General features: G+C 43.8%; 1 protein-coding gene and 1 long non-coding RNA gene across 2 annotated transcripts; one reads left to right on the top strand and one right to left on the bottom strand.

Moving 5' to 3' along the window:
• Nucleotides 1–478: 478 nt before the first annotated feature.
• Tec (tec protein tyrosine kinase) lies at nucleotides 479–113,301 on the top strand. Its single transcript, XM_059275969.1, has 19 exons — nucleotides 479–580; nucleotides 40,047–40,125; nucleotides 42,045–42,230; nucleotides 76,667–76,771; nucleotides 79,691–79,772; nucleotides 80,384–80,512; nucleotides 83,241–83,281; nucleotides 84,268–84,440; nucleotides 86,677–86,742; nucleotides 92,840–92,894; nucleotides 95,458–95,537; nucleotides 97,071–97,204; nucleotides 100,594–100,668; nucleotides 105,246–105,417; nucleotides 105,772–105,988; nucleotides 108,686–108,750; nucleotides 111,459–111,577; nucleotides 111,660–111,817; nucleotides 112,854–113,301. The coding sequence occupies exons 3-19, from the start codon at nucleotides 42,093–42,095 to the stop codon at nucleotides 112,935–112,937; spliced, it is 1,893 nt and encodes a 630-aa protein (XP_059131952.1). The 5' UTR covers nucleotides 479–580; nucleotides 40,047–40,125; nucleotides 42,045–42,092; the 3' UTR covers nucleotides 112,938–113,301.
• Nucleotides 44,593–48,089, bottom strand: LOC131921249 (uncharacterized). The gene is made up of 2 exons (XR_009381911.1): nucleotides 47,928–48,089; nucleotides 44,593–45,228 (listed from the first exon to the last, which is right to left on the bottom strand). It is a non-coding gene; the product is annotated as an uncharacterized LOC131921249 (long non-coding RNA).
• Nucleotides 113,302–117,568: the final 4,267 nt, after the last annotated feature.

The following is a 117,568-nucleotide window of genomic DNA, read 5'->3' as shown; positions in this document are numbered from 1 at the left end:
TTTTCTACTCTTCAACGAGGTTAAGTGTTAATACACTAATAAGGTACGTGACCCTGTGCTATGCTCTCCTGCCTCAGGCTTGCCAGTAAAACGACCCATTCTTTTTTATCACCCCAGGGCACAGCGTCATCCGGTTCGCCTCGCCGCCGGGGATAAGGGGGAAGTGGAAGTCGGTTCTGAGTTCCGACAGGGCTCTCAGCCACCAACAGGTGCCACTGCTCCGGGCTCGGGCTCTCCCAGCCGGGGACAGACGTCCCTTTGCTTGGGATGGGGAAGTCACGACTTAGAGAGACCCCACGCCATGCCTGTGTGGATAAGGGACGCTCCCTGGAGCCCCGGCCACCGTGCGGGGCGCTCTGACACCATCCAGCCTCTGGCTTCCTTGCAATCGCGGAAGGAAGGTGGGGGACTCGGGGCTGTGGGCAGCGGCGGCGCGGCGAGGGGGCGGGGCCGGAGCGGAGCGAGGGGATGGGCGTGGCGGTGGGCGTGGCGATGGGCATGGTCAGCGCGCCCCGGGCTCCAGGCTCGCCAGTCCTGACGTCTCGCTGGTCTGGCCTGTCTCAGTGCGAGTTCCATCTAGGTAAGGACCCCGGGACTCTGGGCGGGGAGGACCCGACGGGGTGCGCACACAACGAGGTGGCCTCCGCCTGCTGGAGCCTGACCTCAGTGGGATCGGGAAGGATCTTCTGCCTTTCGCGTGGAGGTGAGAGTGGGCTGTCTGTCCTCTTTGGGCCGGGAAGAGGGGACAGGTGCGCTCCCCTGATGGCCGCGCCTTCCCTGTGGCTGCAGCCTGTCTCCGGGCTCCACATCTGAGCCCTTTTTTTTGGACTTGGTTTCTGAGGCTCAACCACTCGCGGTTGAGTTCCGTCCCCAGTGGAGCCGCAGGCTGCTTTTCTCTCTGCTTGTCCCGCGGGAAAGTGAGAATCCACGAGATGGTACACAGTTGCCTGTGCCTGAGCGCCTCACCCCGTCGGGTGCACTTATTTACTTTTCCTTCTGGAAAGTGGTGTTTGGATCGTGACAAACAGGGGCTTGGAGACTCTGGGAAAAACTATGTGGACCTTGTCCCAGGACGGTGCCATCTTCTCTGGATCTTAAGTTTCTTAACTTTCTCCTGTCATTGGTGAATAACAGATATGTTTCTGTGTATCAGGTCCCATCTCGGGCCAATCTCTGGGAACTGGAATATTTGATTAGAGGAGTTGATCTCAGTGTTAAATTGGAACAACAAGGTGGCTGGTGGTTTGAAGGCTAACCCGCCTAGTTGTATGCTTTAAGCATATGCCTTGCATTTTTTCCAGTGAGTCTCCGTTTTCCTCTTAGGAAACTCTGACAATGTATTCCCTTTCTAGATAATTCTCTTTTACAGAGCTAGGGAGTGGTAGGAGGAAGCATCAATGTATTAGCAAGTCTCCTAAGTAAATTTTGGCATTTAATAGATTAATGACACTGGTAGCACTTTGGTGTGCAAGACTCAAATATAGTATGGAATAGCTTGATTTCTATGGGGGAGTGGGGGAGAAAGGTGGCTAGACTTACACATTAAGTATTTGAAAGCATTCTTTTTGTTCAGTTATAGTTTCATTGTTTAAGCAAGGCTTATCGTTTCATCGTGCTCTTATTAATCTGATCACTATTCTTGCCCTTGACAACTCATGCTTTCTGTAGTGTGTTTATGTTAATGGCCCTCATTCTTCCCACAAGGGTGTGTGCATTCTGGTTTGTGGAACTGTGTGGGACAAGTATTGTAAACACATGCAAATCAATGCTACGCTGTAGTTGGCAATACCTTTGCCCTACACATGGATCTTTGGCCTAGAATTTTCCTCTCTTCCCAAACAGGAAAGAATCTACAGTATGAATGTGTGTTTCAGCGTTGCCGGACTGTTTCTTTTCTTTATTCTGCATTAAGGTGCTTTTGTTTTCAAAGCAGGGCAGGGGCTATGTTTTTTTTTATCAAACCTGTAACGATCAGTAGATGGTAAAACCTTAAACAACAATGGAGAGGCTGTGGACAATTCCTGGTCCATTTGTGTTCTTGAAGAATGACTGGCCTCCTTGCCTCCCTCCGGGCACCCCAGGGTGCTGGGAACTTGGTTCTTGGGTCTCTAACCACACCTCTGCCTACAGGTTGCCCAGGCTGCCCTAGTTGGTGCCTGTCTTCCTTGCCCTGCCCCTGTTCTTCTAGATTTTGGCATCTGCTTCACCCCTCCCTGGGTCTTCACGCCCATCCGAGGGAGATCATTTGTTTGTTGTCTACAGCATCAGTAAGGGCATCGATACTCCGCCTGGTGCTGGCTCCCCTGTGGATGCTCGGGAAGTGTCTGCTGATGATACTGCCCCTGTTCAGAGCCCTTACAATGCTCCCATCTTGTCCAGGGAATAGTAGGTGAAGCAGAGTGTCTCTCAAGTTGAATACCTACCAATAGTTTTGGGAGGCAGCTGTTGTGGTTCAATTAGGCTCCTAAATGGGGCACCCAAGTGTGTAAGAAAGGCATGAAATTGACTTGTGATCATTGGCAGTGGGGAGATTTTCCTGCTCCATGTGATTATGCTATTGGAAGAGATTTGTTGGAAAAAACAACCACCAAAAGCAACCTAGAGGAGAGGGTGTAGAGGTTATTTATACCTCCATGCTTGCTTCCACCTAGGCCTGCCTTGTTTTTTGAATCTCTGCCTAGGTCAGCCAGCCCTTCCTTGGGTTGGATTATAGCTATTAATTTTTTCTGTATGTTCTACTGCTTAGAGCTCAGATGACTAAAGCTACCATGAAACAGAGGTTGAAATTACATTTTTTTTTAGAGGAAAAAAAAGGGGATAAATTAAAAAAAAAAGAAACCCCAAACAAATAGTTTGCTATTTGGGAAACAAACAAATGTAAATATAAGGAGCAAACAAATGTAGATGTAAACATATGTAGGCACAGAATTTGGGCTCGGAAATGGCTAGATCAATATAAGTCACAATATTAATGGTAGGTCAATATTCACAGCTAAGCCAAGCACAAATTTTTGTGTTCTTTGGAATTAATAATTGTTTGGCTTGTGTGTGTGTGTGTGTGTGTGTGTGTGTGTGTGTGTGTGTGCACGTGCACTTCTCATTAATTCAATCTACAACCCTTGACCGGTTTTCCAAGTCTTCCCTTAAAAGGAATCCGGTCTTCTGTTAATTCCGTTTTTCCCAGGAAGCTGAACCTGAACCTCCTGGCTTACCGTACTCTGAAGAGGTGGGCTTTTCTATTTATCGGGTGCAGCTGGCACTCAGAGGCTGTCCGGTCACTAAGCATCCTGGGAATCCCTACCACCTCTTTCCTGTGTTCCATCTCCTAGTTATCCACAAAACTTCCTTTATTTTGGTGGACTCCTCAGAGCTTTCTGGAAAAGGATTTATGGAATGTCAATCTTTCTGAGATTAAGAATGACTGAAGATATCTATTTTCCCCTCAAAATTTTTAGATTGACCGAGTGTAGAATTCTGGGATGGAAATTTCGATGGTATTATTCCAGTATCTTCTAAATTAGGAACTTCCGGCTCCTTAATCTTTACTTGCAACCTTGAGTAGAGGCCACAGCCCTGTTGTGCTTTTCCATGGGGTTGTGAAATATTCTCTTGTTCTTCACAATATCTAAGTTTCCTGGTGCTGTATCCTGGTTTGTTTCTGTTTTCATCCAGTGTGCTGGGCTTTTGAATTTGGGCATTGGGGAATTTTCTTGAATTATTTCATTAGTGATTTTCTCCTACTTTTTTTTTTTTTTTTTTTTTTAAGGAATTCGTTATTTAGATGTTAGGTAAATTTTGGATCAATCCTCTTACTTTGTACCTTACATGATTTCTGTCTTGTTATTTCCGAAATCTTTTAGGAAGATTTTTCTCAATATTAGTATCCAAGTTTAACATTGGAGTTTTCAGTGTCTTTAACATTATTATTGTTGTTATTATTGAGACAGGGTCTTGCTATAGTTCATGCCAGCCTAGAATCCACTTGCTATAGAGTTCATGCCTGCCTAGGTTGGCTCAAAGCCTACTCCCTCCTGCTTTAACCTTACGAGTGCTAGAATTACAGGTGTGTCACCACATCTGGTTCTAATAATGCTTTTAGCATTTTTAATTTAAAAGCTCTCTCTCTCTTTTTGTTCTTCAAGTAGGTAGTGTGTGTGTGTGTGTGTGTGTGTGTGTGTGTGTGTGTGTGTATGTGTGTATGTGTGTGTATGTGTGTACTTCTTTTTATCTTTTGCTTCCAGGGTCTTATCTCTCTGGGGAACCGATTGACCTTTTTTTGGCTAGAAGTGTGCCCAGCCACACCCTGTTGGTTTGCAGAAGTGTAGTGAAAACAGGCAGTGTGCTGGAGGTGTTCCTTCTGGTCTGGTTGCCCTGGGTTACCGGCTCACATTTGAGGGGAGGCACTTAACAAGCCGAAGCTGTGGATAGGCTTGTTGACCTTAGCTTCATCTTAGGCTGATTTAACTGGGCCTCCCAAGAAAGGCTGGGCTGGGCCAGGTGCAAAGCTTGTGGGTGAGGTGACCGGGACTTTTCTAGTTCTTTTTGGTGTGTGGGTGTGACATTAAAGTTTTCCTGGAGATGGGAAGTATATATGGCGCCATGTGTCCAAGGTGGTGTTTTTCTGGTAACTATCTGGCCTTGGACTATTGTGTTGTTCATGTGGTCAGAGATCGGGGTGATCTCTGATATCATTGCTGGTCTGGTGAGAGTGACCAGAGAGGGCTCTTTTGGTCCTCTAGAGGCTGAAGGAGTGCCAGGTTGCCACAGCAGAGATGAAGCTGAATGTCAAGGCTCAGAACCCTTTCTTGCTGTTTGTCCAAATTTGACCTGAAGGTGGAGAAGGACAGCCACTTAACTTCTGCATGTGGTTGAGGGATATGGGAAGGTCCAGCTGACTCTTTTCTTTTTTGGTAGTGTTGGGGATTGAGCCCAGAACCTTGAGCATGTTAGATGCACTCACCTCCTCCTCAGGGAGTCCAGCTTTCTGAACAGTCTAGTTAATCCCCTGCTTTTTAGCCCCCTCATCTAATAAGTACGTATTTCATAATTGTCTTCTCCTCACCCCACAATATGTGTCTAGTGTTATTTCTCCCTCTTTTCTCATTTATACATCAAAGGCAAAAATACTTTTCTTTCTCATTTGATTTTCCTGGGATTTCAGCAGGGATGGGGTGTGTGTGTGAAGGAAATGCAGGGATGTAGATTTCCTCAGCAACTCCCACCCAGACTCCAGCAGCTAGGTCTGGGTGGTGTGCTGTCAGTCTCCCTGCCTGTACCACAGGTACATGTTTTCTAACCATCCTGGAGCAGAGAGTGTCACTGGACAGACCTCAGATGTCTCCAATTCTCTCTAGTCCACTACTAGTTGATCAAAGTTGTAGGAAGCCAAGTCTGTGTGTAAAAACCAGGCTTAGACCTGTGGGCAGTAGGAAGCTCACTGGTGTTTGGGTCTTGGTCCTCTTTCTCCCCTCTGGATTGCCTTTGAAGACACTTATCTGTCACGTGGGCCACCATATGTCTTCTTGCCTGAGGGTAAAGCTCAGCCTCTTTCTGTGTCTCACATTTCAATTTGAAGGCTGGTCCCTGCATTGTTTGTGGCTGTGTGGCCTCAGGAGCAGATATGGTTTCTCTGGAGGCCAGCTGCATTCCCAGAATCCTCTCTTCCTGTTCTCAAGTGCCTGCCCTTCTTGGAATGTGTACCAAGTTCCTGTTTCTGGCCGGCTGAACAGGGCTACTGACTTACCCTGCCCGTACCAACTTTCCCGGCCCCAGCTTACCAGCTGAGTCATCGCTCAGGCTCCCTTCTTGAGTCGTGACCTTCAGCATCTCTTCCAAGACCTCATGGCACCAGTGCTCTCAGTGGTGACACATAAGGAATACCCCCAAGCATCAGCCTCCACGGAAGCAGGAAAAGCATTCCTCCCTAACCATCTGCCTGCAGGCTGGCCAAAGCTTTGTACTCTTGGATGGCAGGTGTGCCAAGGGGAAGAGGAGGAGTGTGAGCTATGGGCATGGCTGCAAACCAGCCAGTGTTGATTCGACTGTCTGTAGTGGCTGAGAGAAAAGGACGGATGTCAGAAAAGAGCCAGGTTGCTGGTCCCCAGTGGGTGCCCACATGAATGAATGCTTGGCTGGGAGAAGTGTAAACACACTGCATTATTATTATTATTATTATTATTATTATTATTATTATTATTATAATATTTTGTCTTCGTGATTGGCTCAATGTAGCCCAGGTTGGCCTTGAACTTGTGATCCTCCTGTATTAGCCTTAGGGGTGTTGAAATTACAGATGTGTACCACCATGTCTACTGGACCTTTCTTCCAAAGGGAACGTGTGTATGTGTGTTATCTGTTTGTCTGTCTGTCCATCCATCCATTTATCATCTGTCTTTTGTTTTGTTTTGAGACAGGGTCTCTTTATGTAGCCCTGGCTATTCTGGAACCCACTATGTAGACTAGGCTGGCCTAGAACTCACAGAGATCCTTTTGCCTCTGCCTCCCAAGTGCCGGGATTAAAGGTTTGCATCATCACACTGGGCCCTTGTTTTCAGAGTGAGACCTGGTCTTCCCAAGCACACACTGGCCTAGGACTTAGCAAGTGTAGCCTAGGTTAGACTCACACACGTCTGACTCTCATGCTGAAAAGAGTGTTTGCCGCTGTCAAAGCCTCCTTGCACATGGTTTGTTTTCTCCACTGGCGAATGCATTTCCCATGAACTGGTTCTGTTTTCCCAGCTGTATCATATGTACTATTCCAGGGAAAGCACAGCATTAACATAAAAGTACTTGAATGACTTTTCCCAGATGATCGTAGACCCGTTGCAGCTAAAAAAGATTTTGTCATAATTAAGCATTCTTTGTCCAGTTGTTTAAATTCACTATATTCCTGACTTCGATTTCACTTTGGCTGTGTAGAAGGAAGCATAGAATATTTGTGTTTTTCTGGGTGTGCTGTTTCTTATGTTAGTTAGAAACAGTCCTCACAGAAACATGTGCTCATATTTCCCGTCCATGCTTTTCCTTAGTGTAGTGTCAGACATTGTTTTGGCTTTTGTGGTAAAGACAACAACTTGGGGTGTGTGTGTGTGAGGGAAGTACATGTGGTAAGATGGTCTCGTGAGGGAGGGAGACCTTTGGATTCCAGCACTATGTATATATATTTCCTCTTGTAACTAGATCCTTCATTTCCAGGGTTAAATGCCTTTGATGTGCTTAGCTAGGGAGTATCAAAGTCCCAGGCTTTAAATCCCCATCCACGGTGGGAGATCCAAATCCTGCCGATGTCCGTTAGCTATCCTGCTCTAACCCGATTCGGTGGTTAGTAGCTTTACCTCTTCCCCTTTATCCTGCACAGGGCTCTAGCCAGGAGTCTGCTATTATTTCCTTAGAGACCCCTGCTTCCTCATGTGGTCACTGGCATTAGATTTCAGCCACAACCTGTGACATCTCCATAGGAGCTGGACCAAAAATGGACTGAACCTTGCCTCCTTTTTCTTTTTCCTACACAGGAATGATTTTAGGGTGCTATGCTTTTTTCCCTTTGGGGGACTGTTTTTCATAATACCACCCTGGGGTAAAGGGCTGCCAGTTTCTATTAACTACTGCTAGAAAAGCACACACCTAATCACTAAGAAAAGCTCACCAGCTATAGAAGGGCTTCTTAAACTTCCATTTTCCTCCCCTTGGTCCTCTGGGGTTGACGGCATCACCTGCGTGTCGGTGGAGTAGGTTTAGACAGATGGCTTGAGGCCGTGTGTGGTTGTTGGGTTGTAGGTCAGACGTAACAGTCAGAAGAACCTGGCAGAGGTTTAATCTCAGCACTTGGGAGGCAGAGGTAAGAGGCTCTCTGTGAGTTGGAGACCAGCCTGGTCTACATAGGGAGTTCCGGGAAAGCCAGGGCTCCAGAGGAAGACCCTGCCTCAAAAAAAGAAAAAAGAAAAAAAAAAAAAAAAAGGGCAGTAACAAGTGACGGGCCCATGTCCATGTCTAGGGCCTTGTACTTGTTGGTCATATTGTTTGTTTAGACTTTTGTAGGACATCTCAAGGGCCAATTACAAAAGGTGGAGGGATTTTGACGGTAACTCTGTAACTCTCTTTGTCCTTTGGACTGGGCCAGGGTTTACCAATCTTCCTGTGAAGGCATCTGAGGTACTTGGGAAACTCCAAGCGTCCTCTTCATCCCCCAGTTCCTCTACTGGGCAAGTAAGCAGGGCTCAGTAAAGCAAGCAGGCCACCAGGGGCAGCTTACCATGAAGAGCTAGAGCGGAGCAAATTCCTGCTTAGATCTCTCACTCTCCAGACATCTTTCTTGCTATCTCGTTCCCATGTTTAAAGCCTCAACTGTATTTCTAAGTCAACTATTAACTGGAATTATGTTCCCATGCTTCAGCTAGTCCCATCTATTAAACAAAGCGTAATAACACATAATTAATAGCCCACTTCAGAAAGGTACACAGCCAGATGCTTGTAAAAAAACTTGGTGCTTTTCTGGGAGTGCTTTATACACATGCATGAACAATAAGATGGCTTCTCTAGTTGGCAAAGAACACCTGTATTGTGCCCATTTTATAGACAGGAAAAGTGAGCCTTAGAGGAGACGGTGTCTTGCTGAGGATCAGAGGGTAAATTTAACATAGTGTCTACGGAATTTTTCTCAGACTTGTTAGAACAGTGAAATATAAAAAACTGACCCTCCTCTCCGTCCGTCTGTCCGTCCGTCCGTGTGTGTGTGTGTGTGTGTGTGTGTGTGTGTGTGTGTGTGTATACACATGCATGCTTGAGTAGCATGTTTATACTGCCTTAACCAAATGCAGCATTTGCGAAATAAGCTCCTACTCCATTAGCTTCGTTAGCTACTCTTCCATTAAAAAAAAATGTTTGAAAAGTTCATTAGCTTTCTTTTTTTTTAAAAAAAGACTTATTCTATCTATCTATCTATCTATCTATCTATCTATCTATCTATCTATCTATCTATCTATCTATCTATGTGAGTTTATATGCACCATGTGCATATAGGTGCTCACAGAGGCCAGACGGCATCAGACCCCTGGAACTGGAGTTATAGACAGTTATGAGCCACCTGATATGGGTGCTGGGAACCGAACCCAGGTCCTCTACAAGAGCAGTAAGTGCTCTTAACAGTTGAGCCATTGCTCTAGCTCCTCCTTAGTTCTATTAAAGAATTTTCAAAAATTAAGGAATTCAGGGGGAAAAATGTATCTTTCAAAGCCATCTTGAAACTATACTACACAAAGCTATTCCATGGGAATCAGTGGGCATTTGGGGGAAATATTTTTAAGAATGAACACTCAAGAGGACCGAAATCAGAGGGAGGGTGGGACATTTCTTAGGATACAGGTGTGAATGAACGAGTCTGATGATCATTTTAAAAATAGCTGATGTACAAGAGGCCAGTACTGTCCCATGACTGTGACAAATACCTGATGGAAGCAACTTAAGGGGAGAAAATTCATTTTAGCTCATGGATTTCGGTCCACCATAGCAGAAAGAGTGAGTCTTATCATAGGAAATATAGACACACACATGGAGTGGGGGGGCAGGCAGGGAGAATTTTATATTCCGTTTGTTCTATCAAGTCTGAGAAAAATTCCATGGACACTGAGTTAAATGTATCCTCTGGTCCTCAGCAAGACACCATCCCCTTTCAGGCTTACTTTTCTACTTTTCCTGTCTGTAATGTCCATCATAGCAGCTCCATCCGCCATAGCAGCTGCATCCATGGTGATGGGGGCGTGACGCTGTAGCATGTTCACATGGTGGCAGACAGAGAAGGGAGAGCTGGACTGGACACAGAAGGGAGTGTAGCCTTCAAAGCACCCTCCCAGTGACCAGGTTCTGTCAGCCCCACCTCCTAAAGGCTCCCCACCTTCAAAACAGCGCTACTAACTTGGAACCACGTACGTGTTCAAAACACTGGCCTTTGGGGACATTTTGGATTCTTCCATAATAGGTGGTTAGTGAACTCCATAATAAGTAATTTTACTCATTTTTTTTCTGTGATAGTTTCCTAAGTTTTCATTGATATATCTTGAAAACAGTAGGCTTAGAGAAATCGATTCAGCTGTGGAGTAGAAGACTGAGCCAAATACTCCCAGTGCACTGTGCTATTTAGAATGATCAGCAAGGAGACAGGTGGCCAGGGTGCTACCCTGGCATCTCAGAAACCGAGCTATCTAATTCAGGGAAGCCCTTTGTGCTGGCTAGTCTTAAGTCAACTTGACACAAGCTAGAATCATCTGAAAGGAGGGAGCCTCAGTTGAGACAATGCCTCCGTAAGATCGGGCTGTAAGACATTTTCTAGATTAATGATTGATGGGGGAGGGCCCAGCCCACTGTGGGTGGTGCCATCCCTGGGCTTGATGGTCCTGGGTTCTATAAGAAAGTAGGCTGAGCAAGCCATGAGGAGCAAGCCAGTAAGCAGCAGCTCTCCATGGCCTCTGCCTCAGGTCCTGCCTCCAGGGTCCTTCCCTGCTTGAGTTCCTGTCCTGACTTCCCTCAGTGATGAACTGTTGTTACCTGTAAAATAAACCCTCCTCTCCCTAACTTGCTTTTGGTCACGGTGTTTCATCAAAGCACTAGAAAACCTAAGACAACATTCATCTGAGCACTCCTTTTTCCCTAACAGTAAGCATTTCAAATGTTTATTGGATCTATATAATGTGCCAGGTCCTATGCTAAGGTCTGCACATGGCTCATCACATTTAATTCTAAATAACCCTCAAATGAGTAAGATTAGTTCTGGCATTTTGTAGACGAAGAGACTGAAATCCAGTGAGGTTTTGTTATACTTCTAAGTGTCTTCTGAGCCTGGAGCTTCTCGTATGTGTTCTGCTGATCTCTACTCACTGAGCTTGTACTTTTCTCTTGCTATTGTTTTTTCTTGCTTACTCAACTTATTTGAAAGCCTAGGGTCAAATGCAAAGATCTGCTTCTTATAAAATGAAAGCACTCAGTTTCTTCAGGCGTTGCTCCAAATCCTTCACCCTGTATAGGTCCCGAGACCACTTCTCAGCAGCAAATGGAGATACTCCGTAAGACACATTGACTCCAACATGTCTACTAACAGGGCTATGGATGTGGCTCAGTGGTGGGATGCTCATCTGACACATGCAAGGCCTTGCCATTGATCTCTAGCCCTACACCCACAGAGAGAAACTTCTAGGAGCTGCACTGAACAAGGAAAGCATAAGTGAAATTAGTTTTCATAACTTGCGCTGTATAACCCGTGTTCAAAATACTGTAATTTCCCATATAACCCATGTAGTAAATGATTAATGAGAAGCAGTTAGGAGTAAATGCAAGATAATAAATGCAGTGCAACAGAATGCAGTGTGATTCAATACAGTGTCTTGTGGATGGCAGTTCGTGAAGTGAAGTGCTCTGTTGAACAACAGAGTTGTCATTCGTGGGGCGATAGTTCAGACAGCTTCAGTTTTAGATGGAAGTGTCTGCCGTGGAAAGGCTGTGTTGTCTCCACCGCTGAGAAGGTGTGTGGTGAGTAACAGCCACATGGCCACCAGCACAGCTGCATCGCAGAAGTTCCCCTGTCTCCGAAGGCCTCCTGACTCCGATTTCATTCCTGTCCTGCTTGACCTCCCCCATCTCATGTACCTGCCTGCATCTGAGGCTTCCAGACATAGTTGTGTGGGTTATTGTGAAACCATGGGCTGTCGTTTCCATCAGAGACTTAGTGGGCCAGCTTTCTTTCTGCAACAGATTTTAGAGAGATAAGAAGGAATGATTTTAAAGGAAGGTATTTTGTCTTCTAATGTATGCAAAGGCATTTTTGGGAGAGAGTGAGTAGTTGAAATCTTTGGATCTTCTGAGTGAGCACAACTGTATTATTGTTATTATTGTTATTATTACTATTATTATTATTATTATTATTATTATTATTATTATTAATGCTTATTAGGCTCCCAATCCCTTTGCTACTAGCTGGAAATATGGAAGCAGTCAGTTTCAGTCAATCTCTCCTTCCGCAGAAAGTGTGCCCAGAGGCACATTACCCTCCACACCGTCTACTTTGGAGCCCTGTGTGTCTTCCTGGTGATTTCATTCCCAGATGCTCAACACATTTCTTGATCTGAATTGTCACCTGGCTTTAACTCCTGGGCCTCTGGCTTATGTCCTTAGTTGCTCTACTGATCTTTGACCCTGGACTCACTGATGTAAATGCTGACGTGGCTGTCCTTCATGGAGTGCCTGCTCCCCCTTCATGTGGTACAGGCCTTCTCATGACACTTGCTGTCATCATGGTGGTGTCTAATAATAGTGACGGGTTCTTGATCGCTTTGTGTCTGGCATTGTGCTGAGCTGTTTATATGTGTTATTTAATTTAACCCTTGTAAACAGCTCCAGGAGGCAGGCATTATACTCCATTTTCTAATAAGGAAATGGAGGCATTGAGAAATGAAGTATTTTACCTGAGGCCATATAGCTAATGAGGGTCAAAGGTATCTTTATAGTCCCCCCCACCCCCACTTCAAAGCTCTTCTGGGTTGCCATTACTGGAGTTGGGCTACTGCCTGTGGTCCCTGAGTCCTTAGGAACAAGAGGCACACCATAGTAGACTTCCTGTTTGTTGGCCCAGACTTCTTTCCTTTGGGTAGGACTGATAGACCCTTGGTGGTCGTGTGACTTTGCTCTGGTCAATCTAAGGAGTCCCTCATCAGGCCATGTGATTGGCTCGGGAGCTGGTACTTGATCCCGGCTGGCTTCCAGACTCCTCTTCTGCTTTCTTTTGGAAAGGAGTTTTTCTCTGACTCTTAAGAAAGTGGGTTGTCACCCAGGGAGAAGTGGTACTGCGCTGTGGGGAGAATGGAGACAGCCACCTCGGAAGCTGTGTTCAGCTGTGTTCCCTGCATCCAGGACTTTAGACTTAGGTGAGCCTGTATGTTCGTGTTGTTGTTTACTTAAATCTAATTATTTGTGTTTGATAACATCCTCCTGGATTCTGAAAACGCAGCCTTAGCTTCCCCATTGCCATGTTCTGTGCCCAGGTGAGAGCAGGCGTTCTTGGGTCTTGCTATCTACTCGGGACCCAGATGTCTTTGATCCCTGCAGACTTGGGTCCTATCCAGTGATGTGCTTTCCTCGTAGGTTGTTACCTCTTTCCCCAGTGAAAGGAGATACCGCACCCAACCCTTCCCTAGCACTCTCTCTCCTCTTTCCAAGGGGTAGCCCACACACATGGATATGGGTGGGGTGGCCATTGAGCCACGAGTAGAAGAGTAGAGAAATCTGTTCTTCATAGACACTAGGGGATTAATCACCATCCTACTCTTTGAATGCTGATCAAAGACTATTGAGCACAAAACCCATCTGGCTCCCAACACTCTCTGGGCTCCCAGCCAGCTTTGGGCCAAGGCCTCGTTCTCAGCCCCGCTTGCCTTGACTTTCCGCCTTCCTGGGCCACTGTTGGCCTGTGGGCTCTCACTCCTGCTGCGATTCTGTACTCCGTCCTTCTGCTGGCTTCCTTCCCACCTCTTCTCGGAGCCCTCCGAGAGGGAGAACGTTGTTCCATTGTGACTCAGCTCTCCCACACAGAGCTACTCCCAGGGCATCCCTTTCTGCCCTTCTCCTTTAGAGTTCAAACCATTGTTGCACACACCCTCCTTCCTGGCTTCTCCTCCTACCGGCCTGTTAGTCATTCTGATTTGATGGCTTCTGTTCTTCTCTCCCAACTCTGCTCCCCCTGTCCTCATGTGTACAGCTAACTTTTTATTTGCAGTTGTATACGATTGCTTGTTTGTGGGGGGCAGGGTCTGCAATGGGAGTGGTAATTGTGGTAAAAGGGGGACTTCATAAGAGATTACTGGTAATCAAGACCTTGAGAAATGAATAGGATTGCTGTAGGTAGCTTAAAAGTTGAGGAGCTGTCCAGGCAAAGTGAACGACTTGGACAGAAGTCCAGAGATACAAAAAGGCTTGCTGGGATATGAATGGTAGAAAAGGAAGAGCGAACCCAGTTTGATGAGGCGTGATTGTATTGGGGTCCTACTGCTTAGGAGCTCTGAGAGAGTGAGGCCCTTGTCGGTGATGGGAAGCTCATGTTCTGGGATGTGAGGAGACAGCGGCTGTATACTAGCTAGGAATCAAAGTTCTCAGCCCTTTAATTAACCTTGTCCATTAAAAGTAAGATAACTTACTTCATGATAGTAAAAATGACGTACACTGTATAAGCTTATGATGTTTCTCAAAGCATGTTTTATAGAATACTCCAACTCTGAGAGATGTTAATAAGGTTCAAGGGAAATAGAATGAGTTCTATGACCAAATAAAGTTGGGAAACACTGCATTTGACGTGATTCATAGAGCATGCTCCCATATTAAATGCTCTCAGAAATGCACGCAAGAAACAGGCTTGATGGTGTTGAATTCAGGTTTTTCCAACTATATTAATTTGGTCATTCATTCCTCTATCCAACAAACATGTAGAAAGCACACACTCTAATAGCATGGTTATAACATGCTAGCCACCATGCCCTGCTATAGAGGATGTTGGCAGCCCATGCACCTGCCTTTACAAGATTCTGGCCAGGCATGAGTGTGTGTTGTCATCTGACAGGGCCTAGTGATGGGAGGTGCTTGATGTGGCAAAGCCCATGTGAAGGTTGTTTAAACATTCCTGTTTGTACTCTGGAATGGAGCGACGTGGAGTGACTGTCTATCTGCCTGTTCCTCTGGCCCCACGGCCGTGTCTTACATCAGTCTCCCCGCCTCTTCACAGAGTATTTCCTGTCCCGCCTGCTCTGCGTGGATAGGGCACATGGCAAGGGAACTTTCAGGTCTGGGAAGCTGGTGACTCGCCCAAGGTTACCCAGCTAGTTGCAGAAGGAGAGCCGAAACCTAACCCAACTGGTTCTAAGTTCTTCGCTCGTTGTGTTCCTGATCAGAAGGGGCATCTTGAAATGCTTAAAAATGGAAAAAAAATCAAAACTTTTAGTAGACTCAATAGGTTGAGTGAGATCCTGCGGACAATGTTAATCAGTGTCACATAGGGATCTCCATCGCCACCTTTATTGTGGAGTGACAATATGACCGTCTACTGGGCCAAGTACATTCTATGCATTCCTTTAATTTCACAGCCCTGTGAGGTAGTAATTACTACCTTGTTTCATAAATGAGGAAAGAGGCTCAGAGAGTGAGTATAGTATCCATTTTACACAGCTTGAAAGGGTTTCTCTAGGCTGTCGTGAGCCCATTCCGTGTGAGGTGAAGTGTTTTTTTCAGGTTCAGACTGGGAGAGCCAGTGTGTCCTTTGGTCTTTCCATTTTAGCTTGTCACCTCTGTGAAAAACTGAATTTCAGTCAGATGGACGTGCATTACCTATAGTTCCCCATTCTCAGGAGGCTGAGTGAAGAGGAACAGTGTGTGTTCAAGGCTAGTCAGAGCTACTTTGTGAGACTGGTCTCAGCAAAACCAAAGGAAACCAACCATACAAACAAACAAAAAGACAGACGGACAGCACTCATACACACACACACACACACACACACACACACACACAAAACAAAAAACAAAAAACAAAAACAAAAACAAAAAACATATAAAATAGAACCTTCTCTCAAAAGGATCCGATCCACTCAGTGAACAGCTGAGCCAGGGAGCTCTCACACAGCCCTTCATGAGCACCTAATGATGTGAAGGAACTCCAGGAGCTGAGGATCTGGAAGTGGATGCACACACTTGGATACTGTTCTTGTGTAACTTAACTAGTGCGAGAGCATATAGTAAAAATACACAGAAAGACTCAAGAAAAACAGTACAGTGATTACTAGAATGCTAAGAGTTGAAATCAAACAAAATAAAATGGACTAGACGTTTTATTTTTTCAGTGATAATTTTTTGCTTTACTTATTTATTCAATATTTATTTTTTGTTTATATTGATTTATTTTTATTTTATGTGTATGAGTGTTTTGGCTGCATGTATCTATGTGCAGCACATGAGTGCCTGGTGGAGTATTGGATGTCCTGAAACTGGAATTAAGGGCAGTTGTGAATCACCATGTGGGCCCTGGGAATTGAACCCAGGTTCTCTGGAAGAGCAGCCTGTGCTCTTAACCACTGAGCCATCTCTCCAGCCTCCAGTGATTGGTTTTTTTTATAAGCTCTTACTGCATAGCCTTGGCTGGACTTGAACTTGCAACTCTCTTGCCTCCGCTTCCCCAGGGCTGGGATTACAGGCTTGCATCTAGCTAGTCTGTCTAATTTTGATCCGGCAGTGCATTAGTTACCTTTCTTGTTGCTATGACAATAGCAATGTATGGAAGGGTTTGTTTTGGTTCACAGTTTGAAGGTCCAGCCCATCTCGGCAGGAAAGGTCTGGTGGTGAGAGCTGGAGGCAGCCGGTCACATTGCATCCACAGTCAGGGAGCAGAGAACAGATGTGCATGCTAGTGCTCAGCTCATTAGCATTCATTTTATTCAGCCCAGGGCTCTAGCCAGATGAATAATGTAACCCACGGACAAAGTGGGTCTTCATATGTCAGTTGAACCTAATCTAGATCATCCCTCACAGACGTGGCCAGAGGCTTGTCTCCTAGTTAGTATAGATTCTGTCAAATTGTCGGTCCATATTCACTGTAGCAGGTAGTCAAAGCAATGCCTTTTTGTGAAAGTGACATGTCAGATAACATTCAAATTAGGAGTAGGTGGAGCAGGAGAAGGAAGGGGAAGAAAGAGATATAGAGATAGCTAGATAAGGAACATTTGTAGGTGGAAGGACCGTCATGTATGTACAGAGGCCCTGCCCGTGGATTTTTCAGTTGGAAGAACAAGAAGAATGGTAGTATGTTTCAATCATGGTGGGTCAGGGTGAGGTGGTACTAATACAGTTGGAGTAGGAGGTATGCTAGGTTAAATTGGCTTTTAGTGTAAGCGTATAAACAGGGATGACAACATGGGCATGATTCATGCTTTTAAAAGATTGTGTTGACTGGTGAATGGAGAAACTATTACAAAGAGATAAGGAAGTAGTGAGAACCCAGTGGGGGATATTGCAGTAGTTTTGATAAGATTATGATGGTGGTATAAATTTATCAGTTACCACTACAATGATGCTGTATAACACACATCCCCATAAACTCAGCAGCATACAAGAATAATGATTCATTGTTGCTCAGGTGTTTTAGTTTTGACTAAGCTAGTCTGTGCTATGTACCTGTAATAGCTGTGGGTCAGGTGAGCAGCTTTACCATACTGCATGGGTTCTTAACTGTTGTTTTGTGTTGGGGAGTACTGGATGTCAACTGCTTTAGGATGACTTCGTTGGGATAGCTCTCTTCTTTCCCGTAAGTCCGTTATACCCCTCTAAGACCCTAGCTTGACCTTCTTCTCATCACATTTTTAGTGGCTATGGCATAGAACCAAGAATGGAGGTACTAACAGGCAAGTGCATCTTAAAATTATACCTGTGGTTAAGTTTGCTTCTACTCTACCAAGTCAAAGCCAGTTATTTGAAGGTCTCCATAGTCAGTGCGAGAGGGTGTTGGCAACTGACAGGCACTCAGGTGTGAGCAGAACACAAGAATTTGAGGTGATGGGTGTGAATGCTAATGGGGGAGAAGTGAAGGAAAGCGTTGAATAGGCTCAGAAAAATATGTTGTATCTATATCTCAAAGAACATGCTGAGAAATTAGACATAAGACATGAGGGCGGGGGTGGTGGGGGAGAATCAAAGAAAGTGCCTGGGTTTGAACCAAGTGGTAGGGAGACAATGAGGCATTTACTCATTGAGGCAAAGAATGGGTCAGGAGTAGGTTTTGGGGTACCTAGGTTCTGAGATATCTGGTAGGTATTGAGATAAAGATGTCAAGATGGTGGTTGGATATAGAAATATGAAGTTCTTGAAGAATTCAGGGATTAGCAAGTAGGTTTCAGAGGCATCAGTAGAGAGACTGAGGCCAACCATAAAGAGGGTGTCTAGGTGTGGAAGCAAAGCAGGCCGAAGAAGGAGTCTGGCACACCTGACTTAGCAGTAAAACAGAAAAGTGGAATCCAGCAAAGAGGGGCTGTCTTAGTCAGTGTTCTATTGCTGTGAAGAGACACCATGAGCAAGACAACTCTCATATAAGAAATGCTTACAGTTTCAGAGGATTAATCCATTGTCATCATGGTGGGGAACATGGTGTCACACAGGCGGGCATAGTGTTGGGGCAGTAACTGAGAGCTTTACATCGTGATGTATAGACAGCATGCAGGAGAGAGATGCAGAGAGAGAGAGAGAGAAACACACACACACACACACACACACACACACACACACAGAGAGAGAGAGAGAGAGAGAGAGAGAGAGAGAGAGAGAGAGAGATTCACAAACACTGGGCCTAGAGCATCAGCTTTTGAAACCTCAAAGTCTACCCCCAGTGACATATTTCCTCCAGCAAGACTATACCTACTCTAATAAGACCACACCTCTGAATCCTTCTCAAACAGTTCACCAACTGGGGACCAGGCATGCAAATATATGAGCCTCTGGGGCCCAATCTCATTCAAACCAGCACAGAGGCTGAGAAGGTCAGCCTCTAAGACCAAAGAAATATAGGGAATGTCTGTGTCTTGGGAACCAGGAGAGGCTGAGCACCTACGTGTGTTGGATGAAGCCAGTAGGATGTGAATTAAGAAGTGAGCGCTGGGTCTAGGTACAGGGACATCCTCAGTGACTGACAGGTACAGTCTTATTAGAGTGGTGGACAGAAGCCTAATGGGAGGAGTTTCAGGAAAGCATGTGAGGGGAGACATAATGATGGAAAAGACAATCTCATTTTTCAAAAGTGTTTCAGAAATAACTTGGTACTTGGAGATGCAGATGGGTCAAGTGAATGGTTTCTCTGGGGGGATTGTAAATGATGCACCATGCCAAGGGGTGATTGGCAGAGATAGTGGGGTGCACTGGAGACAGAGGAATAATTGAGATGCCAGAAAGGATGGACTGAAGAATCAGAATATACTTCATTTGATGTTTGACCTTCAGGTGTATTCCCACCCCATGTTTTATGGTTAATTTGGAGTGAAAGTGTATGTCCATAGTTGGAACAGTTTCTGCTGTCAACCTGGGTAGACGGTGCTTGAGTTCTCTTGTCCTTCTGGGCAGTTTTAGGGCCCGTGCATTAGACTCAGCTAACTCTCTCTCTCTCTCTCTCTCTCTCTCTCTCTCTCTCTCTCTCTCTCTCTCTCTCTCTCACACACACACACACACACACACACACACACACACACACAGAGTCTCACATATATACTCACGGACTTTTCTTTTTTTTCAGTCCTGGGGCTCAAATCTAGGAAAGACACTCCATCACCGTGCTATGTCCCTGTTTCACTCAACTACCACTACAGAGCAAAGACTTTTTTGGAATAGTGGTGTCTCCTCTGGTGATTTGAATGAGAGTGGCCCTGTCCAGGCTCATATATTTGAGTGTGTTCCCAGTTGGTGAACTGTTTAGGAGGGCTTAGGAGGTGCCATCTTGTTGGAGTAGGTGTGGCCTTGTAGAGGAGGCCAGGCCTGTGTCTCTGTCTCTGTCTCCCTCTCCCTCCTCCCCCTTCCCTTCCCTCTCCTCCCCTCCCACCTGTGGATCAGATGTAAGCTCTCAGCCACTGCCTCAGAGAGCCATGCCTGTCTGCCTGCCCTCATACTTCCCACCATGGTGATCATGAGCTAACGCTCTCAAACTCTAAGCAAGCCCCCAATTAAATGCTTCCTCTTCTCAGTTGCCTCTGTCATGGTGTCTCTTCACAGCAATAGTAACTGACCCTAACTATGGTATCTCTGTAGGTCATGCTCAGTGTGTTTTGCGGTGAATACTGATGCTGGTAAATTCAGGGCCTCAGGTTTTGATGTGGTTGACAAGTTTGGCAGATCCCAGGCAGCTGCTAGGAAGGGAATATGAATTAATGTGCTACTTTCTCATTCAGGCTCTTAGACCAGCATGGCGGTTTTCCTTTTTGATTGATACAAAGAACGAATTGCATCTGGCAATGCGAAGATTCCCCTTTATTCATAGAGTCCATGACAGTAGCCTACAACTCAGTGGATCCCAGAGAGGCATGCATTCTGGAATTCCAGCTGAACCACGACTTCCTTTGTGTGTGTGTGTGTGTGTGTGTGTGTGTGTGTGTGTGTGTGTGTGTTTAAACCAGTGTAGCTGGGCTTTTGAAACGTAAAGCAGGAACTGGAGAAATGGCTCAGTGGGAAGAGTGCTTGTAACGGAAGTGGGGGGTCTGAGTTTGAACCCCTAGAGCCCATGTAAATCTGAAAATGGTAGCACATACAGTAATGACAAAATGGAGGGGAGACCGGAGACTCCCCAGAAGTTCCTGGTCCAGCTAGCCTGCATAGCAGCAGAGCAGCAGGATAGGCCGTCTCAAACAAGGTGGACAGTGCAGACCAACTTAGGCTGTCCTCTGGTCTCCACATGTGTGCCACGCACGGCATGCGGTGCCTGCACTCACACACATCCTGCACATCTGCAGAGATTTAAAAAACGTGTCTAACCAGTGTATCACAAGCGGGGAATTTGAAATGTGTTTTGGTTGAGGACAAGCACAGATTCAGCATTCTTTTCTTCTCTTTCTTTCTTTCCTTCCTTCCTTCCTTCCTTTCTTCCTTCCTTCCTTCCTTCCTTCCTTCCTTCCTTCCTTTCTTTTGTTTGAGACATGGTTTCACTGTGTAGCTCTGGCTGTCCTGGATACCGCTCTGTAGACCAGGCTGTCTTCGAACTCACAAAGATCCACCTGCCTCTGCTTCCTGAGAGCTGGGATATAAAGGCATGCGCCACCACTGCCCAGCTCATATTCAGCATTCTTAAGCATCTGCTTTTCTTAGCCTTCAGGGAGTGTGTGCACAGTGTGTACCGGTGGGTGAGTGAGGTTGTGTAGAGAGACAAGGTACCTTGTTGGAGTTTAGTAACGACCTTGGAGAAGTTTTGTTGCGTGGCCTCAACTCCACTTCATTGTTTCACTAGTTTAAAATACTTGGTCTTATAGTGTGAACTGAAAACAACAACAACAACAACAACAACAACAAAAACACACCTTTGCCAGTCTGCCTTAGAGCTTGCTTGCTTGTTTTTTGCAAATTTAAAGCTATATTTATTTTATTTTATGTGTATGAGTGTTCTGTCTGCATGTATGTATGTGTATCACGTGCATGCCTCATGGAGGTCGGAAAAAAGCATTGGATCCCATGGAACTGGAGTTATGGGTAGTTGTGAGCCATCATGTGGAAGCTGGGTCCTCTGCAAAAACATCCTTCCAACTCCCCAGAGCGTTCTAATTTGCCAGAAATAACACTGAACACCAGCCAGGGTCTTATGATTCTTACCCCTAATAATCAGAGATATCCTAGCTTAGTGTTAATTAGGAAGAACACGAATGAAGTCAAGAAACAGGGCTCAAATCAGATGAAGTTTTTCCCAGGCTGGGTGGTTCAGGCCGGTAATCCCTACTTGTGAGACTGAGGCAGGAGGACCTGACGTTCGAGACCTGCCAGGTCTACAGTAAGAGTTCAGAGTCAGCTGGGCAAAGGAGTGAAACACTGTCTCAAAATAAAAACATTAAAAAAAAGACCAGAGCGCGGACCTCGCAATGGTAGAATGCTTGCCAAGCGTGAGGTTGTCACCAGCACTGTGGTCAGTCAACCGATCAGATGATATTGGAATGTATAAGTACTTCCAGTGGCACTCTGGGTCTCCAAGACTGTGGCATTCTCTGTGACATCGAGGCATTCAGCTAGGCATATTATAACAGACCCAGACCATCAGAAAAGCAATATTAACCTTTTCCCAATTGACAGATGTGTTCAAATGACACTATGCTTTATTGTTATCAATGTACGATTTAATTTCCGTCACATGGGAGGAAAAACCATGAATGCCTCTCATTCAACTTTCGTCAAGAATAAAATTGGGATAATATTTCACATATCTAGACCAAAGATCATATTACCTGTTAGCTACTTTTTATGTTTTATTGCCATTTCTGAGTTAACCAGAAAGTAATCTGTCTTGCTCAGCCAACACAGAAATGCTCTTACCAAGGCGTCACTAACTAAGGCACCATTATCAAGTGTTAATATCTGAAGTAGCCTGGTGGGGAATGCTAATGTTAGTTTTGGCCAAATCCTATTGAAAATATCAGGCAGCAGCTTTCATTTCTGTTACGTCCCCCTCAGCCAATTTCCCCTTGGAATTCCGTAATGGGAAGTTTTTCTTTTGATAATTGGTATCATAAAAATAAGGTCACAATTTTATGAGGCACATAGCTGTCTTTCTCCCCCACCCTGGATTTGGGGAAGTTCCAGTTTCAATAATCACAGTTCTGAGTTCTGGCTATCAGGGTGGAGCGGAATTGTTGCCTGTGTGAATGGGAGCAGAGGGAATTCAACTCTGTGGGCCAGCCAAGAAAGGACAGAGAAGAAAATAATTGATCAAAAAGGGTGGCGGTGATTCCGTTCCCCAGTCCTGTGGGTGGGTGACTGCCCTAGAGCGCATGCCCACTCCCCTCCCTTCCCTCGCCTGGCCTGTCACTCCCTCCCCATCTTAGTGGGCACGGCTTCTCATCAGTGTCTGCTGATGCCAGGTGTGACCGCAGTGGTTAAAGGCAAATGCCTTTTTACGCAGACTGCCTCCAGAGCCTAATGCAGTAACCACGGTAATGGGAAACCAAGAAAACAGACCTGTTCTTTCCTCTGGGCTGCCTTGTTTGAAGAAATAAAAGAAGGTTTCCGGTTTCTCCAGCCTTCTTTCTGCCCTTCTCAACTTGGCTGGGCTATTGATCTGGCTTTGGCCAGTGACACAGGAGTGCATGGATGTGCATGCCTTGGGTCTTGGTCTGTCCTTGATCTTGGAACTTGAGGACCATATGAACAAGCCTGCAGGTCCCAATGAAGAGGCCACACGTGTTCTAGCTACCAGCCTTCAGGTGCCAGGCCAGGACTGCTTGTCCTGTAGAATCAAGAGAAATAATGTTTGTACTGTTTGATGCTAATGTTAATTGTAGAATAATTTTATTTACTTATCAAATTTATTGATTGATGATGTGCATGTGTGTGGACCATGGTGTTGTTGTAGAGGTCAGAGGACAATTTGAGGGAGTTAGTTCTCTCCTACTTCGTGGGTCCTGGGGATGGGACTCAGGTCATGGGGCTTGGGAGCAAAAGCCTTTACCCCATGTTTTTAATGTTTTATTTTTGACAATTACACACATGTACAGATTGTATTGTGATCGTATTAATCCCCATCACCATGTCTTACTCCACTCTTGCTGGCTTCCTCTCTTTCCCAAATAGTCCTTCTTCTAACCCCTGTTACACGTGCATATGTGTGTGTGTGTGTGTGTGTGTGTGTGTGTGTGTGTGTGTGTGTGTCTTATGCAGGTAGCCACATATGCTGTGTTTTTATTATTGCAATGGCCATGTCGTATCCAGAAGACAGCATTTCATAGTGTCTCCCTCCTCCAGCCCCTACCGTCTTTCCACCTCCATCTCTGTGATCTTTCCTGGTCCTTGAAGCAGTTATATACCTTTGTTTAGGCTTAAACACTCAATGGTGGCTTTTTCTCAGTACGTTGACCAGTTGTTCATTGATTGGCACCCTCAAAACAAAAAGAACCCTCTCTGACCCAGGCTGAGGGCAAAGTACACGTCTATGGGTATGGCTCTTTGTTTTCGCTCTTACCAAAAGCTGGTAGAATTTCCAGTTGCTTCTGGACGGTTCTGCCCAGGCGGGGTACTTAATCCAGAGATGGAACATCTGTCTCCACTGTGGCCTGTGCCTCCTGGGAAAGCAGTCATAGCTCATTTCCCCGCATTCTGTTTTACCGTGTGTGCAGAGAAATAAGCTATGCGCTCCACTCAATTTTCTTCTTGCCAATTTGATTTCTAACTCCTTCTTTTACTTTTACTTATTCTAATCAGTATGTTGTTTGCATGCTATACAGGTTTTTTTTTTTCCTTTAAAATTCTTTTCTGGAGAATAAATTCAGTTACATGCAATACTCCATTTACATCATTGGGAAGGGTGCAGGCCAGTGGCTTTGAGTCTATCCATGATATGCAGCCCTCACTGTATCCAAGTTGTCAAGACAGCTGTTACCCTCTCCCCAAGCTACCTCTTACCCTCAGATTTCCCCTCTTCCCTTCTAATCAGTAATCTGCTTTCTGCTGGTGTGGATTTATGTTCTCTGGACATTTCATAGAAACAGACTCTGTGGTCTTTTGTGTCTCCCTCCAACTGTGTAATGCTTCCAAGATACAAGCTGTACCATGTGCCAGTATTTAATTCTTTCTCGTGGTCGGATGCTGTTCCGTCACCTAGCTGCATGGTGTCTTGCTAGTCTCTTCATCAGTTGATAGCCCTTTAGGATGGTCCCACTTTTGGCTGTTATTGGCAGCACTACTCTGAGCATCCACGTGCAGTTTTTGTATGAATATGTTTTCAGTTCTCTTAAGTACATATCTGAGTCATGTGGTGACTCTGTGCTTAAGGTTTGAGGAACTGCCACACGGTCTTTCACAGTGTCTGGGCTCCTTTACATTTCCAGCAGCAGTGTGGGGGGTTCTCCATGTTTGTGTAAATTCTCCGTTTCTATTTTCTTTCTGTTTTTAGCCACCATGATATGTGTGAAGTGGGATCTTGTGGCTCTGATTTGCATTTCCCCACTGACAAATGATGCTGAACACCATTTCATGGCTCATTGGTCATCTGTGTGTATCCTTTGGAGAAATGTCTGCTCAGACTGTAGCCCTGGGGGTGTGGTTGTTTGCTTTGAGACAGGGTCTCATTGCTTTGCCCAGGACAGCCTTGAGCTCTCGGGCTCCACCGTCCTCCTGTCTTCCTTTGCCTGCCCTGTGCTAGGATGTCTGGTGTGTGCTACTGGACTTGACTCCGTTATTTATAAACTGAATTGCTTGTCTTTTTCTTTTCTTTCCCTTTCCCTTCCTCTCCTTCCTTCTCTCTCTCCCCTTCCTTTCTTTCTTCCTTCCTCCCCTCCCTCCCTTCCTCCCTCCTTTCTTTCTTTCTTTCTTTCTTTCTTTCTTTCTTTCTTTCTTTCTTTCTTTCTCTCTCTCTCTCTCTCTCTCTCTCTCTCTCTATCTCTATCTCTATCTCTATCTCTATCTCTATCTCTTTCTCTTACTTTGGTGCTAAGCCTTGAAGCCTAGGCCTTGCGCATGCTAGGCTGTACTGTACCCATACGCTATGAATATTTAATTCTTCATTTAGAATGTCTTTTATTTATTTTTTTGTGATGACTTCCTCTTCCTCCTCCTCCTCCTCCTCAACTGCCTCCCATGGAGTCCAATTAGTGCTTCCTGCTGGAATAATGACTGATCTTGTTGGCTGGATCTTATGCAGATGACCATAGCCTTGGTGACTTAGGAGCACAATGGCTGTGTCGTGACAGCACTTCACAAGGCTCCTCCTCAGCTTAGCCCATATACTCCTCTGCTCCCTGAGCCTTGGCATGGGGGTGGGGTGGGGCGGGGGTTGATATAGATGGCTCACTTAGGGCTGAGCAATCAAGAGTCAGTGTTTCTCAGCAGTGTGTGTGTGTGTGTGTGTGTGTGTGTGTGTGTGTGTGAGAGAGAGAGAGAGAGAGAGAGAGAGAGAGAGAGAGAGAGAGAGAGAGAGAGTCAGTATCTCATTGAGTTCTGTATGCTGGCCTTGAATTGTAATTCCCCTTTCTCAGCCTCCCACATATCTGGGATTACAGGCCTGTGCCACCAGGCCCAGTGAAGTTTGTCTTTTGATTGTTCAATGTAAGTGGTTTTTTTTTTTTTGTTTTGTTTTGTTTTGTTTTTATATTATCTGTGTACTTTACTTTCTTATCAGATATTTAACTAGCAAATACTTTCTCCTGTTTTTAATTAAAAAAAACTAAGATTTATTCTATTTTATATGTATAAGTGTTTTGTTTGCATGTATATATGTACACCATGCCAGGTGCCTGAGAAGGTCAAAAGAGGGTGTCAGATCCCCTGAAGCTGGAGTTATGGATAGCTGTGAGCCACCATGTGGGTGCTGGGAACGAACCTGGGTCCTCTGCAAGAGCAACAAGTGCTCTTAACTACAGAGCTATTTCTCCAGCATCCTGTTTTAACTTTTTTGATAATAAAATATAAAAGCTTTAAAACTGATTAAACCCAATTAATTTTTTCTTCCATTACTTAATGCACACATTTAAGAAACCCTTTTTAGCTGGGCTGTGGTGGTGCACACCTTTAATGTCAGCACTTGGGAGGCAGAGGCAGGCAGATCTCTGAGTTTGAGGCTAGCCTGGTCTACAGAGCGAGTTCCAGGACAGCCAGGGCTACACTAAGAAACTGTATCCCAAACAAACAAACAAACAAGCAACAACCCCCCCCCCCCAAAAAAAAAACCCAACCAACCAGCCAAACAAAAAACCCTATGTTTAGTCTGAGATAATGGAAATTTATACCTGTGTTTCTCTTAAGAGTTTTGCAATGTTATTGCTTTCATTTCTTGTGTGGAGTAGGGACTCACTTTCATTTACACCCAACTGTTTCTGTACGGTTTATTAGAAAGATTATTCTTCCTCCATTGACACTAGTCAGAAATCAGTTGGCCACAGGTAAGTTTTTTTCTGTACCCTCAGTTTCACATTATGGAGACTATATGGTGGTATTAATAGCATAATGTTGGTTGTTCTCTTTGCTTGTGTCTGTTCATATTACAGTGTCCCCCACATAGTTCAGGGACTGAGAGTAATGCTACAGAAATAAAGACACAACAGTGATACTAACAGCAAGTACTTCCATGACACACACATGCCGGGTAGCTGTTCTAAGGGTTCTACGTTTATTAGCCCTGTTAAGAAAATTGAACGCTGAATATGGTATAGCTTTATGGTTACATGTGTATCTGTGTTTACTTTTTCTTAATGAGTATTTTGGCAAAATATTCATAATATTAACCTTTGATTCTCCAAAATTATGGTAGATAGTATAATATCTCCTTTTCTTCACATGCAATCTAGGTTAATATATATATAATATAATGTACATTATACTATATAATGATAAAATATCCTACATATATATGCAGGAGGACTGTTTGGGAAGTGTAACAGTGGGAAAGGGATAAGAATGGGACTGAATGTGAGAAAAACAGATTAGATACTCATGAAAGTGTTCCAAGGTAGCCCGTTATTCTGTACAGTTGATACATGCCAAAATGAGTGCAAAAGTAATTATGATGTTAGTAACAGCATTGATGAGCAAAGGGAGGGAGGTGATGTTTGTCAAGCTTGTTTGGGCTTTAATGTCTCAGTAGAGAAGCTGAATCTGGTGATTTCTGGTCTGGGCATGGCTGGGTCTCACCGTCCGATGTTCGGGTGCCATGCCTCACAGAAGCAGGCTACAGGGCAGCCCTTTAAGGCGCCACATCAAAGCCCACAGGGCTAGAAGCCCAGCGAAGAGGAGGCCTTCCCGTGTATACTTTTGTGTCTGTTATAATACTTGATGGAGAGTGCCGTTGCAGCCAAGTGTTTATAAAGGACTCATTTGGATTTTGTTTTAAATAGTGGAAATAGTTTTCTCTCCCTTAGGACTATTTGTACTTGAGGAAGAATGGAGGAGATGAAGGAGTATTCAAATGGGATGTATTTAAATTAATGCAAGCTGTTTTTACTGCTTGTTCCTTCAAACCACTGTGCATGTCTCAGTGCTGAGGTCTTGGCCTGACAGTGCCCTGTTCACTGTATTCCACGGGTGACAACTTACTGGGTTTTTTTTTTTTTTAGCCTAGCCCAGGTACCTTTTTCTTTTTCTTTCTTTTTCTTTTTCTTTTCTTTTCTCTTCCTTCCTTCCTTCCTTCCTTCCTTCCTTCCTTCCTTCCTTCCTGCCTGCCTTCCTTTCTTTTTTTCTTTTGTTGTTGTTGTTTTTGAGAGAGACTTGTCGGAAACCCAGTCTGGCCTGAAACTCACTGTGTAGCCCAGGGTAGTCTTGAACTCTTGTCAATCCTTCTTTCCCTACCTCTGCAGTGCTAGGAATACAACTGCATGTTCCCTCTCCCAGCTCCCTGACATCCCCTTTACCGCTGATCTTCTGTCTCAGCGGAAGCCGTCTATGGTCTAGCACATGGTAAATAAATCACTAGTTTTTGCCATTTTTGTTCCTTTTACTAGGCTATGTATGAGTGGCTTCATCTAATGGCTCTGTCTAAGGTTTTGTCTTCCAGAGCCTGAGAACATATCTAGCACTCGGCCGACGCTCAGTTAGCAGTTGTTGAGTGTATAAACGTGAACCAGTTCAGAATACAGATATGGCAAGAGCCAGCTGAGCAGCGGTTCCCCCAACTGTTTGCTTATGTCTAAGACGTGCGTTGCCTTGTTTGTTCCCACGATAGTCCTTTGAGGTTGATAGCACCATCCTCGTTGTTCTCACCAGAGGCAAGGTAGCACCTGAGGGAGTTAGGTAACTTACGTGAAGCTAAGGTCTGAGCCACGTCCACCAGCTCAGCTGTTCCGGGTGTTTCCACCAGTTCTTGCTCCTCAGATAAGTTTGCTGTGAATAACTGATAGAATGTGGTAATAGAGAGTGATACCAGAAAAAACATCTTCAAGATAGTGTTCAGAGAACCATTGCTTCATCAGGAGACATATTAACAGCTGCTTCTTTCAGAAACACAGTCATGGTGGTACATATCCATAGTCCCAGCTACTTCGGAGGCTGAGGCAGGAGGATTGTTAGAACCTATGAGTTCATGATCAGCCTGAGCAACAGACAGACCCTAACTTGAAAAATAAAAATAAAAATAAAACGCTTTTTGGTCTTTTAATGTATGAAAAGACACATGATGGCCTCCTAGGTGGTGATCTTCCTATTTAAATCAGTAGGTCTCTTGGAGCCGTTGGGTTTCTAGCATATTAAGCTAGAAGAACTGAATTATCGGGTTAAAGGCAATGCCGGAGCTCATTAGCTTCAGTCCGTGAATCTCCCCAAGAATGTCACAGAACCCCCAGATTTTGTGAGGTTTGCCTTCAGTTTTTTGTTTGTCCAGGACAGAGGGGGGCTTCTCTCACCGTGAGCCACCACCTATATTTTAAAAGGCCTTCCAGACAGTATTGGGCACAGGATGCTCCCATTTAAAGGGACAAAGTGCAAGAGATTGGTCGGAGAATCATGCCACTCATGAGAGATGTCTGTCACTCTCCGGTGAAGAAGCTCTGAGTCCCCAGTCCCGTCAGGAGAGGATCTGCACAGCGCAGACCTGGGTCCCAGGAGCATTTCAGAGGAGAAGCAGTCCGCTGGCTGTCAGTTAGGATTCCTGGATGCTGACTGAAAATGCAGCCGGGTGTTTGTGACACAAAGATCACCAGCTTATGGTGAGGGCCTTGGGACATTGAACTGCATAAAAGAGGAGTTTTCCTTTAGGTCTGTCCAGTGACAGCAAGGGACACAGAAACTAGGGAAGGCTCTAAAGCGGACGCTTTTGTTACCTCTGATGTTTTGCTTCTGAAATAATACAGCGAAGGCCATACAGTAATTCCTTATAAATGCTTACTTTATTCCAGGCAAGGTTCTGACTGTCAGGTCATGCTAAATGTATATTCTTTTGCTTGATTTACATAAGTACAAGTAGTCAGACTTGAAAATACATTTTTGAAAGATTGATGTGAGACAGAACAAAAACTTACACATACATGACAGGTATGCATGCATTCTCTCTTTATTGCATTTTTTCCCACACAATATATTCCGATCTGTTTCCCTCCCCCAGTTTCTCCCAGATCCTCCCTACCTCCCTACTCACCCAACTCCATACTGTCTTTCTCTCTCTTTCTCTTTAGAAACAGGCAAACAAAGAACCAAACAAACCAGACTTAAAAGCAAAGCAAAACAACAAAAACTAAAGAAAAAACATAAGAAACTACACACACACACACCATAAAAACACAAAAATTGGAAACCATAATATACAAGCAAAAGACCAGTAACCGCCCCCCATCAAAAACAAAAAAAAAAAACCCAAACATCCAAACAAAGCAAGTGATATGAGACAAAAAAGTCTACAAAAATACCATCACGCTCATTTGTGTTGGTCATCTACTGCTGGCCATAGTGGAGCTTGTATATACCACAGTGAGAATCCATTAGAGGAAATGAAATTTTCCTTTGCAAGTGGATGTCAGCTGGAGAGAGCTTCTTGCTTAGGGATGGGAGTTCCTGTCCACATCCTCCTCTCAGTTCTGGGGCCCCATCTGGCTTGAACCTGGCCTGGCCCTGTGCATGCCGCCACACTCTTGAATTCCTGTTAGTCTTGTTGTGTGGAAGACATGGGCAGACATGGTTTCCTCGATGTCATCCACTGTCTATGGCTGTTAGAATTATCCTGCCTTCTCCGTGGCAGAGCTCCCTGAGCTTCGAGAGGAGGGGTTTAATAAGGACACCCCACTTAGGTCTGAGTGTCCCAGGGTCTCTCAGTCTCTGCACACTGTCCAGTTTCGAGTCTCTGCTAGTTCCCATCTATTGCAGGAGGAAGCAGTTTGCTGATAAGAATTTCATAGTGTGCTAGAAAAAAATGGGCATCGATTTATTTTGTGGAGTATGTGGTGAATTCTCAAATCATGGAATTCCAGACTATAGTGGCAGAATGTGATCCAGAGATTTAGGTCAGGTGATACTATAAATGGGGAAAATGCCCAGCTTGGGAACTTTGGTGCAGTGGCAGATGTTTATGAGTGACAGAACTTTGGTTTGGGGATGGTAGTAAACGTACTGGGGTGACGGAAGTGGAAAGCCCTGTGATAACGGTTCAGGCCTTTACACCACCCTAGAGGCTCAGTGGCTCCTCCTTAGCTCTGTGATGTCCAGAGTGTTCTGGGCTTGTTTCTCTCTCAGGATTTGTCCCATATATCCTGCGTGCTTTCTTTCCTCCACAGGAATGCATCTGGATCCCAGAATTAAATCCAAGTGGGAAACCTCTTCCAGTCAGTTTCTTTTCATTTCAGCCATATGCCTGGGCTGCCTCTACTTTAGAAAGTGAAGAATACATGTCACTGAAAGAGTCACTATTCTTTAGCGAAGGCCCTTGCTTTTCTGTTTAGCTTCATTCTTATAGTAATAAATACTGAAAAAAAAAACCCATGAAAACTCATCCCAGAGTTTAAGTATCCAATATTAAAAACTACTACAAGACATTTGAAAATGAACTAGTAAAAACATGCCCCCCTTTGTTCCCTCCCTCCCTCCCTCCCGTCCTCCTTCCCTCCCTTCCTACCTTCATTCTTTCCTTCCTTCTTTTTTGGTTTTTGAGACAGGATTTCTCTGTGTAACAGCCATGACTGACCTGGAACTTTCTTGTAGACCAAGCTGGCCTTGAACTCACAGAGATCCATCTGCCTCTGCCTCCCCTGGGCTGGGATTAAAGGCATGTGCCACGACACATGGCAACACATGTCTTTTCTATGTATGGTTCTGATTGAAACTAGATAAACTTTAGAAGGAACTTATATGCCAGGATGTGGCCATCAAGATCTGAACATTGACACCTACTTCATTCATGTGTTGGCGTATCTCTAACCTGTCAACATTCTGCTAATATATTTCCTCACTGAAGTGGTTCATTATTTTCTGAAAGGGGGTAATGATTTACTCTTTGGTGACCCCAACCTGGAGAGTATTTGGGGCTGTGTGTTTGGGGATGGTCTTCAGTGTGGTAATATTGGGAGATAAGACCTTGGCAAGGCACGGTTTAGAGGGAAATCATTGGGTCATTGGGATTAAGGTAATTTAGTGTTCTCCCGAGGGCTGTTGTAAGCCTGCCCACACCCTGCTCTTTGTTTTTTTTTACATGGCAATGCAGTTTCTTCCATCACATGTCCTACTCTTGTATGCTCCATGAAGTGATTCAGCTGAGAGGGTCCTTAGCAAAATCAAACCCATGTAGCCATCATATTCCTGAACCTTCAAAGCTGTGGCCTAAGTGGACCTTTCTTGTTCATAAAGTTAGCCTCTTTAGGTACTACTTGATTATAGCAATGAAAAGCTGAATGATATACCAATAAACTTCGATATCATCAGTATAATTTAATATTCGAATTGACATGCTGACAATTTGTGCTTGAATATCGTCATTGAAAATGAGCCTACGCCTTTAATCCTGGCACTCGGGAGGCAGAGGCAGGCAGATCTCTGTGAGTTCGAGGCCATCCTGGGCTACAGAGTGAGTTCAGGAAAGGTGCAAAAGCTACACAAGAAACCCTGTCTTGAAAAACCAAAAAAAAAAAAAAGAAAAAGAAAAAAGAAAAAAAAGAAAAAAGAAAAAAAGAAAATGAGTTCACCGAAAATTTCCCAGTAATATAGTAAAACAAAATAAAATAAAATCAGTATGATTCAGGCATATTCTGAAAAATAAAGTAAATGTTTTGATTTTTATCTAATGTTTAACCCCATTTAGATCATTGCTGTTAATTCCCAATGAAGAGTAAATTTTCACTTTCCACAATTTTTCTGCATAAATGTGTGATAAGAAACTTCTTTCATTTTGCATTTGGACTTGTCAGCACCATTTTAAAGAGAGCAAGTTTGCTTGGTTGCTTGTTTTTCCTCCAAAAATCATTAGAATTCTTCCTTAGCTTTTGCAAAGGCTTTCCTATTAGGAAGGAAAAAAGTGAAACCACTATAATGAAGAAACTATGACATGTAAGTTCACTTTTGATGACTTAAAGAATTCTTTGATAATTTCATAATACATAAATCCATATATATATAATAGACTTTCATCATATTTTCCTCTTCCTATCCTTTCTTATCCCCATCTCCACCTCACCAAGCCCATTCACTTTCCCAGCAAACTCCCTATTATTTTTCTTTCCTTTTTTTTCTCTCTCTCTCTGGGGTGTGTGTATGCCCTACTGCATTTAATTAGGGTTGCTTGCATGAGCAAAGGTCAGGGGTGATTTACCGGAGCAAAGGCAACTTGCCACTGGGTACACCACTGAGGATTATTACTCTTCCTTCTCCGGGAGTTATGAAGTGCCCATAGGTCCTCAGGGAGGGATGGGGCCTAATGATCCCTTCCCCATCCACGCTGGAATGTCGATGGATGGACCCAGTTGGTGCTTGCAGAACTTCTGCAAGTCTTGTGCAGGTATCCACTGCGGCTGCGCATTCGTAGCCAGGCTGTGTCCAGGAAACAGAGTTTTTACAGCACTCCTACCCCTCCTCTGGCTCTTACATTTTTTTTTTCTGCTCCCTCTTGTTTGATTTTCCTGAATCTTGGAGGGGATGCTATAGATGCCCTATATGAGCCTGAGACTCAACAGTCACTTGCTCTCAGCACTTTGAATAGATATGAGTCTGCATTAATCATCGTCCACTGCAAACAACAGCGTGTTGGACCAAGGGAGAGAGCAGCACTAACTGACATGTAATCTCTAAGAGACGACAGAGGTGTTTCTTCTGTCCTTTGCCTACCTTCTGGGTTAGCGTTTCCGCTCCTTTGATGATGAGAGTTGTGAAAGGTTGTATTGAATTGATGGGCTGCCCTAGTGGCCACTTGTTTTTTAAAACTTATTCTTCTCAAGCAGAGTCTTTGATGATGAATGAGGTTCTAAGATCTGTTGGCTGCGATTGCCGGACCATGAAACTGAAGCATTAGTCTTGCCCTCAGACTATCTGCAACACTGAACAGAGACAGAACTTTGATGGTTTAAGTGTGTCACTGGTGGGATGGTGACATTATTTTTCCATTGTCTGCTTCAGAATATTAGTGTTCGTAGTCTGGTAAGGTCTGTTTTAAGCTTTTAATAGCAGCCAAGGTAGAGAGTGAAGTTATCTTTAGCTGCAGTAAGACAAAGACAAAGGGGACTTCATTTGGCAGTTTAGTTTTATGCAAAGAAGCTATTTGTAGCCAGGCATGGTGGCACGTGCCTGCAAACCCGGCATTTATGTGGCAGAGGCAGGAGAACCATGAATTCCAGGCCAGCCTGGGCCACATAATGAGACCCTGTCCCCTAGTGAAACTAAAACATGTATTTGTAACCCTGAGTTATATAATGTTTGGGAGATGAATCTGGAGCATTTGAGGATATCTTACCCCCTGCCTCCCACCACAACCTATGATATTTCCATCAAAGGCTGTGGAATCTGGACCAACACAGGGAAGGAAGCTGAAGACAGATTTTCCCTAGAAGTAGTCATCTGTGTCCTGGCTCCTGTGAAATCCACAAGGGTGAGCAAGGCACAGAGCAGCCCTTTGCCCAGAAAATCAGGGCACTGGGTCCCTGTTCAGAGGAGGCAGCTCCCTTGAGTTTTGGGGATCGAAAGGTTCCTTCTCACAGGATATGTCTGTGGCCATCGGAAGATGAATTCAGTTGCTTTCAATCATCTTCCTGAATGACGCCGCTCAGAGCTCAGTAGCCCCCTGCCCCCCCCCCCCGCGCCCCCCCCCTTCCTTTCCTGCAGAGCGCAGTGAGCAGGACAGGTGCTGTAGCTGTGCTGCTGGGCTGAAAGCCCGACTCTTGTTCTCAGTTCGTGACTGGTGTGTGGGTATGTGCTTCAGAAAGCTGTCAGCGAATGGGATGATGTGATGCATCTGAGGCGCTTGGCAGTTTGGACAGTGTCAACATAGAGCAAAATAGTAAAAAACAAACAAACAAACAAAAAAGGCAAAAACCATGCCTGGTCTAGTGCTGTGTGCCCTTAGTGCCAGTCACACAGGAGGCTGAGTAGGACGGCTGTCTTGAGGCCTGGAAATTCAAGACTAGTCTAGGCACTATAGGGGGAACTTACATCACCAACAGGTAAAACTTAATCATGATGTTTATAATTATATTTTCTGTGTAAAGGACCATTCTTCCAGGGTCTGCTCACCCTTCTGGATTTCACAGGTATCATCAAAAGGTCATTGGTGACCTTTCAGGACATGGATGACTATTTCTAGGGAAGTCTGTCTTCCATTCCCTGGTCTAGATCCCACAGCATTTAACAGATACGAATATCACAGTTTGTAGTTTGGTGTTTTGTAGACTTTTTTTTACTGATTCATTGGCAGTGAGATGATGTGCCTCTGGAGAAGAGAAACACACATCTGTTACTCATTCTCTTCTCAAGTTTTCTGACTCTCAGAGAGGATAATGTTTATTTTGTCAAACCTTTTAGGAACGGTACATCTTTTAAAACAAAAACCATGGGAAGCCATTGTTTGGAGTTGGGCTTCTGTTCTAGGCTCCAACAGACCAGACTAAGAAAATCAAAATGGAGTCACTTGTACTGTGGTGCCACGTAATCAGCCCAAAGACTTTAAGCAAGCATGCAGGTCTTTAAGCAGGCTAGTTTTCCTTGAAGAGGAAGATTCTAGTCTAGCCGAGAAAGTGCCGTCTTTGCTTTAAATCTTATTTACAAAATTACCTAGAACGAGTGAGATTTCAGTAGTCATAGTTTTAAATCTGCTGGTTGGCTTCTGTGTCCCTCTGTCCTAAGCCCATCATTCTGCCGTTTCCCGAGGGAGCTCTCATCCTGTTTTACAGAACAGAGTTTGCCGCACTCGACGGTTTCACAGAAAAGCCAAATCGGTCTGTATAATGTTATCTGTTGATAACCTCTCGTGTTACTCGATATTTCAAGTTTACACTCTACGCTACTTCCTCTTCCGTCTCTGTCACTACCGAAGAAAGTGCGGCTCTCTTGCACAACCTCCTCCCTCACCCACACGGAAACACACTTCCTGCCCTCCAAAAACATCTATAACAGCAACAAGATTATTGCTTATTATTTACATTATTGTAATGCTATGGATATTATTTATATAGCCCGGCTCAGGATGTACTGTGGTTGCTTTTGCACGCCTTTTCTGTATGTTTTTTTTTTAAGTTTCCCTGGAATGAACTAACTTTATTTTTTACATTGATATGTGTAGCTAACTTCTTGTGAACTTCCCCACGCATTCAGTTTCATCTTCTAGAAGAATTCTTCCTAGGAACCTTCTGATTTGGCCCTTTGGACAGGATCTCTTCGCTTGCTGCTTGCTGTCATCCATCTTGGAATTTCTCTTCACCGTGATGGGAGATTGGGAGGTCTTCTTGCCTTTTTCTTGTGTTAGAATCCTTGCTTCCAGAACTCTCCGTGTGTTTATTGCCTTATTTTGGTAGAACACCCCATCAGGTAGTTTTCCAGAAGAGTGAAGAGGAGGCAAGCAGTTCAGAACCTTGCATATATGAATGCTGTGTTTATGATCCTATGAATGCTGCATTATTTATGATCCTCTGCCGGTATTGATATTCTGCGGCGTGTAGAATTTGAGTTAGAAATCTGTTGTCTTCTGATGGTTCTTCCTCCATTTCCTCGTCTTTTAGTTTCTTCTAAACCCTGTTTCTGAGCTGTCGGTATTGCTTGTGGTGATCGCCATTCTGAATTTTGATCTTTTTCTTATTACCTACTTTTAAGCTTTTTGAATCTTCTGTTTATTCCCATAATTTTGGTATTTTATAAGATGTGGCTTGACTTGGTTATATTTTATCCGGATATAACCTTTATTTTGGCAAAACTTCTCTAATTTTTTTTTTCTCTTCCCATTTTTCTAGAAGTCCCGAGTTTCACACTCTGGGCCTCCGAGTGAGCCCTCTAATGCTCTTTGTATTTTCTTCCCAATTCATTGTCAGTTCAGCTTTCTGTTTTATTTCTTGGAAGATTTCCTCAGCTTAAGTCTCCTGAGTTTTTAATTTCTACCCTCTTGATTTCCAGTGCCGACCCCCCTCCCCCGGGTACTTCATTGCTCATTTTGGCCATGTCCCAACCTTGTGGCATGCATGTTTGATAGTAAGATCTTTCTGGAATTCTTTGGTGATCCTAAACCTTCTTTAATTTTGTGTTTGGGGTTGGGCCTTGTTGGCATTGGGCTAAGTATAAGGTGATGTGTTTGTGGTGTTTCTGGGAGGAACACTCCTGTCCCTGGTTTTAGTAGTGCTGGTTGGGTCTGATTTGTAGCCAATGTTCTGGTCCACATGGCACGAAAGAGCTGAGTGGTCCAAATTCGATAGAATGTGCGTAGACCCTTTGACATTAGTTCCCACTGCAGTATGATACTCCTGCCTCAGCTCTTCATTTCTCTTGGGATAGATCTTCTGTCTTAAGTTTCATGAAAACAAAACCAAAACCAAAAACAAACAAACTCAAAAAATCTCCCAAACTTCAGTTTTTCCTAGAATTGAGAATGGCTGCCTACTAGACCTACACAGAAGAGGGAATATGTTCTATGTCTTACCAGACCTGTAAAAAGTTCCCTTGGGGTTGGGCATGGTAGTGCATGCCTTGTGAGTTTGAGGTCTGCATGACTTACATAGAGAGTTTCAGGCCAACCAGAGGTACACAGTGAGACCCTGTCTCACCCCCTTCCCCTGAAAAAACTAGTTCCTTCCTTTAGAGAGTTTAGAAAATGGCTCATTTGGTGAAGTCCTTGCCATGAAAGTATCATGGCCTGAGTTCCATTCATCAAAATCCACATAAAAAGTACAGCAATGCACGCCTGTAATCCAGTGTTGGGGAGACAGAGACAGGCAGATCTCTGAAGCTTGTTGGCTAGCCAGCTTAGTGCGTCAGCGAGCTCCAGGTCCAATGAGAGACACTATTTTGATTGAGAAAGATAACAGATGTTAATCTCTGGCCTCTATATGTACCCATATCTGTAGCCAGAAGTTTCTGTCTTACCCGGTGCCACAGCCTTTCAGTCCCAAATAAACACATAGAGGCTTATATTAATTACAAACTGTTTGGTCTGTGGCTCAGGCTCATTACTAACTAGCTCTTAACTCAGCCCATTCCTATTACTCTATGTTTTGCCGTGTGGCTTCGTGGCATTACCTGTTCTCTTACATCTTGCTTCTCCTGGTGACCACATGCAGCATCTGCCTGACCCTGCCTTTTTTTTCTTTTTTTCTCCTCTCTCTCTCTCTCTCTCTCTCTCTCTCTCTCTCTCTCTCTCTCTCGGATTTCCCTCCTAGTTCCATCCTGCTCTGCCATAGGCCAATGCAGCTTTATTCATTAACCAATGGGAGCAACACATATTCACAGCATACAGAAAGATATCCCATAGCACATATCCATATATGCACACATTCACACACACACACACACACACACACACACACACACACATACATACACACACACACACACTTGCTTCAAGTTCTTCTTTACCACCACTTCTAGGGCTCCTGAATTTGGTGACTCAATTTTTACACTATCTAGAGGTATAAAATGACTTGTTTCCAGGTGCCTGTCTGTTCCTCCCTCTGTGAGACCTAGCATGTACTTGTCTTCTACTTTCTAGAATTTTTTAAAATATTTTTTTCTGTTTTCTACTTTTGAGTGTTAATTTCTTTTTAAATTTTTATTTATTTCTAAACTTATTATTATTTCTTAAATTATGTGCTTATGTATGTGTGTGTGTGTGTGTGGGTATGTGCATGTGAGTGCAGGTAACTGTGGAGACCAGAAGAGGGCATTGGATTCCCTGGAACCACAAAATGGGTGCTTGGGAACCAAATCTGGGTCATCTTCGAGAATAGTACAAGCTCTTAACTGCTAAGCTAACTTTTCAGTCCCTCAGAGTGTTAATTTCTTAAAAACAACAAGTAAATAAAATAGCTATTTTTGATGGACTTCCAGGAAGGAAGTGGGTGTATTCAGCCCTCCATCTTTAGCTGGACATTTCCATGAGGAGAAATATGCTTCCTTTATACCCTACAAAGAACAATGGCTTTTGTTGGCCAGAATTTTCCATTGACATATGAATTATTACAAGGCAGTGAATTTGTGTGTTGTGGAATGGTGGGAAGAGTCCTTCATTTGGAACCAGGAGAGATTTTTTTTTTTCCATTTTCTGGTCTTGGTCTGTGTTACTTTGGGCAAGATGCCTAATTGAACCTTAGCTTTTTAATTTGTGAGGTGAAGGGGATGATGGGTAAGATTCCTTTTAGCTCACATGGTATGATTCTATATCCCAATAAGTTCTGTTTCTCAATAAATCAGGTAGGGTGATTCCCCCCTCATCCTGAAGTCATTAAAGAGACAGTTTTCTTATTTCTGGTGTTGGGACCTTTTGCTTCTAGAATGCACTCTAGCTGTCCTCTAGTGCCTTCCAAAAGTCTGCGTACCGTTTGATAACAGTTGAGTTGCTCCATGGATCAGAACTACACACACTGTATGCTTGTGTTTAGAGCCTAGCTGGTTTCTCCCTGGTAACCTTTCCTAAGTAGCCATTTTCTTCCTTTCCTGAAAATTTCTTATAAAAAGATTTCTAAAGAAGTAGGATTTGCATACCAATAGTTTCTCAGGAAAACAAAATAGAGTACCTCTCTCATTTATCTATCTCATCTATATCTATTTCTGTATCATCTATCTCTATCTAGCTCTATCTATTTTTGAGACAGGATATTATTATATAGGCTAGTCTTGTGATCCAGGTTGTATTTGTTTATCAAGCGGCTGCTATAAGCACCAAGAGTGGTTAAGAAAAAAAAAAAGGCACAAGGCTTTAGGCTTTTCTTTCAAGATAGTGGCTCACAGTTCTACCTACACATAGAATTATGATGTCCAGGCTCCACTCCAGACCTAGAAAACATTAGAGGAAAATGGAAGCAGAACCTAGGTATCTGAATTAAAAATTGATTTTGGTGATTCAAATGTATACCTTCGTAGATTAATAGCTAGGTGAGAAGTTAAGCTTTATGCATTGTTGTAGACATGGAAGAGTATGATTAACTTTATGATGAATGAGAGAGATTATGGGTACAGACACTGGAAGATTTCCATTAACTAGAAACACAAGGAAGGATTGCATCAAAGGGACGAGTTCTGAGTTGATGGAGTTTTCATAGACGGAGAGAGAGGAGTGGGGAGAGTGCTGTAGATCAGGGAATGAATACTGGGGGGGGGGGGGCTGCTGTTTCCATCCATGTTTGGAATGCCTGGGGAAGAGTTGAAGAGAAAATTGGATGTCAGATTGCAACTGGATTGTGAACATCTTCAGAGTCAGACTAAGTGTTGTCTTTATCCTGCAGGTGTTGGGGGACCCTAAGGATGTCTGATGAATGAAATGACCCGATGGAACTTTGAAGACTGATTCAGCAGGAAGAAGGGGTATGTAGTTAGAATCAAATGAGGCAAGAGTGTTGGTCATGGAAGACCAGTTGGGAAGGTGCTGCTATTGTTCAGCTGTGAGATTAGGATGCTCTGAGCTAGGGGAATGACAGTGGAGTTAAATATAACTGTCTTAGTTAGGGTTTTATTGCTGTGAAGAGACACCATGACCACAGCAACTCTCATAAAGGAAAAACATTTAATTGGGGCTGGCTTACAGTTTCAGAGGTTTAGTCCATTATCGCCATGATGGGAAGCATGGCAGTGTGTAGGCAGACATGATGCTGGAGAAGGATCTGAGAGTTCTACATCCAGATTGGTAGACAGCAGGAAGTGAACTGACACACACTTCTTCCAACAATGCCACATCTACTTTACCAAGGCCACACCTCCTAATAGTGCCATTCCCTGTGAACCTATGGGGGCCATTTCTATTCAAACCACCATAATAACCACAACAGATGTTTGTATAGCAGTTGCACAGTAAGTTTATTATCTACATTTCTTTTAAACCTCACTAATCTTGTATTCCCACCATACCTTCTAAATGAAGGGGTGGATGTTTAGAGGTTATGCTGTTGAAGAAGCCCTCTTAAAAGTCGGAGGAGCCCAAGTGGTTGATGGTCATCGAGTAAGAGAGAATAGTTACTGTAGAGCACTGAAGTTATCAGGTTGGAAGGAGGCATGGTGGAATTCCTTAGCAGTTCAATATCTGTCACTGGCCACAGTATCAAGTAGCCTTTGAATGTGCTTCAAGAGACTCCTTTATTTCTGTGCTTTGATATGCAATCACTTCTTCAAAGGTCATGGAGGAGGTAAGGGAAGGGAAGCTGCCCTTCATTCAGCTCGCCTCAGGGAAGAATCGCAGGCCTCTTCTGAGTACCTTTGTGTTCTCAAATGGTTGAGAATTATTAAATTGGGTCGAATTTTTCCTTCCTTCCTTTCTTCCTTCCTTCCTTCCTTTCTTCCTTCCTTCCTTCCTTCCTCCCTCCCTCCCTCCCTCCCTCCCTCCCTTCCTTCCTTCCTTTCTTCCTCAAACTTCCTCTTCTCTTCTCCTCTCCTCTCCTCTCCCCTACCCTCCTCTCCCTCCCTCCCTCCCTCTCTCCCTCCCTCCCTCCCTCCCTCCCTCCCTCTCTCCCTCCCTCCTTCCCTCCTTTTCTTTCTGCATACCATGGTGGTCAGGAGACAAATTACAGGAGTTGTTTCTCCTCTTTCCACCATGGGGAGTTCTGGGGATTGAATTCAGGTCATCAGGTTTGGAGCCATCTTGCCAGCTCTTGTTTAAGATTTAAGGCTCTAGGTACAGGACTGAGGATCTTCATATCCAGGTAGGTTGTCCTGAGGAGGGTTAACTCTGACTGGGTGGGCTTCTTTTCTCTTGAGGTCTGGATAGGAGCCTTATATGGAGCAAGGTAATATAGATAACAAGGGACATCCCTGTAGCAACAGCTTCCCTGTGACACCACTCTGATACCACATCAAGATGACATCCTTCCTGAGTTAGAGTGTGAATTGTATCCACTACCGTGCTCATTCATTGTTCAAATCAATTATGCTGTGTGGTCATGTGTTTCAAATCCCTAGATCTTGAGGCCTAAACCTCTACTTTGCCATCTGAGTTATTTATTCTTGGAAGTCAAATAGCAGAATGTGTTAGAGAGCTGAGTGAAACTGGGAGAGACAAAGGCATGCATCATCATCATCATCATCATCATCATCATCATGGGAAATCTTGATTAGTGTTTCCTAGGAAATGGCTGGGCAGGATGGAGGCTGAGCTAAGAGAGGATGAGCTTTTTGCCTTGGACACCCTAGTCTGGACATTTAAGACCATCCTAGCTGGAGTGTGCTGTAATTTAAAAGTGCAACAGCATTAGAAAATTAACGTCATAGTCTCACTGTTTATTTTCTTACTTTAGAGTCCTGGGATCTTCAATGGCAGGAGAAAGAGCAACCAGAAGACCGAGATGAATTTTAACACTATCCTAGAAGAGATTCTTATTAAGAGATCCCAGCAGAAAAAGAAGACATCACCATTAAACTACAAAGAGAGACTTTTTGTGCTCACCAAATCTGTGTTAACCTACTATGAGGGTCGAGCGGAGGTAGGAGACAATCTTCTCTGCAGTGTTCAGTGTTGATACCATTGAGTAGGTGATGCTCTCCATTGAGTTAATGAACTTCAGGTTACGGTTTGTTGGCATTTGGATTTGAAAGGTGAAATTTAGCATGTGATAAAACTTGGCACAAGTCTGTCAGTATAGGTTAAGTTATATAGCTATCCGTTTGGTGTCAGGCTTTTGAACTAACTAATCTGCCAGAGAAAATACATCTCTGTTTGTTATAGGTCCTTCTAGAATTTATTAGGTATACTGAGCACATGGCTTTCCCCCACAAGCCCCACCATATTATGTGTCAGAGCCTAAGCTGCTTTGGGTGAACATTTCTTCATTACTTGAAGCTGATGAGTTATTTGGTGAGCCATTTATTGAAGTTGATGGCAGAGGAATTCTTCAACTCTTGATGCTGAGTGTCTACCACAGTGTTCTTTGCTGGAGGCAGGGAGTTTGAAGAAGCAGGGGTCTAGTGAGCTCCTGTGTGGGATGTTGAGGTACAATGAGGAAGGGCGGGATTTGGGTTAGACAGCTTCTAGCTTTTCACAAGAAATGTGAAATGAGACTGAGTGGCTCTCTCTGGCCCAATTTAAAATCTTGCCATGGTATTTTCTACTCCTGCCATAGTCTTCTCTGCTAGAAATAATTTCGGGTTGTAGAGAATGGCTGGGAACTGGATTTCTCTTGACGACATACTATAGCAAATGTGATCATGGTGAATGTCTGGTGGTCCTGGTATCTGGGCTCAATTGTGCCTATTCTTGGGGTGTTTTTCTCAGATGTTGATTTCCTTGTTTTGTTGTTATTGTTTTCTTATTCTGTGTTTTGGTTCCCTTCATTTATACAGAATGCCATTGTTTTCCTGAACAATCTCAGCTCTGTTATTTCTACTGTGGTGTATCGCCGTGACCTGTGCTGTTCTTTAGGCTCATGCACCGTCGAACCATATTCCCTTAACTCTAAACCCCCCAAATGCTGCATACCAAAGCTTCAAAACTCTTACTTGTAAAACTAGAGCTGTGGTGAGACCATGCTCACTCTTTATTTCCTTTGAACACGTATGTATGTGTGCCCAGAACTATTAATGTGACTAGTTACATTGGCTACCTTTGTCCTATTGAGAAATGTCATATTTTATGATATGTATGCTACATTTTCTTTGTTGTCCAAGAAGTTCAGAAATCCAATAGGGTTTCAGATAAGAACTGTTACCAGAAATAAGGATTATTTTAAAATTGCAAGGCGAGTTTTAGGGAAACATTAGTAAGTTTTTGCTGTATGGCAATGATTTGTTATAACTTGAATTTAATATAGTTAGTCCAGAAGAAGACTAGAAATACATCAATGAGAGTGGTAAAAGGTGGCACATTATTAACCCCAAACCTGCAGAAACTTACATTGTCAACTTAGAAATACGGATTGATACTATTAAAACACAACATAGTGAGGGCAGAGAGATGGCTCAGCGGTTAAGAGCACTGACAGTTCTTTCAGAAAACCTGTGTTTGATTCTCTGTATCCATGGATGCTCACAGCCAGCTGTTACTCTAGCTCCAGGGAGTCTGCTGCCCTGTTCTGGCTTCCGCAGGAGCCAGGCATGTATGAGGTGCACAGATATACATACAGGCAAAACACCATACACATAAAGAGAAAGTAAAGTACAGTGGTCAACTCACTCTGAAGATGTCTAGTATACAGTTGGCCCTTGATGTCTGTGAAGGGAGTGGTTCCTCTCATCATATGCTCAAATCTATTACATAAAATAGTGCAGCATTTGCACATAACCTGTGCACATCCTCTTATGTGTTTTAAATTACCTACATGTTGCTTATAATACCAGATACAATATTGATGCTATAAAAATACTCATTCTATATTCCTTAGGAAATAACAACATGAGAAAAGTCTGTATATGTTCAAACAGGTGCAATTTTCCCTCCAGATATTTTCCAGAGTTTATTGGTTCTGTGGACTCAGAACCTGTAGATATGGAAGGCTAATTGTACAAAGTTAAAAGTACCCTGACTATTTAAGCAGAGAGCTATGAAAGACAGAGAGCCCTTCTTATGTCAGATCCCAGTCCACTCTCTGAACGTGCAGTGGCTTCAGTCATTGTGAGAACCAGACAGAGCAGAATGAGGTGGTTGTCCAACATGTAGAAATCTGCCTTCTAACCCTTATTCAGAATCCACGTCTTTTCCGGCTGTTACTCACTGGCCCCATGTACCAAGCCGTTGACTAGATCCCCACCCCTAAACAAACAACTAATTGCTTATATTGAATTATTTGAAATTTAAAGAAAAGAATCAGAATTCTTGAAATAACTACTAACAATACTAGGAAGACTTCCAGGTGACACTTCTCAGCCCGTTTTCTAGAAAATTCCAGAAATACTTCACAGCGAGTTACTTCCCTGTTTTTGGGGGGCATGTGTTTGGTGCCTGTTTGCAGTGGATGAATCTTCTGCTTTTTTGTCTCTGTTCTTAGAATCACTATTCAAAAAGCGTAACGAGGGAGTAGGGAGAGTCCACAAGAATGTTGAGTTAGAAAGTAAGATTCTAGAATTGGGCTGGGAAAACCATTGGAATCACTTGAGACATTTAAATTATCTATAGTTCTTCTGTTTTCAAATGAAAGCCAGTGAAGAGGCTGTCTGATGCTTCATTAGGCCCCATTCGCGGTCCCCTCATGGCCATTGGGTCCTTTGTGATGGCCACACTTTCTTCCGTCTCTGCATCCAACTCCTACAACATGGTAGCAAAAGTTTTTCCTGAAGCGGGTCCTGCTAATTTCACTTATTGTGCTTTTCAAAGTGTCCTGAGGAATTATGTTTTATAGCGATCATCAGAAATCCAGTTAAACTATCCCCTGGAAGTCTCACGTTGAGAAACTAGTGTTTCAGTTTGTACATTGGGCTGTTGATTTCTTTGGTTTGCCTTTTCTCTCATTTGGCAGCTAATTCGTTCATGTCTGCGCATGTTCCAGTGACCTGGGAAACCAAGATTATGACAGTTTATGTTACACAATCTTACAATAACACAGACCATGGAGGTTTGTAAGTGATGCTGCTTTCTACTTAGAGAGCTAAATGGTAGATGGAATAGGCCGCTTGGCATTCCTGGGGAGGCTCCCTGGGACATGGGCATGGGAGTCAGGAAAGGGCAAGACTAGAGTTTATTCAAGAAAAAAATGTTGAGATGTTGAATAAAGGAAACCAAGTAGTTTTGTAAATTTTGCAGCAATTGTTAGCTAAGAAAGCGGGAACTTTAGATTGAACAGTGGTGCTCTTTGGCTGGTTTGCTGTCTTCAATACTGTGTAGCACAGCATGGACGCTACAGGTAGTTTATAAAGTCAAAGGGGATTGAACAGCATGACAGGTCCCCTGTAGCAAGCTTTCTTATCAGACTGTCTTTGGATCACTAGCCCCCAAATAACAACACGGAGATTTATTATTAATTGTGAAAGCTTCTTTAGCTTAGGCTTGTTTCCAACTAGCTCTTGTAACTTAACTCATATTTTTTAAAATCTCTGTTCTTCCATGTAGCTTGGTTACTTCTCCTCAGTACACCATGCCCAACTTGCTCCAAGTCAGCTGGTGAAAATCACACCTCTATATTCCTCCTCCTCTTCCTTCCTCTCTCTGGAAATCCCGCCTATCCTCTCCTGCCTAGCTATTGGCCATTCAGGTCTTTATTAAACCAATCAGAAGCTTCCTTAGGCAGAGACACATCTATACAGTGTACACAAATATTCCGCAGCAGTCCCCCACTCCACCCCCATGCCTAGAATCACAATGAAGACTTCCTAACCATGCTGGATAGTTTTGTGTCAACTTGACACAAGCTAAAGTCATTTGAGAGGAGGGAACTCCTTAAGAAGATGCCTCCATAAAATCAGGCTGAAGACAAGCCTGTAGGACATTTCTTAATTAGTGATTGATGGAGGAGGGCCCAGCCCATTGTGGGTGGTGCCACCCCTGGGTTGGTAGTCCTGGGTTCTATACGAAGGCAGGCTGAGAAAGTCATGAAGAAGTAAGCAAGCAAACAGCACTCCTCCATGGCCTCTGCATCAGCTCCTGCCTCCAGGTTCCTGCCCTGTTTGAGCTCCTATCTTGCCTTCCTTAAATGATGAACTACAATGTGGATATGTAAGCCAAATAAGCCCGTTCTTCCCCAACTTACTTTTGGTCATCACAGTAATAGTAAGCCTAATTAAGACACTAATGAAGAACACAGTCAGCTACAAGTCATCACAGTGGAAAAACACAAAACAGAATCAAAGTCACCAGGTACCAGGGTCCGGTACAAATAATGAAGGATGTGCATGGTCCTCTCGCACTTGTGATAATTAACATGTCTGTGAGGGAAGATTACTATAGATTCAGTACCCGCGGTGTTTGTCTTAGTGTATACCAAAATTACAGGTGCTAGAAGGAAAGGAAGTGTTTATCACAAATCATACTCGTGTTTGGTTGAGGCACCATAACCAGCTTTAGAAATGTCCAAGTTGCCAGGCAGTAGCCAATGGCCAACTTTATGAGCAGGTTTTCCTAGTATAGTGTTCTCAGGCACACGGTTATAAAAATGGTATGACATTTGGAACACTAACCATGTGCTGGCCACAGTGCTAAGTTATACACATAAGGCTTATTTGGTTTCATTTCAGAATGAGGAACCAAGGCAAAGAAAGATAAAAAACCTTGCATAAGGTGTGCCATACTAGAAGCTGCACATTCTTGCAAGAAATTGCAGGGCTGTTTCTTCAAAATCTATCTTTGAAACCATCTTGCTACTCCAGGAGAAATTAGGGGAAAGAAAGAAAGAAAGAAAAAAGAAAGAAAGGAGAGAAAGGAGGAAAAAGGAGAAAGAAAGAAAGAAAGAAAGAAAGAAAGAAAGAAAGAAAGAAAGAAAGAAAGAAAGCCCATTACTGCTCTCTGTAGTACAGATACAATTTTACTTTAGAGGATATTTTACTATTTTCAGTTACAACTGTTTTGAATTTTCCTTGTATTGAAAAAAAAGAGATTCACACCGAACAGGTTTTTTTTTTTTTCTTTTTTTCCTGTCTGCCTCTAACTGGATGCTCTAAAATAACATTTTCAATTTGTGTATGGAGTCTAAAATTATTTTTATGTAGATTGTATCTTTTTATATGCTTAACTTCATTTTCATCCCCGTTTTGACATGAGTACACATCTGATATGAAGGGATCAGAGTCTTCCAGAGTGACTCCTGTGCCAGGAGGATGGTGTCATATCACACAAGCTCCATGGAGACAGGAGCTCTTGGGACTAATGCCCCTCTGGCCCTTGCCCATGTCAGTAGTAACAGGGTTGCTTGGTAAATTCTAGAAAAGTCTCGAGCTTGAAGAAGCGGTTGTGGGAAGTTGTGGTTTGGAATTAAGTCAAACAGAGAAGTTCCTAGTAACCTGGAGACCACTCTGTGAGCTCTGTAACTGAAGTAAACAGGACTGAACCCTTTACCCATGAGTATGTATTAGCTTGGGCAGTTAGTTTCAGAACTGAGTTAAATTGATGTCCATGGTGTGAGACTAACCAAAGTCCAAATTCTCATGCTTGTATTTGTTTCTAGTGTGATACGTGGTGTTAGAGTTTGGGACAATGAAAAAGAAAGACTTTTGTCTCTTTTTCAGCTTCCTGAGGGCTGTGGACAGGGATCATGGCTTACCCATCTTTGTGTTTCTGGAGGTTTTGCACAGAGTGGACACTCAGTATGTCATACATGGTTGAATGGATTGTAGGCGAGATAGGAAAACCGTTACTCCAGAATCGGGTAGAGCGGGCTTATCCATGAGCCCCAGATGTTTGATTCAGTCTTTCACTGACATTCCCTAACAGGACAATGAGAACAATCAGTTCTAGTCGTGATGTCACAGACTGTTGAGTACCTTGGGGAGCTCTTATGTTCTAGAGGGTGTCCTGGGTCATATGAGGGGTGTTCTCTTAACTAGGCTTGGAAACCTAGAAGCTCTTAGCAATACAGGGATAAGAGCCACCAAGATGAACGCTTCAGGCCTTCCAATCCCTTTCTGAAAGTTTGTATCTTGCAGCACTTCATTGCATGATGGGAAGTTGGTATGGCATGGGAACATAATCCATTTTACTGCAGACCCACTGGAAGCATTTGTATCACATGGAAGAGTTATTGCTCTAGATGTCATACCCCCCCCCATTATCCCAGGGTTACAGCAAACACTGAAAGGGTACGCCTGAATTCATAAATAGAACCATCCCTTAGTCTTTCTCCTATACATATTTATCTCTGATAAAGCTTGATGTAAATTTTATATTTAGAAAGAGATTACTAATATTTAATAGCAAACAGAAGAATCATAATTTTTAATAGTAAAATTGCTACTGGTATATAAACATTGTAGTAGTGCTACAATTAATCTGATACCTGAGTTGGTTGCTAATTTGTGATATATACAGTAAAGATACATTAGACGATGGGCTATTCATGTCCCAGGTGGGATGGAGTGAGATATCCTAAAATGTTATCATACCACTCAAAATGGCATTAAATTTAAAACTTATAAATTGTTTAGTTCTTGGGGCTGAAGAGATGGCTCAGTGCTTAAGAGCACTGACTGCTCTTCCAGAGGACCCAGATTCAATTCCCAGCATCCACATGGTGGCTCACAGCTTTCCAGGGGATCTGACACCCTCACCCAGACATACATGAAGGCACATAAACTAACAATAAATAAACAAATAAATTTTTTAATTCTGAAATTTTCCATTTAATAATTTGGACCATGTTTAATTCCAAGTAGCCAAACTTTAGGAAGCAAGACCACAGATGAGTATAAAGTTTCTGTATTTCATGGATAATAGTGGTTAGCACAATATGATATTGTTTTATGCTCTCAGAATCAACTGTATCATTACATGAAAACTCATTTTTTATTGGCATTCAAATCTCTCTGTTTCTGAAATAAAGTAGTATACAACAACTTCTCATTTATATTTTCCTTTTTTCTGTCTCTTCTTCCATTTTTGACTTTTATTTGTCTTCTTCTTCTTCATACTTGACCTTCTGCCTCATTAATCATTGAAAAACATCAAGATACCAGGTCAGAAGTCTAAAGGTCTGACACTACCTTAATGTGCTAAATTAATCCTCTTAGGAAACTAAGGTCTGTTTTAAAAGATTTATTCTATTCTATTCTATTTTATTTATATAAGTGTTTTACATGCATGCATGTGGAGGTCAGAAGATAGTGATAGATTCCTCTGGAACTGGAGTTAAGGGTGGCTGTGAACCAGCATGTGGGTGTTGGGAATCAAACCTGGGTCCTCTGAAGAGCAGCAATGATTTAAAGCAGAGCCATCTCTCTAGTCTCCCCACATGGACACTTTTTTTTATAGCCACAGTACAATGATCAATATCCAGGCACTGGAATAGAATGTGTAGTCATATCTCATTCAAGTACCTCTAGGTCTTGACAGTTGTTTCTGTACCTTGCTCCATCCCCACCCCCAAGATATAATTCATATCTACACATTGACTAGGTTGGCCAATAAATAGTTTTTTGAATGTTCCTGGGGGGGGGGGGGAGAAACATCTGTAAACCCAAGCATATCAAAAGCTCCCAGAGAGGACATAAAAGAGGCCTCATCCGGAAACCACCCTTGTTCTTTAAAGATTTAGTCATTTATGTTTTAGTTGTCTTTATGTGTGTGTGCCTGTGTGAGTTCGTGTACACTAAGTGTGTAGCTGTCCATGGAAGACAGAGGGCATTGGGTTCCCTGGAACTAGAGTTACAGGTGGTTGTGAGCCTCCTAATATAGGTGCTGAGAACTGAACCCGGGTCCTGTACAAGAGCAGCAGATGCTGAGCCATCTCTGCACCCCAAGAGCATCTATCGTTAGCTCATGCTTGCCTTTGAGGATGGGTGACCTTCCTCTTCACGAGTACATTATTTTAGCATGGTCTGCCTAGGGGGTGAAAAAAATCAGTTATTTTACATCCTTCACAAGTTTTCTAGCTTTAACTTTTTAGTACTTTGTGTCAACGCAGTCATGGGGCATGTGAGGCTTTGGATGATGAAGAATACAGTACCCACAATGGCTAACTGAGTAAAAAGGGAACTTAGTCAGAATTTAATCCTCTTGGAATTTTAAGTAGGGACAAGAACAAAAATATCTGAGATCCTGAAAAAAATCACACTGTGACAGTTGTGTTTTATTCGGTGGTTGTTTGTATTATGAGAGAGACAAGGGCTATGAGAAAAAATCAGCAGCCAGGCCGTGGTGGCGCACGCCGTTAATCCTAGCCCTGGAGAGGCAGAGGTAGGCGGACCTCAGTGTTCCAGGCCAGCCTAGTCTACAGAGTGAGTTCCAGAACAGGCTCCAAAGCTACACAGAAAAACCCTGTCTTGAGAAACCAAAACCAAAAAACAAAGCAAAACAAAACAAAAACCCCCAAACCAAACCAAAACAAAACAGGGAAAAATCAGCATTTTTGCTCAGAAGTGGTATTGTCTGGTTTAATTCACTTATAAACCTTAGCTCTCGGCGGTGCTTAGTGATATCAACAAGACAGTTTCCATCAAAGTTTTCTTCGTTGAATTTTCACGAGCCTTAGCTCTTGGCAATTTTTAGTGATAACCAACAGTCAAGTTTGCATCAAGGTTTTATTTAGCTCTTTTCCCCCCACTGAATATATTCAAAAGACTGCTAAAGGGATTGAAGGCAATTATGAAAATTTGGCTTTCAGGAAGTTTGGGAAGTAGGGTAGTTGAACTCAAGTGTTTCTCTCCACCTCTCTCTTCCCATTTGTCTGCCTTGAAGCGACTGGCTTCTCTATCAGAGCTGGAGGCAACATCCTGTAGAGATTTCATCAAGCACTCTGATGTCAGTTTATGTAAGCAGCATTTTGTTTCTGTTGGGCCCGGAACTGCTGGGCTAGAGATTCTTAGAGCCTTGGAGCTGCTTCCTTGGGATTCCCCGTTTCCTCTAAGTGTTGCTTGATAAGAGTAAGGATGGGGCAGGGAGGTTAGGGCTGACACAAGCAGTGTACACACACACACACACACACACACACACACACACACACATACCCTACCCCCAACATATACACACTCATATCCTACCCCTCCAATACATACACACACCCTACCCCCTAACACACACACATACTACACATACACACCCTACCCACAACACACACACACACACACACACACACCCTGTCCCCCTAACACACATACACTCTACCCACTAACACACACACACACATATTACACACACACACACACACACACACACACACACACACACACAGAGAATAAAAATGATTGGACTTACCTTGGGAGACTGTTTAAAAAGAAATCAAATTTATGGAATGGAATATGGTTTAGTTGCAAACAGAAACTGTTGTGATTTTTTTCTTTGATGTATAGAGGTTGGGAGGGGTCGTAAAGGTTTTCAGATGGTCTTCCCAGAGCAGGAACATGAGAAAGGTTAGGCAGAGAGAAATCGCTCATGCAAAGGGGACAGTATGTGCAAAGGCCCTGAGACTTGGTGAGTCTGGAACTTCTATTTGTCCTTGACCTATGTGGATGTGTGTAATGAATAGTCACTCATACAAATGGGTAATGGTTTGTCACCATGGAGAGTTACACATTTTTAGAGCTCGAAGAGACTTGGAAGAACGACCTCGAGATTTTCCAGTTTGAGAAACTCAGGGTAAAGGGGATGATTTGCACCAGGTCCTCCAGTAACTGATAATCAGCCTGGACCAAACAGCGGCTGTCTGATTACACCACTTGAGTTCTGGAAACTGAACGGGGAGTTGTGCAAACAAGTGAGGGCACTCTACCTTGTCAGATGACTGGGTGGTGTGAAGTTAGAGCAGATCCCAGCAGGATCAGCATGGAGCCCGTGTAGTGAGGGAGCCAGTGAATCCCGAGGCACTGGGTTCAATCCCAGCGCCAGGGGAGGAGGGTGTGAGTAGGGGATGGTCTGACTGATGATTGCCCAGAGACTTTGGCTCAAGGACTTTGTCATCCTCCTGCCTTTAGAGCCGTGTCCCTGTTAAGCACCACAGCCCCTTGTCTGGTTATCCTGGTCCTGGCTCAGCTCGTCTTCATGGGACGTTTTGGACGTTCCCTGGGTGAACGCCGCACTCCTTGCAAACTTCTGCATATTCATTCCTGTGTTATTAGTGCTCCGGTTTTCCCTGACCAACTGTCAGTACGTGGTCCTTTCCCCAAGGCCCCAAATTGTTGTTGAACAATTTAAGCATGTCAGACAGTACTTCACACCTATTAACTCAAGGAAGTTTCTGCTGTTGATGGTCTCAGTGATGTGATCAGAAAGTATGTAGGGAAAGCAGAAATGTCTTTAGACACTATGATGTGGTTGCTGTTCTCATCTAGTTCCTTTTCGTTGTTTAGAGGACATCTATTATTTAAATTTAGAAACAGGTTGTTGTGGGTTTTTTTGTTTAAAGTATTTACTGACGTTAATCTCTGCCAGAGTAAAAAGTAATTATTGTATACAAGCAACCACCAGAAGACATCACATGGCAATTTGAAAAAGCGAAACCACATTTTGAATTGTTTTGAAAAAGTAACAAAGTATATACTGAAGGGACTTTAGAAGCACATGTGTCCCTCTGCAGTGAACACAATAGAGTGAATTGTTTATTGTCTCCTGACACTGGTAGTTTTGGGCTTTGTGAATAGACTACCTCCAAGACAGATGGTCACGTTTAATGATTATCAGTGAAAACTGGTACCTATTTCTTAACCCAACTTTACATTTGTCTTTTTTGTTTTCAATTTTAAAGTTTTTTTTTTTTTTTTTTTTTTTTTTTTTTTTTTATGTAGCCCAGGGATGTCTCAAACTCACTACGTAGCCTAAGGCTGGCCTTGAACTGCCCCACATACTGGATACAGGCACAAAATACTATTCCTTGCTTAACCATTTTCTTTTCATTTTAGAAAACAATCTCTAAAATTAGTAAATACAAAAAACTGTTCAAAATGTGACAATACAGTTGTTTATTAAGTAAACAAGTGAGTAAGAAACTCTTTTTAAAAATTCACTTATTTATTCTATGTGCATTGGTGTTTGGCCTGTATGTGTGTCTGTGCGAGGGTGTTAGATCCCCTGTAGCTGGAGTTACAGACAATTGTGAGCTGCTGTGTGGGTATTGGGAATTGAACCCAAAACTTTACAAACTATCTAGTACTTCGTAGTCAGCTGTGGGGAAGACATTTCCCCCATTATTATATGGTATGGGGAAGGCACACGAGCAGGCCCCACTCTTTGCTGACGAGACGGCAGCATGCACATTTTGATCCTCATTAAGGGTTGGGGTGTAACCTGCTGGTAGCAGAGTCATGTGCTTTCCTTTGTAATATGGGATTCAGCTCACTTACCTGAGCACGGTGGAGGCCCAGTCAGTTGGTACAGAACAGGAGAAACAGAGTTAATAGAGAGAATGACTCTGGTCCAGACCAGCTCGCAGTCTCATGAGGCCCCGATTCTACCTCTGTGGGCTCCTGCAAGTTTCTCACACCGCCTGGGCTCTGCAGGGAAATCGGCCTGGCTTCCTCACCTGCAGTTCTTATTCCTCATCCTTGCGGGCAGGGTTGTTGGCAGATGCTGTGGTTTTCTGATTACCATGGACTCTTGGCTTTCCAGATGTGCTGTGGTGCCGTTGTGCCTATGGAGGGGTTCAGGGTTCCTTTCTATGCAGAAATTTGATATGGAGATCCTTGGAGGTACAGGGGTTCTGCATATGTACCCATGTGACTCCATCTTATCAGCCTTCCCATAAATTATGCCTGTCAGTCATCCACAACTTTGTCACACTGATTCACAAGGGAAGAACCCAGGGACAACCAAGTCAGGTGCACTACCATTTGACTGTGTGACTCAAGATGTCTTATCTCTCTGGCTAGTACACTGACTGTTAAACCACATTGTGCTACTTTCCACCCAGAGGGACTTCCTGATACATCTTCACTGACCACCTTGGCGCATGCACTTCCTTCCGGTTCCCTTCCTCTGGCTCTGTATAGCGGGCCTGGAGAAGGGTGCCCTGTGCCAGTCCCTTTCCCCCTGTTCCTTAGGAAACACTGTGCACTATGTTTCTTAAGGAAGGATACACTGTGGAAAGTAGCGGCTACCTTATGATTTAAGAAAATTAGAGTTCAAGGTCTGTTTGTGTTTACTCTTGATTGAAGTGTCCATTTGGGCATTTTTCTCTTAGGTTATCGGCCTTTTGTTTACTTTTTACAAGATATAGAATATGTATTCTAAATCAAGCCATTATCTGTATATGCTTTATACTTGTGTTTGTGGTTTGTGGATTTTCCAGCTCTCTTCTTCTAAAATTAAATTACAATTTTGTATTTATTATTTGGTGTGTGTGTGTGTGTGTGTGTGTGTGTGTGTGTGTGTGTGTGTGTGTGTACATGTGCCATCTCGCATGTGTGGAGGTCAGAGGACAACTTGTAGGAGTTGGTTCTCCTTCTACAGTGGGTTCTGGGGAATTAACTTAGGTCATCTGGCTTGGAGGCAAGTGCCTTCTTAGCTTGAGACCTCTAATCAATCCCTTGTGTACTTTTACGTGTGTGTGTGTATATGTGTGTGTGTGTGTGTGTATGTGTGTGTGTGTGTGTGTGTGTGTGTGTGTGTATTCTTATTGTGGTAAAATAGGCATAACCTAAGCTTACTATTGTAACCATTTAAAGGAACAAGTCAGTGACCTCACTGTTGTATAAAAGCCACAAAGATTTAGTTCCATCAGTCCAAACAGAAATTGTCCCCATTAAAACAAAACTCAATTTCCCACTCCTCTCAGCTCCTACCAACCATCAGCTTGCTTCCTGTCTATGGACTGGATTGTACTGGATTTTTACATAGATAGGATTTCATGGTAAGTAATCTTTTGTTCATGTGGTAGTATGTGTTTATATTTCATTCCTTTTTCCGGCTACATAATACTCTGTTGTATGGATACACCATAGTCTATTGGCTCATATGGATAGATATTTTGATTGCTGCTATATTTTGGCTATTGCAAACAACTGCTATGAATATTCATGTTTTTGTGTTGACATAGGCTTTCATTTCTCTTGTGTATAGAAGTTGAATTGCTCTGCTTTTGAGAAGCTATGATTACTCTTTGTTTTTTTTAATTTGTTTATTGGTGCCAGGCTGGCTTTGAACTTGTGGACCCTCCTTCCTCTGCATGTTGAGTGCTTGCATTACAGGTGTGTACCCTCACGCCTGTGCTCAGCAAACCCTCCACCACTCTCGTTGCTCCTGTGTACTTGTGGCCTTCCCAGTGACTGTGAAGCAGTATCTTATTGTAGTTTTGCCTCAGGCAGACACTGTTGAGCGTCTTCAGCTACCTTAATTAGAAAAAAATGAAGGTAGGTTATAGCTCATATGGCAGGACTGGTGTCCCAACCCCCAAGGAGGAACGCTAATCAGTGTTTAGCACCTAATCAATGTTTAGACCTGGTTTTTAGCTTTGTCAAGTTCTGGGGGATCAGTATTTCCACTGTGTCTGCTGTCTGATGCCCAACATGATGTTGAGGACTGAGCTAGTTAAGGATGTTCTCAGTAGCTCCAGAACAGTGGAGGAGAGGAGGGCTTAAGGGGACTCCACTGAGGCTGCCCGGCTGTGTATGGGGGGCACTGCAAAGCCACAGTGCCATTCACAAGTTAGTCTGAAGGGAAAAGGATTTAATATTGACTATCTATCCCAATTCTTTAAACACTGTCTTTGAGGCAGGCTGTACTGTCTTAAGAGAAATCCTAAGCTGAGAGGACTTAATTAACCAGCTTACTGGCTCCCAGCTAATTAGTGTCAGAGTGAGGATTTAAATAACCCAGGTCCTTGTTATAGCAGAGCGCTCTACTGTTCATCAAGTATTATGGATTGGAGTTTTCCTAGTCTACCCCCAGGCTTGGTGATTTGCTGATTCACAAAATCTAACACACTGCTGTGTCCAGGACTGTCATTTGTTAAGGGAAAAGATGCAGAGTCCACTGAAGAAAGGGGAAGACTCCCATAATAAAGTCTGCGAGGAACCACCGTGTGAGCTTCCGAAAGCCCGCTTCCAGGGGAGTCACCTTAGACATGCTTAATTAAATCCTGCAGTGACTGGAACTCAGAGTAGACTCAGTGCCTTCTTCCTTGTGTGCCCCCCAACTCCAGACTTCCAGGAAGAAAACAGGCATTCAGAGAAACCGTTTTGTTTTTATAAAGTGTTTTAGCCCGGTGAGTCACTCAGAGCTGGGAACAGTGACAGAGTCCTCAAGCCTTCTGAAGACTAGCTGTCCATCATGGTGTGCTGTTCTCTGCCCAGGGACCAGATGCAGAAGGGGAAAAGAAGTGCAAGAGGAGGGAGCCTGTCTCTGTTACGTAGACAACTGGATGTTGTACGGCTCCCTAAGCCTGCCTGCCCAGTTCAACAGATGTGCACACATGTGTAGCACCTCTGTGCGGAACGGGACTGGGCTTGGAAGTTTCTGTGGTGTTCCCAAGTGTGATGAATTCTGACTGCCTAACGCAGATGGCCCCAAGCGGCTTCACAAGCCTGACTCTGAATTCTTGGTGACTTTTTTTTTCCCCCCATGAAAAGCTTTGACCAGAACAGCTGAACTCTGCAGTTTGTGTTCCAGAACCCCAGACACCATGTCTCCTCGGATTCACTTTCTGCACTGGTGAAGTTAGTCTAGAAGCCTTTTTTTCCAGCCTGGCTTCTTCTGTGCCTGGGTCACATGCAGAGGTGACTGAGTTCTTTGTGGGTGTCCAGTGTCTGGGCACATTCCAGGGACTCTTCAGTGGAGGAGCTGTTCTGGGGAGGAGCCAGCCATTGTGCGGAGAGGCCGCTCCCTTTTCTTCTGAGTTTCCATCACAGACTGAGGGTAAGGACACACAGGCAGCTCACTCCTTCTCAGTTCTCAAGTCAAGGGGAGACTTCTTTTCCTGCTGTGTTTTTTTTTGTTTGTTTGTTTGTTTGTTTTTTTTTTGTTTTTGTTTTTTGTTTTTTTGTTTTTATTGTTTCCCACTCCTTTGGTGTGAAGGCCCGAAAACAAAAGATTTCTGTTGGGCAGAGTAGAGTTTCTGACTGACTTACAGAGCACTGGTCTTGACATCCAGTGGTCCTTGTTCACACTCAGTAGTTCACATGACACTGAGCAGGTCCGTGCATCAGTGTCCTCAACTGTGAAATGGAGGTGGTGACAATCACAGCCTTATAGAGGTGCTGTGCCACTCAGGTAAGTGACCCACATCTGAAAGGGACACAAAGTAAGTTTAGCACAAAGCCTGGCTTGAGCAAGCCTCGAAGGAAAGTCACTGACAATTGCTGTTGTGAACTCTCAGGATACCTGAACCCATTTTGGTTTTGATTTGGAAAAACAAAGTGCCTGGCCCTCTACCTCACATTCTTCTAAAGCTTTAATGATGCGTAGCTGAAATTGATTGCGTAGTATTTTTAATCAGGAACGGACATTTTAAGATTACCGTTTGAGAGAACTTCCTGTGTGTGGTGTGTGTGTGTGTGTGTGTGTGTGTGTGTGTGTGTGTGTGTGTGTGTGTTGTGGGGGATGGGGAAGAGCAGTCTGTCCACTTTCAACAAACTAGTATGTTCTGGGCTTTCCACCATGGCTCACGCTGGCTCAGTGAGGTGAACACTTGGTTCTAGGGGTCAGGGACACATGAATAATTTCCCCTGCTTCTCCTGTCATGGGGACCACCCACAGGCTGCCCCCAACTTGTCTCTGCAGGTAGAGGCCATAATTATGAACCTGAGTGTAGATGCATTCCTGGGTTCCCTAAAAAGATTTCCGGGTCAGCACTATGGGCCTGCTTCTTACTTGTACTCACTCAGCTTGGCTTTGTTTGTGTTGTAGAAATGAAGAGTTTAGCCGCAGGCTTCAATGCTGTTATCTTCTTGATACTTACAAAAATGCATTAGGTCTTCCTGTCCTGTGCTTTTCAGAAGCCACAATTTTTGTTGTTGTTGTTGCTTGAGACAAATTTCCATCTTGTTTGTAGTCTAGGCTGACCTCAAACTTGCGGTTCTCTTTCTTCAGCCGTCAGAGGACTTGGAATATAAGTATGTGTCAGTCACTATGCCTGACTCAAAACCATTGTTCTTAAGAACCTTCTTTGCACACTGTCTGCTAATTCTTTCCTTAATAACTCTCAAACTCATAGAAAACAAACATCTATCCACCCCCTCACCCTCACCAGAATCAGATCATCAAGCTTCCTAATCCCCTCATCCCTTTTTTGGGGTGGTGGGTGGGCAGGGTCTTACTAGGTAGCCCTGGCTGTCCTGGAATCCCGTATGTAGGCCAGGTTTACCTCAGACTCACAAAGATCTACCTGCTGCTGCTTCCCAAGTGCTACTATTAAAGCCACATGTCACCACGCATGACCTCCGTCCCTTGATTCTCCTTCAGCTGCAGTGAGGCTCTTCTCGGTCCTTCTCCGTCACTTTCAGCACAGCTGGAAGATGCCTGGGCCTCCTCGATGGCCCTTGCTCTTTGTACAGTAAATGCTTGGCAGTGTCTGCCCATGTGAGTTCCATGGCTCTTGTTCTGGTGGCTTCTTGTCTCCTTCAAAGACTACCCTTTCCTGACATGCTTCTCAAATGTGGCCATTATTCACTATTCCTTCCCACTTGGCATGTGTCTTAGGAGACACTGTCTTTCCCATGGCTTCTGTTAGTATCTTGTCCTGATGATTGTCCCATGTATTCTGAAGTCTGGGCTCATCTGGTTCTATGATTCCACCTTCTGTCTATAGCTCAGCCCGGCCATTTGCTCTCTCTCTCTCTCAGCACCACAATCCAAGCCACAACTGCTTCTTGGGTGAATACAATAACACCTGTCTGTGTGAGGACTCAGTTACCTGTTCCCGTGAAACCCCTGCACAATACTGGTTACAAATATAGAAACTATTTTTCCTCTCTCAGTGTGGATGTTGGGAGTAAAGCCTGGAGGCGGCCATTCGGAACTCACTCACAGGGCTGGATCCGAACTAGAGATCTTGATTCTTGCCTTTCTTGCCATCATTCTAGCTTAGGTTTTTTACTGTGGCCTAGCCATCTTAACTGAGTAAAAGCTGAAAGAGGCAAGAAAGGCAGATGGGCAGGAGAGGATCTCTTCCACCAGAGCCAGCTCCCTTTAACAACCTTGTGTTTCGCACAAAGACTTCCCATCAATCTTACTGGTCAGAACTGAGCCATGTGATCAGATCTAGGTACAGACTCTTTCGTTCTGGACAACAGCATTTTCTACCTCAAAGTGGGTGTCATTAATAAGAGAATGGGTATTGTGGTAGACAGCTAGCAATCTCTGTGCATGCTAACAGGCTCCTGTTTCCATTCCCCAGTCTGCTTACACAGTGATAAAAAGACAAACATAATTGTGTGCTTCCTTATGACTCGGTAAGAATGTCACATTGTTCCCATGTACATCCCAGATGGATAGCCACTGTCTACCTGGCTCTCAGGGATCGGCATCTCTTCTTCTCTTCACTTCTCTCTCTCTCCTGAGTTCTGATCCTTGAATGGTGCCTCCCGCATCCCAATATAGAGTCTAGGCATTGGCTGTATTCTCCTTCTAGAGCACATCTCCCTCCCTGACTGACTCAGTCCTATCCATTTCAGCCTCAGCACAATGAGCACATCTTCCCTAGTTCCACTCCATCGTTCCTGACTAGGTTTGGTTTCCCTGTGTGGAATTGGGGTACAGCTCAGTGCAGTGGATGTGCCCAGCATGCTGCAGCCCCTAGGGTCAATCAATCCTTAGGCGCCACCTACAACAACAACTCAACACCCAACATATGTGCTTCTCTATGTAATGGCGTTTTCCACTTTTACTTTTTATTACCTGTCTCTGTTTTAACATGAGTAGGTTTTAGTTTGTTATCAGCATGATTATTACTCTTTTTCTTTGGTGAATGTAGGATCCAGGACCGAGGGGGCCTGCGATAGACTTCTTTTGTGTCACATCTCAGGAAAGGAGAATGGGAGAGAGCTGCCCTGCATGGGGGTCAGAGATACAGAGCAGGACTCAGAATGGTATCTGGAGTCATCACACCAAGCTCATTGATGCTGCTTATCCTGAAGGGAGGTGGCTTCCCCGGGGCACACACTGCAGGCTGTGGAGCCAGCCAGCTGCTCTCATCCTCCAGCTGTGACAGTGGGCATTGGGTCAAACTCAGAGTCTCCATTTCCTCACATGTCAATGGAGCAAGTACCCTCTCTGCAAGGCTGTGTGCGCGTGCACACCTGGTGGAATATTCCAGATTCCTCTGTCAGCTTGGCTTAGAAGACAGGGAGATGGCGGAAGCAGAGATGGAGGAGAACACCAATCCCTTCATCCCTTCCTCCATGTGCCTGACATGTACTCTGCACAGTGAAAAATCAAGATTGGCTTCTGGCTTAGGAACAGAAGGGCTTGAAGGCCTTTTTTAGTTTTTTTTAAACAAATACTTATACAGCATGTAGAGGAGGGGGAAACCCCTCTTCTTCTCTACTTATTTTAGCTTTTCTGGCTGAGGCCCTAAAAATTAGACTACCAAAAGATAAACAGGAGAAAGCCAGTAATTCTTCCAAGTGCGTGGGCACCTCCGTAAGGAGAAGGAAGATGTAAAGCTGTGGGTTAGAGCTGAAAGCCCGTGTTCCCGGCTGACAAGCTGTAAAAAGGCGACAAGCTGGAGGGACTGTGGCTAGCACAAAAACAAGGACGGTCAAGGTGGCCTGCACGGGGCCTGCACGGTATGCTAACTGCTTTTGTGTTGTGCAGAATTCCTGACAGAGAAGCAGACGAGAGGAAAGATGTGCTTTGGTCCATGGTTTCAGTCCATCGCGGCAGGGAAAGCCGCTCCAGGGCAGTGGGAGCGTGTGGGAGACAGGGCTCTTCACAGCAGCCAGACCGGAAGGCAGAGAGCAGTACCCGAACCAGGGCCAGGCTGCGACCCAAGACCTGGCTCCTATGACCCACCGTCACTAACGGGGCCTAACTGTTGATCTACAGTAGTGGTTCTCACCCCGTGGGTCGTGAGCCCCACGGGGTCGGGGGAGAGAGAGGAGTTGCGTATTGGATATTTATATTACAATTCATACCAGTAGCAAAATGACAGTTATGAAGTAGCAATGAAAATAATGGTGTGACTGGGGGTCACCACAGCATGAGGAACTGTGTTAAAGGGTCGCAACATTAGGAAGGTTGAGAACCCCTGCTCTACAGCCTTTCCACACAGCACAGCCTAATATTTAAACATGCACCTTCAGGGACATTTCCCATTCAAGCTACACATGGGTCTTTGTCAGCTCCGTGACCAAGCTGACCAAGCTGATGTTTCTTCTTGCTGCTGTAGAAAGCCCCGCCCCCTCCCCACGGGGGAGGGGGGACTTCAGGAAGAAGGCAGGCCCATGCCCCTTTCCTGTACCTGCTATTTCCACAGTGCTTCTCATGGAAAATAGTCACATCCCTCGGTGGTCTACCGGGGGTGGTGGTGGTGGTGGTGTTGGTGGTGCCCCCTTCCTGTAGTGCTCACTGTATGGCAATATGCTTTGTAAGTACAGACCGCGATTCTCATGACTGTGGGGTAAACACACTCATTCTCGTTTTTCCAGAAGAGGAAATCGAAGAACAGAGAGGTCAAAGAACTTGCCCAGTGTCCCAGGCAGAGTCAGGAGCCAAGCACAGGCAGGGTGATCCCAAAGCTCAGAGCCACTACACTGTGGCACTCCCAGATAAATCTCTGATTGCTTTCGGCTGGCCACATTGTGCTTTGCAGAGGAATCCAACATGTATTAGTGTTGATATTTGCCGGCATCCGAGGCCATTGTTGAAGCTTGCCTGACTGGTATACACATGCCCTTGAACTGTTACTGCCTCACTGAAGGAAGAGAAGCCTTCGGCCAAACAAACGTGTCCCCTGCTGTTGGGCACTAAAGGCTGGGAAGTGCTCATGGCCTCCGGATGAGTCAGTCAGCCCTGGTTCTGGTTGCATGCTGTAAGTGGAGGGCACTTAAATAGCCTCAAAGGGTAAAAATAGCCCAGTCACGTGAAGTGCCAGTCATCTTTTTAGAAAAGATTTGCAAAAGCCGAGGAAGTCAAGGTAAGCTGTTTGGTTGAAAACACCAGATGTTGAAGCCAGACGCGGTGGCACAGGCCTGCCTGTCGTCCCAGAACTTGGGGAACAGATTCAGGAGGATTGCTGCAAGTTCAAGTTCAGTGGCTCTGCATGCTTTCAGGCAGTCAGGACTTAACAGCAAGATCCTGTGTCAGAAAAACAGAAAAGAAGAAAAGAATAGATGTTGGTGGGCAGTGGTCATTTCTGTTGTTCTCTTAAAACTTTAGAGATCTTACTTCATTCATCATGTCCCAAACCATACTCTCACCCCATTTTATTTGGTAAGACAGCCAAGTTTCGACACTAGCCCTCCCATGCGCCTTATTGGAGTCTTGAAGGCAGGTATGAGAGACTTTCCTTAAGTCTAGTGTCTTACGCTTTCTCCTTTCCCAGGCCTCCTGTGGTTTTGAGAGTATTAGTAGTTAATGGAGTACTTGCCGAGTTCCAGCTTTGTCTCTTAACACCGCAGGAATTGACTGTTTAAATTCTTACTACAGATTGACAAAGTTCTTGATGATGTTATTTGTCACATTTTATAGCTAGGGGAAGAGGTGCAGAGTGGTTGAATCAGATGTTCAAGGAGACTCCAGACACTGGCCATCTTCCCCCGCTCTCATCTCCCTGTTACAAGCACTCATTTCTTTATTTCTCTTCAGTGTGTGTGTGTGTGTGTGTGTGTGTGTGTGTGTGTGTGTGTGTGTATAGGTGGTGGTGGTGATAGAATTCTGGAGATCAAACTCAGGTCCTGGTACTTACAACGCAAGCATGTCACCAACTGATCATGTTCCTAGCCTCACTTTGATGCATCTTAATGTATCAGTCACACAGATGTTTGTAGTTCCTAACCCTGGCAGGCCACCTTGGAATTATGTTTCTCTGCTTTCCTACTTTCCATGTTTCATACATCTAACACTTTTTCCTCTTTTCTTTTTTTGGGGAAATTCTTATCTGTGATTCAAGATCTGATTCAAGGAGGTCTCTCCTTTATGAAGCTTTCTCTGTCCTGTTCCCTGGACTTGTGAACCTCTTCCTGTATCCCACCGCTAACAGTGAAGGATGTCCTACTCCACTTTAGAAGCACTCATCACTGGCTGGCTGGTTAACAGATCCTTGCAGACAGAGCTGTATCTTCCTAGTAGAAGCTGTATAAATGTTGAGTAATAACGCTGGGAGGAAGAAGGTATAGGAGAGAGACTAGATAGTAGAGAAAGGTATTTAACTGTTAATTCCTACTTATTACCCTTCCTAAGAAGCAGGTAACTTTGATTTTGAAATATAAACTCAGTGTGACCCCTTCCTTTCATGACAAAAATTTTATAAATCATGATGTTTACAATCATAATATCAATAAGCCATGTAATCATCTTGGCAATCAAAATTACATATAATGTAAAATGATTGTCCTTATTCTATGTTAATTGTGTAACTCTGGCTAAGGATGAACACCAGATATCAGTTGTACTTTGTTGGGAGCTAGTGGTGACCACACCAGGCATGCCTCCTGTTACCTGTTCAGTCTGTCACAGGTAGTAGATACTTAGCAGAACGTCACCCAAATCAGAACTGCCATGGTGATAGGTGACAGATTGCTTTTTGCATATGAGCAAGTTCAAACTGTACTGAGCAGAATCATCTGAAATAACCAGTACTGGATCATTTTTGTCCTATAAATATAGCAGTGTGTGATGGCTTAGTGAATTAGCAAGAGAAGCCTATTCTCTTTATGAATCCACTTAAAAGCTGATATTTGATAGTACAGAGGTTCTAAATATGTTTGCTGGTTTTATGAGAATAGGCTACATAATTCCTTGAAGCCATCCAAGGCAGTTGCTGTATGGGTGTGTGGGGTGGTACCTCTGTTTCATTCAGCAGTGTGGAGGTGAGAAGAGCAGACAGATACTGCCACAACATGTGTGACTGATCCTCAGAGTACCTTGTCGGTTGGTGGCACTGAGAGACTTCAGTAGAGTCCAGAGTTCCTTAGTTAACAGTAGAGAACTTTGAACATGCTGGATGCAGATTGTTGTGTGCACTGGGCTCTGAGAGCAGTTGTAAATATCAGGATTGTTGGGTTTCCAAGGCTCACTTCCTGTTCTGAGCCCACAGTGCCTATCACCCCAAGAACAGCCAGAGCTTTAGTAGCAGTAGTTAAGAAATATGCCCATGTCTCACTCAGTTCTGGCAGTTGATTATAGACCCTTTCTGTATTTTCACAGAAAATTATTAAAACTGGGTCCCCTACAATAATTTAACATTTTTGATAAGCATTTTTTAAAATGCTTTTAAATTGTGACGTTTTTTTGAAAAGCATTTTTAACCTTTTATTATGGCATATTTCAAACCTGACAGTGGACAGAATAGTACAACAAGCCCCCTGTACCCATTCAGCAGCACATAGCATGCTCTCCTGCATGCTACCTGTTCCAGCCCCCAAGCCCCGTGTTGTTGTCTTGTGGCATTCACACCATCTCTTTTGCAGAGGCTTCAGCATATGAGCGCCACAGGACAGAGGGTCTCCAGTGTAAGCAGGGGCATAGTGCCAACTCTACATTCCTAAATATACCAACACAACTTCCTTGATGCCATCAAGCCTCCAGGATGAGGAAGAAATTGCTTTAAAAATAAGCTTATCTATAGAATGTGTCTAAGTGATAAGGAGTGTTACAAAAAAAAAAAAAAAAAAAAACGCTGTTTCATTTTTTTTGACACTAAGTGAAAGAATGTTATTGGAGGTAGTAGAAGTAAAGGAGCTTAGCATTTCAGAGGGTTAAAGTCCATGATCATCATGGCGGCAAGCGTGGCAGCAGGCAGGCAGGCATGGCGCTGGAGCAGTAGCTGAGAGCTCCCATCTGATTCACAAGCATGAGGCAGGGGTGGGGGTCGGGAGAGGGAATTAACTGAATGGTGTAAACTTTTGAAACCTCAAAGCCCATCCCCCGTGATGCATCTCCTCTAACAAGGCCACACCTCTAATCCTTCCCAAATAGTTCTACCTAATGGGGACCAAGCATTCAAATCTATGAGCCCATGGGAGGCATTCTCATTCAGAACACCACACCCAGCTTTAACATACGCTATCAGGAACCTGAACTCAGGTCCTAATACGTACACACTAAGCATTTAACTCACTGAGCCGTCTCCCCAGACATAGCCAGTTAGTGTTCGAAAGGCAGAGAACCCTGCAGATAGCTACAGAACAGTGCATTTGAAGGGCAGGCTAAGGCTCTGCTTTTGCAATGCTCCCTCAGGCTTGGTTCAGTTTCACATAATTTATATGTTTAGTCGACACTTATCTGCATGCCCTTGTACCTGTGCTTTCTGCTAGCAGAGAGGGCTTCCCTTCATGGAAGAACTTTCCAGGTATGAACATCATAGAAACAAAGTTCCCAACAAGCTGTGAGCTTCCCAGCTTGTACCTTTCCAGATAGAAACCTAGCCCTGAAGTGACCCCAGGGTAACACCAAAGGGACTACAGAGGGCTGTCACTTTTTATCAGGTTAGCCACTGGCTCTGGTGGGGATGCTGAGTCCCACGGGGCTGTGTAATGTGTGCTGTGGGTTTCTTTCCCATGCCAAAGCCCCAGATCTAGGCTAGTGTATCTTATCTGAGTTGCTAGTTGCTTCTGTTACTCACTTAGCCCTCAAATACCAGACACACTCAAAGCTTAATTTGATGGGAGATTCTGTTCATGATTCTAGTTATTTCTACTTTCATGAAGATATGAATTGTTAGGAAGAAAAAATACTGAGCACATGAAGACAGACAGACAGACAGACAGACAGACATCCCCATCACAGAAGTGAAATGCTACCTGTCAATGTGAATTATAGAAACCCAATCCAGAGATCTACGGGCCTATCTTCTCTTTTGCTGGTGAAAATGAAGGGAAGTGACCTCTGCTGGTCTGTGACCACCAGCTGCAGTGACAGAGGAGGAGTATCCTGACGGCAGTTATTGGGTCTGGGAGGGTTTTAATGGGACCGGTAGGTGCAGTGAAGTGTATCTCTAGGAACTGTAATCGCCTGCATCAGTACAGTCTTACGTGAATATTATTCTGTGATTTTAGAAATGGAAATGAAAGTTTTGCCATGAGTTTTTCAACATCCCGTTTTTTACTGTGCATATTACTTAGTACTTGATCTTAGCCAACAGCCCAGGCAGCAGTAGGGACATGGCTTTAAAAACCTTAGTCGTCACAGTTAAGCCACTCTTAGATGTATCCATTAACTTGTTAATGTAAAGCTTTCTTTTTCCCCTTTTCTCTTTTAAGAATGGCATTTTATCAGATGTGAAGCACTCATAGTAGAATGCTAGGTTGTAGTGTTCTTGCTCTACACCAGATCTCATTCATATCGAAAGAAGACAATTCATCAACCACCAAATTAGAAAAACCTTTACGTTTTATGTATTCTACTTTCCCTGATCCTGGAAGGGTCTGTATCCAATTATTTCCAGTGGACACAAAAAAAAGGGCCATAGCCACCCAGCATGTCCCTGACTTGCCCTAATTAATGACACCTGCCACTCTGGGGACTTGTTCTTTGAATTCTGTACCAAGTCGAAGAGGAAAAAGTTGCCCTTCTGAATAGGCCATTGGGGCTTATTTGAGAATTTTGGTAGAATGTGTCCCTCTTTTCTGTGGACGAGCAGGTGGGACCTCTGTACCCTTCCCATATTGAACTTGAACAGCAAACACCAGCTCTCTTAACCTGAGCAAACACCTGCTTGTAAAGTTTCCAAGGTCAATGGATTGTGTATGTTTTGACCTCTGTTGTGATACTTCGATGTCCATGATTTTCCAGAAGGATATAGAGGCAGTGGTATGAACATGGCTGAATGAAGGCAGGGTCAAGGCGAGTTTGGGATTAAAATAGACCCGGATCGCCATGGTGATGTGCAGTGGATGCCGGCACAAGCTTCGGTGCCCTGTATGTGTTGAGGACTGCAGGTTCTAGGAGTTATCAACTGTGCCTCTTCAGTTAGATAACCGCATTTTATTCTCTCGCCATAAGAGTTCATATACATAACTATATGTTTTTAGTTTCTTTTGGGGGCTGCATTCTCTGGATGCCTCTGTTGTAGACATGCTGTGTCAGCACCGTCTTTGGATTTGTCTGGTTTAGCGCCTTGACTAGGAACTGAGGCTGACTGGATCTGAAGCGGTGTAGTGGTACTGAATGGCCGGGTGGTAGAGTGTGGTGAGTGTACCAACAGTTCCTCCTGGCTGGAACTGAAAGGGTGGGGGAGTGTACATGACACACAGTCAAGCAAGCCTGTGAGCACCCAAAGAGTTCCTACAGAGAGGGATTTGGCTCCAACAGACGGCCATTTTATCACACCCCAATCCATTGTCATCTTTACCCTCGCTTCGTTCGTATTTCGTTCATATTTAGCTTGTTAATTTGTTTTGGCCTTATAACTGCACAAGTGATATAAGCATAAGACATTTGCACTCTGTGTTATGTCTGTCCATAGCCGAGTGATTTCAAATCAATAAATGTATACAACATTGAAGAATTCAGGGCCGAGCTCAAATTCAGGTATGATTGTGACTTTGAGTTAATTATATTCTCCATGGCTTGGTTTCTTCATGTGTAAAATGGAGTGTCCAGAGTTCTCATGTTATAATACTGTGAGGACTGACTGAAGTCATCTGTGTACAAGACAAATGCAGTAGCTGGCCCACAGTGAGGGAATGTTAGTGGTGAATGCAGTGTGATTACCTTTCTCTCAGTGCCCATACGTATTCGAGCTTGAGAAACCTGGCGGTGAGTGACAGTGTTTTAGGTAAAAATGTTTTGAGAGACTTGGGTTCACTTTTTGCTCAGCGTCTTGTGATATTCAGTTGGCTTCACAACCTCTCAGATACTCAGTTTCCTGGCAGCCTCCCAGAGTTTTTGTAAAAGATGATTTGTGTTAGTTAGGGTTCTCCAGAGCATCAGAACTAGTAAGGTAAAAGTATGTGTGTTTGTTATGTGTATGGATATGTGCATATGTATGTAGGGGATTTGTTATATATTAAATATCTAAGATTGATTATAGGCACGGGCTTCTGTGACCGTGGAGTCGAGAAGTGCCACCTGCAATCTAGAGATTCCAAAGCCAGTGTTAATTTGGGTCAAGTCGTAAAGCCCGAGAATCATAGGAACCCGTGGTGGAACTTTTCAATCTGTAGCCAGAAAATTGAGACCTAAAAATGGGGAGGAAGGTGTGGCCTTAGTCCCCAAAGTGAAGAAGATGGAGCTCTGGTGGTTGGGGGTGCAACAGATGAGTTTCCCAACTCAAGAACAGAGTACACCCTCTGGGTACTTTTCTCTTTCTTGTGAAAATACCTAACAGAAGCCACTGAGGGAAGCAAAATATGCTTTGGCTCATCGCTTGCATGCATCCGTCATGGCAGCAGGAGCTTAAGGTCATGTTGCATCCACAGTCAGGGAGCAGAAAGTGATGGAGTCTGGCACTTAGCCCCCTTTCTCTCTTTCATTCAGTCTGGGATCCCAGCCCAGGAATGGTGGCATCTACATTTAGGGAGGGTCTTTCTGCTTCATTAGCCTAATCCAGATAATCCTTCACGGATATGCTCACAGGCTTTTGACCAGATACTGGACAAGAAGTAACTTAGAGAAGGGAAGATATATCATGGCTCATGTTTTAAGGTATGGTCTATCACAGGGAAGTCACTATGGTAGGGAGGGAAGCCTGTGGGAGCAGGAGCGTGAGTAGAAGTAAAGGTGGGTCAGAAAGAGGAGCTGGGTTACCCAAGGCCTGCTCCCCACTTCTTCAGTTGGGCTCCACCTCCCAAAGGTGCCATAATTACCCCCAGAGAGTACCATCGTGTGGACCTTCCAAACCATAACAGCCAGGAAGCCCGTCTCAGAGACAGCGCCCCTGCTTCTAGCTCTTTCTGCCACCTAGTAGGTGTGTAGCTTTAGGCAAGTTCTGTTTTATCTCAGTGTCTACCTTCCTCACTGAAGCTGGTTTTAAAGTGCTTTGGAATGGTACACAGGACACTTAAAGCTTTGCAAAGCCCACAGAGGCTGTGCATGAGAGAACACTGTCCCCCAGCATAAGAAAGTATCACGGCCACAGTTCTTTGTACATTAGCTGTTGAGTCAACATCTAAGCACGAGGCGGCCTTTTTAGCTTGGCATATTCAAAAATGAGTACGAGGAGGTCTCACTTCCCCTTCATTTTCAGTTTTGTGGGCAGGAGCAAAAAGGCTACATCAGTAAAATTTGCATGAAAAAAATAATGATGTTGGTTATTTCTCCTCAGGCCCTAATATTCACAGCAATATAGAGTAGATTATAGCAATCATGAATTAATTGTCTTATTGAAAGAAAATTGAAAGATCTATCTATCATCTATCTATCTATCTGTCTATCTATCTATCTATCTATCATCTATACATACATACATACATACATACATACATACATACATACATACATACAGAGAGAGAGAGAGAAAGAGAGAGAGAGAGAGTCTTTCTTGTTTCTGATAATACTTCTCAAAGGCCCCTGGCTTCTCAGGGTTCCTGGATGGTTTTGAAAAGCGGACATACCAAGAGTTTCAAGGGGGAACAAGAGTTACATGGGACCAGACATACAAAGAGCGCATGACTCTCACGATAACTCTGGGTGCCCTGAGAGTAACCTAGCGTGGCGGCAGGCCTTCTCTGTCCTCGAGCAGCCTGACCTGCCAGGGACACCTTGAGATGCGGAGGGAACCAGGCACTACTGTGCCTCCTGCAAAGGCACTGAAGAGCAGCAACGTTTATCTACACAGAGGGTGGTACTAAGCATTTCCAGCTGTTTGCAAACATCTGCAGCTGCTTGTTCAATAGTCACTCAAACCCTCCCCAGCTTTGCAGGCTCCAACCTGATTGTCCTTTGCTTTTCTCTGGCATGGCTCATGGTGTCACTCAAACTCCAGTTTACCACTGTTCATGCACAATTGAATTCTGCGTGGAATCCCCAGTGTCGTAAGAACAGCTAATCATTAGCACAGGAGAGCTTCGGAGGAAGAGTCCACGGAACTTTGCGAGCGCTGAGAATGTGGTGGGAAGAGTGGTAAATGTTTTGGAGTATGGTATATCCTCAACAATAATTACTTTTTTCAGAAATATGCCTTGTATAACACTCCTTGTTACCCATTGAGACTCACTCAGGATAGACCCCAATTCCTCAGCCTTGTGTGTGAGCATTGCCTAATTTGGCCTCAAACAGCCTTTTTTGGGTCATTTCCTACACTTCTGATCCACCCTGAGTTCAGCCATTGTGCATATCTTTCAGTTCCCCAAACGCTGTGAGCTCTTTTGTTTTTTTGCAGCCTGGTACTTTCTTTGCTTTCTCTAAAGAGAAACTGTTATTTATCCTATGAAAACCAGGTCCGAATGCTACTTCCTTAAACCCCCAGCTTCTCCTAGCCTCACTCCCACCCACCTCCAGGCTGTCTCATTCCCAGATTAGGAGTCATCCCCTCTTCTACCCACAGCATTCCTGTGAAGTCTTGTAGAGACCCTCTGCCCTCTACCCTAACCCCGAGACTTCGGCACACAGCCCTGGGGCTGGCAGAATAAGGCCATGAAGGAACAACTCGAAAGTATGTAACTACATGGAGTTGCCTTAATATTATAACCAATAGAGTGCAGCTCTATAAGAGGCCGGAAGAGGATGTTGGGTCCTCCTGGAGCTGGAGTGGCAAGCGGCTGGGAGCTGCCCACTGCATGCTGGGAACCACACTTGGAGCCTCTGGAAGAACAGCAAGTACTCTTAACTGCTGGGCCACTTGCTCCAGCCCCTCAAACTTCCAGCTATGGGACAGAAGAGAAAAATGGGGGAAATGAAGGGGTCCTGGAAAGAGAACGAAAAACCCCTCATTTTGGGGTCATTTCCTGCTGTCTGAGAGTCCAAGAGATTTCAGCGCAAGGGATGAAGTCAAGATTGCCTGCTGAGATAATGTCTTCCTAAGGGCCATTCATTCAGAGATGTTCAAAACGACAGATGAACTCCTCTCACTTAGGGTCAGAATGTCCTTGACCTTGATCATAACCTCATTAGCACTCTTCTCTCATCCCTAAATCTAAACAGTGCACCTCCTAAATCCGTTTCATCGATAAAAGGATATTCATTAAGAGGATTAAGTGGAGCAGCTCATGAGCTCATATGATGTTTATTTTTTACTTTTTGACTTAAATTTAAAACTTGTTTTTAAAGACAGGGTTTCTCTGCATAGCCCTGGCTATCCTGGAACTCAGTCTGTAGACCAGGCTGGCCTCAAACTCACAGAGATCCATCTGCTTCTGCCTCTCGAGTGCTGGGATTAAAGGCCTGTGCCACCACAGCCTGGCTTTAAAACTTCATTTTATCTTTGAACTGTAAGTCATATCCTTTGAGCGGTGTAGCTGAGCCACAAAGTCTGATGTGGGGGCAGTCAGTCTGTGCTGCTTGCCAGCGGTAATTTGCCTTATCTGGCTGTCTGGCCGACTCCTTCCTCCCTGACCCTCCATTGCCTTGGGTTCTTTGATAGCTGCATGCCATGGGGAAGAGGCCAGACTAGAAGAGAACCGTTCCTCAGAAAGGGTATGCAAGTATCTGCATCCCTGCTAGAAACTGAGTGGAACCCTCCTGAGCGAACACATGCTTAAGTTCTCCCTCCTGCTCCTCCCCAGCTATTCACCTTTAAAGCTTAAGCGCATATCCTCTCTTAAGGTCATGCTATCCCTTATCTCCACTTAGCAAACTTGTTACCTTTGCTTCACCCTGGCTCCTGTGAAATTCTTTTCTGTGATGGAAGCAGGGAGCTGGCTTTACCTGAATGCAGGTCCTCAGGCTCCCTGTGTTTGGGTTGATCTGTGTCTCCCCACTACCACTGACAGTGTTACTGGAAGGTCTTTGGATCCAAAATACTAATTAGCACGTTAGGAGATTTTCATAAAGCGCATGTATAAATTAGTCCAGTATCAAAGTCATCCCCAGTTTTCTGGAAATAGTGACCTACCTACCTGGGACACTGGCTGGCAGTTGCCCAAGGCTGATGCGATTGGAGATAGGTGTTGTGGAAGCAGAACACACCTTCCTGCTGCAGGGCTGGTGAGCTGGCTGACAAGAATAGTCTCCCAAGGGCAGCGATGTTCCCTCCGGGGGTTAGGGATGAGGGATCACAGGACTTTCTGCTATTTCTAAGGTTTCACAGTGAACACATGTGACCCGCTAACAGAAGGATGATAGTCTTGCAATTTCTTCTACCTGATAGTGAGTGTAGTCCCTAGGAGCAGGGTGGGTAACTCTGCCTGACCAGACATTGTATAGCAGGTTATTTACAAGGCCCCTGGTCACCTTTCCATTCTGCCTTATGCTGTCCTCGATCACTCTGTCTGCTTTTGCCTTTTTATTTAGCAAATAATCCCAAGTCTGTTACTTTGAGCCAGACACTCTTTTAAGCACATCTGCAATATTAGCTCATTTAATCCTCATACCAAGCCTGTGGGGATTGACACTATTATTCCCATTTTACAGATGAGGAGAGTCTTGTAGGAATGTGATTTACTTTGCATAGCTTGTTCATTCTGCTGGGGTTTCTCCTTCTGCTATCCCACTTCTGGCATAGACGTCACCGTTCTGCCGGGCGGTGGTGGCGCACGCCTTTAATCCCAGCACTCGGGAGGCAGAGCCAGGTGGATCTCTGTGAGTTCGAGGCCAGCCTGGACTACCAAGTGAGTTCCAGGAAAGGCGCAAAGCTACAGAGAAACCCTGTTTCAAAAAACCAAAAAAAAAAAAAAAAAAAAAAAATCACCGTTCTTAGAGTATCTTTCTGTTGTTTTGAGACAGGGTTTCTCTGTGTAGCCCTGGCTGTCCCACAGCTCACTCTGTAGACCAGGCTGGTCTCGAACTCACAAGAGATCTGCCTTCCTCTGTCTACCGGGTGCTGGGATTAAAGGCGTGAGACACCACCCCTGGCCTTTGAGCATCTTTTTTGTAGGTAGCACTTAGTGCATGGTATAGTGACTTCTGTGTCAGTTTCTCCCACAGGGACGCTCGAGTGGGCTGGTTAGTCTGGGTAGCTGTAGAATGGGTCTTACCTTGCAGGGTAACTGAGGACTGAAGACTCCTGGGATAGGGAGCTTTTCTTATTTTGTGATTTTTTTTTGTTTGTTTGTTGTTTTTGACACCACTGTTGGCACAAGGCAAATGCAGATTGAGAAACCAAGAGAAGGAAAATCAGGATGGGCCAAAGGCGGAGCCACCGAAGGAGAGCATGTCGGCGCTCTTATTTATGGTCAGAAAGCAGAGGCGGGCTAGCAAGTCCGCTGACTTGGTCATCGCTGACTTTTTTTTTTTCTCTTGTGGTTGCTCCTAGCCAACCGTGGGGGTTGAAGGTTGCGAGTGGTCAGGGGAGTGGGTGGGAAGGAAGTGTAGGTTGAGCATTCAGTTGTTCTCACAGGAAGGAAGGAGAAGAATGAAGCCGTGGGCTGGCCCAAAGGGAGGTGCTGGTTTAGACGTCTATAGGCAGAAGCAAATGTCTGGAAGAGAACAGCCTAGCAGCTTGTTCTCCATGTAGCCCTGGCTGGCCTGGAACTAGCTGTGTAGACCAGGTTGACCTTGAACTCGAACCAGGGCTTAGGGAACTCTATGCTCAACATCCCCACTGTCCATCGGGACTTGACTCCACAGCCCTCTCACCTCTTGCTGGGGGGCATCCTAGAGCCCGAGGGCTTTGGCAGCAGTAGAGGTCCTCGGGGACTGTATTCAGCTTGAGTGAGGAGACTAGGGCTACCCCACAGGATGCTGTGAGCACAGAGCTGGAGTGCATCTGTGAAATGTCAGCTGCCGTCTTTCAGCTACTGTGTCCTCTTTATCTTGTTTTAGAAACGGGGTTAGCTAAAGTGCCACTGAGGTGCAGGAGGGAGGAACTTGTCCTTGGAGTGGGCCGTGGACGTTTCACTAAAGTATCAGAGCTTGTCCCCCCAGGGAGGGACAAGGGAGGGGGAATGCCGGTCTGGCAGTGCTGGTGGCCTCTGGAGGAGATGCATGGGACTGGGGAGCGGCAGCGAGGGCCCCGCTAGGTGTGGAGAGGACAGGCAATCTGCAGCCCACTTTCAAGGGACCAGGGATCGAACCGAAGGCTGATCAGAGTATCTGAAGGTGCAGGGGAGGGAAAGAGGGAGGGAGAGGAAGGAGGGAAACAAGGATGAAGAGGGGAAGGGGTAGGGGTGAATATTGAACAGCTGACAGAGAATATGTGTACTAGTGGGTAACAGGGAAATAAGGCTAGTGTGCTAGGAGCTGCTGATTGACAGCCTGGAGTGGGGCAGATGTGAAGTCCCCCCCACCCCAAGACCACAGGGTCTCACTATGTAGCCCTGGCTGTCCTGGAACTCACTCTGTAGACCAGACTGGCCTTGAGCTCACAGAGATCCACCTGCCTCTGCCTCCCGAGGGCTGGGATTAAAGGTGTGCACCACTGTGTCCAGACTGTGGAGTCTTATCTTTGAAGATGTCATGTAGGTTTTGGGGCACAGTGCAGAGGACAGAACACAACTGTGGCCAGAGGGGAGACTGCAGAGTGTTGGATGAAATAATTTTCTTTCTGACTTTTTATTTTTTACTTTTGTGTTGTGGATTGAACCATAGGCCTACCATAGGCTAGGCAAGTGCTCTGCTGAGCTACACTGGCCCTTTCCATACCCCTCCTCCCTGCCTTTTCTTTTGCTTTTTTGTAGATAGGTTTCATGTAGTAGCTCAGGCTAGGCTTCAACTTTCTGTATAGCCCCAGCAGTCCTTGAACTTTTGATCCTCCTGCCTCAGCCACCTGAGTATCTAGGATACAAGCCTGTGCCGTCAGGGCCAGCTTAAAGAAAATAATTTTCAGTAGCTGATTCCAGGGATGTGCAGTTGTGTTCTTTCTTTCTCTTCTTTATTACATACATATAAAAAAAAAATAACCCTAGTCTTTGGAAGACTTCTTGTGTACAGTGTATCAGTTTTATTATTTAGCAATTGTTTTCTATCTGTATACTGTATTTGTTGTTAGATTTCCATGCATACACATTCCTGGTTCCTTACATGTGCTTTTTGTATTATTATTATTTTTTGGATTCTTCCCTGGAATGAATTTCCAGGTATGAGGTTAATGTGCTCAAGGGTGTGGGTGGGCAGACCTGCAGTGAGCAGGGAGACTGGGAGGAGGAGGAGGAAGTCCAGCTTCCACACTATTGAGGAGGCTGAGTTTTATGTGTCTATGGGCAGTCCACTTCCCATCAATGATCCTGAACTCTGTGCTGGTCCAAGGGAGGCCCCTCCATACAGGAGGGACACAGGAGGAAGTGCGGTTGGTTAGAGCGTGTGTCCGCATCTCGGTAAATGGAGTACTGTGTGCTTGGTCTTTGTTATTATTTTTTTAAATGAGTACTGTTGTCAGGAGGTTGAACAAGAGGTGTGTCTGGAGGGGAAGATGGCAATGAAAGGGGGTCTGTATCTCTCTTTCAGAGCTTTTTATTCTTGATTTTTTTTTTTTTTTTTTTTTTGGTTTTTTCGAGACAGGGTTTCTCTGTGTAGCTTTGCGCCTTTTCCTGGAACTCACTTGGTAGCCCAGGCTGGCCTCGAACTCACAGAGATCCGCCTGGCTCTGCCTCCCGAGTGCTGGGATTAAAGGCGTGTGCCACCACCGCCCGGCTATTCTTGATTTTTGAAGCAAGGACAGAACAAGTTCATCACTAGAAGTGGAAGGATCTAGTGACTTTCATTGAAGTTACCACAGTGGTAATATTCTGAACAATTTTTAACAGGCTAGGAAAATGTAATTTATGTAATTATTAAGGAAATTGTACTCGTGTGTGTGTGTGTGTGTGTGTGTGTGTGTGTGTGTGTGTGTGTGTGTAGGTCTGTAGATAGCTTTGTTTCTCAGTAACTGCCTACCATTTTTTTTTTCCATTGGCCTGGAATTTGTCACTTGGGTTAGGGCTAGGGTTAGGGTTAGGGTTAGGATTTGTCGCTAGGCTGGCTGGTCACTGAACCCCAGGGATCTGCCTCCTTAGCATCCAGCTTACAAGCACCTGTGCCTGGCTATTTTTACATGGTTTCTGGGGCATCAAACTCAAGTCCTTATGCTTATAAGACAAGCTCTTTACCAACCGGCCTGTCTTTGTGTTATTGTGGCTGCTCGGAAGTAGTAATCTTTTGAATCACTAATCCCATCATCAAATATAATTATTAAATAATCTTCTTACGTCCTGTGGTTGTGACACATCTTCTCTTTTTCTCTTTTCACAGAAAAAATACAGAAAGGGATTCATCGATATTTCGAAAATCAAGTGTGTGGAAATAGTGAAGAATGATGATGGAGTCATTCCCTGTCAAAATAAATATCCATTCCAGGTGAGCTGGCAGCCTTGAGCAGCATGGTGCCTGTGTTGGTTTTAATGCGGCGGCACAATGTTATTCATTAAGTGGGGCTGTTACCTTGCGAGAAAAGCCACCAGGCACGACAAAACCCACTATAAGAGTTTTATTAGGAGAAGGGAGGGACAGGAAAGAATGTGACCAGGCCTGTGGAAGACATTCCCCTGCACATGCGCATATGCACTTATAGAGCTACGCCACGCAGGTGTATAGATTGCCTGATCACACTGTGTGCAAATTACGGGATCACACACTGCACGGATTATGTAGAACCTAAGACCCCTTACTTGGCTACTGAACTTTGCATGTGTGGTCATGTAGCTGGGGGAGTGGCCAGGAATTCCAACAGCCCACTTTTGTCCTGTTCCCATTTGAAGTGACAGTTTCCTGTCCCGGGTTTGGTGTCTGATTTGGGGGCTCCTTTGTTATCTTCATAGTCCTTGCCTCTCTTCATTAACTGCTTACGACTTAGGCAGCCATTTTGTTTTTGTTTTGGCTGCTGTAGCCTACCACTGATCCCGAGTCACTAAACCCCAGGTCTCTCCTGTGGGTCACTTTAGCCACAGAGCACAGACCAAAGCCCACTGGAATTTTTCCCTGAACTTGAGAAGCTGGAAAGTAGCAAGAATGATTTACTTACAAACAGAAATTAGATGAAAGGGCTTCTTTTGATGGAAAAGGTAACAGTAGCAGTCAGTATATGTTGATAAAACTACATGACAATCCTGTGCTCTACTGGTCTCGCTTATGACCAAGGAAAGTGATGCTCACTAATTGTAAATGACTCCTTCAGAACCACATTGTGAATGAAAAACAAACACAACAAAACAAAAAAACAGTCAAGGATGTGCACTTTTTAGGAAGGAAAAAAAAAAGCAAGTTCATTGAAAGGAGCTGGCAGGTAATGACTCGTCAGGTGAACTAGGAGAGATACAGGATGAGGCCACCTATGTGGGAAAACAGTTAGGAGAGCATGGTTGGGGCTTGAAGGGAGAGAGAGAAGATGGGCACTGTAGGTAATGCAATGACACCGTGAATGAAGAGAGAGACTTCGCAGTTCTGCTAACAAAGGGGGTTTCTGACTCTTACAGGTTTTCCTGGGATGGGCGTGGTGTGAACTGTGTGGTTTGTAGACAGAAGGAGACTGGTACCCTAGAATCTTCCCAGACAACCAAACTGCCTGAGATGTCAAAATTAGACATTTTTTATTCAGATTAAGGGCAGTATTTCTAGAAATCCTTGTACAAATACAAAAATGTCCCATGTTACCAAGGTAATAGATATAATTACATCTGCTCCATCAATAGAGATCCTGGCTGCCCTACGGATTAAACCAGGAGGCATCTGTAAAGTGTTTAGACCAAATTGGGAAGTCAATAAATTAATACACTGAACAGATTATTATTAGAACAACACTGTAGATTTTGGGATGGTCCAAGCCCAAGCTTTTCTTTCTAGCTATGTCTGCCAATTCAGGCTGACTTTCCTGGTATGCTACAATTCGCTATTTAGTACAGAGCTGGCTGTACAGACAAAACTGGGTAAGGTGTGAAAGCCATGTATCACACATGAAAACATCTCTCCACGTCTCTGTTAGCACGTATCTCTGGTACCGCCTCTCACGTTCTGTCTTGTAATACAGCATTTCTAGATATATCTTAGAAGTAGGCTCATGTTTGATATATTTTTGTATTTTCGGCAGTCCCACCAAAATGTAGGTGTTGACATGAATTGGGAAGGGTTTACCTATTAAACTGGGCAAGAGACAACTGTGACCAACGGGATCATGGTTTACTTTTTCAGTCTAGTGGGTATTGGCCCGGTAAAGGGAGGTTTATAATAGAGCACATTACCTTTTAGTCAGGTCAAAGTGTTTCTGCCTTGTGACTAACTGTCAGGGATAACATCTCAGAGCAGTGGCAGGATACCTAGGTTAATTTCCAAGGGTTACTATTCATATTAAAATACAGAATAAGATTAGCCATGCCTGCTATGTGAATGGTGCCTCCTGAAGTCGTACAGGAGCATAGGGTCTTGGCTAGGCCTTCCTTTTCTTGTCTATAAAATGCAAATGCTCATCTCTTGGTGGATTGAGTTGACATCTATGAAGCCACAGCCTAGATCTGTAAGACTCGGTACTTATTAAAAATGTGTACTGCATTCACTGATGGGGCAAAAGGACAGGACAGGAGCGATACTGAAATTCACCCCAAATATTATTTAGAAATATACTGGGTTAGAATAAGCCCTGAGGCACCAAGCTTATCCAGAAAACTCTAGTTAGCTAAATTGAAATAAATCCCAAGATCAGTGAAGCATCCTGATAGCTGTCAGTGTTTGTGTTCCTCTGTGAGGATGCAATCCCGGGTCTGGGCAGTTAGTAAATGCCTTAAGGACCGGAGTCATACATATCTCAGTACTCACATAAAAAGAGCCAGGTGTGGTGGTACGTGCCTGTAATTCCAGCACTGGAGAGGTGGAGACAGGTAGATCCTATGGCTTGTTGGCCAGCAGCCTAATCTACTTGGTAAGTTTTAGGCCAGTGAGAGACCCTGTCTAAATAAATTAGGTAGAAGGCACCTGAGAGACAAGACCCAAGATTGTCATCATCTAGTCTCTAACACACACACACACACACACACACACACACACACACACACACACACACAGAGAAAGAGAGAGAGAGAGTTCCCATAATCCTTTGTAAAACATATATCCCACTTAATGTTGAAATTAAGAATTAGATGTTCTTTTGTAACTAAAGAGTATAGTTTCTTTGGAAACTAGACTTCTGAAGTAATGGATTTATTTTCAGCCATCCAGGTACCATATATCAGGACAGAAGTGTTGTGTCCAAATATTGTCACTGGTTTCATCTTTTGTCTTTTTTTCTAGGTTGTTCATGATGCTAACACACTTTATATTTTTGCACCTAGTCCACAAAGCAGGGACCGATGGGTGAAGAAGTTAAAAGAAGGTAAAAACTCACGTATTCTATATAATTTTAGGATACCACAAAAAGATACATGGCTAATATAGCTCTTGCAATTATAATTAATTATAATGAGTATCTCTCCAAGGACAGTCAGTCATGTGAAGTGATAACACATTGAAAACAGATTTCCCTTTCTGAAATCTTATTTCTTTCTAGTTGAATGCTTTTTTTTCCTAGTAAAAGCATACTTCCATGCATCACACAATGTAGTTGAAGGTGATAAAGCGTGAGCTTTTAGAATGCCAGAATTTGTATGTCCTAAGAAATTGCCTGCATCAAACACTTGGTGTGGATGGAATGGCATTTTCATGGTGAAGTGCTTAAATGGACAGTTTGTCTTGCTCAATACTCCTATCTTTGATGGAACACTGTGGTAGTGGGCAGTGATTCACTTCTCTTCACATGCATGTTTCACCAGTGAAAGGGGACAAAGAAAGAAAGCCATCTAGCTTTTCTGAATACTGAATATGTAATGTCCCAATGATATTCTCATAATAAGCATGTTGGTCAAGGAAGAAGTAATGATGGACAGTTACTCACATAACTTTAGTTTGTTTTATGTCACTAACCATTCATGTGTCTGTGAATTACAGAAATAAAGAACAACAATAATATTATGATTAAGTATCATCCTAAATTTTGGACAGACGGAAGTTACCAGTGTTGTAGACAAACAGAAAAACTAGCACCCGGATGTGAAAAATACAATCTTTTTGAGAGTAGTAAGTATTCATCTGATTCTTTAGTGGGATGTACTCAGAATGATCGTACTGTTGGTGTTGGGAGAAGTGATGGGATTTTGATTCTGATCGAGTAGAGCACACTGCCTGGAAAGTGCAAATGCAAGGTAGCATCTAAGAGTGATGCTGTTTCCTTAGCAGTGGGCCTTAGAGAGGCGAGGCCTCTTTGGGGAGCTTTTATCACAACAGCGAGGCCGCTAAAACGAATGGGTTAAAAGTGTGGACCACAGGTGGTGGTGCAGGCCTGTGATCCCAGACTCCGATTCAGGGCAGGAGCTTAATTCTTTACCCAGGGCCCTTATAAAATTTTGCTGTGAGAGGCTTTTAGTTGTGAGTGAAGACCAGAGACCAGAGCTACTAGTGCTGAGGAGGATGGGATACCCCAGGCTGTCACCCTGCACTGTGACTACCATGTGAATCAGCAACTTCCAGGGAGGGGGAGAATGGCCATTTGTCAGGTCTGTGGCATGGGGCAGGGACAGCTCTAATTCTGAGTTCCCCCACTCCTCTGGGGTAGTCATCCTGACACTAACTAGCACATTAACAAGCAGGACTCAAGCTTCCAGGCTGCTGTTATTGCCTACTTGGGTAAAGTCCGCTCTGACTTGCTGGAGAAATGATTGAGAAGTTAGTTAAAAAGCTAGTCATATATTTTTGGTTGTGAGCCTAGCCTTTAATGGCTGAGCCATCTCTCAAGAACAGAGAGGGAGAACAAGGAATAAGAGACCATGATAAATGAAGACCACATGGGAATAGGAAGAAGCAAAGTGCTATAGAGGTCCCCAGAAACTCACAAAGATACCCCCACAATAGACTACTGGTAATGGTCGAGAGAAAGCCCGAACTGACCTACTCTGGTGATAGGATGGTCAAACACCCTAACTGTCGTGCTAGAAATCTCATCCAATGACCGAGGGAAGCGGATGCAAAGATCCGAGGCTAGGCCCCAGGTGGAGCTCCAGGAGTCCAACTGGCGAGAAAGAGGAGGGATTGTATGAGCGAGAATTGTTGAGACCAAGGTTGGAAAAAGCACAGGGACAAGTAGCCAAACGAATGGAAACACATGAACTATGAACCAATAGCTGAGGAACCCCCAACTGGATCAGGCCCTCTGGATAAGTGAGACAGTTGATTAGCTTGATCTGTTTGGGAGGCACCCAGGCAGTGGGACTGTGACCTGTCCTCAGTGCATGAACTGGCTGTTTGGAACCTGGGGCTTATGCAGGGACACTTAGCTCAACCTGGGAGGAGGGGACTGGACCTGCCTGGACTGAGTCTACCAGGTTGAGCTGAATCCCCAGGGGAGTCTTTGTCCTGGAGGAGATGGGGGGTGGGCTGGGAGGAAGGCGGGGGGGGGGGGGGGGGGAGGACAGGGGAATCTGAGGCTGATATGTAAAATTAAATTAAATTATAAAATAATTTTTTTTTTTTAAAAGCTGGTCATTTGTTGGTCTCTCAGGTAGTGAAACAGGCGAGCAGCTGGCCCCGAGCTGGCAGGTTGGTTCTGCAGTGCCGCCGCAGGTGGCTGTAGAGATTATTCTAATTCTGCCACTCTTGCTCCTTCAGCAGTTGAGTGGGGGAAAGGATCCAGAATGTCCACAGAAGGTTTTACAGGGACAGGGTCTAAAAATAGCCCACTCCTTTGATTAGAACTTCATCCATGTCTACTGTGCGGGTAACCATGGACCACACCAAACTCAAGAGGGACAGACTGATAAAACTGATGCATTTCTCAGTGCTGTCATTACAGTGGTACCACCTTATCTACAGAGGATCTGTCCCAAGACCTCCAGGGTATAGGTCATATTGAACCGTATGTATACTGTTTCCCGATACATATGTACATACATACCAGTCATAAAGTATAATTTACAATTTGGAAACAGTAAGAGATTAACTATAACACCTACCAATAAAATAAAATGACTCTAATAACATGCTGTAGTAAGTTATTACACACAATTTCTTATTATGGTGCAGATTTTAATGACATCAGCATTCTTTTTTTTTTTTTTCTTTCCTTATTAAATCAAGACCTCTCACCTTTTCAGATCAAGGGTCCACTTTTCGGCTTCTCTTTGTTGTATCTGAGTGCCAGGATTGCTATTCTTGCATTTGGGGTCATCACTCGGTTAAAAATGTTTGATGTGCTGTGATTATACCACCACAGTTGGTATGGGAGCCGAGAGTGTAAAGTGACTAATGGCCGGCATAGTGGACGCAATGTGGACATGCTAGATGAAGGAATGATTCGCCTCCCGGGAGGGTTTGAGCCAGACAACCTGAGATTTTTGTCACACTTCTCAGAAGAGTGTACAAATGAAAGCTTGTGAATCGCTCCATTTAATATTTTCATACCGTGGCTCACTGGTGAAACTCCAGTTGTTGAATGTGAAGCTGTAGATAAGGGGGCACTACTGTAACCTGACTTAGGCATTTCTTCATCTATTTTTCCGTGATGCTAAAGACTGAAGCCAGGGCCTCACACTGCTAGGCACTCACTCTGTCAGACCCCAGCTGCAGTTTAGATTGTAGCTCACGGAAGAGCCAGGATGATGCTGTGTGGGGAATCCTGAGATCATGATGCTAGGATATGTTGGGAGTTGGGCGTAGTGGTCGCCTGCCTAGTGCTCATTCTCTACCAGTGTCATCTTCTCTTCATCAGTTCTTGTGGGATACCATTGTGATCAACATTTATTGGCACTTTCAGGTATAAGAAAAGCACTGCCCCCAGCACCAGAAACAAAGAAGGTGAGCGGTCTCTGCCTTTATGTTAAATCCTTAAGTTCCCTGCTCTTATAAGCCTGTGTGTTTTAGAAGGGTTTGTGGTTTATTGACTGTATTTATGTTCAGCCATGCAATAATGCTTCCTCCCAGGACCACCTTAGAAGCAGGTGTGATAGAAGTCATCTGAATAGTTCTCGATGTCAAGACGATCAGTTTAGTTCTTTAGCTTTTGTTGTTGGGGTCCTGTTACCTTCTGGTAGACTGGCTTCAGGAGTCATTTGAGAGGTGTGACATTTTAAAGGACTATTTCTGTCTTAGGAGCATGGCACAATAAAGGAGAGGCTTTAGTGATGTAATGATGTGCCCATGGAGTCGGATACAGTGGAATAACATGCAATTTAGACCCAGTTAGTACCTTAACCAATAAGAACTGGGGGTGACTGGGTAGGTTACTAAACTTTGGGTGGGTTGACTCAGCTGTAGCTAAGGACTTACTATATGATAAATACGTTACTTGGTGGTAGCATTGTTTAGAATAACAATGTTAGATCCTAACAGAAAACATGTTAGATCCTAAGCGTGTTCTTTATACAGTGAAGGCATAAAGAAGTGCACATTGCCCTGAGTGGGAGATCTGTTGAAAGACTCTGTGGTGCACTGTTCTCCCAATGCCTGTGGTCCTTTAGTCTACCCAGTGTCTCCTCATGGGTTGTCATTGCCTCACTCTCTGGAAAACTGTCCCTGACTTGAGAACAAACAAGCAATCATCAAACAAAAACCCTTAGAATAGTCAGGGCAGGCTTTGCCCCTCCCTTCAATCTTGAACTCTAAAAAAAAGTCCAACAACACCAGCGTTGTCATGGGAAGGCTCACAGGTTTCACTAGGTGGCTGAGACTAGACTTGAGGCTTTGCACTATGGTGACATGTGAGTCCTTTCTATTTTGCTGCTGTGCCTCGTGATCCGTTTCAAATAGAAGCTGAACTTGCCAATGTCGTTTTCTCTGCATAGAGAAGGCCTCCTCCACCAATTCCCCCAGAAGAAGAAAATACTGAAGAAATAGTTGTAGCGATGTATGACTTCCAAGCAACAGAAGCACATGACCTCAGGTTAGAGAGAGGCCAAGAGTATATCATACTGGAGAAGAATGACATCCATTGGTGGAGAGCAAGGGATAAGTATGGGTAAGTGTTTCCTTTGTGTGTGACTCTCAATGGGTGCACGTGACGTGCTGAGTGAAGTGTGTGCACTGTAATTGGTTAAAACAGACTAGCTCAGCCAGCCACAACTTCAAGTCAACCATGAATTCGCAGCACTGTGAGGTATACTTTAAGGGTTTTTAAAAGTATTTGATGGTGTGTGTGTGTGTGTGTGTAATAGTTTATTGTAATTCTCTTCTTCCAGTTTCTCTCTCTTTCTCTCTCCCTGTATACTCACAGTATAATGGAACAACTTTGTATTTGAACTTGTCTTTCTCTCTATAAATGTGCATACAGGCATAATACATGTGTATAAAATACATGTATATGTATATACAGCAAGCATTATTTGTACAGTTAACTTAGGACATAAGGGGCTTGACCCATGGTGTGTGCCTCCACACCTGACTTGGATATGTCTCCTGTGTCTTTTTTATTTTGTTTCACAATAGTCCTTTCCTCTTTTCATTTTTGATCTTTATTTACCTTATAAAATGAATCGTCACCTATATTACGTGGACTGTCCTCTTCTTGGACTGTCTGGCATACCTCTGTGTTATCTTTTGTAATCTGGTGGTTGGAGTGAGAAGCTTGGTCACCTCAAAGATGACCTCCCGCTGTTCTGTTGTTAATGGTGCTGAGGGTGCTCATGGTTCAGGAGCTGGCCTGACGGACACATCATAAGTTCCCATAATGTATTCCCTCTTGACATTAGCATCCACTAATGGTTGCTACTTAGACCCGTTCTTGCCTTAGGAAGTACAAACGGTGCCTTTTCTAACTCCGCTGCCACCGCCACACCCACAGCTGTTAATTCCCGAAGGATCTGCCTCATCAATGAGCACATTTAGTTCTGGCAGGAAAGGCAGGTGCAGCTGATCCTTAAGTCCCACCATGTTTCAGAATGAGTTGATGAATAAACTTCCTCTGATGGTTACAGTGGTAGCCAGAGGTTTTTCTTAGTGTTGTGGATGCTTTTGTGTTAGGTTTCGATCCAAAGCAGCCATTGTTCCGATTGCTTTGAGCTGAGGACCCTGTTAGTTTTTCTCTGCTTTCTGACTCAGTAAAATAATTCAAGTTCACCTTGTATTTTTCCTCACTGGGCCTGCAGTTTGACATCTCCCCCAAAGAACGCTGCCTCTGTTCAGTCAGAAGCAGTGTTTTACAGGTAACAGGTGGAATTCTGGGATTCTGTTTGTTTGGTGTATTGTCGTTGCTTCTAGGCTTCTGTGGGTGCAGTGAAGTGCACGTGCATGTGCATGCATGCATGTATGTGTGTGGGAGTGCTTACATGCATGTGTATAATGAGCTTTTACTAAAGGTTCAGTACTAAATAGAAGATTATAAAGCTTCTAGTTTAAAGAAAAATTTATACATGAGCATCGTGGCTCCTACCAACATAGAAGTATTTCTTTTTTTTTTTTTTTTTTTTTTTTTTTTTTTTGGTTTTTTCGAGACAGGGTTTCTCTGTGTAGCTTTGCGCCTTTCCTGGAACTCACTTGGTAGCCCAGGCTGGCCTCAAACTCACAGAGATCTGCCTGTCTCTGCCTCCCGAGTGCTGGGATTAAAGGCGTGCGCCACCACCACCCGGCCTAGAAGTATTTCTTAAACTGTAGTGTAGTATACATAGGAGTCACCAAGGGTAAAATGGAAGGTTCCTTTGTGCCACACAGGCCTCCTCAATTCAGATCTCTCAAGAATGTTCTTTTTAACAAGTTCCTCATGGTACCAATGCAGAGGGCACAGACTACCCTTGGGATGTTGTCCTGCAGAGCTTGCTTGTAGAGCGCAGGTGACTCCATGCAACACAGACTTTTATGATGTAGTAGTTTCTTTAAGACATCCTTAGAAATGATAAAGTCTTGACCAGCATCATGGAATATTGACCATCATGGAATGTTGGTCATCATGGAATACTGGAAAGACCTAGAGTTCAAGTTCACACCCTGATGCTGACTGACTTTGGGAACTGAGAGATCATCTTAATCTAGGTTTTGGTTTCCCCATGAGAAAATGAGTAAATAATGTCTGTACAGCTATAATCTCTGTGAGGATCAAATATGGACATACATTGTAAAGTACTGGACAATACAGTTATATTGAATTAATGAGGTAGTTGGGTTTTCATAGAAACTTCAGGTCATGTGCTTTAGCAAACCAATTACCTTTCCTTAAACAAAAATTAAAGTCGTTTCTGTTTGTGTGCTCATCTTAATTCTAGGAGTGAAGGATATATCCCAAGTAATTATGTCACAGGAAAGAAATCAAACAACTTAGATCAATATGAGTAAGTAATCATTTCCTTTGTAAGTGTGGAGAACCAAAAACCTTTGTTTTCCTAATTATGTAAGGCATTTGGATTATTAAGGGATAACCTTAATGTCTTTAGAATGTGCCAACGTACCCTTAATTCTGTTGACTTAGTAAAAACCCAAGTTTTATCTCTCTATGTCATTTTCCTTGAGTATATTGTGTGAATGTCATTATATAAGCAGGCACAGTTGAACTGGATTTGAACAATCACAGCTCAGCTGAGTTTGAAATAAATATCATTGTTCATTCATTTAAGGTAAGGGAACAACATTTCCCAGAGGAGCCTTTAAAAGCATTTCATTGTTTCTTTTAGATGAAAACAACAGTCTATGATTAGTTTTTTAAAACTTTGAAAATAGGAAAAATGTTATTAAGAAAATATTATGAACAAGAGTTGACCTTGTCAGTATTAGTGATATTTTTCTTTTCTTTTTCCACTAAGCAGTGAGTGCATTATGCATTCATATTTCTTCCTGCCATTAAACAGTCTTTGAAAATATTTTCATAGCTGTACCAATTGCTCATTCAGTCATAAATTTACAATATATTTGCTGAGTTCTTGGTATTGATCTATTGTCTGGCAAGGCCCAACGGCTATAACCTGTATATGGACTCATAATAATTTACATAATTGTTTTCTTATCTTGGAGGGTATTGGGTTGTTTCAGGTATCTTTGCAATAGTAAAGTAATGGGATAGCCTCTTCTTGCTGTCTTCACCCATCTCTCTAAAATCTACATCCTGGGAAGCCTGCTTGTGTGAACGTTGTCAAGTTTCCTGATGCATGCCGTCTGACCACTTTACAGAAAAGCTGTACTTTCTATGCCCACGGACAGTGCGTAGCCAGATTTTAATGCATGACCCATAGGTATCAATTCTCTTGTGGTCCTCCTGAGGTAGGATGTGAGTATGACATCCACTTCCTTAAAACTACAGGCTGTTGCACCGCCATCTCAGTGTGATGACATGAGCATACCTCACACTCTAGAAGGAGACCAGCAGGGTCTAAAAGTCCCAACATCAATGGCATGATCTTTTAAAGTGTCGTTAGAAGTGGAAATATAGATAGTATACAATTATGTACTATATAGCACATTTTACCAAAACAGGCTGTGTGCTTGACAATCTTTCCATAGGACTGTGATGGAGCTGAAGAACTCCTAAGGTTTTTTCTGTGTATGTGGATACATAAATGCTTACCGTTGTGCTATAGTGGCCCATACTATTTGTGTACTGACAAGCTGTCAGGTTTGTAGCACAGAGCTATTGCCTGCTTCATGTAGTCTGGAGGGGATGGGAGATTGGGGGATGAGTAGTAGATTATACGGGCTGCCAGGGGCATAATGGACTATATGGGCTAGGTCTTCTAAGTGCACTCTGTGAGGCTTCCTCAGTGACAGTTGCATGACTATGTATTCCTCTGAGGGTTTCTTATTGTGATAGAGGATTATGTAAAATATGGTGGTTTGGCTCTTAAATACATCTAAGGAAATTATAATAAAATCCTTAGAAACAGGGAAGATGCCCAAAGGCTTAAGACTTGAGCTGATTTGAAATGATTCAACCAAGAACTAACTGATAATTTGGTTCACGGAAACCAGATAATCCTGGTGAAGAGTCATAGGAAACTATGAAGATTCCTTATGACGCATGGGATTTCAAATAAGGATTTTCAACCCTGGAGTTTGTAACTAGGACATGAGTGAGTGCTTTGATTATATTGTCACTTGGAAATTTAATCTCTCTGAAGGATTTTTCTCCTCTTCGTGACTCCAGTGCGGGACCCCTCAGCATTCTGTGCCAGGGACAGAGGTTCTGCCTTGGCATTATGCCAGGTAGTAAAGCTGAAGACTGTCCTCAGGGTGGGCAGGCAGAGTTCTCCTCTCCTGTTTTTCTCCTCCCCATTCTCTGCCTGATTTTGTTTTCTTGGGTTGAACACAGCCCATTAGTTACACATCTTCTACGACCTCATGGAGGCTGAATCAACTGTTTTTCTGTTTGTTTGGGCCAACCAGGAATCCCAGGTCACTGCTGTCCCCAAGTCAGACCTAGTTTGACCTCTACACTCTGCCAACAGTTTGGATGCCAGAGGTTTAGAAAAATTTCCATAAGGAAAAAAAAAGGGCGGGGGGAGCCCATTAGGTTGGGCAGAGGGAAGTGTTCTTGAGTGAAAGATGTTCAAGGAATAAGGTAGTCAAAATGAAATGGCAGGAACAGCAGAATGTGTGGGAACAGCTCTGAGTGGGTTTAGGAGACAGGAACAGAATAGAGAGAAGACAGAGATGTGCACATGGTTGGTTAGTTGTGTTTTTCCTTCGTAGCCAGAAGTTTCTCTGGTCCTGCCCGGCCCTGTGGTTGGATGAATCCCTCCCACCCATGTCCCTCAGCCACTTGGTCCCAAGTAAACACACAGAGGCTTATATCATTTACAAACTGTATGGCCTAATGGCTCAGGCTCCTCACTAGCTAGCTCCTACAACTTAACTCAGCCCATTTCTGTGCATCTGTGCTTTACCACGTGGCTTCGTGGCTTCCCGGTGCTTTCACATCTTCGTTCTCCTGGTGGCGGCTCGCAGAGTCTGCCCCGCTCTCCTCTCTCTCCAGTCGGAATGTACCGCCTCACCTTGTTCTGCCTCTCCATTGGCCTAACAGCTTTATTTATCAACCAGTCAGAGCAGTGCATGTTCACAGTGGACAGAAAGACATCCCACATCATTCTTTCATGTCTTTTTTTTCTTGATTTACTCTTACTCTTCCTTTTCAAGAAACTTGGTCATGTCTCACATTTGCAGAAGACTGGGTGTCCTCAAATCTCCTCTTCCCTCTCCTTCAGACACTGCTGTAACGTCCCATTCCTCAGGAAGTTGGGAGGTAGCTAGCCAATTTGAAAAACTAATTCATTCTGGAGTACCTGAGAAAAAGATAACAGATTACCCATACATCTTGGGTATTGTTTCCAAATGTAGCTGTCCTTCAGCAAAAGGTATTAAACTCTAATGAGGCATCTCCACACCTTATGGAGAGGTATGTGTGCTGGCATCTCTGTCTCCTTATGCCCTGTAGGCTCCTTCACGTTCTTCCTGTGTGTATTCCTCTTCCTGACAGGATGAATTCATCAGAGGGTCTTTTCCTCCTGCCTGGGGGACAGGGACAGGGACAGGCGCATGGACAGGAGACAGGGACAGGGGACAGGGGCAGGGACAGGGGCATGGATAGGGATAGGGGCAGGGACAGAGGGAGAGAAGCCTAGAAGAGCTGCTGTGAAGTAGCATCAACAGTTAATTCATCTATTTATTTGTTTATAACTCAATAGACCCTAAAGGGCCTGGGTTTGTATCTTACATTATTCAGCTGCACATCAGTGTAATAAAATACCTCGTAAAGAGAAAAATTTGACTTTGGCTTGCATTTTGGAGTTTCTGCTCCATGATATATCAATGCTATTGTTTTAGCACTGTTGTGAGAAAGAAATCACGATGGGAGCATGCCCTAAAACAAACTTGCTTGCCTCATAATTGGAAAGTCGAGAGGAAAGGTCAGGGGTGCTCTAGTCCCCTTCAGAGCTGTGCCCTTACAGCACAAGGACTTCCTGCAAGGTTCAATCAATGAACGGTTCCATAGCCTCCCAGTAGTGCCCCTCTGGTCACCAAGCTGCTAACACACAGGCCTTGGCACACACTGTGGGTAGAATTGATGGCATGTCCAGAGGATGGAAAGATCTTTTTCAGGAACTACAGACACTGTAAAAAACACCTCATTAGAACAGGTTTCAAGGAGCTGCTTTTTGGGGCACAGAGTCCTTAACTCTTTAGTTTCCTTTACCCTTTCCCGGGGTCTGGAAGTTAACTGTGAGGAACGGGCCTCCTTGTTGCTCTGGGTGTCTGTTTGTCTTCTGAAAGCCACAGTGTAGCTCTCCCAGTTTCCTGCACCTGGACCTTCCCTCTCTTGCTCTCACTTTGAAGATGTGAAAATGGATCTTCTGTTTCCTTGACCAATCAAAATTTTCAATCTCAAACATCTTGCTAGTTCACAGTGTATACTGAGCTACCTTGACTAATTTGACTAATTTTTATGACAGTTTTGGGTGTCTGATAAATACTTCTTTTATCAATAGAAAAGCTTTAGAGACAGAATCTTTTCTAATTTATCACTGTATCTCAGTTGCATTCAAAAATGGATTGATCATAATGGAATGGATTGATCATAATGGCAGCTTTGTTGAACTTGGCCTCATTTCATAAAGTGTGATGGACATGTTGTTCATTCCCAGGTCTGGGTCATCGTTGCAGGCTCTGATATCATTACAGTGTGTTGCAACTTTACTGGGCATTCAGTTGCTTTCTAAAAATAGCGATCTTTTTTGTCTTGTTTTCTTGTTGTGATTTTGCCTTTCTCAATCATGGGGAATTTTATATTTTCTTGTTCAGGGTGTCTGGGATGAGAGGCCTGTTGAGTGCCAAACTTTTCCTGGGGAAAGCAACACACACACACACACACACACACACACACACACACACACACTTACTCAGCAACATACACACACACATATACACCCCTACTCAGCAAACAACAGACCAAAGTCCAACTTAGTGAACTGATGAGTTTTGCTGGGGTTACTTACAGGAATATGGGTGAGGGGTCACTTACAGAAGCAGAAACGACTCAAAGACAGCTGTATCACCAAGGCCCACCCCAGCATGGGTGACAGCTCACAAGAGCTGGGAACCTGGAACACACTGCACAGTCTGCAGGCAGCTTAACAGGTTGGAGAGTGTCTTTTCCAAGTGACTCCATGGATCTCTTCCAGACAGCTTGGCTGGTTTCGACTGTTTCCCGGCAACTGGGCAACTTATCTGACAGTCCTCTTTGCAGCTTGTCTTGTCTGAGAATGACTCTCAGCAGCCTTTACGGTTCCTTCATGGGGAGAGAGGGGAAGCCGTGAATCTGGTCAGTTTCAGGGACTTCCTGAAGCTGTTTTGACTTGTTTACTTTCCATGTGATGGAGCTTCCTGCAGGATGGAATGTTTTAATCTCAGAGAACAGTGCTACACAACCATTGTGAGTAAGCTGAGGCAATAGTGGGAAATTCAGATGCCCAAAAAGGCCCCAGGGACTTTAGGATATTTGTAATTTTTAAGTATTTGGCAGTAATAGGGGGATTCATTGCCAACTGAAAAACATCCAACAAAACAAATTTAAAATTGAAGGCTAGAGAAAATGATCTTATTCACACTCTTTGGGGCCCGTTTGCTTACAGTCACATGGAGGGATGATCCTGGGGGAGGCTCAAAGGATAGCCTGTCTCTGTGGATGAGGAAGGAGATGGAAATACACAGAGGGAGTCTTCCCAAAGGCCAGGAAGGGGCAGATCTTCAGGGCCTCAGGGTATGGACCAGGTAGGGAGGTAGGGAGGATGCTCAGACAAGGTACAGAACCAATGTGGAGGCTAGGGTGACCACAAGAGTCTAGATGTGCTGGACATCAGAAAGTCTGGAGCACCTAGATGGCCTCTTCTTCAGTGTTGTGCTTTATTTCTTGACACTTGAGATCTCCATGAAATTTGGTAAACAGATGCCACAGTGACCTGATGGTCTGCTATGCTGATGAGATGGGGACTGGAATAAGATTTAGTCTGAATTAAAGACAGTGATGTAAAGTGACATTTCCTGCATGTGTTAATCATTGGAATAAAATTTATTCTTGCATTGCTTGTAGTCATTGGAAATGATTTGTTACGTTGAATGACAAGAACAGATGAAATATGGCACCTCCATGCCTACCTACATAGAACTAGTACTGATTTGCAAAGCTGTCCTCTGACAAATTCAGGTTATGCCATACAAGTAGCCTTTGATTCCACTTACCAGATGTGGGATGTCTTCCTAAGAATGTGGGTAGGAAAAGTCTGGAGACATAGAGATGAAGGCATGTTATTGTTGTTAAGAATGTGAGTGCTGTCTTACCATGGTGGTGTGTCTTACATTTGCTATTGATAAGCTGTATTAGCTTGTTAGTCAGACTAAGAATAACAATTAATTTTCAAAATCTGATGAACATCTCTTTCTGATCAGATGGTATTGCAGAAATACCAACAGAAGCAAAGCCGAGCAGCTCCTCAGAACGGAAGTAAGTGGTTGTCTTCATTTTGCAAGCTGCACTTCAGCACAGATTAATTTTAATGAATCCTTCATGAATGGTTCCATGTACTTATGCCTAAAGCCTGAAGGGTCTGTGGTATAAATACAGGCTATCTTTTTCACATCACTTAAAAGAGAGTATTGGAGTGTTAGCATACTGTAACGAAGAGCCGCACAATAAGTGACCCAAATGTCAGAATTTCACCACTTCATAGTTGTGGAGACTTACAGTCCAAAGTCATGGTCAGTAGGATTGGTTGCTTCTGGGGGCTGTGAGGGGAGGGCCTAAGTCCCTTTCCTTGCCTTGGAGATGGCTCTTCCCCCCTATATCTTTGTCTTCCTCCATGCATGTACATGTCTCTGTCTACATCTTCTCTGTTAGTGAGGGTACCAGTCATACTGAAGTAGAGCCACCTTGATGACTTCATCTTAATTTAATGACCCATGTAAACCCTTATGCCAAAGCACAGTCACCTTCTGAAGCTTAGGACTCGGCTCATTGGAGTACAGCAGAAGGTGGATGGACACCTTGAAATCTTCATTGTGAAGGAGCACCCACCACTGAGCAGCCTTTAACTTCCCTACTGATTTATCATTTGCTGCTTTGATTTTTGTTCTTCTATGTATTTTCTTTTTTGCTTGAAGTTATTTGTTTTAGAATAGTTTATGTTAATATTATGTGATAAGTTTTGTAAATTAAAATTTAATAACATGTAATTGCCTATTATAATAGTCGCAATGAATTTCTCACACCTTAAAGTAAAATTAGAGGAAAAGGCAATGAATACAGAGAGGAAATTGCACTGAGCTGAGAAAGACCCAGGTGTTGTTGTTTGTTTTTGCTCTTTTGGGGGCTCACTACCCAGCTCCCAAATAAATCACACGTGGAGGCTTATTCTTAATTATAAATGCCCTGCCTTAGCTTGGCTTGTTTCTTGCCAGCTTTCCTTAACTTAAATTATCCCATCTACCTTTTGCCTCTGGGCTTTTCCCTTTTCTTACTTCTGTGAATCTTACTCTTACTTCATGTCTTGCTGTGTACCTGGGTGGCTGGCCCCTGATATCTTCCTGCTTCTCTGGTTACTTCTTTCTCGTTCCTTCTCCCAGATTTCTCCCTCTATTTATCCTCTCTGCCTGCCAGCCCTGCCTACTTCTCTCTCCTGCCTCACTATTGGCATTCAGCTCTTTATTAGACCATCAGGTGTTTTAGACAGGCACAGTAACACACTGTAGAATAATATTCTACAACACCTGGGCACTCTGAAACAGTTTTAGTCACTTTTTCAATCTGTAAGGTAGGAAAGTTGACTTAGAAGCCAAGGTCTGAAGCTCCCACACATACATTCTAGTTGTTTTACTTAGTGATAGTTCAAAGCATTGCCTGGTCTGGGTGTTAACACCAAGGCTTTGCTGAGCACTGAGTATAGTTTATATGCCAAGACTCATTCCTACCCCCCTGGGATCCTTACTGGCTTCCCAGAGACCACACAATGAGACAGCTAGAGGGTGCCCAGTAACCGGGCAGCCTGGCCTTCAAATTCCCATTTGAAACCAGGGAAGGTTGTCTCATCTTTGTGTGTCCCCTTTCCTTACCTGGAAGATAAAAGAAGACTATTACTAAAAACAAGACTATTACTCAAACGACTGTCTGGGTACTCAGTACATTTGCATATGAGGACACATTTAAAAAGAATAGGTTTTCAAGATGGTGGCTCTTATTAATCTTTTACCAATGAATTCATGATCATAATTACTATTCTAATTGTTATCAGATAGGCTTGTGGGGCCTTCCTTAATTCCTCTGTCTTATAAACAAGAATAAAAGTTACTCTTCAACTATGAAACACATTTTTCATCTTAAAACAATGTAAATACTAAAGATAGGATATGGTTCCATTGGTAGAGAAGTGTCTGGGATGTGAAGCTTCCATTTCTTGCCCTTCACCTGGGAATCTGGTGTGAGCTTAACCATTACTCACTCAATGTTGTTTGCATGTTTTGAATCTCTGTTGGAGTTACTCCATCTCCCCTGTGTCCTGATATTTGACACTGAACTGCAGGGGAATCCGGCTGTTTAAACACAATCTTGCAAAGAGCACTGAGGTTTTTACAGGAGAAAGGCTGTGTGGATAGGAACAGATACTGAGAGGAACTGAAAGTTCCCACCACGTGTGGGAATGCTATGAACTGAAACCCAGAAAGAGGTTCTCAGTGATTGTTTTCACAAGCCCAGGGCTTCCAGCACAGCGGGACCTGCCTGGTGGCTTTGCAGAGGCCCTAAGACACTCTAGCCATGGGCCCCACTTCAGCATGTGTGAGAAATTGTAGTTAGGGAATGTGAATGTGCCTTCCGCCATCTCCTAGCCCAGGAGTTTAAGGCAGAAAGTCACGTGGGTGGAAAGACTCAAGAGGCTCCATTGTTACGTTGCTCCTGTTGACAACAGATTTGCTGCACAGAGGATGATAATAAATGATAAGATAAAACTCTTGGATTTTTGCCACTTCGTTAGTAACTGGGATTTTAAAGAGGAATGTCTGACTTTGGATTTTAGGATAAAGAAGGTGGTTTTATGGTGAGAGACTCCAGTCAACCCGGCTTGTACACAGTCTCCCTTTACACAAAGTTTGGGGGGTAAGTAGTTACGCGCTAGTTTTTAGTTGTTGCTTTTTTTATTCATTTTATGTGTGGGGTGTGTGGGTGTATGGCATATGCATGTTAGGAATGTGTGGGTGCAGGGGAGTTCACCTGGGCATGTGGAGACTAGAGGTTGGCTTCCAGAGATTTTCCTCAATGCCTTCTGCACCTTAGTTATTTATCTATTTTTTGCCACAGGGTCTCTCACTGTCCCTGGAGCTAACCAGCTGGCTAGACTAGCTGGCCAGGGAGCTCTCAGGATTAGTCTGTCTCCCGACTCCTCACCCCTGTGCCGACACTGCAGTTACAGGCATATGCCTGCACCTCTAGCTTTTACAGACATGCTGGGGATTTGAACTCATGTCCTTATACTTTCATCGCTGGCATTTATCTGCTGAGCTGTCTTCTTAACTCCCATATTTTTTCTTTTAACTCAGAGTTTTTATATGAACTCCCTGTGTTGCTTTTATGTGTCCCTAATTTTCAAAGTAAGATACTCCATTTCAGCATTAGAAAAAAAAAATCGAATCTTCGTTTCTAAAATCTGGCTATATTTTGTATTTATTTTCTTCAGAAAATTTCCCTATAGTTCCTCATATATATGTCAGTGTGTGTATACATACATACATACATATTTGTTTAGGATAGTTATGGAAGATTTAGTAACATTCATTGGATAACTACGATGCTCTGAGCTATGCACAAAGGGATCTACATTGAGCAGGGTAGGCTTTTTAATGAGGGCCACAGACAGGCCTGCAGGCAGCCATGGTGGCATAAAAATAAGGTGGAGGGGGGGCTGTTAGAATGTTCTATTGCTAAGACACATTTCAGTTATTCTAAAGTGACATCTAAGCTGAGACCTTACGGCAAGACAGGAAGAACTGAGAGAAGGGCAAGCGGGTTGCCAACTCCGCAGTGAGGAGGCGATGGTGAGGTCAGACAGGCACAAGGGATGTCTGGAGTGGCTGTAGAATGAGAAGGGAGGAGGGAGGGAGAGGCACCGCAGAGGTGGACGCACTCCGGGTCACGTAAGCTTAGGTCAAGGAACCCAAGCTCTACCCTAAGAGCAATTATGAATCATCTCGAATTTAAAGCACGAGACGACTAGAGATCTGTATTCTAGAGAGAGATCTACAACAGAGTGTCTATACTCTTAAGTCTAGTCCACTCCCTTTGAGAAGGGAGAGCGTTCTAGGCATTGCAGGCCCATGTCTCTGTGGGACAGAAAGTAACTGTAAATTAAAATTCTGCTGCGGCTGGCTGAAGGTGGTAAATGTTGTTGTTTTTATTCCCATGCGAGCAGCCAACCTTATTATTGTGAGTACTCTGCAGACTCCCACTTGTTGACGTGAGTTGGAAAGCTAAGAGCATGGGAAAACTAATATTTATTTGTGTCAGGAATAGAAGGAGCCAGTAAGAAGAAATCATACCAAGGTTGCCCTGTAGATGGCATCTATGGGTGAAGTTCCATTATCCCCACCTGGTTACAATGCAGTGTTTTGTTTTGTTGTGTTTTTTTTTTAATAGAGAAGGTTCATCAGGTTTCAGGCATTATCACATAAAGGAAACAGCAACATCTCCGAAGAAGTACTATCTATCGGAAAAGCATGCTTTCGGGTCAATTCCTGAGATCATCGAGTACCATAAACACAATGCAGCAGGTGAGTGAGCTGTGAACCCCCATGAGGACCAGTGACCCCATGATCAGATACTATGAAATTCTTCAGAAGGGAGGTTTGTGTAGTCATCTGTAAAGTATGGTTGATATAAAAACTATTAAGGATATTTTGTATCCAAGGAAAAACCAGAAATCACATCAGATTTCATAGAAATGCTGTGTTTCCACCACAGAAGTCAAGGACTTTATTGTGTGGATATTCACACCTCTGTGCTTTACAGCCTTGGCACTAAACGAAAATTCCAAGATGTGCCTACTTGATGAGCAACTCAGGAGGCTGAGGTTTGAGGATCTCTTGAGTCAGAGAGTTGAAGGCCAGTCTGGGCAACATAAGGAAACCCCTGTCCCCCGTCTCAAAAAGTAAACGTCAAAGATGTGTGTAGAGTGGTCATCGAAGCTTTTGGAGGAGCCAGGGTTTCAGTTTATGCTGAAACTTTCCAAGGAACAGAGTGTAGATACTCCTCAACGTGTAGTGGGATTATGTCACGATGACACCATTAGAAGTTGAAATACCCTAAGTAGAAAGTGTATTTAGCACAGCTAATCTACCTAGCTTTGTAACATGGTACTCTGGAGAGTATGGGGGTATGTGTGACCCTCATGGTCACATGATTGGCTGGGAGTGATGTCTCATTACAGCTACACATCTGGAAGGCACCCTGCCTTACTTGTCATTTGTTTGTTTGTTTGTTTGTTTTGTTTTGTTTTTTTTTTTTTTTTTTTTTTTTGAGACAGTGTTTCTCTGTGTAGTTTTGGTGCCTGTCCTGGATCTCACTCAGTAGCCCAGGCTGGTCTCGAACTCACAAAGATCTGCCTGGCTCTGTCTCCCGAGTGCTGGGATTAAAGGCATGCACCACCGCTGCCTGGCATGGTATCTCACCTTACAACACCAGCCCAGGAGCAAACAAAATCCACTATCCTCAGAAAAGGTCTAGATTCAAAAAGGATGCTTTTCTCAGAATGTATACTGCTTTGTCACCTTGTTAAAGTTGAAAACCTGTAAAACCACTGCAGACTGCAGACGATCGGACATCATGTCACACAGGTTGTTGTTTTTTTTTTTTTTTTTTTTTTTAGCAGCTTAAATCTGTGTTATCCCAACATCAAACAAACAGCAAAAAAAGAAGGCTTCCAGCTTTTTAACTTTAAAGGTACAAACAGGCAGGGTGTTCAGTAGCCAGCTGCTTGATTCCACCTGTAAAAAACTGACTTGTGGGTTAATCCAAGAAAGGGGGCTGCTCTTCTATGAAGTCATCTGCTATTTTTCAGATGATAGGAAGAATTATCCAGATGTAATTTACACACCATGAAATTCATGCTTTTAAAATGCAGGGTTCCGTGGCTTTTAGAATATTTACTGTGTGCCAACAGCCACATTGCCGCAACCTAATTTTTTTTAACACTGTCATCGTCCCCCAAAGAAATCTTGTACCTGTCAGCAGTCACCTATGCCCTGCCTTCTCCAGCCCAGCCCCAGGCAACCACTAACCCCCTTTCTGTCTTAGTACATTTGCCCGTTCTGAACAGTTCATAGAAATAGACCCATACATTTATACTGTGGCTGGACTGTTTTTGTTTTTTTTGTTTTGGTGCATTGTAATGTTTTTACAATTGCCCATGTTGTATCGTGTATTCCTTGTTGAAATAACCAGAAAAGATAAAAATGATCAAGGCCTGACCTGTGGGAATTGTCGAGTATGCTGTATAAATTATTATGCAGAGCCTTGCATAATATTTGTGCAGTTGTTAGGTTCCCAGGCCAAGTTATAAGTCTGTGTTTAATTCATAAATTACTTCCAGTGTCTGCGTAATATTACTAAATGGCAAGGAAGTCAATTGGCCCTTTAAGCCCCAGTCTTGAAAGCTGTCTTAACACACCGACCTTGACAAAATTTCTTCTTCATCTGCTTGTGGAAACCGAGATGCAGCCTGGGTATGCACAAGCTCCAGATGTGATGCTGCTGCTGGGGAAAGCCTACCGGGGATTCTGGACGATGCAAATCCCCAGGGCCTTTGTTTTGCTTTGCTTGTTTTGTTTTTTTCTATGATGGATTCACTGAACATATTCTTAGAGATTGCCTTGTGTATTCTGCTCAAGGCTGACCTGTCCTAGGAAAGAAATCCTGAGGAAGCTGAAATTCCAGAACTCAGGCAGGCAGCCAGAGGAAGTGCCTACTTTTTATTGACAGATAACAATCCATTGTGTGGACATCTGGGTTGTTTCCACATTTTGAATTTCATGACTAATGATGACATGAACAGTTGTATTCATATGTTTACATGGGAACAGAGTTTTATTTCTTTGGACACTTGTCTACAGTGGGTTGGCTGGGTTGTTCTGCAATTTTGTGTTCAATACTTGAGCAATTAAGCCAGGCGTGGTGTCACATGTCTTTAATCCCAGCACTTGGGAGGCAGAGGCTGGGAGAATCTCTGAGTTTGAGGAAGCTGGTGTATAGATCAGAGTTCCAGGAAAGTCAGGGCTACACAGAGAAAGAACCCTGCCTCAAAAAGCCAACAAAATAAAAAAAAAAAAAAACAGACAAACAAACAAACAAAAACCCAACTTGAGCAATTAATTCTTATCAGTCCCCCCAAACAAACTTTTTTTTTTTATAACCTTGTTCGGTTATTCTCTTGTTTTTATTATATTTTTTCCTATTTTTTTGTGTGTGTTCTTATGTCTTCTTATTTTTTTTTTTACCACTATCTTAATTTACTTAACTGACTTTTATTTAGTGCCTACTTCCTGCAAGAAACCAAACCAGCCTTCGAGGAGAGTATAGTGGATGTTAGATGGTCACCAATCCAGATGTACATACAATTTTAAATTACGATGCAATATGCTTTATATCGGAATTACAGACTTATCCGGGTGTTCCTGGAAGAGGGCTCCTGTTTCTTCTTTGGGGCTCTCAACGACTTAAAGGATTTGACTTTCTTCACTGATTTCCAGTGGTTGATAGTCCTCATTGCTAGTACCATGGGGCATGATTTTAATGTCACAGTCACAAACACTGAGTTATATCGGGTGAACCACTTTAATTTGTAGTGGACTAATAAAAATTCTCTTTCATAATTCAGATCTCATATTGGAAAAGATCATTAACTCACTGATAATACGTGCTGGAAACCTTTTTAATATCTTAGGGTGTTGGAGGAGAGAGGAAGCTAGCCTTGTGCCAGATAAACACTGCATTGAAAAGGAAATGTGTAGAATGGCTGAGAGCATGCTCTGCAGTGCCCTGTGTAGACGAAGAGGAGGTCTAAAGAATGAGTGAATGAGCGTTTCCTAGGCGCTTCTTGTTTAGCATTTGACCAAGTAGAATGGTTGAGATCAAGTTCAACTGCAATGGCTTCTTCCTTCTTCAGGACTTGTCACCAGGCTGCGGTACCCGGTCAGTCCGAAGGGGAAGAACGCACCGACTACTGCAGGCTTCAGCTATGGTAACTCTCATCTTGTTGTTGCGTTGGCAAGTTTCCCTGGAAAAGAATCCACCTTTACAAGACGGATGTAGATGTGCAGAATTCAACTCCTCCCCCCGGGGAGGGAGGGATGGAACCATAGTTGTAGAGTGAAAGCCCAGGCCCTGGCAGCCCCAACAGCCTAGGCTCGACCACCTGTCTCACAGAGCCAACCAAGGGATGAAGAGTGGGGAAAAGCAGAGAAAGGAGGATGGATCACTGTGTATTGGGAAGAGAAACTGAAGATCTCTCCAGGGTGCTCACATTAAAGGCTGAAACAGAGAAAGAATTGGGGCAAGGCAGACAGGAGGTATACTTGAGCAGTCTTGGTCCAAGTGTGGTTGATAATGTAGGTGGAAGTTTCTGTCCTGCAAGCCGCTTCCAAGTAACCACAAAGAGGCTTAATATTAATTATAAAAGCTCAGGCTTGTTACTAGCTCACTCTTACATTTCCATTACATTGTTTTTGCTCTTTGGGGTCCTGCCACCTAGCTCCCAAATAAGTACACACAGAGACGTATTCTTACTTATGAATGCCCGTCCTTAGCTTGGCTTATTTCTAGCCAGCTTTTCTTAATTTAAATGATCCTGTCTATCTTTTGCCTTTAGGCTTTTACCTTTCTCTAGTTCTGTGTATCTTTATCTTACTTTCACTCTTATTCTATGGCTGTGTGGCTGGCCCCTAGCATCCTCCTCTCCTTTTCTTGCTCCTCCTTCTTCCTCCCAGATTTTTCCTTCTATATATTCTCTCTGCCTGCAAGCCCTGCCTATCCTTTTTCCTGCCTTACTATTGGCCATTTAGCTCTTTATTAGACTGTCAGGTGTTTTAGACAAGCAGAGTAACACAGCTTCACAGAGTTAAGCAAATGCAGCACAAAATAATGCAACACATCTTTCCATCATTAGACAAATGTTCCATAGCATAAACAAATGTAACACATATTAAAATAATATTCTACAACACTCATATTTTTATCTACGCTTTGCACATGGCTCAATATCTTTTCTCAGTACAGCATGCCCATCTTGCTTCTCTCTGCTTCTCTCTTGACTCCTGACTCCTCCCTTCTTCTTCCCAGCATTCTCAGTTTGGCTTTTCTGCCTAACCTTATCCTGCCCAGCTATTGTCCAGTCAGCTTCTTTATTAAACCAATCACAGTGACATATATTCACACAGTGTAAAGGAATATTCCACATTTCCCCCTTTTTGTCTAATTAAAAAGGAAAGTTTCAACTTTAACATAGTAAAATTATATGCAACAAAACAATCATCAAGTAAGAATTACAGTTAGAATATCCAGTCCATTTGTATTTAGCAAATTTAAAGAAAATACTCTATTATTTATTCTATCTTGATGAGTACAAAGCTCTGTACATAATTTACTTTCTATCATAACTAAGGAAAACTATAACTATGACTATCTAGTCTTCAATTCCATCAAAGACCTCAAAGGATATAACATTACCTGAATATACAGGAAGTGCAGTGCAAGCCACTTCCAAAATGACAAAGACATCTGGCTACCTGGACAGTCACCCAAAGTTCCTTTGTGACATTGGGGCATCAGCTTTGGCCTACAGGCCTGGTATATCTGACAGACATTTCTGAGCTGGGAATTTTGAAGGCCTGTCCTACATTGTCTTGGCAAAGTTTGGCAGTTGCTTTCTTTTGTGTCCTATGACTAGCTTTTGCCACAAAGAAAACAAACTCCATACATAGTTTCTTCAATGCTCATCATCTTCTCTGAAGTAGATTAGACAAGACATGTCTCACTGTCATGAAAAGCCTTAGGTTATTAAACATATTAAATGCCATATTCTTCAGCTTTTTGAAGTGTTTGAAGACCATCTATCTATCTATCTAAATACATCTGTGTATAACCTTGAAAATGTGCCTAATATGACTATAAATTTGACTCCATGGATGACTATTAATCTATATTTTTTAATTATACATTACATTTTTAAATGAGTTGCATAAGCAAAATACCCCAAACAAGAGTAGAAACATACATATAGTATAGTAAAATAACTTTAAATTTGTATCAATAAACCAAAATCCATACCAATGTAAAATATTTTGAAATTAATAGTTGTTTTTTGGATTAAAGAAGAGTTAATAATCTACCCTTTTGTTTCATCATTAGAAAGAGATTTTTGAATTTAACTCTTTTGTTTAGTCTTTTTTTTTTTTGACTAAGACCAATAACCATTTGTAACCAACTCCCCTTAAATGAAACATTCATAACACATCTTTTAGGAATATGGTCATCATTCTCTAGACTATTTCCTGTTGTTTGGGGGCATTGGAACTTTGGGGGAACTTTGAGAAAATCAGGATAATTGTTAAGTCTTGGTTGGAGTATTTTGTGAGGCTGGATCTTCTCAATTAGCAGCTTTGAAGCTGTTTTGGATGTTGGATCACCTGGGCCCTCCATTTTTATTGGTATCTGGTCCCCTTGTTCTGAAAATACAATTTTAAAGGAAGTAACATATACATCTGTATTAATACAGGTATACACTGTGCATTGTACATAAGTCAGCCAAAGATGAATTTTTGTTTTATGTTTGAGCAGGTAAAATATACATCATATGTCTTATAGTTCTTCTAGGTTTATTTCTTTATGTTTGTAACCAGAATTTCAAGGGGTCTTCCTCAATCTAACTTAATCATCTTTAACTTTGAACGAATCCCCAATCTTTCATTTCCTGTGGAAATAAGAACATAACCTCTTCCCCAAAGTAACATATCTTTTCACTTCCACTTTGAAGTCAAGATATTTTTAAAATATATAGATTGCTTTAATCCAGCAGCTTTTATAATCCAATGTTTCCTAACAGGTATTACTCCTTCATCAGCAGTCAAAAAATTCAAAGACAACACAATAACATACAGTATCCAGACTCTATTTTTTATCTTTACATGGCTTTTTAAAAATACCACTTTATTCCCTTTTTAAGGTCTTTATTATTTTAAAACTATATTTTTTAATCTATGGCTGGATATACTCTTCCTCTTCTCTCTCCAAAGCCTATGTATATTTTAAAACACACCGTAACCCATTCAAAGGCTTTTTTCTGTCTAGATCTGTTTTTTACCAAGCATCTGTATTGTTTTTTTGATCCCATGAGGTGAATCTTAAACTGGTATGTCAGTCACTGCCAGAGTAGCTTAGCTTAGTGTATGGCAGTAGTACATGGAGGCTGGCTCTTCCTGCAGGCAGATGCCAGGAGATGCCTCTCTGTACCACAGCCGGCATGAGAGACATGAGACTAGGAAGCCATGCCTGGCTCCATTTCTGTGTGTCTAGAACCCTTTCCCAAGCTCTCTCAGGTTTTATGTGGATGTAGGTGCCATGTTTGGGCACCATTTGTAGGTGGACTTTTCTTTCCCACCCACCAGTTCCCAAATAACCAACACGGAGACTCAATTATTAATTATAAATGCTCAGCTGATAGCTCAGGCTCATTACTAACTAGCTTTTACAACAAATTAACCCATTTTTTTTAATCTAAGTTTACCAAGTGGCTCATGGCTTGTTACCTCTTTTTGTACATATCCTGTTTCTTCTGTGTCTGGCTGGTGACTCCCGCGATCTTCTTCCTAGCATTCTCAGTTTGGCTTTTTCTGCCTAACCTTATCCTGTCCAGCTATTGGCCAGTCAGCTTCTTTATTAAAACAATCACAGTGACATATATTCACATAATGTAAAGGAATATTCCACAGGTTGATAATTATCTCAGATCTGGTCCTGCAAGGTGGTCTGAAGAAGTCTTTATTGCTTGAGGGGACAAGCTAATTCTCCAGAGCTGGTTGTTCCTGCTCTAGGGTGCAGCCTTGCCCTCATGAATAACTAACTGTACCTGAACTTGATGGGCAGTCTGTCCTGGGAGATGCTGCTATTCCTGGAGTCAGAGGTAGACTGTAGGTTTCAGACAGTTCTTGAGACCTTTAGTGTCTCTTGAGCATCCAGAATAGGATGTTGTAAAATCTGTAAGATGCCTCCGTCCCTCTTACCTTTGTACCTTCATCCGTGTAGGGGAGAAGGTAAGTTAGCTATCATCAGGTTTTAGACAGACGGTCTTTGCACATGTGTGTGACTGGAAGTAAATGAGACAGGTGCAGACAAAGGCAGAGATGCCAGGCTCTAACCCTGCATGAGTCACCCTGTGGGTCCACATGAGGAATCTGTGGTTTTAGCAAAAGAATTCTCTGGGTGTCAGCTATATAACTGTTTCTAATGCATCGACAGAGTGGGCTTTTAGATGATTGTATTTTATAGTAACACTAGATTTTCTGTTTTCATCCTTATTTATAGAAAATTCTTTGCATAGGTAAAAATTAAATATGTCACTGCTAAAACAGTTGTTATCATGGTCTTCATTGGCTGTGCAGTCTGGGTGTCCAGGTACAGGCTGCATCTCGGTTCTGTGTCTCCTGGTAATCATCACTGTGTTATCCAGGACTGTGGTGTTGGTCTTGTTTGGAACATCTCTTTTCCCCATGGACTTATACTGCTCTTCTTTGTAAAGGTATCCTTTTCTCATCTGTCTTACAGAGAAGTGGGAGATCAACCCCTCAGAGCTGACCTTTATGAGGGAGCTGGGGAGTGGACTGTTTGGAGTGGTGAGGCTGGGCAAGTGGCGAGCCCAGTACAAAGTAGCCATCAAAGCTATTCGGGAAGGTGCCATGTGTGAGGAGGATTTTATAGAGGAAGCAAAAGTCATGATGTAAGTTTCTCTCTATCATTATCATTATTACTTTTATGTATATGGGTGTTTTGCCTGCATGTATGACTGTGTACCATGTGTACACAGTACCTGTAGAGGCCAGAAGTGGGCATCAGATCCCCCTGGAGTTAAAGATGGTTGTGAGCCATCATGTGGGTGCTGGGGATCGAACTCAGGTCCTCTGGAAGAGCAGCCCATGCTCTTAATCACCGAGCCATCTCTCTAGTCCCCATGATGTCAGTTTCGAGCTTCTACTGGGACCCCCCTTTTGTATTAAAAATTGGCCCCACCCAGCACATACGCCTGCTGGTTTCTTTTCCTGTGGTAACTCTCTGTGTCTGTCTTTGTTCCCAGGAAGCTAACACACCCCAAGCTGGTCCAACTCTATGGCGTGTGCACCCAGCAGAAACCCATCTACATCGTTACCGAGTTCATGGAACGGGGCTGCCTTCTGAATTTCCTCCGACAGAGACAAGGCCATTTCAGTAGAGATGTGCTGCTGAGCATGTGTCAGGATGTATGTGAAGGGATGGAGTACCTGGAGAGAAACAGCTTCATCCACAGAGACCTGGTAACCATGGTCCCCTGAGCCTCCCACTCGCCCCCTCACTCCCCGTGGCTCCCCCTCCCTGGCTGGATTCCTTTGCCACACTGCGTTAGCCAGTGAGCTGTGTTGTATTAGCCCCTGTCTTTGTCCTTAGCAAGATTTCATTATTTTAAAACTTGGTAAATTTCAATCACTTGATAATTTTAAAGGAAAAGGCCTTCATTAAATCTCATAACTTACAGACTTAATATCTCCAAGCAAGTTTCCACGAATGAATTATTTGAGCTCTGGAAAATTCCCAGGAGATACCAAGTCATAACAGACTTACTCCCTGTCATTGTGTCACAGATAAGGATGTTAGCTTTGGAGACGTGAATGTGGCTTGCCTATTGTGAGAAATGGGGAAGTTAGGCTTAGCCCCGACCTTCTGACCAGCTCTCAGGCTCTTTCCCACTCTACACATTGTGAACAGAAATTACCAAAGAAATCCCAAGCTCATGTCCATTATCTCTCAATGAAGAGGGAATTCCGGGAGTTTTCATTCCTTCTGAAAATACTAGGAAAACAGAACAAAACAATCCCCTGTTCTGAGTGACTGTGGTGGAGACACTTCTCAGTTCCCACTTCCCCTCCATTCTTCTCTCCCTTCTGTTTCCCCTCCCCAGCCATTCTTCACAAATGCCTCTGTTTTCAGTGTGAAGTAGCACAGTCCACCTTCCTTGATTTTTCCATCAAAACTGAGGGCATTTGCACAGCCCCCTCCCCACTTCGGTTTTAGCTTCCTTGTGATGGAGTGTGGATCCACATCGCTTTCATACCGTGCAAATTCAAACTTGACTGGTCATCGTAACAACCAAATGTCATTCCTGTTTCCATTTTACAAAGGAAAGGAGTGGAATTGGATAAAACAATCAGCAGCAGTCAGGGAAATGGTGGGGGGAGGATTTGAACCCAGAGAGTTTGCCACTAGGATCAGTACTCTAACTGCTGTGTTATCCTCTGGATTTAAAGCATAGTAACAAATTGAGGATTTGGCAATGGAAGACTTGATCTCCTAGGTGTGTTATGGGCTAGCACCTTATCCATTCTGTAAACTGGATTTGCATTTTACACATCATTGTTTTGCTCACTATGCTATTTTAAAGTTCATGGCCTATAATTGAGGCAAAGGGCTTTGTAAAGCAGACATGATATATATCACTAGTTTTGATGTGTAACTGTGACAAAGACTAATTGTCATACTGAAACTCACGAGTTAAGCATTGTCCTTGTTTTTGTTCTTACAAAACAGTTGAACATCTTCACGACTCTTGCACTTGTCTGCATAGAATTTATTTCCTTGAAAGTGAATTTTGATGTTTTTTGGGGCCTGTGATACTGATAATAAACTCTGGCAGGTTTTTCCCACACTTTAAAGGAAGAGTCTGATTGCCTGTTCCCTGGTAAAGTAATGTCACGGGCTTTTGAGTGACAGTACTGTGGCTGTCCTCATGGGAGGGTGCAGGTAATTCAGGACATGGGCATTAACTCTCACTTGAGAAGAGGCTCTCAAATGTGCTCAGAAGAAGGAAGATCGTGTAAGGGGAGTTGCCACACAGAAAAAAAAATAAGCATCTCAAGAGTCAAAGAGAAAACTACACCTCCTCCCGTGGGTTGTGGTGTTAAAAATATCATTATCTTGCTTCTGAGAAGTATTGTGTCATTGTACCAAATTATTTTATTGAATCACATAACTTTGAAAACTAGGTCAAAAAACAAAAACTACGTGTTTGTGTTTTACCAACTGAGTATATTATGTCTACTCAGTTATCTAGATTACAGACTTCAAGAGGTATAGTCACTGTCCGTGAGAAAAATCACACAGTCTACTAAGAATATGCCTGGTCAAGGAAGAAGGTTGGAATGTCCATCAGGCCTCTTTAAGTGTGATGTTGAAGATATGTTGTAATACCTTGTGGCATTTCTAATCTTTATTTCTCCAGGTTATTTCAGATTTATGTTGGAGGTACCTTCTATTGGGATGTAAACAATTTATATGGACACATTTATGTAGTTGGTTTGTTTTTGGTTTTGTTTTCTTTTGTTTTTTTGTTTGGTTTTGTTTTTTTACTCTTTGAGGGTCCACCACCCAGCTCTGTAATAAATGCACGGAGACTTATTCTCACTTATGAGTGCCTGGCTTAGCTTGTTTCTAGCCAGCGTTCCTGACTTAAATTAACCCATTTCTCTTTAACTACATTTGCCTCTGGGCTTTTACCTTTCTTTATTCTATATGTCTTTTTCCCTTCTTACTCCACGCCTGGCTATGTGGCTGGGTGGCTGGCCCCTGGCATCCTTCTCCTCCTTTTCTTGCTTTTCTCTCTCTTCCCTAGATTTCTCCCCCTATTTACTCTCTCTGCCTGGCAGCCCCACCTGTTTCTCTCTCCTGCCTAGCTATTGGCCATTCAGCTCTTTAATAGCCCATCAAGTGTTGTAGACACACACAGTAACACAGCTTTACAGAGTTAAACAAATGCAACATAAAAGAATGCAACACATCTTTGGGTCATTAAACAAACATTCCACAGCATAAACGAATGTAGCACGTCTTAAACTAATATTCCACAACACATTTACTCTTTTCTGTTGTTGACTTTGTTATATTTACTAGAAATCGGACTTCTGTTTTTCCTTTATTGCAGGACTTTCTAATAAATGTAACATCATAATGTTGTTTTCCAGGCTGCCAGAAATTGTCTAGTGAATGAAGCAGGAGTTGTGAAAGTATCTGATTTTGGAATGGCCAGGTATGGCTGAGAACTGTGTGCTCTTAAGTGCAGATCACATGATTTTGAATAATTAATAAGCATGGGAAGGTCTTGGGAGATAGCTCAGTAGATAAACTGCTTGCATCCTAAACATGAGAACCTGAGTTTTCCCAGAACCCAAGAGAAAATTCTGGGAGTGGTGGCCCAGGGTTATAATCCCAGAACTGGGGAGGCAGAGACTGGGGGATCCCGGCGCTCTGTGGCTAGCCAGCCTAGATTAATGGTGAACTCTAGCCATTGCGAGGACCCATCCCAAGGTAGGTGGACCGTGTTCCTGATCCCACCACCCAAGATTGTCCTCTGCTCTCTCTATATGCACCCATAACCCCCACAAGCATACCCTCCCCCCAAACTGAAACAACAATTTGGGCCCTGGTTGTGGTGATACTTGCTTATAATCCAGTACTTGGAGGTAGAGACAGGAGAATCAGGATTTCAAAGTCATTCTGGGCTATATACCAAATTTGAGGCCGGCTTGGGCCACCGGAGACCATGCCTTTTAAAAATTAATGTGGGAATAACTTGCACCAATAAAGCAAAAGGGAAATTTCTTCAGCTGTTTCGAGGTTAATGAGACTAACTATATGTTGTGGTATTAGTCATTCTCTCCACTAGGTGGTACTAGAACCTATTAAATACCTCTCTCTCTCTCTCTCTCTCTCTCTCTCTCTCTCTCTCTCTCTCTCTCTCACTAAGTAGATTCTTAGAATCTTCTGGAATGTGTTTGGTGAGCCAGTGCTTAGTATAGCCGTGTTTGCAATTTTTTTAATCTCTTAACTTTTGTAACTTTAATAGTGTTAGAATAGACTCTTAAGATGCATTTTGTCTCTCCTCTGTCTGTTGAGTCATGGGTATATTAGAAGTCAGGTGCTGTGTGAGAAGCCTAACAATGTGGACCGAAGCAGAGTCCAAACGGAAGGTCCTGCCCACACGCAGCTTAAAGGCCGGAGAAGGGAAATACATAGACCTGGAGCCCATGACTGTGACAGAGCAGGGGGGTGGTCAGCAAGTGGTGGCCTGTCAGTTCAATCTGTGTCATTTTGTCTGTCCTGTGAGTCAATGATGGGCTTTTCATTAAAAAAAAAAACAAAAAAAAAACAAAAACAAAAAAAACAGTGAAAAGGAAACTAAAAGCCTATCAGGACACCTGAAAATTATCTGACATTTGGGTCATTGTCCATTAAAAAAAAACATAGTGTTATTGGGACACACAAGCTTGACCAATTGTGGGTGGCTGTCTGTGGCCACTTTCACATTGCAGAGGCAAAACCTTGAGCTGTCACAGGGACTGTGTATCCTGCAGAATCCAAAATCCTCTATGTGTCATCTTTCTTTCTCAGAAAGAATTTGCTGTCTTCTTTGAAAGAGATTGAGGGGTGGAGGTAGCCACTGGAGATCTGGTGACCAGAAAGAATTTTCTCACATGGGAACATTGAGCGGACACCACAGGAAATAGCCACAAAATAAAAGAAGCAGGGGGGTGGTACCACCTGAAGTCTGGGACTAGTGTCAGCTGCCTAGGGAACCAGAAGAGGGCCCAGGCAGTTGGTCCAGAGGCAGATCTGAGAACAGTTATGAAGGCAGAGAAGTACTGGGTCCTCTGGGGCTAAGACTTGCTCCCAAGAAGATGCTGGCCTAGGGAGACCAGAGTGCTATCACTGGCAGCTCCCGACTCTCAAAGTCCTAATTACCCAGTCCTCTCTACATGCTGTAGGTAAGATGTTTTGCGTCTGACAGGCGGCCCTCCACTTTCTTATAGTCACTCTTCACATATTTGGCTTTCAGGAAGTTGGTGCTTTTATATTAGTCCTTGTAAAACTACTCTTGATGCACTAAATTCAAACTCACCAGACTGCCAAGTATGTGATCCAGCCCAAGATGGTGTTGTCTCCCTGATACCATCTTTATCTGTACCATCTCAAAGAGGACATTTGTGCACTCCTTTGAATCTTTTCACATGGCAGCTTTAGAATTAATGTTATCTAAATATATAGTGCATTAATAATCCCTCTGATGAATAGGTGCTGAAGTCCTCACAGCCATCAAGTATCAAGGATTAGTATCAAGGATTCTTCCGGGGAGTGGTCAGTGTTACAGTTTCCATGTTTCTTTCTGGATGGGCCTATATATGTTCACATAGAAAAGGAATAAAACATTGAGTATGTGTGCATGGATGGTGTTAGGGTATATGAATATATTTATCATCTTTTTGTACTCTTTTTCACCTCTGATTTTTTTTCTCACTTCTTTTCATATGCTATAGTTTTAATTTGCACTCCGTGGAACTGTGGGGGCTCAGAGCATGGGTATCTCCAGTCACTTGTTACCACTTCCTTTAAGCAGCTCTGCTTTAGATCTTTTGCACACAGGGCCTTTGGGTGAAATTTTATTCAGAGACCGAAATCACACACCCACAAGTTTGCAACAGTTGTATGGTATTCTGCCCCTGTGCCTCATTAAAAAGAAAGAGGAACAGCAGAACAATGAAGGTGCGCACACTAGGGCTATGAGGTTGTCTTCTCATGGCCCTAACTTGTGCTGTGGAGATAGACATCACCAGGCCAGGCCATAAGCTGAATGTTTCGCTTCAGCTAGGTGGTGGCAGACTTCAGTTAGTGTCTTCTTTTGTCTTTGTAAGGGGGAAATGAAGGCCCACGTCTGACATGCGACCGTGTGTCTCACCCTAGGTATGTTCTGGATGATCAGTACACCAGCTCCTCTGGTGCCAAGTTTCCAGTGAAGTGGTGTCCCCCAGAAGTGTTTAATTACAGCCGCTTCAGCAGCAAGTCAGACGTCTGGTCATTTGGTAAGGTCCACGATGTGAGTTTCCTCCCCTCCCCTCTGAGGAGGAAGCCGACACATCATTGAGTAACCTTATCATTCTGTAGGTGTTCTAATGTGGGAAGTATTCACAGAAGGCAGGATGCCCTTCGAGAAGAACACCAATTACGAAGTGGTAACCATGGTTACTCGAGGCCACCGACTCCACCGGCCGAAGTTGGCATCCAAATATTTGTATGAGGTGATGCTGAGGTGTTGGCAGGAGGTATCTACTTTTTTTGTGTTGTCTTATGATCTATAAAACATCCAGGGTTGGCCCGGTGGATGGGGAAGGTACTGTCCTCACAGCCTGGTGAAGACATGCCTCCGTCAAGCTCCGGCAGGAAGCCAAGTCTTCGTCTCCGTTCTAAATATTGAGAAGACTCTGAAGAGATGGAGAATGCTTAACACACTCAGGCTGATGCCTCACTCCCAAGTGGGAGCGCCATCACAGCCAGGGGCTGGGGAACAAACCTGAAGAAGTTGCTCCTCCTTCCTGTGCAGTAACTGTGGGTTTGAAGCATCACTCTTTCTAGGGAAGAGTTCTTCTTTGATCTCAGTGTCTCTAGTTATCTTACTTAATCTCTAGAAGCAGTGAAATGTCGCCTCCACAGAAGAGATTAAACACTAGACAGATGCTCGAGCGGCGTTCACATATATTGTGTATGGAGTCCTTTAGGTTTAGCGTTCAGAGTAACCCTTGGAGGTGTAGATGCTTGGACCGTGACCATTTGGTAGGAGAGGGTGGGGACCAGTTCCCCGCGGAGCATCAGAGGCCCATCTGGCACCAAAGCTGAGGCTCCCTCCCACGAGTACCCATTGGGGTGGGCAGAGGCTGACGGGGCAGGAAGCAGTACCAGAGAGAGCAACACGAACAAAGGGCAGGATTTGGTTGTAAACATGGTGTGTGTCCCCGAGGGTGGAGCCAAGTCTGATTTAACAAAGAGCCAGAGTGAGGCTTATGGTGGGAAATGAGGTTAGGTGACGAGGAGGTGGGGGAGGGGCAGGTCACAGAGGGCCGTCCAGACGAGTAAGACTTGATTTCCTAGGCAGATGGAGCTCTAGTAGTTCCCTGAGCAGGGACATGACAGCAGGGGAGGAAAAGGGAGTCAGGCAGCCATGGTGTTATGTAGGGCACAGACTTCCAGCCTGTGTTTCCCCAGCCCCTGAGTCTTGCCTGGGCAGGGTTCCACAGGATTTGAGCAGTGGGAGTTTTCTTGGGAATGGATTCTGAAACTCACAACTTCTCTGACTTTTTGAAGAAACCAGAGGGAAGGCCTTCTTTCGAAGATTTGCTGCGTACGATAGATGAGCTAGTTGAATGTGAAGAAACTTCTGGAAGATAAATGGTGGCTCCGATTTCCAAGGCACGAGGAAGAAACAGCATGCGGTGGGAGCGTAATTCGGCTGGCACCTGGGAGTGTGGACAGCTCTCCTGACAGTGTGGGAACTCCAGAGCCTTGGCTTCCCGCGCAGCCTCAGCTCTGTGACTGCTTTGTAGGCTGAGGAGAAGGTGTCTTGGAGCTGGGGACTTGAAGCACTCACTTTGCTCATTCCTTCAAGAGCTCGAGTGCCAACAAGGTACCAGACACTGTGCCCAGGCCTCGGGGTTTGCCCATTTTGGGGACGAACGTGAGGCTACGTTAGCTGGTGCTAGTAGAACGCCAGGATGTTGGGGAGGGGAGGAACCGTGTCCCAGCAACTCTCCTCTGCCCTTCTACTTAAACCTGGGCCTAGAGTGTTGTCTACAGCCGAGTTCTAGGTAAAACAGGAACCCACCTGAATAAGTAGTAATCCTCTGTTTTGAAAACATCTCCTTCCAAACTTGCTATTATTACACTTAAAAATCTGTATACTGTACATACTGTAAATACATATAATATATAAAGTTATATATTTATAAGAAACATGAGTTTGCTTCTTGAATTGAAATTTTTGTTGTTGTTTTTGTTTTTTGAGACAGGGTCTCACTATGTACACCAGGCTGTCATTGTTACAGAGGTCTGCCTTTAATTGAAAATTTTAGCAGTAGAGAATGTCTAGTCCTAATTCTAACAACTGTCAATTCTATCTCCCCCAGGGATCAAATATTGCTTTCTGAAGGGAAGAAAGCCTGAGTCCTTCAGTTGTTAAATGCTTGATTCACGAGTAGACTCATACAAGTATGCATGTCGGCCCAGCTTGAACCACAGCATGGCCTATGATGAGTTATTTGACCCTGACCATGGTGGCCAGAGCTGGTTAGAGTTAGGTAGAACTTTTAATGACAGAATTAGTTACCTCAAAAGTCTTAGAAAGTCCCCAGGGCATTGTGGATACTCCGTTTGAGGTGCTGGGCTCTGGACCAGAGGTCTCCAGAACGGCTTGCCTGTGGTGGTCCAGGATGTAGCCGAGGGACCTAGGGAGAAGGTGTTCTGAGCTGTCATGTGCTGCTCAAGAAGCCTGGTTGGACTTGGGTCCTGGATTTGTAAGACGGTCCATCTCAGCCTTGCACTCGACCCTGCGGTCCAGTTTGTTTGAGTGGGTGTCTCACTCACACAGTTTTCCTTTTTTTTTTTTTTTTTTCATGAGCTTCCGGGAAATGAAGCCAACCCAACTACTACCAGTAGGAGCCATTTACTCTCTAACACACTGTTCTTGGTATTTGTGAGCCCCCAAAGCTGAGGGAGGTAAGGACTGTCCCTTCCCAAGTCAGTGCCCCGTGGGAGCTACTGGGAGCTCTCCTACACTGGAGCTTTTGGTGAACACACAGGCAGGAGCTGGCTTCCCTGAGAAGACCCCTCTTCCCTCTGACTCCAGAGAACCACCTCCTTGGCCAGGATTCTGTGCCCACCAAACTGAAGGCTATGCTGGAGGCTGTGTTCGTTTCTTTCTTGGACCTTTAATCATGGAGAAAAGTAAAATAGTTTTGGCACAGTCTGCCACATTCCTTCCAACTCCCCACGCCACAAAATCGCATACACTTTTCAACCGACTTGTACCTCCAGAAGGAGCTGGTCCTGTGCAGGTGTACCATACACCTCTGTCACACTTCCCCACCCCCATGCTCTCCTTTCACCTGGATGAGCTGTGAGAGGAAGTCACTGGTGCCCAGGAGAGTGAGCGGAGGCCACAGTTCCTGTGTGAACAGTTTCAAATACTTTTTTTTTTCCTTTTTTCACGTGTATGTCTCGGTGGTGGGGTCTCTGTGTACATGTGTGCACACTGTGTGTGTGCATGTGTGCACACAGAGGCCGACATTACGTGTCTTTGATTGCTTTCCACCTTATGTCGTGAGGTGGAAACTCTCAACTGAACTCAGAGCTGGCTAGTTTGGTCAGTCTAGCTAGCCAGTTGGCCCTAGAATCTCCTGTCTCCCCTTCTCCTGCACTTGGCTTACTGGTGGAACACCACGCCCACTTGTCAATCACGTGAGTTTTCTGACTGGGAACTCAGGTCCTTATATTTCTGCATTAAAAACTTTATCCACTGAGCCATTTCCCTAGCCCATACAAATACCTTCTGTGGGAAAATAAAGCTAATACCACTGATAACAGTTAGGAACCATTTTCTTTTTTACTTTTTTCTTTTCTTTCTTTCTTTCTTTTTCTTTTTTTTGTAGCCCTGGTTGTCCTGGAACTGTTTATGTAGACCAGACTGGCCTTGAACTCACAGAGATTCAGCTCCCTCTGCCTCACAAGTGCTGGGATTAAAGGTGTGAGCCACACAAATCCTCACCTAATCCCAAAGCAGGTTCCTGGAGTCAGTCCTGACTCAGGACCAAACATTCTACACTGAATATTCATAATCCTAGAATCCAATTTTCCCTGTACCACTGTGAGCCCTTGGGCAGATCAAATCCCTTCTCGTCTGTTCCTTTATTCCAGACTCTGCCCAGAGAGGGCAGCTTGACTTGATCATTTTTAAGGTCCCCTTTACCAAAATTCTGTGATTTCTTCAAAACGTTCTCGAGACACACCCACACATCTAGGCATGAGGAGGTGCTAGCAAACACCTCAGATGTGGATGCCGAGTTCTGAACTTTCTTATGTAGGCCACTGGGCTGTCATTCACACACTTCTCTGAGGTTTCAGAACAGGAAAATAGGTGGGGTAAACTCTGCCTGCGAGAAACGTCACAGCCAACGACGCTCTCAGTCGAAAGATGTGTTGCTGTGAGTGGGACACGGCTGGAGACCCAAGCCTTCTGTGTGGGCCTGGGCGGCGGGACAGCCATGATTCTGTCCTCTTGTGAGTAAGATGGGCTTCGCCATTTCATGTTGATGGGCGTCTTCCAGAGTCTTGAACAGGAGGGGAGGAGGTTTTTGCTAAAACATGGAACTTGTGAAATCTTGAAGATATCATTTCTCCAGATGTAGTGACAGGATTTTGTGACTTATTTAAACAGCCACTGTCTTCAGATAAAATATGTTTGAGGATTGAGAACATTAAAAAGTAGCAAAAAAAAAAAAAAAAAAAGGTACTTCCATGTGTGGAAATGCAGTCAGTGTGATGTGCTGTGTTTGTTTCTAGACTGATAAAGAGCTCAGAGTTGAAGGCCAGGAGACCAAACTTGTTCTGTTTTGCTTCAGTTTTGACAGGTCACCATTGGCAACTTAGTTGTATGAGCAAGTCTACAACGTGAGGACTCCCTTTCTGCCCTCTCCCCTAGATATCGTGAAGAAATGATAGGTTAAAAATGACAAATGCATCCTCAAGTTAATTTGAGAGCTGCTCTTAAAGCTCCAGTGCAATTTCCAGAAACCTGCACTAATTTAACTATGAGACCCAGAGAGGCTTCTTAGGTATATAGTTTTTAAAATGGAAGAAAAAGACTGTCTCTGATTTTAATTCTAGATGGCCTTTGGAATCAAACATCAGCAGAGCTCAGTCGTTTCAGATTAGGCCACAATGCTGATTTTTAGCAGGCATCAGGAAGAATGGATTGTGAGTTTGACGTCTCTCTTTAAGCCACAGCATCTTGTTAGGACCCCCTACACACATAGGTAGGATTTATAAAAACAAGTACATGCTATTCTAGGTGTGCCTTCCTGAATATGATTTACAGTCTTAATTCAGGAAGACTAAGACAAAAACAACAAAACAAAACAAAAAACAAAAAATAAAACAAAAGGCTTCCTGTTATCAGTAATAGGAACAAGCAGAGAAAGCTACAAAGAATCGTCACACGCCCCCACCTCCCCCAAGGCAGAGCGCACTGAGCAGCGACAGAATATGGAACGTTAAAGGCCCCCATCATTTCTCCGGAGGTCAGAACTAGGGGAAGGCCATACATCATACCAGGAAAGGCCTGGCTACATGGAAAGTAGTTGTAGGGGCTGAGACAAGGTCAAGGATGTCTAGGGATGAAGCGGAAGACTAGCTCTCTGTGGGGTCTTTGATGATCATTCCCCCCTTGGCCTTTAAAGGGATGATGTTAATGCAATTTCCCTGTATCATCCAGCGTCTGATAGTCTGAGTGGATGCAAGAATCAGCTGTTTCCTTCTGCCATAAGCCACAGCCGAGCGGTGCTCTGTTTCCTTCTGGGTGAAATATTGAGTATTTACCGTTGACAAGGAAATACCAAGCATGCTCCAGGGTATATTGAACTTAAGGATGCTTGTTTGTATTTGCCAATCGTTTACCAAACACATTGGCTATTCTAAGGGCTGTCATGGCAACCGGCAGCCACAGGCCGCTGGAAGAGGAGGTAGTTGTGTAGGGTGGGATTTTGATCAGATGGAAATGATTGCAAGTTCTGAACAGGGGCCAAGGACACTGCTCCAATGAAGTTACATTTAAGTGAAGTGTGGTTGGAATTGCCAGCCTGTTTAGCAGCTAAGTTACCACAAGAACAGACTCAGCGCAGACGTTTATGGAGATGCCAAGATCCTCGTGCAATGGCCGAGGATTAGGAAAACTTATCTCTTCTGGGATAACTTTTCATCTATTTTTTTTCCTGTCTTTTTATTGTTCCCAAGTTGTAAAGTAGAAAGAA

Source organism: Peromyscus eremicus, chromosome 10, assembly GCF_949786415.1.
Source record: "Peromyscus eremicus chromosome 10, PerEre_H2_v1, whole genome shotgun sequence".
In the NCBI taxonomy this organism is placed as follows: Eukaryota; Metazoa; Chordata; class Mammalia; order Rodentia; family Cricetidae; genus Peromyscus; species Peromyscus eremicus.
This window is presented reverse-complemented; position numbering and strand designations above follow the sequence as displayed.

Coding starts and splice junctions, on each gene's coding strand:
- Tec (XM_059275969.1), top strand. CDS start 42,093: ATGAATTTTAACACTATCCTAGAAGAGATTCTTATTAAGAGATCCCAG. Junction 42,231..76,666: donor ACTATGAGGGTCGAGCGGAG/GTAGGAGACAAT, acceptor CTCTTTTCACAG/AAAAAATACAGAAAGGGATT. Junction 79,773..80,383: donor GGTGAAGAAGTTAAAAGAAG/GTAAAAACTCAC, acceptor TGTGAATTACAG/AAATAAAGAACAACAATAAT.